At 43.5% G+C, this 144,179-nt stretch overlaps 6 protein-coding genes, 3 long non-coding RNA genes, 1 other non-coding gene and 1 pseudogene across 31 annotated transcripts; 7 read left to right on the top strand and 4 right to left on the bottom strand.

Annotated features, from left to right (window-relative positions):
• Positions 1–14,531: 14,531 nt before the first annotated feature.
• Positions 14,532–34,914, bottom strand: LOC136541724 (transcription initiation factor TFIID subunit 4b-like). 5 transcript variants are annotated; one of them, XM_066533804.1, is made up of 14 exons: positions 34,743–34,914; positions 34,486–34,633; positions 32,377–32,867; positions 31,933–32,028; positions 30,888–31,727; positions 22,383–22,498; positions 22,223–22,310; positions 21,973–22,108; positions 21,837–21,892; positions 21,706–21,762; positions 21,470–21,616; positions 20,703–20,774; positions 20,373–20,631; positions 14,532–14,807 (listed from the first exon to the last, which is right to left on the bottom strand). In XM_066533804.1, exons 1-14 carry the CDS (start codon positions 34,776–34,778, stop codon positions 14,716–14,718), a joined length of 2,634 nt encoding a protein of 877 aa, XP_066389901.1. In that variant the 5' UTR covers positions 34,779–34,914; the 3' UTR covers positions 14,532–14,715. The 5 variants fall into 5 exon arrangements, with proteins under 5 accessions (XP_066389901.1, XP_066389885.1, XP_066389877.1 ...); XM_066533788.1 differs by lacking the exon at positions 14,532–14,807 and adding an exon at positions 18,060–18,894 and having other exon boundaries at positions 30,888–31,715; positions 34,743–34,913; XM_066533780.1 differs by lacking the exon at positions 14,532–14,807 and adding an exon at positions 18,060–18,894 and having other exon boundaries at positions 34,743–34,913.
• Positions 15,793–18,240, top strand: LOC136541750 (leucine-rich repeat protein 1-like). The gene is made up of 6 exons (XM_066533825.1): positions 15,793–16,109; positions 16,661–16,732; positions 16,813–16,956; positions 17,178–17,249; positions 17,331–17,402; positions 17,938–18,240. Exons 1-6 carry the CDS (start codon positions 15,889–15,891, stop codon positions 18,005–18,007), a joined length of 651 nt encoding a protein of 216 aa, XP_066389922.1. The 5' UTR covers positions 15,793–15,888; the 3' UTR covers positions 18,008–18,240.
• Positions 34,915–54,246: 19,332 nt separating the features above from the next.
• On the top strand, positions 54,247–58,325 carry LOC136494067 (uncharacterized). Of its 13 annotated transcripts, XR_010768481.1 has the most exons (12): positions 54,247–54,542; positions 54,650–54,841; positions 54,990–55,081; positions 55,211–55,316; positions 55,519–55,574; positions 56,266–56,439; positions 56,630–56,718; positions 56,916–57,006; positions 57,121–57,246; positions 57,549–57,718; positions 57,894–57,954; positions 58,037–58,325. It is a non-coding gene; the product is annotated as an uncharacterized lncRNA (long non-coding RNA). The 13 variants fall into 13 exon arrangements; XR_010768485.1 differs by having other exon boundaries at positions 54,954–55,081; positions 56,630–57,006; XR_010768508.1 differs by having other exon boundaries at positions 56,630–57,006; positions 57,549–57,741.
• A 2,359-nt stretch (positions 58,326–60,684) lies between these two features.
• LOC136463506 (adenylate isopentenyltransferase-like) lies at positions 60,685–61,527 on the top strand. The gene has a single exon (XM_066462501.1). The coding sequence runs from the start codon at positions 60,685–60,687 to the stop codon at positions 61,525–61,527; it is 843 nt and encodes a 280-aa protein (XP_066318598.1).
• Positions 61,528–78,769: 17,242 nt separating this feature from the next.
• Positions 78,770–81,172, bottom strand: LOC136463517 (uncharacterized; annotated as a pseudogene).
• Positions 81,173–81,201: 29 nt separating this feature from the next.
• Positions 81,202–82,442, bottom strand: LOC136463527 (uncharacterized). The gene is made up of 3 exons (XM_066462516.1): positions 82,045–82,442; positions 81,313–81,405; positions 81,202–81,217 (listed from the first exon to the last, which is right to left on the bottom strand). Exons 1-3 carry the CDS (start codon positions 82,440–82,442, stop codon positions 81,202–81,204), a joined length of 507 nt encoding a protein of 168 aa, XP_066318613.1.
• Positions 82,443–90,562: 8,120 nt separating this feature from the next.
• LOC136494102 (uncharacterized) lies at positions 90,563–93,906 on the top strand. Of its 4 annotated transcripts, XR_010768510.1 has the most exons (10): positions 90,563–90,661; positions 90,791–90,896; positions 91,099–91,154; positions 91,846–92,019; positions 92,211–92,299; positions 92,497–92,587; positions 92,702–92,827; positions 93,130–93,299; positions 93,475–93,535; positions 93,618–93,906. It is a non-coding gene; the product is annotated as an uncharacterized lncRNA (long non-coding RNA). The 4 variants fall into 4 exon arrangements; XR_010768509.1 differs by having other exon boundaries at positions 92,497–92,827; XR_010768511.1 differs by lacking the exons at positions 92,211–92,299; positions 92,497–92,587.
• An 11,933-nt stretch (positions 93,907–105,839) lies between these two features.
• Positions 105,840–108,169, top strand: LOC136494115 (uncharacterized). 3 transcript variants are annotated; one of them, XR_010768518.1, is made up of 6 exons: positions 105,840–105,970; positions 106,080–106,205; positions 106,405–106,460; positions 107,152–107,325; positions 107,514–107,890; positions 108,005–108,169. It is a non-coding gene; the product is annotated as an uncharacterized lncRNA (long non-coding RNA). The 3 variants fall into 3 exon arrangements; XR_010768517.1 differs by having other exon boundaries at positions 105,872–105,970; positions 106,100–106,205; positions 108,005–108,168; XR_010768519.1 differs by having other exon boundaries at positions 105,872–105,970; positions 106,100–106,205; positions 107,669–107,890; positions 108,005–108,168.
• A 208-nt stretch (positions 108,170–108,377) lies between these two features.
• LOC136463538 (adenylate isopentenyltransferase-like) lies at positions 108,378–109,220 on the top strand. Its single transcript, XM_066462525.1, has 2 exons — positions 108,378–108,524; positions 108,633–109,220. The coding sequence occupies exons 1-2, from the start codon at positions 108,378–108,380 to the stop codon at positions 109,218–109,220; spliced, it is 735 nt and encodes a 244-aa protein (XP_066318622.1).
• A 5,078-nt stretch (positions 109,221–114,298) lies between these two features.
• Positions 114,299–115,141, top strand: LOC136463547 (adenylate isopentenyltransferase-like). Its single transcript, XM_066462537.1, has one exon. The coding sequence runs from the start codon at positions 114,299–114,301 to the stop codon at positions 115,139–115,141; it is 843 nt and encodes a 280-aa protein (XP_066318634.1).
• Positions 115,142–143,486: 28,345 nt separating this feature from the next.
• LOC136511172 (small nucleolar RNA R71) lies at positions 143,487–143,593 on the bottom strand. The gene has a single exon (XR_010772656.1). It is a non-coding gene; the product is annotated as a small nucleolar RNA R71 (small nucleolar RNA).
• Between the last annotated feature and the right edge of the window lie 586 nt (positions 143,594–144,179).

A 144,179-nucleotide genomic window follows, 5' to 3' on the forward strand; every position in this document is an offset into this window, starting at 1 on the left:
ACCCAATCGGCTAACACCTTCTTTCTTCTCTTCTCCTTAGAAGAACATCACTAAACCGACCACCAGCTACTCCTTCTCAATTGAGGACTACATCATTGAGCAAGGTGAAGAGATCAATTCTCATCAAACCTTATCGCTGGAAAATCAGGCTCGGCTAAAAGAGGTGATCTTTCTGCTGAATAAGGATACCATTAGTCTGGTTCAGGATGCAGACCAGATAAAAGACCTCCTTGAACTCATTGATCAAGATATTCCCTCTGCTCTCAAGACTCCCCTAGAATCTGCAGCCCATCTCGATGACCACTTTGCTATGGTGAGAAGAGCAACCAAGAACATATCTTCGAGGGCTGCTCTGCAGAAGGATAGATCTTTGAAAAAGCTGAAGATTAAAGATCTCCACTCTCATATCCAGACTACAAGAAATTCCTTGACAACCTTGGAGCCTGAACTGAAAGCCATGGAGGATGAAAACAGCAGACTAGAAGCTCAACTAGCCGAACTGAATGCCAAAATTCAGTCTCACAGGGCCCATATAGCTAATTTGCCGAAGAACATAGAAGCAGCTTCACTAAAGATAGCTTCGACCATCAAAGAAGATTAGCAGATCAAAAACAAGTTATCCAGCATCCAGAGTTCTGAAGATGAAGATCAAAAAGTGCTAGATAATATTAGCCGAATCAGGACCGAAGCCATAGAGGCAATCAATCAGCTTCTAAACAAGTAGACATTAGGCTTGTAATAAACTCAAATGTGATACCCTCTGTCCTTCAATTACGTTTTCACATATTTTTATTTGTTTGAAAAAAAGCAATCGGCATTTCCCCCTTAAATTACTCAATTAGAATGTAGCCGATTGTCTCCATTCTTCTGATAGCCGAACGAATCCAATTTAAATATTGTGAGGGTACAGCCGAACAATGTTGGCTCTAACAAATCAGGGAGATAGTCAAACGATTTAACCCATGTCTGGCCCAGCCCAGTAGCGGCCCAGCTGAAAGGGAAAAACCCTACTCCACCGTTCGGCATTCTCGCCCCACAACTCCATGGAATTCGCCACGATCCTTCGCTTCGGCTTATAAATAGACCCTTCCGTTAGCTTTCATTGCTATCTTTGCTTCAGCGTTCTCACATCCGTCTCCTCCACTTCCTTCGTTCGATTCATCCCATAAGAAAACCCTAACCTCCATCAAAGAAAATGACGAACAGTGGCAACCGTGGCAAGCGTCCTGCCGACGGAGAGGCTGAAGGAAGCAGAGCATCGCGCTGCCGGCGTCGTGGGTACGATTCAGCTTTTTGCCCCCTTTGCAATTTCCTTGTTAATCTCTTAGTTTCGATCTTTCCTTCCTCATTCATCAGGATAAGGGTCATCAGCTCCAGCCAATATCATCTCCTTCCTCCGGCGACGGCAGCTCAACCGGGAACTCCATCATCCGGCCCCTCCGGATCTTCCAGCTCTTCAAGCTCTTACCATTCCAATCCTTGGGGCCCGGCAGAACCAGCAGATGCTCACCATCCGTACTCTCACGAGGAGGCGCTCAAGTTTCGCCAGGAGAGGGACGAAGCCCGGGAGGAGCTAGGCAACGTCTCCAAGAAATTCGGCATCGATCAAGCCGAATGGGAGGACCAGCGGAAGCAATTCTGTGATGCCATCACTGGTTTGATATCCTCATTTGGTTTTACCATTCTGGCTTCCCTTGCTTGCTGATCCATTTTTTTTCTGCCCAGCTCTTTCTGCGGAGAATGACCGCCTGAAGGCGGCGGCGAACAAGATCGCCGACAAGGTGAATGCCCAAGGGGAGACATTCGAGGCACGCCTTGATGCTGCGGACGGCCGCATTGATCAGGCCGTCATCCAAGGTGTGCACCTTGGCGCTTCTCTCGGGCTGGCGGCAATGACCTCCCGAACCAATGAGGACTACTCCTTCCGGCCAGTCGGCTTCGCTGGAGGACGCCCAGACGAGATTGACGACATAGACGAGCGTCTGGAGGCCTACGATGATCATGCCGCCGCCCTTGCCGAATCCACAAACCCCCAGTCCGTCCTCAATAAGTTATTTGAGGAGTAGTTTGTATTAGGATGGACTTCTATGAATAATCTCGTCTTTTGTAAGAATACTTATTTCTTTGATTCTCTTCGGTAAAATTCTGCATGCGACTGTCAGAAAATGCTGAAAACAATCTGGTCTTGCATAAACATCCTTGTGCTAGAGGCGATGCAAGCTGCATTGGCTATTTTGTGCTAGAGGCGATATGAACAATATCGGCTATTCTTAGTCTTATATCTGATTTTTAGGCTAAAGGCGATTTTCTCTTTATCGGCTTTTCTGATCTACATTCATGAACCAACCTCAACACTGGGGTAATACTTCTTAAGAAATCTTCCATTGATAGCTCTGGTAAACTCCTCCCCAAATAAAGTCTTCAATATGTATGCATTGCCAGGTACACATTCTACTATTCGGAAAGGACCTTCCCAATTTGGAGACCATTTGCCGAACGTTCTATCCTTTGTTCCAACTGGCAATATAGTTTTCCAAACCAAATCCCCTTCTGCGAATTGCTTCAGCCTAACCCTTTTGTTATAATACTTGGCAACGCGTATTTTATTCTTCTCAATATTTTCCAATGCCTTGAGACGAATCAAATGTAGATCTTCCAATTCATCCATCATTAGATTCTTATAATCCTCTTCCACCAATTCTTTCTGTAACACAACTCGCCTTGATCCTGACCGTAATTCCCATGGTAATATAGCATGATGCCCGTAAACCAGTTCATAGGGAGATGTTTGAGTGGACCCATGACAAGCCATTCGGTAAGCCCACAATGCTTCATTAAGAACCAAGTGTCATCTCCTTGGTTTTTCATCAATCTTCTTCTGGATGATTTTAATCATAATCTTATTTGATGCTTCTGCCTGACCATTAGCTTGTGCATAATAAGGAGAAGAATTATACAACTTAATCCCCATATCTTTGGCAAAATCACAGAATTCTGAAGAAGTAAACTGAGTTCCTTGATCAGTTGTTATAGTTTGAGGAATCCCGAATCTGTGAATTATATGTTCCTTAACAAAACTGATCATATTCTTTGACGTTACCTTCTTCAAAGGAATAGCTTCAACCCACTTGGTGAAATAATCCGTGGCCAAGAGTACAAATTTGTGTCCCTTACTAGAAGGAGGATTGACCTGACCAATTAAATCTATACCCCACCCTCTGAACGGCCAAGGCTTGATTATGGGATTCATAGCAGATGCTGGAACTTTTTGAATATTGCCGAATTTTTGACAATTGTGACACCCTTTGTAATATTCAAAACAATCTTCCAACATAGTTGGCCAAAAATAACCAGTTCTCCTAATTATCCACTTCATCCGATAAGCTGACTGATGTGCACCACACAATCCTTCGTGAACCTCATACATCACTTTCTTGGCTTCTTCTTGACTTAAACATTTGAGCAATACTCCATCGATGGACTTGTAATATAACTGATCATCAAGAAACACAAATTTGAGAGCTTTGTACCTGAGTTTTCGGGAAACCTTTTGAGATGGATTTTTCAGATAATTGATAACTTCGTATCTCCAATCACCATCTACTGGATCAGTATTTAAAACATCTTCCTCCATAGCAAAAACTTCCTGACTCTCTCGATATCCAGAAGTAGCTTGAGCTAACTTATTTGCTTCTTCATTGTACTCCCTAGGGATATGATGCAAGGTTACTACCAGGAAATTCTTCAAAAGTTCTCTACACTCCTCATAATATTCTCTTAACACATTGTTCTTGCAATCATACTGACCATTCAGTTGGTTAATCACCAACTCAAAATCCCCAAAGATTTCAACAGCAACGGCCTTTACTTCTATAAGAAGCTGAAGCCCTCTAAGCAATGCTTCATACTCTGCTTGATTATTAGTAACATGAAACTCAATAGGAACCGCATACTCAAAAGTTTTCCCTTGTGGGGAAATCAAGAGAATACCAGCACCACCACCTTTGTTACAAGATGATCCATCGAAGAACAAGGCCCAAGGCACAATGCTTATCGCCTCAACAGAAAGATCCCGATGTTGGGTAATAAAATCGGCAATAATTTGACCCTTTACCGCCTTTGCCGATTCATACCTTAAATTAAATTCTGACAATGCTAAAATCCATTTGCCAATTCTTCCATTCAAAATTGGCATTGATAGCATATGTTTGATTACATCAAAACTAGAAACTACCACGCATTCGGCATTCAACAAATAGTGCCGAAATTTGGTACATGAGTAATACACACACAAGCAAAGCTTTTCTGTAGCCGAATACCTTGTTTCCGGGTCTAGTAGTTTTCGGCTAAGATAAGCTACGACTCTTTCTTTTCCTTCAAATTCTTGCATAAGGGCCGATCCTATCGTTAGGCTATCAGCCGCCACATACAACTTAAAAGGCTTGTCAAGTTGTGGAGGTACCAGCACAGGTGGTGCCTTCATATATTGTTTGATCTCATCAAAAGCTTTTTGTTGTATGTCACCCCATACAAATTTTTTATCCTTCTTGAGCTTCAATAAAGGAGAAAAGGGCAAAACTCTCTCTGATAGATTGGATATGAATCTTCTTACAAAATTGATTTTGCCTAACAATGACTGTAATTCTGTGAGATTGGTTGGCGGCACAATTTTGTCTATTGCTTCCATGCTCTTTTTCCCAACTTCAATTCCTCCTTTATGAACTAAAAATCCCAAAAACTCTCCAGCCGAAACTCCAAAGGCACATTTGTTTGGATTCATCTTCAAGCCATGCTTTCTTGTGCACTCCAGAGTCTTTCTTAAATCGGCTAAATGTCCTTCATGATTCCTAGACTTGACTACTACATCATCGATGTAGATCTCTACAATCTTGCCAATCAGTTCGTGAAAAATATAATTCATAGCTCTTTGATAAGTTGCACCGGCATTCTTTAACCCAAACGTCATGACTATCCATTCAAACAAACCAATATGACCAGGACATCTGAAGGCTGTTTTTGAAATATCTTCCATTGCCATAAAAATTTGATTATAGCCAGCATTACCATCCATAAAACTAATGACTTCCTAACCTGCTGCTGCATCTACCAGTAAATCGGCAACTGGCATTGGGTAACCATCCATGGGAGTGGCCTTATTAAGATTTCTGAAATCTATGCAAACCCTCATTTTTCCATTTTTCTTGTATACCGGTACTATATTTGAAATCCACTCTGCATACTTACAGGGCCGAATGAAGTTTGCTTCTATTAATCTTTCAACCTCTTTCTTCACATCGGCCAATACCTCCTCTTTGTATATCTTCCGTGGAGGTTGTTTGTAAGGACGAAATCCAGGTTTAATGGGTAATCGATGCTCAACAATGGAACGATCCAATCCAGGCATTTCTGTATAATCCCAAGCAAAACAATCTTTAAACTCTTTCAATAAGTCTATCAACTTTGATTTATATTCTGGGTCTAACTTTGCACTAATATACATCGGCCTTGGTTTAGAACCATCACTAACATCAATTTCTTCCAACTTATCAGCCGACATAAAACCACGTCCCAACTTTCCTTTGTTGCCATCGACAGGATTTCCCATTAAAAATTACTATGAGAGCCGACTGCTTGGATCGGCTGTTGGCCCTCGCTGAAAACATTTCCAGGACCTTCTTTCCACAGTTTTCCAGAGAAACAATCGACGCCTTCATATTCCCAGTAGGTAGATTCTGTGGCAGCAACACTTACCGAATCGTCAGCATGCACAACTTCAACATCATCTCCAATCCATTGAATGAGAATTTGATGCATGGTCGAAGGAATGCAGCAATTAGCATGGATCCAATCTCTGCCCAAGAGTAGACTATATGCCCCCTTGCCATCAATGACAAAAAAGGTAGTAATCAGAGTTTTAGACCCAATAGTCAGCTCGACATGGATAGCACCTCGGGTATCAGAAGGGTTGCCAGCAAAGTCCCTAAGCACCATGTCAGTTTTCAACAATTCTTCATTAGTCATCCCAAGCTTTCTGAAGGTAGTATAAGGCATGATATTGATAGCAGCCCCTCCATCAACAAACATCTTAGTTAAAGGCTTGCCATTGACATATCCCTTTAAATAGAGTGGTCACAAGTGACGATTCTTGATTGGTTTGTCAAAAACAGCCTGCTGTGTTAATACAAGCTGAGCCATCAAATCCTGACATTCACTTTCATCAAAATCAGAGTATACCTCTTCTTGGACATCTTGGCTTTCGGGAGCTATAAACTCTAATGGGAGGAAGAAAGCCATGCAAGCATTAGCCGAAGGATCACATCCATCAGGCTTCTTTTTAGGACGCCATATTTGCTTTGTTTCGGTAACTTCCTGTTCCAACTCCCTATTCCTCAACCGTTGAACTCTTCTTTTCTGACTTTTCCTCAGGCCTGGAGGACACCACTGTCCTTTTTGCCATACGTATCTATAGAAATCAGCTTCTTCATCATGCACTCTATCATGAATCCAACCTTGACCTGCAAATCTTTTCCTTTGCCGATTCTCAAAATCATCTATTTTTAAGCGCCGATCATCTTCAAGAACCTTCTTTCCAAGTCTTTCGTAGACGGGACGGCGGTTGACTCGAGATTGCCTATACTCGGAGTACTGAGCACTACACTCCGGACAATTATTTCTCGCAGGCAACCTCAAGCCTTCATTCCAACAATGCCTAAAGAATGAACAACCCCAATGAGACTGCTCCTGTTCTGTCATGTATTCTTCTTTCTCCCTTCGGTATATCTCTTCCTCATACCTCCGGCATTCTTCCATAAAGCATTGCTTCTTATGGTACTCTTTCTCTTGCTCTCTCTGCCACTTGTTTAGCAAAATACGTGATGTAACTCTGGGTTTAGAAGTTTGACCTTTCTTGGTTCGGCTATTCTAAAACCGAACTCGTTGCTGCAGCTCTCTACTGGTGACTTGCCGATCCGGGTCAACAGCACCACTCTCCTTTGCTCTATCAGAAGTCAACACCTTCACCTTGCCTTTACCTTTGAGATCATTGGCAGAGACCATATTCACAGAGAAAGAAATCATATTTTGTGGAAAAGGCTGATCATCAATTTTCATCTTGCCATCAAACCTCAAATGTCCCTCTTGGATAGCTTTCTGGATTCGTATTCTGAACACTCGGCAATCATTGATAGAGTGAGAATTAGTGTTATGGAAGCCACAATACTTTTTGTCTTTCACTCCTTCAGGACATAGCATAGGGTGTCCTTCTGGCAGCTTGATGCGTCCTTCCTTTATTAACAATGCAAAAAGCCTGTCTGCCTTAGTAACATCAAAATCATAGGTTCCCTTTTGTTGTTTCAACCAGCGTTGACTAACTTGAGTGGGTTCCTTTGCCCAATTCAACTCAGCCGCAGCTATCTCATCTTTATCAATATACTCAGTCGCTTCCTCCAGAAAACCTTGATACACCTCATTAGTGGCATTGTTCTTCTGAAAGCGATTATCTCTCCTGAATCCTTGGGCCTGATTACTCATAGCTGCCAAACGCTGTGCAAGTTGGCCAAGATCATCAAACTCCATGCCGAACAACTTTTCCCTGATATTCGGCAACATTCCCGCTATAGCCATTCCAGGTAGTTGATCATCTGGTAAATTCAGAGAATAACACATATTCTTGGTCTCCCTAAATCTGTGAAGATATTCCAATGGTGTCTCATTTGTTCTCATCCTCAGACTCATGAGATCAACCAACTTTTTCTCATTAGTACCGGTGTAGAAATATGAATGAAACTTCTGCTCTAGCTCTGTCCACGTACCAATGGAATGAGCTGGTAAAGACGTGAACCACGTGAAAGCTGGTCCTGTAAGAGACAAAGGAAAATATCGAATCCTCCAGGCTTCATCTGAAGCAGCCTCTCCAAGTTGCATCAAGTATCGACTGACGTGCTCTATGGTACTAGTATCATCTTGACCAGAAAATTTGGTCAAATCTGTTGGAGGCTTCACCCTTGGAGGTAACGCCACTCTGTTGTACCATTCTGGATAAGGAGACTTGTATGAATAAGATTGATTCTTTGGCTTCAAACCGAATTGATTTTGCATCATGTCAGCCATCCTGTGCATCAAAACATCAATGCCTGAATCCTGATTTCCTTGTACTTGCACTCCAGAAGGCAATCCTGAAATACTCCTATACCCTGAATTTGGCACAGCATTGATAGCACTGTAATCAATAAATTCTTGATACCCATCTCCATACATATTCTTCTGCAATCTGTTTGATGCTGGAGAAACTCTATAAGCTGAAGGTGGCACTTCTCCTGTGGTACCAAATGTCACCTGGCCATAGGTGGGATGTGATTGCTTTTCAGTGTGAGTCAATCCACCTATATTTGAAGGCGACGCCACTTCTTTTCCAACAGGCTTCTCCTGATGCTTTGGAACATTGAAAAGCGTTGGTCCACTGAGTGGTCCAACATTTTCTTCAAAGTATTTATCAACCATTGGACCAAAAGTACTGATCATGATTGCTCGAAAGGTATTCAGAAAAGCTGTGTGATGGTTTGTCATGGTTTCTCCCATAGCTTTATAAACCAGGGCTGCCATCTTCTGAGCATCCTCCTCTTCAGTGTAATCAGTTTGATGCGGAAGAAGAACCCTTGGCATTGACTGCTTTTGAAACACTTTATTGCTCTTGTTTTTGGAAAAAGACATCAAGCACTTTTGTTGGTATTGCTCACATGCTTGTAGCACTAAATTCCTGTAATTATCTGGCAATTCTGTCATGCTCACATCCAGAACATGATCATTGTTGATCTTAGACGCCATCTTAAACTAACAGATTGGTCCCACCGGGCATGCCAAAAAGTGTGTTGACACAAAATGTGACGCACTGTGCCTCACACACAGCAAGCCGGAAAGCGTGGCTTCAATCGGGTTCCCAGGTGCTTCGTGATCCAGAAGCGTGCCAGTCAGTTTGACCTGAAAACTAACAAGGGATAGAACAATTAAATGTCAAATCGGAACATGTCGGGTAATACCAGACAGTTCCTCATATACGGCCCTGAAGCCACTTACAACGACATACAGCTATAAAGAGCTGTCTGCCAACAAGTTCATAAATCATTCAGCTAATCGTAAGATGAATGCACGTAAAGACCTAATTGCCGAATACATGTACATAGGAAGACATGTTTGAACAAGTGAAATTAATTATGAGTTAATGCATAACCAAGCTCGGCAATCCAGCCGAATTGGGGTCCATGAGGAAGGAACGTGTAAATAAAAAAAAACGATTAAACTAATCTAAAACCTGCATCTGCCGCACGACACCTAGTTTCGTCAAAGCTTAAACGTAATTAAAATGCATGAACCCACGACATGTGACAATCTAGATCAAAATAATTCAGCCATTATGAGCGTATTATCTATTTGCGAAGGTAATACGAAAATAATGATCATTGAAGCACGAATAAAACCATAAGAGAGGGCCGAACAATATCGATCTAGATTGGGCAAAAGTGTGTTACAAATATATAAAATATTTAAAACATGCAACACTAGATAACTTAATGAATCTATTTAGATTTGCCATATCTAATAGAGCCGATAACTGTCTTGCTTTCACTAAGCATATTGAACAAACGCCTGCCGCACGGTATTTACTCATAAGCAAAGCATAAGCAAAGACTTCTTGATTGTCAAGCAAAGATTCGCCGCACGATCATTGAAAACAAACAAGACTACTTGCATCACGTCTAAATCCACCGCATGATACTAAACATGATAACAAGGTTGTCGGAACTTACGGAGGTCGACGGATCGATGACTCCTCTCGAAGAACTCGACGACACGACAAAAGGACTCGAAAGTTGGCGCGGGGCCGGTTGTATTGATTTGGTTGTGTACCTTTATTACAATGGTCGAGGGCCAATATTTATACCCTGGACAAAACACGAGTCCTAGAGGACTACGATTCACAAAGGAACTTTTAAACAAACTTGGAAACTTACGATTCCTTACCCTAAACTTTTAGATTCCTTTATTATTACAACTTCCATCTTTCCGATCGGCCTTGCCTGCCATCTTCTATTTTCCTGAATGGAGTCACCGCCTTCTGGAATAACCGACCGCACACGCAGTTAGCCGACCGCCTATTTCGTTTGCCGAACACCTTTCTTCCCGCATGTGGGTCCACCCGTCATCCTCCAGAATCGACCAAAATCCAGTGTTAACACCTGCCCAAGGCAAGCCCCGGTGCATAACCCCTATTTTTAAATGATCACGGAATATATTTATATGATATGCATTTACGTTACAGACATTTTATGGAAACTACATGCATAAATATATCCACCCTGAGTCCTACTAGTACAGATCAAGTAGTTGCTATGCTCAGGATGTCGGTAGCGTGAGTAACCTGCCGTTACTCGCAGATAGGTGGTTAAACTATGATATCATGGTGAAATAATGGAAAGGAAAATGGTGACCGGGCAGGGATGTGGATTTGGTACTGGTGGGTGTGAGGGGTTGTGTCTTGCGGCCAACAGGGCATAGCTCGGTTGCACTTTTTCCCTGTCTGTGTCGATTAAGGACCGGTCGTTGCATATGACTCTAGGCAAGTCACAGATTATTGTCCCGAGCACATACTTGGGTATGGGCGCAGGGAAGGCGTGCTGCTCTCTTGTCGTGGATCCAGCTCTTTCCGGACCGACTGATGGGAAGAGGAGGTGGTGGAGGTCCTTGCACCGCACTGAGTCTGGGACTCAGAGGCGGGGGCTTGGAGTCCAAGTTTGGACGAGGACCTGGACACCCGGGATAGGAGAGTGGTGGGTTAGTCCTGCTTGTGCCTAGGGTATAAGCGGGGTGTGTGTCTTTGGGGCACCCAGCTGGGCACATTGATTCGCGAATCGCCGGGTTATCCAGTACGGCTTGTCTGCGGTTTAGCACCATAGTAAGAACTAGAAGTGGAAAAGGAGAAGGAACAGTATCGATTGCTCAACTCTTGCTTGAAAGTAGCACAGGTGCTTATATAGATTGACTAGATGAAAACCAACACGGCTGATGATAATAATGTATCAATAAGGACTCACTATTAGTATTGCTTTTGCTAAAAGAGAACCAGCAACCATAAAGCCTTGCATGGTCCTTGGAGTCGGGAAAGTATTCCCAATGATCGGATAAGTCTTGCGAGTACATTGTGTACTCAGGGTTTATTTACCCCTGTTGCAGGTGATGCTTGAGGAGTTCCTTGTGTGGAGGATCCATCTGGTGAGCTCAGACGGAATCCTCATTATCTTATCGCTAGATGTTATCTTTTAATATTCCGTTGTTTATCATTCCGCACTCTGTATTTGGTATTGTAATAATGTACTTTTTAAGAAACTCTAATGTATGAGATGGACTTGTGTTGTAACTCGTTCTTATTATTGGATCCTTGGGAAAAATGTGGATCTTTCGGGTTCTCTCTCGGGGTGTGCCCGACGGACACCGCTCGCTGTAGTTGCTTTCAAGGTGCTTAGTGTCTGGTGGAAGACGAGCGCCTCCGTAAGTATGCTATTTCGGGCGGTTCTACCACAGGAAGTGCCTCTTGACTTTCCTAGAGGTGATGGGAAGAAGACCCTAGGACAAGCAGAGCATTCATTTGTTTTATGGCGCAAGCGCTACATCATTATTCCCGGTGCAGCGGCTAGGGTACCGTCGCCTCCTCCTCAACTACCTCATGATAGGTGCTGATGAAAGTGAATGAAATAGTTTTTCAATAATCATTCTCAATTATTGGCTTCTCGCGTAATAATCATTTTTGTACTCATAGGTCTCCCAACCTGAATCTAGTTCTTCCATCCCATGATGATCATCAGAGTGCTATGGACGATGATGATGCTCTGGACGATGATGATGCGTTCCATGGCATGGCTGCATCTCCATCTCTATCTCCATCTCCTCCAAGGCGGTCTCCCCCTTCTCCGCCTCCTGCGCTACAGAGCCAAAAGAGGCCGACGCCCCCGGTGAAGAAGAAAGCCAGCCGTCGTAAAACAAAGCCCCTCCGAAGAAGCTGCCTTACGAGAAGTTTGAAGAGGAATCAAAAGCGGTGGCACAAAAAGATTTGGTTAACTGGAAGCAAGGTTTAGCAGAATCAAGAGCAAGGAGGTTGTAACTTGAGAAAACCCCGCCAAAGCCGCACTACATAGCTCAATGAGAACTAAGGAAAAAATCAATGAGCGCGAGAAAAAGCAGCGTGATGCACGTAAGCCCTCGCCATTATCGGACTATGAATGCTCTCTCGACAAGTCATATAAAGCATCGCTGAAAGCGAAGAGAGGGAGGCACTCCAAGACTTCATGACCACAACAGGTCTCACAGCTCAACAACTCATTGGGGGGAGGATCCATACCAACAGCCAACTTTGATATTTACCGGACCTATGAGTATGGCAGGAGTCTTGTCAACCCTAAGTCCTTGTCATCACTGGGTACACAAATGTACTTGTTAAACAAGTGGTACTTAAGAGCGTGTGACAACGAAGAGGCATGGCTTGTTGTCAGAATTAGACTAGAGCATTACTCTAGTGGCTATGACGTTTAACATATTGAGTTCAACGAATTACACTACCTATTAAACCGGGATGCTCTCGACAAATCTCTCCTCAGCTGCTGGTGTCTGTAAGTGATTTTTTCTACAATTGAAGTAACTTGCATGTTAGTTCGTTATCTATATATAGTTATACTCACACTATATATATTCTTTTGTACTATATAAATGCAGATATGAGATGTTGAAACTAAAGAGAAAAAGGTTAACTGATGTTGGTTTCATGGATCCGAATTGCACATTCAAGGACACTGTTACTCCATATGATAGATGGTGACCACAAGTGGAGAATAATCTGTTTAGGTTCTTAGATAACCAACATAACAAGACACTGATACTCTTTCCTTACAACTTCAAGTGAGTGTTAATGTCTTGTGCCTATTTTATTTTGCTTACTCCATGTTGACTTTAGTTAATGAGTTATGCCTGCGTATAAACATGTAGCTATCACTAGATACTGTTGGTCATCCATATGCCCTAGGAGTACTGTAAAGATCTTTGACTCAGCGACAAAACCCTGAAAAGATTACTAAGAAATGATAGTTATTCTCTAGTGGTAATTTCGGTCTCGCACACTGTATACTCTTTTATGCCATTTTATTGATATAACTCCATTTATTTATTTTGTTGGGCAGTACTTGGAAAAGGTTCGCCGAGAAACGTCATTATGGTCAATGGAAAGTGCCTCTAAATGTAGTCCAATACCTAGTAAGTACTAGCTAGGTCACCGCATCTTTATTTAGTTCAATTCATTATTACCATGCTTCATTGGTTGATGATGAATCTTTTTCTCGTAAAGTGGTGTCTACAGCAGGGATCGGGGAACAGCTTATGTGGCTACTACGTCTGCGAGTTCATCATGGAGTACTCAAGGAGAACAAGTGAAGAGATCCTCGAAGTACGTAAAAAATATACACAATTTATTTATTACCTTTATATATATATATATATATATATATATATATATATATATATATTCATACTTTTCCTTTCATTTGAATTGAAGATTGAACGGAGGAAGCGAAAGGTTATGCGATGTGACCAGATCAAAGCAATTCAAGAGGCATTGGTAGGATTTCTTATAGATGAGGTCATAGATCCCAAAGCCGTGTACCACTATGACCCTAAAGAATTAATACCTAGTAGCCATACGACTGAAGATAATTAGGGTTAAATGAAATCCCAAGGACATGATCAGTACAAGGTTTTTGTGACTTTATTATGTACATATTCCATGCATGTACAACCTCTTGAAATATTTGTATATATGTAGTTTCATATATTTTAGTGTGTTATTTATGTATAATGCTCGAACAGAACCTTATACGTGGACGTATTTTAGTAGTGTAGAATTCGTATATGAAGAGCTAATCGAAACAAAAAAGAATTGAATTGAAAAGAAACCATAAAATGAAAAGGAATGAAATGGAAAAAAAAGAAACTTTAGTACCGGTTGGGAACACCAATCAGGACTACAGGTTCCAGCCCCGATGCAATGCCTGGGAGGCCAATACCAACTGGGACTAAAGGTCCACTTTCAGTCCCGGTTGCCAGAACCAGGACTAAATGGGGGGCCTTTAGTCCCGGATTCACAATTCCGGTTGGGAAACCGGGACTAAAGGGGGCTTCCCACCAGTGAATATAACACATTCCAGAAATTTTAAGACAACTTAAGTGAATACTTAAATGATGTATGTACCCATGGATTAAATCCAATAACAAGTTTATCATCAAATTATGGTTTTCTTTTTAATAAACTTTTCCAAATATGAGTATGTCACCATATAAAATGTATTATATTTCAATATAAATTTTAGAAATCATAGTGCACTATAATTTAGAATGGAGAGAGTAGTTGGCAAAGCTCCAGTTTCTTTTTTTAAAATAAAAGGCAAAAACCCCGAAACAAAAAGGTATGGTTACTGTAATCTACTTATATATACTTAATGGCTCAGAACCAGAAGTGGATCTAGGGCCTGGGCTACCTGTGCTGCAACCCTGGTCCTAGAGAAGCAAAAATCACTAGAGTTGCTTAACAAAAAGTGTAGATCTTAAAAAAAAATTCAAAAGATTATGACTAATTTAGCCGAGTCAGCCCTGGTCCAAGACAATTTTTGGATCCGCCACTACTCAGAACCAAAACCAATATCCTCTTCGTGAGAGAATGGTGTAGGTAGCTTTAGCACACAGTCTGTCTTGCTCATGCTCTTCGGCGAAACAACCTGAAAATACCATACGAAAAAAAATATATATACATAACAAAGAACATAGCATGGAGGATTAATTTTACTATATATAGAAACAAATTACTCCCTTCATCTATATAAAATACAAGGGACCATGAGTTTAAAAACCGTATCAAATACAAGGTATTCCTCAGCCCCCTCTATCCTCTGTCTTTATGGTAGGAAATACTAAATAGGTCGATAATTAAGCAAAATAACAATTAAACTACTCCCTCCATCGCTTGAACTTATTAGCCTGACTTATCAGTTATGGAACAATATTTTTCTCTCACAATAAATCAGCTTCAGCCGGTTTATCAGCCAGAGAAACTATGGTCCGGCTTATCAAGAGTATAACATATACCCAGCGCCGAACATATGGTCTGAACTCTGAGGCAAGGCAGACATGAGGAGTTCCAAGACCAACCTGATTTTCAGTTTACGTAACTGGGGCCTGGGGGGACTCCGGAGAAATCAAGCACAAATTCCGTGCCTCTTCCCGTTCATACTAGGGAGTAATTTGCATGAATATAAGGGTTACTACTCCAGGCCTGGTTTAGATTGTAAGTTTTTTCACTCTCTCTCCATCACATCAAATCTGTAGACACATACATGGAGTATTAAATATAGATAAAAAAATAACTAATTACATAATTTATTATAAATTACGAGACGAATCTTTTAAGTCTAGTTAAACTATAATTAAATAATAATTATCCAATACAAACAACAGTGCTACAGTACCTGATACTGATTCCTAACCTCAGTCTAAACCAGGCCCAGTGCAGAGTATGAGCGGAACCCCCACCGGGTACGCATCGCATTTTGGTCCCTCTCCCTCCTCGTCCTTGATGTACTGTAGTTGTGCTGACTTGACCGCCCACAGCTGAACCCAGTGCACGCAGCTTCCTGCCATTTTCTTCCTTTACCACCAGCTGACCAGCTCAAAGGCAGCTGAACCGGCGGCTCCCATACTCGCATCCCATCCTTCCTCCGCCGCTTCCGAGCTGCCCTCCTCTCTTGCTCCCATTTCCTTCCTTCCACACCGGAGAGCAGAGCGCAAAACCAACAAGCAACGATGGCGGCTCTCGTCCTCGCCACCGCCCTCGCCCTCGCCCTCGCCCTCGCCGCCGGCCCCGCGCCCGCGCGGGCGTCCAACGACGAGGGCGACGCGCTCTACGCGCTGCGGCAGCGGCTGTCCGACCCCAACGGCGTACTGCAGAGCTGGGATCCCACGCTCGTCAACCCCTGCACCTGGTTCCACGTCACCTGCGACCAGGCCAGCCGCGTCGTCCGCCTGTGAGTTCTCCCTCTTCTCTCTTCTCTTACACGCCGCCGCCGCCGATCTCCCCCTTGCTTCCCCTATCCATCCGGGGCTCCGTGTGTTCCTGCCCTGGATTGAACGTCTCTGTTCCGCACCTTTGGTTCTTCTCGGTTGCAACAATCCGATGTTTAATTGTATCTTGAACCAAAAAGAAAAAGTCCACCGGCTCTTCCTTTGAGTTGATCACACGGCGACCCGCCTGGAGACAAATCTTTGTTTCCGAGATCCAGGATGCCCAGCTATGTGCCTCACGGATTACATGTGGAGCCATAGCAATGGATGATTGCATGATCTTTATCTAAAAAAACAATGGATGATTGGATGGTCTTGTCCTCGAATGACTTGCTAGAATTTCATGGTCCGTTGGCCACTTGGCCCCCAAAATTGTCCATTCGACTGGGGTATTTCCAAACATCTCTAGGAGCGTAACTAAGAATATCAAGCTTTCCTACTCCATCAACTTGTATCTTGTTAAGAATTCGGTGATTATGTTATCTGATGACTCCCTTTGTGACAAATGTTTCAGGGATTTAGGCAATTCCAACGTCTCCGGCTCCATCGGCCCTGAGCTGGGCCGCCTTGTCAACCTCAAATACCTGTACGTGTTACCTGAGTTCTAGATTTCTGATGGAGAGTGGAGCTTGATTAAGTTAATGGAAATTGGATTTTCATCTGCAGGGAGCTATACAGGAACAATCTTGACGGCGAGATCCCCAAGGAACTGGGCAACCTGAAGAATCTGATCAGCTTGGACTTGTATGCCAACAAGCTCACTGGAGGAATCCCCAAGTCACTTTCCAAGCTCGACTCGCTCAGATTCATGTATGTATCTTCTCAACAGTTGCTTTGCTAACCACGAAAACCATGCCTTTCTTTTTAGAAGAGCACAAGTACTCTCAGTTCACTCTTGAGTTAGAAATGGACAAGTGGTTATGTGATAATTCAGGTCCAAAGGAATTTGCTTTGGATCTCGTAATTCTAATGAGCACGACAAAAAGCTTTTCTCAGCTGATAACTGAAACTTGTTGTGTTTGTCTTGATAGGCGCTTGAACAACAACAAGCTTACAGGATCAATTCCAAGGGAGTTTGCCAAGCTCTCCAACCTGAAAGTCATGTGAGTGTAGACCTTTATCATGTTCAGTTGTTTCTTTAATTTCCATGGTCACTGATTGTTGGTATATCCTCTGACATGCAGCGATTTGTCTAACAATGATCTCTGTGGAACTATTCCTGTCGATGGACCTTTCTCAACCTTTCCTCTTCGAAGGTATGCCTCAAAGCTTACTTACTACAAGTACCATATAGTATTCAATATATATGACTACATATGGTGTGGAAAACGCCGACAGATTGAAACGACAGCTGGATTTTGCTAGATTTCGATTCTCTAATGTTATCCCTAAAGGAATACTACCCCCGGACTTTGCATATCTCTGACCGCTGTTATCTTTGAGAATGTGCTCTTAAGATCCTCCAAATTTATGAGATTTTGCAAGTGTGTTCGGATACAAATCTACACATATATCATACATGTTTCCAACTAAATAAATTAAAAGTTATTGATGTTTGCAGTTTTGACCAAATCTTATCCTAGATGACATGTTTTTATGACTTGGTTGATAGATCCTCAAAACATTGCACAAGATTGATTAGAACCTATGTCAGCTAAGAGCCTAAGACTATACATTGATATCACATTGTTTCAATGCTAGATCGTTGAACTTGTATTTTCCTCAACTACTAGAACTTCGATGTGAATCCATATGATTTTGATAAAGCGCTAACACATCTCTACTTTTCAGCTTTGAGAACAACAGCAGGCTCAACGGTCCAGAGCTACAAGGATTGGTTCCCTATGACTTTGGATGTTAGATGCGATGCTGATGCACAACAATCAACAATGTATCCCGTCCCAGTTGAAAGGAGGAAAAACAAGATAGTAGTACCAATAGAAACCTAGCTTGAAGAATGCCGTGACTATATAAATGTATAATATTCAGACAAGATTTGAGGGTGTCATAGCAGGTCCTGATATTCTGTGTGCATTCAGACAACAGCATAAAAAAATGTATTCAGACAAGTTCTGCTTGGCTGATTTATCTCGATGGATAGCTGCTTTTATGCAGCTGTGTTGATATTTTGCAAACCCAAACAATCCATTCAGAAATGAGGGTACATATTGTTCATGAATAAATTCACGCCTCCAATACATACATTTCGTGTTTTCTGTACAACGGTGAAAAATGTTGGTTATAATTCTATCGCATGATAAAAGAATAGGACACTTGGCAAGTCATAAGCATCTCAAGGAACATCCTACTCCATCTGCTATACAAAACGATCACGTTGTTCATGCCAGCTGAAGTTGGCTGGGCACTGTGACCAACAGATAATTATATAGAGAAAAAAAATACTGAAAAAAGAAACATTTGCAGACTATTCCCTTGAAAAACAAAAATGGCTCCAGGGAAACGCTGGCTCGCAAGTAATCGTCAAATGCCCGCAAAATTGATCGTCAACCAATCAGCCCCATCGCTTGGTGATTGGGCCTCATATTGACCAAAAGATGCCCCTCTGTAATATGTTCTGCAATGATTTTACTGCAAATTACTTTGCAGATGGTTCTGTCAATAGCCTTAGATATAGCCGGAAAAGTAACGAGGATTTTGACATCTGAGGCTCTCGCTCAAGTGCTGCGACCACATCATTTATGGAAACACTCCGCGCCACTTTTGTTAGAGGTGACCTTCTAACACCACCTAGAAAAATTGCAAAAGATTTATGACTAAGAAAACAAACTAGTACATGCATGGTAGATATTACTCAGTTTGACCTAACCTAGAAAATTCAGTATTTAAAATAAATTTATTCATATCTTACATTCTAGAATATGTGTTGTTTATACATTATACAAGTTTAATCAACTTAGATTATTTGGTGGTACCCTGATGACAAAGGAATGGTATTGTCGTCTTAGGTTCTATCGAATTTGAAATGAGGTCATTTTAAAGAATATTTCTAGTTTTTACTGAATTAGCGTTGGTAGAATGGCACATCACTAAAAAAAAGGGCGTACCCAGTGCAGAGAGCTTCCGCTCGGTGCGGGGTCTGGGGAAGGGATTAGTGTACACAACTTCAAAACAGAAATCCAGGGATGACATAGATGGCAGGGCATACAGATGTTTTGCACATTAGGCTCATAAATTCTACATCTGCAACTCGCCAATTAATATTTCATGGGTCCAAAGACGCAAATATACTTTTCTTTGCATAAGATGTTTAAGTTATTTTAAGTACAAGGACGATGAGCTGGGAGTGCTATTTCAAGCACTCCATTCATATTTTCTCGTCACAAACTTTGTAGGGAACATGATCTATTAAGTCCTTCACCATTTTCATGTCATTCAGAGTTTGTTTAGAATGAATCCCAAATGGTACTACTGCTGAATTTTTGCTTCATTTAAGAAAATCATAAATGAATGGGCTTAAAAGCGTCAAGTTCCTTTTAATCAGCACATATATCTTAGACAGATTCCTTCAAGAAAACTAAAATAATTGCAATTGCACAGAAACAAAATTTAGGTTCTGTAGTGTTCTGACAACCCTATGCTACCATTTGAATAACAAGTTGATGATTTATAACAATAAAAACAAAATCTTAACCATATGAAGTAACATGTGAGGCTTGAGCGTGTTGCAGAGCTCTATTGCATTCAAAAAAAAAAAGAGTTGCGGAGCTCTTCGCAAAAGAACATTGAGCTGACCCACACCATCGCACACTTATAACAGCAATGAATGAAAATAAAAGGATACAAAGTATGTTGTGCACTGCATTTCCCTGTTACCAGGAAAGTCTATAAGTTTGAAGTTTCAGTCTGTATAAACAAATAGCAGAATAAGCATCTTATTGTTGAGAAATGTCTCAACTACTAATATCATGGTACCACCTGAATACAAAAGGTAAACTTAGCCAACTTGACATACACAAGCAGACAAGCCACCCAGACAGCATACACACACTCGGAACCCTACTACTAACCTTGAACAACATAGACCGACTAAATTGGGCTCATGGACGCAAATTTAGTGTTTATATCAAGTTGCAAATCATTATTCTAATAATTATTATAAGACTACATGGTTATGTGTTCAAAATTCAAAACAAGAGAATACGGACTGATGTGCAGTGCACTCTTGTTTAACAGCAAGAATACAAGAGAAAGGAGATCAGGCTTACCAGATCCAAGCATTGTGGAGTAGCCTCTCTTTTCAACTTCCTGTTCTTCCCTCAAGTCTTTCCCAGATTTCAGTGATGGCCTGTGTTGCAACATGTTACCTGGTACAGAGCCAGAAGAACCATCACCTCCCTCACTTCTCTGCTTATTTCGTTCAGCTAGCAACTGCCACTTTGACAGCATGTCATCTCCCCCAGCTGCAACACGTGCAGCAACATTTGCAGCTGTAGTTCGCATCTTATCATCGTCCTCCTTGTAAGTCTGTATACAATAAACAGAATCATCAACAGATCTAGTGTACAAGTATCCCATTACTATGGACAGAGACTAACCTTTGCATGCTTTGACAAACCACGGGTCTCGTTTTTGTCTTTTTCTATATCAACATTTGCATTGCCATCTCCCTGCACATACAAATACACTCATTAAAACTACCCAGTCCTGAAAGCTACACCAAGAACACTAATTCAGAGTTTCAGACATCTGATAATTGTCGTAGTATCTTCCAAAAGATGATGCACTGAAGAAGCATGAGGCCATTGTTCTTAAGGCAGTATGAGTAAAGGAATCTCACTAAAGAAAGAGGTCAAAACAGTTTTTGTTTAACAGGGAAAAAGGTGGCCAAATGAAATTTGCCTCATGCTATATGTGGTTACTGATCAGCCACATGTAGTTTGGTGTGGGATACCAAATGTATCATTCAACAATGGATGTGATTTGGAATCAGAAACTACAGTTATTAACCATATATTTACTAGCAAACTTGCTTGACATTAACATTAGCACATACTAGAGAAGTGTTAAACTACATATAACCAAGGTTCTTAAGGTAGTAATCATCCTGTGGGGACTTGGTTACGCCTTGTCACCTAGGCGACACATAGGAGGCAAGAGGCACTTGTGGCTACCTAGATATGCCTTGTCGGCTAGGTGACTCCTTAAGAACCTTGCACATGACATATATTGGCAAACGAATATTATAAGTGGTAAAACTGTTCCAGTAAAAGAGGCAAGCGTTCCTTATTCAACTTAGATCATTAAATCATGATTTATGTGAACAGAGATTAAAAATCAAACTTAAACATTGTGCAGAACTAACATCAGTTTGTTTCCTAATTCTCTCAGCATCTTCAGCCTGCTTTTTCTCCCACTGTTCTCTAGCTTCTCGGTTCACCCTCATAATATGACTGTGAACATCTGAGGATAACGGATAAAAACGATGCCTTGACTTTTCAACATCAACCCTCTACAGACAATAAGAACATGTTTAGTGAATTCAAAATCTCAGATAGTTTATTTGGGAAGGAAAACTGAATCAATTTAAAGATACCATACCTGTTTTGAGAACCTTATTATACTGCTTATAAACCCCCGTAACCTCTCCTCAACACACTGGTAAAATTTTAAGTTAGATATACATAAGCCAAAACAGGAAAGGTTTTTAGCGTTTTACAGGATAATCTCACCATGGATAGACAGCGTTCCACATCAGTGCCAATGACCTTCAAATTACATTTACTCACTGCCAAAACATCATAGTGAGAGAATAGATGCCAAAAGAATTTTTTATCAAGTAAAACATAAAATGATGGAGGTCTTAACTGATTACTGCTAATTTTAGGGTCAGGGGTCCCTTCCGTAGAATGAGCTTTTCTTCTTCTAGTTGAACAACTTTCCGAGCAGCTTCTGAAACTCGACTCTCTTCCTTTGGACCAGAGAAAAGTTGTTCCTCTTCTTCCTGGCAGAAAGGACAAACTATTATACCTTCAAAATTCATCAAATAATAGGTGCTACATGGCAAATGTCATGCACAAAGCAAATAAACATAACAGGTGAATAAGAAGTCATGTACCCTCAGATTAACACCACTAACTGCAGTGACATCATTAAGCTGGTCAATGCTTTGTTCATGGAAACCTCCAGATACCTTCTGCTTTTTGCTGACAAAACATAAAACACATCAGAGGCAAAACAGAATGTAATTATAGACTAAGAAAAGGCATTGAACTTACCTAGATGGTGGAGGGGATGAGCCTAATGCTTCCAAAGGCTTCTTCTGTCCAGAAGTTGCCTTCCTCTGAGGTGTTTTAGAAGCTGCTGCAGGAGGTGCTTGCACAGAAGATTGAATCTAACAATAAAAGCAAACTGATTAGAATACAATGGAAAAACAATCACCCACAATGCTGAATTGTGACAATGTGAGAATCAGTAAAAGGCAAAAAAAAAAGAAGAAGAAGAAGAGTGAACACATGAGATTCTATAAGAAATGAACAGAACTCAACCAAGCATGCAACCATGGATGCAAACATTTTTTTTCTCGAACACCATGGATGCAAAACCCATGTTTGCATGTTTAACAAGGTATAAACATACCATTAATGCCCCCACAATATTTTTACTGTTATCCACTCCATCCTTTTGTCCGATAGGATATTTATTGCATTGCTAGTTTTTAATAATTGCACGTTTTCACTACATAACATATAAATTAGATTCCTTGTGTGGTTATGTGGTTGCACACATACACAAGCCACTCTGAAAGATCTGATATGGGTCATCAATCATATACAATCACAAATATAGTACGGAGTGGACTTGGATGAAAAGGTTAATGAGTTCTGGCACAAATTCTACATGGATCGTGGAAGTACTAAGGAGCATGGATTTGTAGGGAAGTCATTAATATTGAGCTTTTCATCTGCAGGGGGTACATGTCTAGGACTTATTGCACTTAGGTTTGGGAATTGTTAGGAAGCTACAACCCAACACCGTTAGGACCTTTTAGTCTCTTTTCTTAAAGAAAAAGTCCAGATGCAGAATATTGTTGGAACAAATTACAAAGGTTTGTTATAATTGTAACGCCGGGGGTCTAATATTCCCTTATGGCCTAACCCAATGTGGGGCAAGCCCTCATGTTCAAAGCACACTGCTTCCAGTTTCATCCTTGCATTATGTCAAAAAGTTAACCTGGAGGTGCTATGTTTGGAAATCCAAGGCTCACAAGTCGGGCCCAACCAACTCAGACTGCAAACCCAACCAGGAAAAAACTTTCCCATCAGGCTCTGGCTTGGTCCTTGGGAGGGCCCAGGTTTGATATTCATCTCAGAGCAAACTTTGGGTTGAGGTCAGAATTTGTGATTTCAACTTCAGGTAGCCCGAACAGGCCGACATACCCAAAAATAGAAATGAAAAAAAAAACTCATAGGATTAAGGTGGTACAACCCAGACCATTTATGAGCCATAACCCCTTGTTTATTTCCTGAGTTCTGCTCCAACCCTACCGTGACACTGCAAGCTGACTTGTGCCATCCTGCACTGCCACCACAGCTGCAGCCATGAGCTCATGAGCACGAGGACGAGCCACCACCCCAGCCACAAGCACGAGCTACCGTTGTCCGCCAACCATAAAGATCACGAGCTGCCGCCACCTTAGCCATGTCCTACGATACTCGGCCACCCGAATACCCAACGCAAGCTCCTGAAGTAACCTTGGACTTTAAGAATTTTGGTCATGGTATTACAATAATCTTCCCTGTTGCATATGGCATGTTCTGCAATTATCGGACAGCATGAGTTGATCACATCTCAGTAAAGACTACAACCCCTGTGGAGTTAAAGCCATTCAAATTTGTGTTCGTGATATGATCAAGTGATACATATTCAGAAATTGAGAGCTTTCCAAAAAGAATATTCTATGGTGTTTGCAAAAACTTTTCGGATAGCAGTATAGCACTTGTAGTGGAAATATAAGCTGTTGCAAGTGATTAGCAGTTACTTGTTTATGATCAACTGTAAGTCAAATTTAATTCTTGACGTTCCACTTCACAAATTATTTCATTGCACTTTGGTGCAAAATGATCTAAAGGAGACACATTTAAATGACATGCTGGTTACAAAACTTACTTGTCCTTGCTCAAAACACTGCTTAGTTAATAGAGATCAAACTCTGCATGCAACAACTTAATCTTCATGGAGTGACAGAAGACTCATTTACTAGATCATGCATCAATCAGATTGCCTGTTGCTATATCGTAAGGGGTACCTTTAAGAGCTGCCACAAGTTTCACAGCAAGATTATTTGGATCTACTATTCTACTCACCCTATGATTTATTATTATAACCTTGACAGCATACATCAAAGGTAGCTTGAGATCCAAATTATGGTCTAAATATTCAACTAAGTCAAGAAAAATCAAAGCAGGTCTACCCTTCAAGTATGTGTTCCAACTACTGACTCTACAAGCTTCAGGTTGCTCCCTTACTGCTAAGTTAGTCAGTACTTCACACGTTCTGGTAAAGGAGGCATAGTTAGATTGTTTTGAGTGCAGATTTGGTGCCCAGGGGGGCTGGTGCCCACGTTAGCTAAAATACCATGTTGCAATGTTTCAAAATCATTACAAAAATAATGCATGTAGCACACATGAAGTTGAGCATAGCCGCAACAATTCAGTTTGAAATTCATCCTAAATGCCAAGAAGCAAAATAGACAAGCAGCCAACCTGGCACTGTTCATCATGTGCTGACATTGACACTTCTGTTTTTTTAATCTCAGCATCAAAGGTGAATTTCAAACTGAATTGTTGTGGCTATAATTAACTTTAGGTGTATACATGATTTTTTAGATGATTTTTGAAACATTGTAACATGGTATTTTAGCTAACAAGGGCGTCATATGATTTTCCGATCGTTTTTCCAATGCATGGTAAGTCCAATGGGCTATTATTTTCTTCTTAAAGAAAGACAATTAGCCAATTACCTAAGTAGAAATAGCACAATCCACTCCATAAGGGCAATGTGCATTAAATTGCGTTGGCTGCCAAGGCTTTTTCCGCTTTTTCACTAAATAGTCCTCCCTTGCTATTATTTCCACTCTATATAGAAGTTTCTCTGTAGTATCCCTACATAGGCTTCTATCTATGATAGCTGTCCTTGCTTTAGTTGGCAAACAGGCGGGAAAACTAACTGGCGAACTTGCTGAACATGCTCAACTGATCAATATCAAGTTTCAAGTGTAGTTATGAATAAATACAGCTTGGTATGGTCATATGAGTTTCACATAGAAGTTTGGCATTGGCAAGATCAGTCAAGAACATTTCAAGGTTTTATATTGTCAGTAGTTAGCCTAGTGTTCTTGTTTTCTAGCATTTACATTTCAGTCCTAATGTGGTTGGTAGGGCTTGCCTTGATGGTGAAGTTGATAAACACCTTGGCAGCCAAGTTTCCTAAAGCATCTACCATTAGGTAGTTAGAATATTCCCTGGGATAAACCACTGGCCTATAAGAGCACATGGGGGGGAACCACTTGTACAATTCAACTGCTTTGTTTTGCAATTCAATAGAAGGCCACTGGCCAAGTTATCCTCCTAATTATCTATGATCTGGTGATCCATCGCCAACAATTGGCATCAGAGCTCGGGGTTGAGAGAAAGGGAGAGGCATGGCCACCTCCGCAAAGCGAGCAGCAGCAGCCGCAGCCGCAGCCGCCGCCGCCGCCGCCGAGCAGCGTGCGCAGCGTCTGGCCGCGCAAGCGCAGCAGGCCGCGGAGGCCGCAGCAGCAGCAGCTCGAAACGCGGCCGCCACGGCCGCGGCTCTACGTCGAGAGTTGGTGGAGGAGGATCCGCCGCGCGATCGCCGCCCGCGTCCACGGAGGAGCCCGGAGCGCGAGCGCAGGCAGACGCGGTCGCCCAATCGGGATCAGGATCGCCACCGCGGACGGGCCAGGGGCCGCTCGCCGGTGATCCAGACCGTATACAAGGATTCTGGCTCAAGCTCCACCTGGCCGATGCTCACCAAATCAAACTACCATGAGTGGGCCTTGATCATGAAGCTGAAGCTCCAAGCGCGGCAACTCTGGGACGCGATCGAGTACCAGGACCTGCCGTACCATGAGGGCAGGCGCACGGTGGAGGCGATCATCGCCGCCGTGCCGCAGGAGATGCAGATGCCGCTGTCCGAGAAGGGATCAGCCAAGGAGGCCTGAGACTCCATCGCCGCCGCACGGATCGGCGTCGATAGGGTGCGCCGTGCCACGCTCCAGCGACTCCGCAGCGACTAGGAGAAGCTCGCCTTCCGTCCGGGTGAGCAGATCAAGGACTTCACTCTTCGCTTGATGGCCCTAAAGCAGCAACTTCTTCTCCACGGCGACAACGACATCGATGAAGAGCGCACGGTGGAGAGGCTCCTGCGCGCCGTGCCGCCGAAGTACGCCCAGCTCCGGATCGCCATCGAGACGCTTCTCGACTTCCAGGACCTCACCATCGAGGAGGTGTCTGGGCGTTTGAAGACGATGGACGACATGGAGGCGCTGGCCGCGGAACCGGCCGCCATCGGCGGTCTGCTGCTGACAAGGGAGCAGTGGCGTGCCAAGGAGGAGGAGGCTGTCGCTTCCGCGTCAGGCAAGGAACCGCGACGTCGTCCACGCGGCGGCAAGAAGCAGCGCTGGAAGGGCAATCGCGGCGGAGGAGACAGAGGCGGTGGCGACGGTCGCGGGGCGGACGACGACACCTGCCTCAACTGTGGTGATCGCAGCCACTAGGCGCGCGACGATCGCGGGGCGGACGACGACACCTGCCTCAACTGTGGTGATCGCAGCCACTAGGCGTGCCTCAACTGTGGTGATCGCAGCCACTAGGCGCGCGACTGCCGCCAGCCGCGCCGTGGTGGCGGTGCCGCGGCGGCGGCGGTGGCAACCAAGGCAGAGGAGGCAACCGCGTTGGAGGTGATCGCGGTGGTGGTGACCGCGGAGGAGGCAACCGCGTTGGCGGTGATCGAGGTGGACAGCGCGGTGGTGGGCGTGGCGGTGCTGCGCACGTCGCAGAGGTGGAGGACGATGATGGTGCTCTGTTTCTCGCCCACGGCTTTCTCGAGCTCGACGAGAAGGCCGAAGCCGTCTGCTCCAAGGCCACGGCTTCCCTTGACATCAACGAGCCGCGCGCGCGTGTCTTCCTCAACACCAGCGCCAACGAGGAGGCGCTCGACGGCTGGTACCTCGACAGCGGGGCCACGCATCACATGACCGGCCGCCAGGAGCTCTTCGCCGAGCTCGACACCACGGCGCGCGGCACGGTGCGTTTCGGCGACTCGTCCAGAGTGGAGATCAAGGGGACCGACTCCATCGTCTTCCAGGCCAAGAATGGGGAGCAGCGCGTCCTCCATGGCGTCTTCTACATCCCAGCGCTTCGGAACTCGATTATGAGTTTGGGGCAGCTCGACGAAGGAGGCTCCAGGGTGGAGATTGATCAAGGAGTGCTCCGTATCTGGGACCGGCGTGGTCGTCTTCTCGCCAAGGTACATCGCGGGCCCAGTCGGCTGTACATTCTGCACTTGGAGGCCGCGCAGCCGGTGTGTCTTGCTGCCAGGAAGGAGGACGAGTCGTGGAGGTGGCATGAGCGCTACGGGCATCTCAGCTTCGAGGCACTGCACCGGCTCGGCAAGCAGGAGATGGTGAGGGGGATGCCGGTGATCAAGCATGCGGAGCAAGTCTGCGACACCTGCGTCACCACCAAGCTCCGCCGCAAGCCGTTTCCGCAGCAGGCGCAGTACCGCGCGCAGGCGCCCCTGGACCTCGTCCACGGCGACTTGTGCGGGCCGGTGACGCCGGCGACGCTACTTCTTGCTGATGGTGGACGACGCCACCTGCTTCATGTGGGCAGTGCTTCTGCCGACCAAGGATGCTGCTGTGGATGCCGTGAAGCGGGTGAAGGCCGAAGCAGAGGAGACCGGCCGTGAGCTCAAGGTGCTGCGGACCGACAATGGAGGAGAGTTCACCGTCGGCGAGCTTGTGCAATACTTCGCCACCGAAGGAGTCAAGCGGCAGTACTCTGCACCACACTCACCGCAGCAGAACGATGTGGTGGAGCGGCGCAATCAGACGGTCGTGGCGACCGCACGCGCGCTCATGAAGCAGAGGTCCATGCCGGCCAAATTCTGGGGGGAGGCGATGATGACGGCGGTGCATCTGCTCAACCGCGCGCCGACAAGAAGCTTGCAAGGCAAGACCCCCTGAGGCCTGGCACGAACGAGCGCCGGCGGTGAGCTATCTGCGTACATTCGACTGCGTCGCCTACACAAGGGAGCTCGGGCAGCTGCGCAAGCTCGACGACCGCGGCAAGGCTGGGGTCTTCATCGGCTACGCCAAAGGCGCCAAGGCCTACCGGGTCCTCGATCCGGCGACAGGACGCGTCAAGGTGAGCCGCAACGTGGTGTTTAATGAAGGGCGCGGCTGGGATTGGTCCAATTCGGCCGCCGGGACGTCTGCTTCCGCCTCCAGCGACTTGGACATCGAGTTCTGGGGAGTCGACGCAGACGGAGCTCCGTCGCGCACGCCGTCACCAGCTCCAGGGGAGCACGATCCACTGGCCTCCTCTGCTTCACCAGCAGCGGAGACCGAGCAGGCGGACCCAGTTGAGTTCGCGTCACCGCTCGTGGACGGCGACGATCGCCTTGACGCTTTCTACGGTGGCGAGCAGCTGCGGTACCGTTCCATGCCCAACATCATCGGGGACGCGCCCACACCGTCGCCGGCTTCACGTCTCTTCGCCGAGCTTCACCTCACGCACGCCGGCGAGCCGGCCAACTTCGCGGAGGCTGAAGGCGATCCTGCCTGGCAGGCCGCCATGGAGCAGGAGATCAAGGCGGTTGAGCAGAACCGCACATGGGAGCTTGTGGAGCTTCCTCCCGGTCACCGGCCCATCACCCTGAAGTGGGTCTACAAGCTCAAGAAGGACGAGCGGGGCGTGGTAACCAAGTACAAGGCGCGCTTGGTGGCGCGGGGTTTCGTCCAGCAAGAAGGGATCGACTTCGACGACGCGTTTGCTCCCGTGGCGCGCATGGAATCCTCCGAGTCCTCGCGCTGGCGGCCCAAGAAGGATGGCGTGTCCACCACATGGACGTCAAATCTGCCTTCCTCAACGGCGACCTCAAGGAGGTGTACGTGAAGCAGCCGCCTGGCTTCACCGTCGTCTACGCAAGGCTTTGTATGGCCTACGGCAGGCTCTACGAGCTTGGAACGCCAAGCTGGACGCCACCCTCAAGGAGATGGGTTTCCAGCAAAGCGATCATGAAGCCGCGATGTACAGGCGAGGAACAGGGGAGGAGCTGCTGCTGATCGGCGTCTATGTTGACGACTTGATCATCACCGGTGCCAGCGCTCAAGCCATAGAAGGTTTCAAAGCTCAGATGAAGAAGGTTTTCGACATGAGCGACCTCGGTCTCCTGTCCTTCTACCTGGGGGTCGAAGTACACCAAGATCCAGCTGGGATCACGCCGAGGCAAACCCATTATGCCAAGAGGATCCTTGAGCTAGGAGGTATGGATGCCTGCAACCCCGCCCATACACCAATGGAGGAGCGGCTGAGGTTGAGCAGGCAAAGCACGGCTGCAGAAGTTGATCCTACCCAATACAGAAGATTGGTGGGCAGCTTGCGCTACTTCCACACAAGACCTGACTTAGCCTTCTCAGTAGGCTTTGTCAGTCGATTCATGGAGAGGCCAACTGCAGAGCACCAAGCTGCCATCAAGCGCATCCTGAGATGTGGCTGGTACTCTGGAGTTTGGCCTGCACTATACTAAGGCTCCAGGGAGAGCAAGGTTTGTTGGGTACTGCGATAGTGACTTGGCTGGGGACATTGATACCAGCAAGAGCACTAGTGGCACCCTGTTCTTTCTGGGAAGCAATCTTGTGTGCTGGCAGTCAATGAAGCAGAAGGTGGTGGCTCTATCTAGTTGTGAAGCTGAGTACATTGCCACTACCACAGCTGCAACACAAGCTATTTGGCTATCCAGGCTGCTGGCAGACCTCCTTGGAAGGAATGTGGAAGTGGTTGAACTGAAAGTTGATAGCAAGTCTGCACTTGCTCTAGCCAAGAATCTAGTCTTTCATGAGCGCAGTAAGTACATCATAATCAAGTATCATTTCATCAGAAACTGCTTGGAAGATGGAAGTATCAGGGCTGATCACATAAACACCACTGATCAGCTGGCTGACACTCTAACCAAGTCTCTTGGAAGATCAAAATTTGAAGAGATGAGGGGAAGAATTGGGCTCAAGCAGATCACTTCCAAGGACCACAAGGCTAAAGGGGAGAATTGTTAGTAGTTAGCCTAGTGTTCTTGTTTTCTAGCATTTACATTTCAGTCCTAATGTGGTTGGTAGGGCTTGCCTTGATGGTGAAGTTGATAAACACCTTGGCAGCCAAGTTTCCTAAAGCATCTACCATTAGGTAGTTAGAATATTCCCTGGGATAAACCCCTGGCCTATAAGAGCACATGGGGGGGGGGAACCACTTGTACAATTCAACTGCTTTGTTTTGCAATTCAATAGAAGGCCACTGGCCAAGTTATCCTCCTAATTATCTATGATCTGGTGATCCATCGCCAACATATATAACTTAATAAGAAAGATAATGCAAATTGTCAAACAAATTAAACCTTCGGGAAGTAATGTTTCCGAAATGATTTTTTATGTGCAACTAAAAGTACAAGAAAACATATCAACACAATAGCAAATTAATACATACCTGAATTTTAGGCTCTTCTTGAATGCCATGAGATTGAGTCTGACTTAAGCTTGTTGTGGTTAAAGGCTTAGGCGCACTCAATTGTGGTGGCTGGCTTTCCGTGCCAGCACCGACTTTTGAAGATCCCAGGGCTTGATTGACTTGTTTTGCATGCATCGCAGCAAAAGAATTTTGTGAAGATTCAGAGTTTTGGCTAACAGTTTCCTTATTCATATGTGCTGTTGGAGCAAAAGAATTAGTTTTTTGCTCCTTGTTTGCTGATTGTTGCCTTGTAGATTGATTACTTGGCGCATTTCCAGACACTATGGATCGTGTTGGCACACTCCCAGCTACTGTGGTCACAGCTCCCTGGACCAATTGTGCTCTTGGATTGGAATCTGCCATTTGTGGTCTAAATGGTGCAGCTGGACCTCCAACTGGCCGCAGAAATGGACGTGCATGAATACTATTTGCCCCAAACACTGGTGAGGATGCCCGTGGACGCTGCACATGATGCTGCATTGTTTGTACTGGTATGGAGTTATTGGGTGGACGAGTTTGTAACATATGCACCCCTTTCCCATCCGACATGTTTCCCATTTCATTAGCCTTATGCAAATTGGTTTGTGAAGGTGGATAACTCGTATTACTCTGCATTTGGCCAGACGAGGAAGGCCGAAATTGAGGTGGTCGAGTGCTGTCAATAGCTTGTTTCATAGGGATGGTGTGAGCCCCTGGATATCTCTTCTGTTCATCTCCTGTCATAGAACCACTGGGAACAGTCTGCTGACCAGAAACTTGACCTGATAAAGAATAGTTGCTTGGGTTTGTCTGAGGGCTTCGCTGTGCCTGAGCAGTGTGCTGACAAACATGAGTAAGTAACCCCCCAAAACAAAAGGTGCTGGTAAGAATGACTACAATAAGACTACATGCAATGCAATGCTGATAGATATACAGACAGACCTAACTTATAAACACTAAAAGTACAAAGCTAAGCAATACTTATAAATGGCGGCAAGCCAGGCTATGTTTATATATAACACAATGAAGTCGAAAGATTATTTACCTGCATTTGATATTGTGAAGCAGCTTGCTTAAGCAATTTATCACCAACAATATTCCTTACAACTTTTAAGAAGTGTTCCTTGCTGACTTCATTTTTCTATTAAAAATAAAAGATCAAATTTAGAAAAAGGATAAGCAGATTAATGGCTTTCATGCAAGTTCTATAAAAAACAATAAAAAAATCCCATGTGATTACTTGAGACTTACTGACTTGAATCAATATGTATGTTATAAGAGAAAATTAGTATTACTCTAGTGCAGTAGTAATAAAAATATCCGAACCGATGTTTGTAGGAAATAAAAGTTAATACTGTAATCCATATTTCTATTGTTCTGTTATTCCGATATGTTTATTAGAGCTTTCTCATCCTTCGACAGATTGACCGAAAGTTTCCAGTAAAAAGCAATGACCAAATATAAAATTAAGAAAAAACAATATACAAACCCGCAACTTGGCGAAAATGGACTGCACTTGCATATCCCTGTCTTTGTCAAGGTAGCGTCTCAAAATTGGAATTAACATGTGAAATGTAACAACTGGGGCTTTTGCTGTTGTAGTTGCACTATTTGTTTGGTTTGTGCCTGGTGTTTGTTGACTCTTCATTTGCTGCATAGATTGCTGCTGAGTGACAATTGGTGTTTGTTCACTCTTCATTTGCTGCATAGGCTGCTGCTGAGCAACAATACCTTGTTGAGATGTGGTCCCAGGCTCTTGCTTTGCCTTAAGTAAATCACATTCTTTTGGTGTATTAGTAGGAAGGGGGTTGTTATTAGAACCTTGAGAAACCATTTCAGGTCTTGACGGCTGATCATTTCTAAGTGCATGTGTCTGTTCCTGTTGCTGGCTCTCCTGGTTTACAATTTCATTCTTTACTGGATCTTGCCACTGACCATGACCATGGTTTAATAGTGACTTGTGTTCCTGAGGTAAAAGTCCTGCAATTGGAGGTCAAATTATGCAGGAACCATGTAAGTACAGAGTATTAGACTAAATTGATAAAAACAATCACAGCATAGGTCAGCAACCAAAGGGGGGCATTTAAGATAATAGTATATGGGAAAAGAGTAAAATGCACCATGGGTGCTGAAAATTGTGCATGTCTGTGATCTACTCATGGAACTAGAAATTCTGTGCAAGCCAGACACTAATCTAGATTTTTGGGACATCCCTGGATTTCTGGTGTCAAGTCATTATTATTAGTACACCAGAGAGAGTAGTTATCAAATCAGAAGGGCCCCATATTGACAATACAATTGAAGTCATTGGAAGATCCAACTATGTCACAACTCACAAGCAAGAGCTTTATAATGCCCTTTAAATTGGAAATATACCTAAAAGTTATGTTGAAACTTGGAAGAGGCCAGCTTTTGAAAATATACATATATACCAATATGCTTCCTTCACATGATAGTTATACTTTTGCTTCCATATGAAGTAATGCTTATCAAGCGAGTATAGGTTAGAAAAACTGAGGACAGTGAAATAAAAAAAAACATAGCATCATATGCCAAGCTAAGACATGGATACAAAAAAAAAATTGTACTTTTGCTTACTTGCTGAAAAAATTCCTAATGTAGTCTTTGTTTGAAAACTTCATTGCACTCATAACACCAATGCCAAGAAAACTCTGGTTCGGATCCTCCAAACAAAAGGGAAACATAAATACCATACTCCTAAAGAGAATACCATCAGAAAACTCCCTAATCATGTTGTTTTCAAGTTCTATTTTGCAAAGTCGATCACAACAAGAATAGAAGTGTAAATTCCATTCTCTGTTCCAATCTCGATAGTCCAAGGGCCACACAAACACTCATATAGAAACCACTCTACAATAATTTTTGAATCGGAAACCCTAACATGTCTTCAAGTTCAAATGAGTTTTTTTTTTGGCAGACTTCATAAATCCATGACCAACATACAAACATCATCCACTCTGATTCAAACTGACAGATAATCTTAAAATAAGACCTACATATTGGTGATAATTACTGAATTAAGTCAGACATCCATAGCCATTTCTAATAAATCCTAGGCTAACTTCAGAAACCTACATGATTTTCAAATCCAGAGACTATTATTTGACCACAAACGTCTTGAGCACTTTTTTTTATTTCAATGCAATCAAGAAGCATTAAGCACAACTTATTTCCTTACGACAGAATGTCCAAGTTTCAGTACTTCACCATTGGTTTCCATACTATTTTTATCTGTACTACAAGGAGACATAAATGTCAAACCCTATTCAAATCAAACTCAATCAGAGTGTTGAGCCAACCTATTTTTGAAGGAGTCGCATTTGTTCAGATTGTCTATGCAGTGCACACACTAAACAGAAAAATGGAGTCCAGCATTTCCAACTCTGGAGCTACATTCTGTTACCATAGACAGAACAAACGTTGGTCGAAGTCATTTTTTCCCCCAACCCAAGAGCCGCATTATCCAAAACCACCCGTGCCGTTTCTTGATCCTACAACCCCGAATTCTCGCCAAAAGTAGAGCACGCCGCGAATTCGAACAGAGAACACAAAGGGGCAACGGGGTCTGGGGGCTCACCAGCGCCGTGATCCGTGGGCTGGGACGAGGAGCAGGAGGAGCCGGCGGGGACGCTGGTGCTGGTGCTGGCGCTGGCGCTGGCCTCCACCTCGCGGTTCAGCGCCGCCGTGAAGGCCTCGACGTCGGCACCCGAGTGCAGACTCTCATCCTGCGCAATTCGGAACAAGAAGAAGGGCACCGTTCCAATCAAATCCACCCGCCTTCAACCCCCACAAGAATCCGAAAATGGCAAGAGAGGCCCAGGTCAGGCGGGGCACCTCGTCGTCCTCGAGTAGCTTCATGATGGGATCCATGGCGCGCGGAGCTCGGGCGGCTGCTGGCGCTAGGTCCCGTCTCCGTGCCGCTCGCCTCGCCTCGCCTCGCTGCCGGCTCCTTCAACGAACGGGAGGAAACGAAATCCCTTCCCTTGTGTGGGCAGGAGAGGAAGGCAGCAGGAGAGGAAGAAGGCCGGCTACTTTTCCCGATAGAAGCCCAGTAAACGAAATCCGCTCGCCTCGTTCGCTCCGTGTCTTAGATGGATGACCTCCACGCTTACTGGGCTGTTCGTGGGCCTTCTTGGATCTGTCTACATGGCCGGCCCGTCTAATATCCCGATAGGGTTACAGATTTCAGTTTTCTTATTATAATCGGATTTGCTGGCATTGGACATCCGATCCGTGACACCGGCGTCAGGACGGTACCGCACACCGAGCGAACGAGCGCCCGCGTGTCGGCTCGCGAGCGAGCATCGCAACAGTGGGCTCACGCCGCCCTCGGACGTCGCCCACGAATGTCGCTCGCGCCGGCGGCCCCTTTCCACGCGCATCTTCGCGTGTAACGTCCGATCTATTTTTAAAACATATAGATAAAACAGTTACAACATATAAAAAATATATATGAAACACTTACAACAAATAAAATACTTGCAAACATACGTATGAAACATCTTTGAAAACATATGATTGTAACATTCATATATACGTAATATTCAGATCTACTTTTACAACATCCAGATAAAATACTTGCGTTGGTTCGTCGTAATTAATAATGGTTTAAATATATTCTCTTCTGCCACAAAGGCACTTGACTCATCACCTAGACACTCGACCACTATGTTTTTCAGTCACTCGGTCTCAGACGTGGATAATATAGTAGCCTCAGTCATTGAATCACTTAGCCACTAGCACACGATCACTCAGCCACTATAGCACTCGATCACTCAGCCACTTAGTCACTTGGGCATTTAGACACTGACACTCAAACTTGATCTAGAGTAGTGTATCTTAGGTCCTGTTTGGTCGGGCTCCGGCTCCTGCATCTGCACTGTAGCCAGGTATCCATCGCCCAGCAGTCGACAGGTGCCTACAGGAGTCGGAGCCGCGGAGCCAAAAAAAAACAAGCTTCTCTGGCTCCGATTGTGTCAGTGAGAGAGGAAGGGAGGAGAGAGAAAAACGGCTCTGGTGAACAGTAATCGGATGTCCCCGCCCAGCAGCCGACAGGCGGGAGCCGGAGCCCGGCCACACAGGGCCTTAATTTCATATTGGTAGGTTACAGTAATTTAGATGCAAATTTAGGTGTTACATGATGTATTTTTTTATAGGCCCCGTTCGGTTTACCCCATATTCGGCTTGTTCTGCTTGTTTTTTTAGCCGAAACAGTATTTTTTTCTCACAACAATTCAGCCAGAACAGTGTTTTTCAGTCAGTTTCAGCCAAGATTCAGCAAGCCGAACGGGGCCATAGTGATAAAGATATCATTTTAGAGAACAAAATAGTTTCAATGGCTACTAGTAGAGATTCTACCAAAGTAAAAGTAAGATTTTTCTTATTTTTCCGCTGCTAGCTGACAAAGCAACCTATTCTTTGCTTAAGCTAGCCAGATTGCTTGGCGAAGCGAGTATCCATCTAGCGAACAAACATCGATCATTGCTCGGCAAGGTGAGTCAGATCAAGAAGTTGAGCTGCACAAATGTTAGATCCAACGGCAAAGAAAAAAAAAGGCTTATATATATGCATGTGTAATATTTTTAAGTCACCTTGTTAATTACAACTCTTTTATTCGCAGAACATAGGAGCAAGTTATCAAATTACATGGTTTTAGCTATAGCTCCGTAAATAAATCAGTAGAAGGCTCTAATGATCATCATTGTCAGCAACGCCAACCATTTGCTCGACCATAGCTTTGGCGAGGTTGGCCCGACTAGCGACTTCGACGACCTCCTTCCACACCGCCTTCTTTGCCTCATATATCGTCTTGGTACAACATATGAACCCAGCAGTCATCTGCAGCGTGCACCAGCCTGCCTGCGCACTCCAGGTACTCAGAGGGAATCAGGTTGCCGCTGCCGTGACCCTGCCCGTGGCGGCCACCGGCACACCGCGGATTGTGCTCCTGGACCAACGCGCGGAACTCTGGGACGGTGCGCGCCACGTCGTTGTGGTCCTGCCGGCAGTAGTGGAGGCGGAGCATCGTGTACTTGCTCCACTTCACCGTGGCGGCGCGCCGTCAACCTTGGTGCCCGCGTCCGCGGCGCCACTCTGGACGAGGTCCATGGCCACGAGCGCCAGGTCGCGTGGCTCCCTGACCGTAGCGCCGACTCGCAGAGCTGCCTAGTGAGCCCAGGCGCTCTGTAGTGGCGGCCGAATTTTTTTTATTTTTTAGCCTTTTTTATTTTTTTCATAAATATGCTCAGGAGGTATGATTTTAAAATCTGAATCCTTAGCTCGACGTCATCTATGCTGCGCGCCGAGGTCTTGGACTCGACGCAGACTTGACAGGCAGCTCGGCGCCGTAGATCCCTGACGCAGAGCTTGACGCCGTAGATCCTGGCGCCGTAGATCTTGGCGTCGAGCTTGACGCCAATATCTATGGCGCCGAGGTGGTGTTTTAACCCGGCCCCAACCTTCTTTTTCTTCTTTCTCCTCCCTCTCAGGTTTTTTCTCTCCCCACTTCACCCTACCACACGAATCGACATATTAGACCTTGAAAACTTTGATTTGATCCGTAGATCTTCGAGAGCAAGGTATCATCGCTCTCCTCCTAGTTTTTTTCGCATCGATTCGATATATATTAGTCGGATTTTTCAACCTAAGAATCGTCATTACTTAGGGTTTCGTGTAATTTTTAATATTTGTATTATACAACCGTAGAATGCCAAGGCATGAAAAAGCTAGCAAATCAAGGTAACCTCAGCACATGTTGTTATGTTATGGCTTCATTATTGTGCATCAAATGGGAAACCCTAGGTTTAGGGTTTAATGTTAATTACTTTTGGTTCTTAGAACGAAATTGGTTGAATTGTAGTTATGGCCGGATGACCGGAAATGTCTTCGACCCATTGCCTCTGTTTAGTGGTGTTCTAGTGCCCATGTGCTTTTGCGGCGATCCTTGCAAGGTAGCCAAGCCCGATGAAGATGACACGTATAGGCAGAGATATTGAATGTGTTACAATTTTGCGTTTGACCCTACACTTCGTCAGCGCCGCATTAACAAGATGGTGAGGAATTGATGTTTGTGTCATATGACATCTTACATGATTTTTTTTGTTTTGTAACAATTGTATTTTTTTTACAAACCCCTCCACCGCTCTGTGATTTTGAGTAGTGGATCGACACTGAGATCAAGCCTGAAGACAAGGAATGGATGCAGAAACTATTGCGGTGGGAGGCAGAGGACAAAGAGATGATGGAGAAGAGACGCGGAGAGGAGGCTGCAAAAAAGGAGCACAAGGAAGAGGAGGAAAGGAAGCGTGTTGCTACGTATAGGGAGGAGAGAAAGAAGAAGCTTGAGCGTGCATGCTGAGCGAAAGAAGTGATGGAGGAGAATCCTGATGCCCTGAGAAAGGGAAAGTGGTCTCGTTGCACTCAGTAGTCTCCATGACTTACTAGTTCTATGGTTTATTCATGGACAATGTTGTCTACTGTCGACACGTACTTCTAGTAGTGTGGCCACATAGCAAATTATGTTGCATCTTCTCCACAGTAGCCTCCCATTGTTGGTGGTGATGGTGGCGGGGGTGATGACGGAGGCCCCTTGTTCTTGTGGTTAGGGCAGGTGCAATATGGATCATTGCAGAGTGCCTTTTGTGAATCGGCACCATTGTTGTTGTCGTCCTTTCGTCGTCATTGTAACCGCTGCTAACTTCCCTTTCTAGATTGAAGATACGGTCCTGCAGGCAGTAGATGTACTCCGCATGTGGATAAATAGGTCGAGTATCAACCCACCTAGTGAACCCATAGTTTTCTTCTGCCAAGGAAGACTGCAATAAGTATGTCATATAAGTTATATAGAAGAGGAACATATTGAAGAAACAAATAGTAATAGCAATTACCCATGCTCGCGGGCATTTGAAGAAACGACGACCTCTATCTATTCCCGCGATGATCATCTGCACTAGGCAGTCCTCACCATGCATGCATTTTGGCCACTCTTCTTTCCGTTCATCGTATCCTCTCAGTGGTGCCTCTTTGGTGAAATCAATTTTGCTCTCAACTGAAAACCTCTCATAAAGAGCTTCCTCAAACAAATCGGGACCAAGAGAACCCTCTCACATAATGGTAGTTTCCTTTCCCTTTCCTCTCCTTCTAGACGACCCTCTAGACATTGGTACTACAACGAAAGAAAATACTAAGGAATGCTCTTCTTCCTTGTTGTGTGTGTGAATGAGAGGGAGTGAGGGGTTATTTATAGGTTGAGAGGAGGAATGGAGGTCTCTCAATGTGCCATGTCAGCGATCCATGCGTCTCTTCACCTCAGCCCTTAGATCAAACAGTCATAAGATGGATGGTGGAGATGGAGCGGAGTTGTGCTTCCTTGCATGCCTTCCTATCTTGAGCAAACAGCCATTCGCTCTTCCTCCCATTCCTTGTAACTGAAAAGTCTATTTTCATTATCTCAAAAGCCTAGATTCGTTCACTGTTACTGAAAAGCCTAGATTTATCTACAAAGCATTTGTACTATACGATTAGACTATACACGTTCTAATGAATTTATATTAAATTTGTGTACTACATTTGTTCCTTTTTAGCAATGTAGTATAATTAATGATTCACGGAAAAAAATCACAAGAGTTTTCCTTGTTTTAGGAGCATCCACAGTTATAAACAGAGACATCATTATATAATCCAAATATTTAATCTTCCAAAGAGCACAATACAACCACATCGAACATCACAATCAACATAATATGTTCTGCCTAGTTCAAATAGTTCACAATGTTCATACAATCCCAAATAGTAATAGGAAAGTGACTATAAAATCTATAATAGTACATACTAACATCTACCACAAACCCTCACTGCCTCCTAGTCTTACCCTTACCCTTGTGACCAAGAGCGCTGGTACCTGGATTGTAAGGGTCAGGTGGATGGCGTCGCCTAGTGCCTGGAGGTTGTGTAGGCTGAGTCGAGGGAGCGTCCTAGAGCTGAGAGCAGTCAAGCTCCTCGTGTCTCTGGTCCACGTCGTCATCGTCCTCGTCCTCGTCCTCGTCCTCATCCCCTGTAGGTGCATGGCTAGAGAAACATAAGCCTCTTCTGCCTGCGGAAGGAACGTACACGTCTTACGTCGTGTCTATCCTGCAACCACAACGAGCAGCCGCACGATGTAGCCGACGTGATAGCCTCTATTGTACAAAATTATGTTAACTGAAAGAATCTAACGTATTAATAATATGTTTGAAAGAATATTTTAAATCTTACGTCTAGGAAGCTACGCGTGTCATCGTCCCTGACTCTCGGACAAAAGCACTCAATGTCTTCAACATAGCATTTGAGGGTATTGCCCTACAACAAAGTTCTCAGTAATAATACTTCTGAACAGATAGCAACAGGTTTTGTTTTGTTTTGTACAAGAATCTAACGTATTATAAAGATGCTACAGCTCAAAGGTGGCACTAACTAAAATAGGTATCTCTAACGCATAATGTATTGGTATGTAACTTAACGTAGAAAAATAAGGCAATTGACTTACCACTCTGTCCAAGATTGATCCTGCCTCCACCTGCCTTACTTCACGAGTAGATTGGTCATACGTCGTGTCTTCATCGTTAGAGGACTCGATGTCGGCATAGTCATCTTCTGTCTACTGTAGCCTCAGCCTACAACGTGTCGCACGTTGGTACCACCTGAACTCATAGTTCGTGTGCGGCTCGTTGTTCTCGTCCACGTTGTCGTGCATCTGCTCCCATTGCTCAATGTAGTACTGGTGGTGCTTCTCCCAGTCAAAAATCTTTTTGTTCTTCTAACGATCCAACCTGCACGTATGTCGTCATTACTTGAATCCATGTATATGTCACCATATTAATAGAAAATGGACCATCACGAGACATTTAAAATAGTAAAATACTTACTTGTGTAAGTCAACGTCAGTCTAGAACGGAGCCATTGGCCAAAGCTGTCTCACTCCAAATTGGCGTGCAACTCTATCTGGCAGGTGGAACTCGACAGCATAGAAACAGATTAGAGGGCACCTCATCCTATAGAAGTCGTTGTCGCACCCACACATGTTGCTCAAATGAAAAGGAAGTGCCCCCTCTCCATCGTACGGCTCCCACGACACCTGCAACATGTCCAAACAAGATGTTAGATGGTATACTAAACCATTTCAAACCAGCATGAAAAATAAAATTTACTTACATTAGATGCCGTGAGCATGTCTAGCTCATTCATGAACTCAATGTACGTCCGCTGTAACCTCACGTGTGGAACCCTAACCTAGTCCCAAAGGTACGCCCACGTCGGCTATCGACATGGAGGCTGACCTAGGAACCACTCACGAGGAGCCAGAACCTCAGGATGGACAACTGGTAGACGAGCCCACATCCACAACTGGAGTAGGTACACGCATCCACCAAGTGATGCTGTGGACGAAGTCCGACGACACCCCTCGCAAAGCTAGCGGTAAAGAAAACCCAAGACTACAGAGCCTCAGCTGTACTGACCCGCCTGGTCCCAGTCACTGAGGTAGTGGACCCACATCCATAATGCAGTGTCACCCATGGTGTCGGGAAAGAGAACATAGGCAAATAGGTGTAGGATCCACGCCCTATAGTAGTACCCAACTGTCTCCTCATCGGCCTCCTCGGGGCACTGTGCGAACTATTGCCGGAGCCAGGAAATTAGAACTCCAGAAGTACGAGCCCCTTGCTCGCCAACCTCATGCCCGGGAAGGCCTCTACTTGTGCTCTCCAGCCTTCTGACCTGCACTACCCAGTGACTGCGTTGCCGTGAATCCTCAGGACTAGCATCTTCTGACAGTCCTGGAGCATGACTTTCATCTCTTCGAAAGGTAAGTGGAAGCTATGAGTCTCCGGCCGCCACCTATATTTTAGACAAAGCAAGATTACATGTTAAAAAGGCAAGCGCATAAACAAATGACCATGGATGGAGACAATGATTGAAGATAATACCTGTCAACCAACGTAGTTATGGCTGCTGAGTTGAACTTGGGCAACCCACGACGAACCTGAAAAGAGATGACATCCAGGCCAGCTCTTTGTAGAAAAGCAGTGTATCTATTGTCGTACTGCATGTCCAAGAACCCATTGTGGGTTCTAGGACGAAGGAGCGAAAGGTCCTGCATGGAATAAAACATAGTCTCCCGTTACTTCACGAACACATGTACGCTCTCATAAAAATTTGAACAAAACGTATAGATTATTACCTGCCCCTCCGCTATGAGACGTCATCGGTGGGTCGCCTTGTACGTCGGGTTGAGTGGGTGGAATTGCGTCATCCTACAAAAAAAGTCAATTCAATAGAAATTCAATATACAATAAAATATGAACTTAGAAATGTACAGTAATTGACATAATTACATGCATAAATTCAGACATGCATAATTAATTAAATGAATACGACAAATATGAAATAATGAAAACAACCAATAGTCGCACCTCACTAATCTACCACACTTGCCGCACTCATACTGCTCGGGGTCAGTAAGAAATGGGGTTCCTCTCCCATGCCTCGTTCTTCCGGGTATCTGATCCATAACCATCCTGTGCCTCGTCCTCTTCCTTGATCCACGCTTGTTCCAATAGTAAGTTGGATCCGCAATGTACTTTGGCCTATCATATGGAGGTCACTCTCCAGGGTCCTAGAAAGGCACGAAGCGGGGGCTCCATGTGTGCACAAGCGTGTTGACACTGAACTCGTGAGGTGTCCTACTCTCGATATTATAGTTGCGATGCCTAACTGCTGCCACCAAATGGGAACATAGAAAGTGGTACTGCCTTAGTTTACCACAAGTGCATGTGAAATTTTGGAGGATAACCACATGCATCCTCGACTCTCGTACCTCGCCGTCGGACGTTGTACCGCCCCTATGCTCGACCTGATAAGTTCTTGTGGCGTGGTCAAAGCATGTAACCTCATGTGTGCTAGCCTTTTCATTTGTCTTCTCTAGGTGTGCCTTTGGTTTCGGAGCTCATATCTCTCCATCACTCTGCAACTTCAATGCATGGGCGTATCTATCGTTGAACCAGGCAACAAGCTTGTAGAAGGTGAATTGAACGATTGCATTCACGGGCATACTACGTATCCCCAATAGCAACTTATTGAATGACTCTGCCATGTTGCTGCACTGAAACTCGTACCTCCGTCCACCGGTGTCGTGAGCTCTTGTCCATTTCTCCAAATCCCTCATCAAACCTGCAAGCCATTGTCTACCTTCTGCATTTGATGAGGTTCTGACCTGCTCCAACTTTTTCTAAAAGTACTTGTCCTTAAGCTATCGAGCAGCCTCCTGGAACAGATCAAAGTTATCCTTCACACCATCCTTCCCGAGTAGATTCTCGGCAAGGCGCACGTTTTCGCCACCAGGTCGTTGCCCTTCCTGGCCTCAAGATGGTGGCGGCCACCGGCGCCGCCGGTTGCCACCAAGGACGCGGAACAGAGGTGCACCACGGCGAGCGTGGGGGAAATTGTCGTCGTCGTTGCTGCCGCCATAACGCCAATGTTCGTCTCTAGCTACTGTTTCGCTGATACTAGCTTGATAGGCCAATGGAAGGAATGGTACGGAGACTATGCCACTATGGTAGATTGGTGGTGCAGTACGTGCATACTTATAATTTATTTATAGAGCTTTTGAGAGCTCAAGTACGTGTTAATGCAGAGCTCTAACTAAAGCAACAGATATCAGATATCCAAATGGATATACTGATAATAAACGCTTTATTTGGATATCCTTGTATACAATCACAAAAAAGATGTCCTTATATCAGTGTTTTCCTAAACGCTAAACGGTAAACAGTCGGTTACCTACCGTTTAGCCATTATTCGGGCAAAACGTCCCATTAAACGGGCTAAACGGCCAATTAAACGGGGTAAACGGGTGATTAAACGGAAACGGCGCACCACCGTGTAGCGTTTACACGGTGTTTAAATATGCTAAACGGCCGTTTAGATGAACAATGCCTTATATTAATCCCTCCGTCCCTTTTTATATGTCCTTCTCATTTCTCGAGAGTCAAACGCGCCTTAACTTTGACCAAATATATATATATATATATATATATATATATATATATATATATATATATATATATATATATATATAATATTAGTATTTATGATACATTATTAGTATCGTTAGATAGATTGTTGAATCTATATTTACAATAAATTTATTTAAAAATATAAATATTGCTAATATTTTTTATAAATATAGTCAAAATTAAGAAAGTTTGACCGGCACGCTTCTCATGGCGACTAATATTAAAGGACAAAGGAGTACATGATAGCACGATGGTCTAGGTGTACAATGGCGATATTCAAATGAGGATTCGTGCACATTTATTTTAGGGCTGCATTCAGAGTCAGATACAATCACCCTGTTTGCTTGATCGTTTCTGTGGCTTATAAGCTAGGTGATGTTGTTTTGTTGTGAGAGGAAAATACTGTATCATAGCTGATAAACATGGCTGATACGATCAAGCGAACAGGGTGAATGATGAACATTTTCGATATCTTGTGTTAACAAGAAAGCATAAGGGCCTAGGTGTATGTGTGCACCGATACACGGAGAAGGAAGTCTCTGTGGGACCTGAAATACATCTATGCCATCTATCTTCGTCTATCTATCTACACAATTCACATCTAATATTTTTTTCTCCCTCTGTCCCATAAAAGATGCAGTTAGCATAGTATTATTATGTCCAAACATCTTAAGTTTGACTAAATTTAAAGATGTTAATATTTATTATAGTAAATATATATTATGAGATTCGTCATGAAATATATTTTAGAGTATATCTATTTGGAGTCATAAATATTTATAGGGCCAATTGCGATAAAAAAAGCTTGTTGACACCTGTGGTGGCATGCAAAAAAATCCGCAAGTACATGGATATTGAAGTAGTTTTTCGAATAAGTATTATGAGTATCATATCCACAAGAAAACGTGTGAGATTAAGAACAAACTAACTTAACCAGAAATAGCAACAAGGTTAAAGATAAAGAAGTGTAGAGAGGACTTCTAAGGATCTTAACTTCTAACTTAAGATATATTTGTATTCTAGTGTTCACCTAGGAACATTACTAAGGAAGAGCACAACAGAGTATGACTGCAACCGGGTCCTACTAGGCTTACAGACGGGAGATGGAGTGCAAATGATCAACGAGACTGTCGCTCACGCGATCTACCACATATTTTGGAATATAGGGTGTATCCACGAGTAACCAAAAGTCTAAGCACCACGCCTATACTAACGATTACGACTTTAACCCAGGAGCTTAACAAGGATTAAAGTACTCAAACAAGTCGTGATCCTGATGGACACAAAAACACAATACTTACTTTGAATTAGAAATCTATTACTAGAGATGTCTTCAAAATGCAGGCTTGAATAGAACCTGAATCCGTCAAGGTACAAGTCGAAGAGAGAGCACCAACAAGCCTGATACTTCCTCTAGACTCTTCCCTTACTCTTTGTCTCTCTATTTTCTATGAACAAATAATAGGGCCTACTCTAAAGGATTATTCTTCTGTTCAATCACGATCCCTTCTGGAGGGGGTCTGTGGTCCTTTTATAGGGGTCACCCGGCATCCTATGGGCCTATAAATCCATGGCACGGCTGCATCTTGACCCTCCAATCCAAACCGACTTCAAAGCACTGTGAAGATTGACCCTCAATGTCGGTGGAGGATCCATGTCTAACGAGAGGCTGATAGGAGGGACCCTGGGGTCGTCCGACTTAGGGGGGTCGGTCGACCCCCTCTGGCCTCCTCTACCATTGATCTTTGGCGGTAAGTCATGGATGGTGGATTGGAGGCCAGCAGAGTCGGTTTTGTTGCGGAATATCTTGATTTGCTGACATAATATGGCCACTTGGTCAGTTTTCTAGATAAATCAGCCTGCATACAAATACTCACCAAGACTTGTGGAATTTGTTAGTTTTAAACATCTACTCCTATATTGATGATTGATTTTAAGGATAAATATAGGTTAAATTGATGGTTTATTTTTGCTGTAACAACCGTCAGGGACGGAGACAAGGGGGCAGGCAGGGGCACATGCCCCCCTATGAACGTGAATTTTCCACTATTTTTTTTAAAATTCAAATAAAATTTGAAAATTCAACGCCCCCTAACATTCAAAAAATCAACTTCCTAGCTCCGCCTCTGGCGACCGTCAACACTACTGTAGGCAAAGAGAATCAGAGTTATTATGAAGTACGTAGAATAATTGAGGAGCATCGAAATCCGAGTTCCTGGTGTACCACCCTTGCTCTCCGAGGCATGAACTCACCGATAAGCATATCGACGTGACAGTCGAACTTGCACGGCCTGTTGTTGAAGCACGATGTGTGGCGAGCTTGCACTAGGATGTTCGCGCTTGCACTTCTTGAAGCAAACGCAATAGCACTGCATGAAATCGCCCTGCACCATGAGGAAGGCAGAGAGTAGCACAACCGAGACCAAGGACGCCTTCATCATGGTCGTCGCCGCCATTACTTGCTCTAAGAGTGGTTTCTTCACTGAGTGTGTCTGCTGATTGCTGCACTGGTTGCGCTAGCTGCACTTGGTTTATATAGACCAGCGCGCCGAACGTTTGACAACTGCGTGTAAAAGTCCTGACTTCCTGATCATCAAGACCACACAACACCACACGTACACGCCTTCACCCTGTTTATTATTCGGTATAGGTGTATTAATCGAACCGGTGACGGACTTCATGATCATCAAGACCACACAACACCACACGTACACGCCTTCACAAGACCACACAACACCACACGTACACGCCTTCACCTTACCAATTCTGTTTATTATTAGGCATAGGTGTATTGATTGAACCGACGACGTTAGGCTTATCAATGTGAATCCAACGACACAGTTGGTAGGGGCATATGCCCTCAAGGGCAGATTTACCTTGCTGCATAAGACATCTCCCAACAACCAAACAGAGCAGGTAGAGAAGCTGAGACAGGAGGTGGAGCGTGGTCTAGAGAGGCGAACCCCAGAGCTATTGGACCTAAATGGGTCAACTGAGGCAAGGCCCAAATATGGAGGCGGACCAATTTGCCCTTTCGTGTAAAGGTTGCGAGGAAGAGAGCAACTTGGTCATTGATCAGAACCGTGCCTGAGGGCGACGACGGCGGCGAACACGGCACCTTGCTGGATTTCGAGACCTTTGGTATCCCATACTACTGCCAAATTACCAATAGAGTGATAGAGTTCGGTAACAATGCAGCGCCCACCTGTGCGTGCCGAAAGACATGCAGAAGAATTGAAGAGAAGGCAAACAAGCTGCCACCTGCCACTGCAGTCTCGTCATCAGGGCGACTGCATGCATGTCCTGCCACGGTGCCCATCACTCTCTATCCGTGGCGGTGGGCGTGGGCTGCGGCATGAGTGCTGACTTGACATGACCAGAACAGGAACAGCGACTTGATCGGGAGCCGCATCGCCGTCGCCGTCGCCGTCGCAGTCGCAGCTTGCTGGTGGTTGGGTTGGGCTTGAACCTGCCTGCTAAGGAAAGCTGCAGATGCAGCGACGACCTGTGCGTGCCGAAAGACGTGAGGAATGGAAGAGAAGGCAAACAAGCTGCCACTGCAGTGCACACACTGCAAAGGGGAAGGCGGGAAGCTACTGTCCAGTGTGTGCCCGTGCTCCCCGCTTTCGGCGGGCTCGCGAGAATCGGAGCCGGACCGGCCGGCAACGCGTGCACCGATGTCGGAAGCCTGCGGCCTGCACTGAGCACTGAGCACTGAGCACTGGCACTGCAGCGCGCTGCCGATGCCGTGTGTCTGCCTCTGCTTGATGCTCCCGTCCCGGCGTCCCCTCGCTCTCTTATCTGAGGAATCTGATCTGAAAAGGCTCCACCACCAACTCCACTCGACCACTCCGCTGCCGCAGCAATGATGCCTGCCGAAAGCAGAGGACTTGAGGAGGGAGGAAGAGGCGTTTCAGACTCGAGCGTGGAATGGCAGGATCAATGTCTCCCTGTTCTCGGTAAAGCTGCCTTTCTCTTGTTTGCGGATGTTGACGACGGTCTTCTTGCATTCTTGCTGGACGGCAAGAAAAGATTGCTGCTGCAGTGCTCAACAGACAGCAGTGCTCGCTGACGCTGGGTTCTCACTTCTCAGAACAGAAGCTACTACTAGTACCAAGGTTTTTATGATATAATCCTGCCATCTTACTGCAGATACGGCAATACCGCATTTTACAGCCCGTTCGGTAGGCTGGCTGGGCTAGCTGGTGCTGAGCCGCATTTTACAGCCCGTTCGGTAGGCTGGTTGGGCTAGCTGGCCGCACCAGCCGAACGGCTGGTCTTATAACCGTTGCTCGGTCCAGCTCCAGCGTGCGGCGTCTCTCACTCTCCCCTTTCTCCCGTCGGTGGCTAGGGTTCCACGCACACGCGCCGCTCGTCGCCGTCTCTCCACGCGTTTACCGGCGGTGGTCTGCGCCGCGTCACCGAGCGCCGTCCGTGGCCACCGGATCCGGGCGCGGCCGCCTCTCTACGCCGTCCTCCTCGCCGGGGCTACGGTGACAGTGACGTCCTCCTCCTTCCCCCACCCCGCCTCCATCGACGGCGCCTTCGGCCAGCAATGTAACCCGAATCCCACACCGCCATCCTCTCACCTGGCCGCAGCTGTTCGTCTTGTAGTTTCACCCCCGCGCGGCTAGGGTTTCCCGCTCTCTCCCCGGGCCTCTGTCCTAGGACCCCGCCTCCATCAACGCCGACTCCTTCCTCCACGGTAAGCCCCCCGGAACCCGACGCCGCTGCAGTTTGACCCAGCCGGATCTGAGATCCAACATGTTTTCATGTCTGCTCCTGTATGTGTCGGATAGAAATCCCCACATCTTCTTTCTATATTACAGAACTGCTCTATCTACAGATTTTATGAAGTTTCTGATTACTTTCTGAACAGATCTGGTAGATGATGCTTAATGGCTTAGTTAACCTTCGAATCACCTTTTGGTAACAACTAATAAGTTGTATTACTTTGCATAAGCTTTGTAAAATGTTAAGTTTTTTTAAACTAGAACTCTAGTTATAGCTGTTTCTAATTTCAATGCCTTTGAAACTAACTGTTATCCTGTTCTGAATCTATGTGTACATAGAGTTGATTGTGTTAGCTCATTCTTGCCTAAGCGGTGACTAGTATAGCTTCAGGCTTCATTAGTGTTAACTTAGTACACAATGAATTCTGTGTTGATATTATTTTTCACATTATGTTAGACAGTACACATGTAATGTTCTTCACCCCTGTAAATGTTCAATTTTCAGATTATATTTATCATCTTACAAGTGTGCTCTATGATTGCACTGCGGATATAGAAGGGACGTTCCATCCGGTTGTGAGCTACGCTGCCCAAACTGGCAGCGTCGTCGGCTTCGTCTTGCTCTCCAACTGCTAGCAGCCACTACAACCTCCGCTCAAAACGCTGCAAACGGACACAAAAGGCAAGTTAGGGATATGATTTGGCAATTTGCTGTTTTGATTTGGATTGTAATTCTCCTTTGGTAATGTTACAGTGATAGTGAGTGCATTTGGGTTTTAATTCTCCTTTGTGATTTTTTAACAACAAATTGGACTTTGTGCTTGCATGTTGCCATCTAGTTTGTTTTCTTGACATGTCTTCTATTCCATGGGCAATTATGGCATGGCCTCTATTGTATGGTAGTCAACCATCTAGTTTGTTTTCCTAATGGGTTCACAATAGACCCGCTGTCTCCCCATTTTGGCAGTTCGCCTTTGTGTCTCCACCACTTATTATCTGAGTTTCCAACTTGCTATGCTAAGTCACGTATGCTTCTGGCATTTTTGCTAGTGGTGCATTACTAATAGCTTTGTCGATCCTTGAATCAGATGAACCAGGACCGTGCTTGCTGGGAAGACAGAACAACCTCTCTGCTTCTTGACCTAATCATTAAGCAGAAAGACCTCTGTCACTGGAACTCCACTGGTCCAACCTCACTAGGGTGGAGCAATGTCGTTCGTGAATTCAACGAAGCCACGACCCTCGGGTACAGCAAGAAAAGGTGCCAGAACAAGTACAACGAGTTGAAACGTTGTTACTTCAATTGGCGCGACGGACAGACCCATACTGGGCTAGGCCATGACCCGCTGACTGGAGAGGTTACAGCTGACCCCGAGTGGTACGGCGCCAGCCCTAGGGTACTAACTACACGCTTTTCCTTGACATTTTTTTTAGCAATTAGGTTCCTACTAACTCAGTACTAACTTCGCCATCACTTGCACACGTGCATGAAAGTAGCCAATTCGCTAGAAACAAGTTCAAACGGCCCCAATGCTGCGAACAACTGATCATGATTTGGGGACGCACCCCACGTGACAGGGGCCAGTTGCTATCTGCGGGGGGGGGCATCGACCTGACAAGTCACCCAGTAATAGAAGCCCTCACACTCCTCAATCCTTGTCGGACGAGCCGATCGTGCCACCTAGTAGTCATCAGCCCTCGAAGAGAGTCCATAGGGAATATTTAGTTAACAATCCTCGCAGCAAGAAGGGTAGCCAAACTCCATCCATAGAAGAGTGCCTTGAAGACCTGGGCCAATTTCTCAGAGAGGCTAGGTACCAGAAGGCCCGTCGTAACATCGATGCTCAGGAGTTGGCCCAAGTCCAGGACATTCTGATGCAAGATGGTATCAGCGAGGCTGATGTAGTATTCGTGCAAGCCCTAAACCTTTGCAGAGATAGGCTCCGTCGTCAGGGTTTTCTTAAAATGAAATCTAAAGAGGGTCGGCTGATCTGGATCAATGTGACGTGGGCCTTTGTGTTCTCCAACAAGTCCCAGTGATCAGCACATTTCTTGTTTTTCTACTATTTGCGGATATCCACCATGTGCATGTTGAGTTCATTCTGTTTGTTGTTTCGTTATGTTCGGTTTTTTTGTATTACCAAATACCATTGCAGAGAACTAAGTGCATGTCGTTGTCTCGTGTTTTGAATAAAATTTTTGTGTAGTGATGTGAGTGTTGTAAGACATTATACATGTATCACTTTTCTCTTGTACATTCCAACCTGTTTTCAAGGTGCTACCTAGTTGAGGTATCTTGATATGTTCACTTATTAGCAAATGTTTTGTTCCTAATATCTGCATTACAATCTGACTGATTTCTGCCCATTTGCAGGTATCATCATGAGCAGCATGAGCAGCACTAACGAGTCGTCGTACATCGATACTTCTAGTGATGGACCGAGCACTGTGATCTTGGCGAAGGCAGCAGTCGTCCTTCTGAAAGGTATTCTGTCACAGCAAATGCCTAAGGTAAATCCTCCTTGTCCCATTCCTAAGCTATCTGGAGCCCAATGAATACAGCTTACCCTTGCCGACCAAACCAGATGTTTAGACAATTTGCGCATGTCGCTTGATGCCTTCATGCATTTGCATGAAACCCTGCTGCCGTTTGGCCTGCCATCAATAGATAAGTGCACCTCGGTAGAAGCTCTAGGCATGTACATCTGGACCTGTGCCCACCAATCGGCTAGTAGAGACTGCAAAGATAGATTTGAAAGGTCTTTAGATACAGTTAGCAGAAAGATTACAGTAGTTACAGAGGTTTTGTATAGGTGGGCAAATAGTGTCCTAGTGCCAGTAGATAGGAACTACGCACGCGTAAGCCACAAACTTGCTGCATATGCACCATGGTTTGATGGATGCATAGGTGCTATAGATGGCACGCACATAAAGGTTGAGGTTAACCGTGAAGCAAAGGCTGATTTCTACAATAGGAAAGGCGCAACATCAATTAATGTTTGTACCATAGTGGATATGGATGGCCGTTTCACATACGTGGGGGCCGGGAAGGCAGGGGCATGCCATGACATGGCGGTGTTGAAAGACTGTCAGGAAGACGCTTCATTCCCACATCCCCCAGCAGGTTCGTGATGCCTTGATGTTCACATCCCTCAGCAGCATACTCCTGTTCAATTTGCTATGACAGGTGATGGATTTCTCACTGTTTTCATCGCTTGTAGGCCGGTATTACCTGGCGGACGTGGGTTATAGGGAGATGCCAGGTTACATGACCCCCTACAGAAACACAAGGTATCACATCAACGATTTTAGGGGCATAGATTTGCAGTAGTTGCAGAGGGAGGAGAAATTCAACTACATTCATGCGAAGTTGCGAAATGTCATTGAAAGGAGGTTTGGGGTGTTGAAAGAACGTTGGCAGATTCTGGACGGGGTGCCGTACTGTAGTAGGATGAACTAGGCTATGATAATCATTTCATGCTTTGCTTTAGATAATTATTTGTGGATGCATAAGTACGACGCAGATCCACCTTCGTATGAGCTGCCAGAGTGGGTTGAGCTAAATAGGGGAACCCCAATCTCTGGAGTTAGGGAGTTAATATCTATGGTTTTGTGTAATGGTGTCTGATTTAGGAAAGTTGAGGTAATGCTGCTGTTCATCTACTGCTGTGAAGTTGTATTACCTGCTTTTGTTTTAATAATATGGCATCTTTCTCTAAGGTGTTCAATTCTATGTCAGGGCTTGTGTATTGCATGGATTACTTGGAGAAGAATATTGAGTGGCTTGAAGAAAAACTGAAGCCTCTTATTGAAGGTGAGTAAAAGAATACATCTTTGAAGTTTCCAAAGGGTTTAGTTTGGTTAACTTTTGATTGTACATAGAAACAGATATGACTAGCCGTTGAAACTAACTGTTATGCAAGATGTATTTTGATTGTACATACTCTTTCTGATCCAGGCTGCTGTACATTTTATGTCTTGTAGGTGCCGACAAAGCTGGTGGATGACGCATCAAAGTTTTTGAATGACAAGGTCACAAAGGCAGTGATCACAGTCCCTGCTTGCTTCAACGATGTTTCAGGTGCTGTGCATGTCATAACTCAAAGCTTCTGCAAAACGCATGTCTTTATAATGCCATATATGCTTTCAGAGAATTGTCGATTGGCTCGCTGGAAACTTCAAGAATTATGAGGGCATTGACTTGCTAAAAGATAAGCAAGCTATGCAGCAATTGACAGAAGCAGCTGAGAAGGCAAAGATGGAGCTGTCATCTTTGACCCAAACAAACATAAGGTTGTTTATTCTCAGCACTAACATCCTTAAAGCATGTTTTTTTTTGCTTTCTTTATTCTAATTTTTTATTTGTTCCTTCAGCTTGCCTTTTATTACAGCTATTGTAGATGGCCCCAAGCATATTGAGACTACTCTTACCAGGGCTAAATTTGAAGAGCTATGCTCAGATCTCCTTGACAGGTACATAATTATGGCCCATGATAGCATAGTCACATCAAAGATTATAGATGTACATAATTATGCATGTTTCTGACAGCTACTAGCATTTGGTTAAATATGGTCCGATTGGATGGAAGATAGAACTTGTTGCTGATATGTATTTTTTGGCAAATTGTCATTCAGGCTGAGGACACCTGTGGACAATGGCCTTAGAGATGCAAAGTTGCAATTCAAAGATATTGATGAAGTTATTCTTGTTGGTGGCTCAACTAGAATACCAGCCGTTCAGGAGCTTTATCGGCAATGGGATTGGCTTCCCTTCCCTGAGAAATCTGTAAGTGAAAATATGACATGCTACCAAATGCTTCCCTCTCTTGTGAATGGTGAGTGCTGTCTTTGCTGATTGTTGAGTTTTGTCTCTCAGGTACCTTAACAACAATAACTTGACTGGTGTGCTGCCAGATCAGATTGCAAATTTGATGAACCTTGAGATTTTGTAAGTCTTCTCTGAAGCTGAAGATTTTAGTGCATTAAGACCTGTCATCATATTTGGTTAGTAAATGTTGTACAAGTTATTGTGAATCGATGGAACAAATGTTGTATGTGTGTTGTGTGGATGTTACATACGGACTATAAATTCATGGTTGAACTTGTTGTTGTTAGCTGTAATTTCGAAATCAGCATGATCGTGACATGGCTGGTAGTTTGAATTTGATATTTTGAACTCAGCATGAGCTACTATTGGCTCAAAAGCAGATGTTGTTGCCGCCATTCTTTGAACTTTTGAAAACATGCTGTTGGCTGGAGGCTGGCCAGAGGCTGGAGCTGTTGGCCGGAGGCTGGCTGAAGGCTGGAATTGGCTGGCTGGGCTGGCTGGTCCAGCATCAGCCTCAGCCAGCCAATTCAGCCAAGCCGAACAAGCTGTTAGTTCAGCCGTCTGATCCCCTCAATTAACGGCATAGATTAGCCGCGTCAGGATTTCTTAAAATCGGAATCCGCTCCTGTTGACCGGATTTCCGAGATTCCTCGTTGATTCCTGCGGTCCCCGTGACGTCCACACGGCTTCCCGTCCAAATCGGACAAATCTTGGTAGAATCCTCCCGGTCCACTCTACGCCCTTCTACACTCTTCTTGTCCCCTCCGTCCTCAGCTCCGTTTTCCGCACCTCCTATCCGCCCGCGGCTTTCGTCGCCGTTCGCCGGGATTGTGCCGCCGCCTCTGTCATACCCCTCTGTTTCCGTTGTCCGCCGGAGCCGCTGTGTTGGAGTTTTGCCTGCCGCCGTTGCCGGAGTGGTGGTGCGTCAAGGGATAGCTGCAACAGTGCGAAAGCTAACCCTAGCACCATCGCCGCCGCCGCCGCCGTTGCGTCGTACCTCGCCGCCAGTTCCAAGAACTCTCAGGTTATGCCTCGCATTTTTCTTTTCCGTCCGATTGGTCCACGCTGCTCCTTGCTTGCCTCCTCTTAGATCTAAATGATGCCTTGCTCCAATCGTCGATTGGTTGACAGATCCGAGCGCTTCGCCGTTCCTGTCATCGTGGTTCAGTGCAGTTTTCTGGGCCAGGTTTAACCGTGTGGGGAGTGCGGGGGAGGGGTGCTCAGCGTTGGCTCCCCCCTCCCCCGCCCTGCCGTCGGCGCAGTCACTTTGGTGGTTCAGGCGGCTGCTCTCCGTCGCTTTATTCCGGCTTCGTTGGTTTCCAGGTTAAATCCTTTTCTGTTTATCTCCGTGGCAACTGCCATCGCTTCCTTTTCAGTTTTTATTTTGAGTAGAAGTCTGGGTGATGCCTTTACCTGTTCTTGGCTTCCTTACCAGACCCTGTTGCCTAAACTGTTGCTGCCTCCTTACCAGGCCCTGTTGCTTTAGCTGTTGCTGCCATTTCGTTGCGGGCAGCCTGCTCTACACATTCACCGATACTGACGGCGGCGTCTTAGTATGCCCACGTGTGTGCTCATACTACTACTTAGTTTCGTTCATAGTGTTACATGCTGTATTATCCACATTGGCGGTGTCGCCAATGCTGTGAGATTCTTTTTGCTGCCCATGTTATAGTGACGCCTTCATCTGTTCAGAGCTCCGTTGACACAGCCTATTGCCTAGGCTCGTCCTTCCATTTCATTGCTGGGAGTCTGCTCTACAAGTTCGCCACCTCTGACACCGTCGTGTTAGTCTGCTCAGGTGTGTGCTCATGTTACTAATTAGTTTCGTTCATAGTGTTACATGCTATATTATCCACAATGGCAGTCTCGCTAATGCAGTACTTCTCTTTTTCCTGTCCATGTTGTGCATTCTGCTCACAGCTGCCTAAAACCAAAAAAAATATAGCTGAATTTAATTTAGCTAAATCTAATTTAGCTGGATTTTGCTTTAATTGTTGCAGCCTGGTATGTAAACACTAATGTTAGCATGATTCCTTGCAGCACTGCTCCATAAAAGGTATGATGCTCCCTCAGAATAGTGGTGCTCCACTTTTATTAGTGCAGTTCTTTTATATATAATGGTATTACAGTGAGGCTTGCTCCCTTTATAAAACAACGGAGTCGGGGTTATACATGCATTTGGATTTGTTCAAATAGAATAGCAGGGGTCAGTGAGGGTTAAAGGTTTAAATATGGGCACTGATACTTAGTGCTTAGCAAAGTGCAGTACAACTTCCTCTATTAAGTGTCTCTAAGAATTAAGTTCGCTTAATTTAGTTACATTAAGCCTCAGACCAAAGCATCGCAAAAAAAAGGCAAATAAGCTCACACAAGTTTCCATCGATACTGATTACTAGATCATTTTTTCTTGAAAAAGTTCCACATATAGTCCCATTTTCAATTAAGGCTCCTGTATTTCACATAAATGGATCATCCCTTAAATACATTGTTCATGAATGTTAGTGTTGCTTTGAGAGACTTACTCTTCCATTAATTATCTTTTATTGCTATTGTGTTATAAGGTAGTAACGTCATTAATTTTCAGTTAGTGCTACTACATCTGCCTTATATGGTTTATCCTTTTCTTGATAACCTGGTAGTACTTGCTGTATCAAATGCGTTTTTGCCGTCCTCTCTTGACAGATTTGCTGCATCATTACGTTACCATTTTCTCCATGCGTTACTAATTATTTCCTCATGGCCTGTAGTCTATCCTCGTGATAGGACAGAGAAGATTGCTTTAACATCACCAACAGGAAAAGAATGCTACAACTATTGTTTGCTCACATATTCCAAAGATAGTTACATCCCAACAAATCATGTTGCCCGGCGCAAAGGAACCTGACTTCAAACTTCCTCAGTTCTAGGCAGAAGTGATCAAGGTTTGTCCTCAATCTCTATATATTTCCATCTAACCAAACAAAAAAAACACATTCATAGCAACTTTAGCAGATTCTAATATCACAATTGGTTCAGTTATGAAGGCAGTGCAAACAAACCTGACTTGATACTAACTCAATTCTAGACCCAAAAAAAAAATCAAGGGTGGTTTTGGATCTCATGCCTTTTCAGGGCTGATATGTCTTCTGTTGTGGGAATAAGATCACTTTGGGGTGCTCTTGGACATGATGTATTCCATTTGTATAGCATTACTGTATCAAGTAAGAAAAAAATAGACTCTTCCTCTTTATATTTTGTTAACTGATACAAATGCTCATTGTTCTTAGGGATTGCAACCTCAACTGGATACATCCTCTCTATTTTATCTTTGGATTGAGATTGTTTTTATCTCTGGATTGGCTACGCAATTTCAGATTTTTATTCTTTTTTTAGCTTAGTGCAACCTGACATTATGCAGTGTGCAGCGGGCTTGATTGGGATTTGTGCAGCTAACAAGTTTAGGGATTTCGGACAGTGAAATACGAGCAATATACTTTGCTATTCTTCTGGTTTGTTTAGCCACCCTGCCAATGCCTTTTCATGTCTGTCTTGCATCAGTCAGTTAAATACTAGCTTATGGACATGTTCATTTCTTCTTTTCTTTGCGGCTATTTTCAACTCAGATTTCAGAACTGTTGCTATTCAGAAAGAGATACTTATGCATATTCATGGTGACGAGCCTATTGGGAAAGAGGTACTTATGCATCTTGGAGATCGGGTTGTGTGATAACTAACTAAAGGATCCATTGGTAAGCAACATTCCTCTGTTATTAGTTGCCTGCAGTTTACCAGTACCCAGACTCTTGCAATGTCCATGGTGACAAGCCTGCTGGGTAGTTCTCAGTTTACTATGAGAACTGGCATGCTTCTCACCGTTTGGAATTTCTTATGTGCTGTTTGAGCTATATACTGTCAACCTATCTCATATGCTTGCTTTGTTCCCTAATTTCATATCAGCAACACAAATCTTTGGTCACTGAATTCAGTGTTTCTTCGATCCCAGTAAATAGCCATAATTTGTTAAAGGAATTTACAACTCCAACGATGCAAGGTCGACTTTGGCGCTGGGAGCAACAGCGACGGGCAGAGGTGTTGGCACACGGCAGCGCCGGTGCTGCTGGAGGAAATGGACCACAAACCTCAAGTGGGCTATGGTGAGAGGCTGGAGCATGATGGATTGCAGTCCCCTTGGAGGAGAGACACCATGGACCGATTCACAAGGTGAAATAGAAAAATAGTTATTGGTAAATCTCTAGAATTTATTGGTTCTTGCATTTCATTCCTATTTCCTAATGGACAAAATTGATTTATTCTAGGAAGGTAGTTGCATTGTCTTAAAATACAAACAAAACAAGCCACAGTCGTCACCATATACTCTCTCTCTCGTGCTTCCCAGGCTACATATCCGGCCGGATGCAGCCACCACACGGAGTGCATGCGTCGTTACCAGGACTCAGGTACATTTCTTAGCCATTCACATTACATTTATGTTACAATTCACAGAGAAAACAAAACTAACACAATCAAATCCACAAACAGATTCATCCAGGAGCAACACCGGAGCCTCCATGGACAGAGACCTTTCAGACCAAGATCCAAAATACAGAGATGATCATCACTGTCCATCCAATCAACATGTATAATTACTCTACCGAACGATTTGTACATAAAGCAAGGTACCATTGCTGCCTATGATGCGGCGTAGTGTAGAAAACCATCAGGTATCAGCCGTTGCTGTACCGCCTACTAGCTATCACGCTATGTACAATTAGGATGTTGCTGCAGCTACAAAACTCATCTATGTAATGTTAGAACCACATGTGCCATATGTTAGAACCATACTCTATCATGCTAAAAATTTGTTCATCTTATAGTGGTCCATGAATGTTCCAATGTGAACCAGACTTTGTAAGTGCTTCATACTATATCTCACACCAATTCAGTCACCAAATTTATCTGCACCCTTCACTAGTACTACAAGAGAGTAGACGCCTTCAGATTTTATGGTGTTACTTGGAACAGTAGCTGACAAGATCAAGATTCTCAAGGCCATGGTAGTATAACTCTGCTTGCTTACTGCTCTTCTGATCTCGATTCTCGATCAGATCAAGAATGTAGTGATCTTCGATTCGGAGCTGGAGGCAACACATCAACCTACACACCGCCACCACCGCCACAACAACAAAAAGGAGGAAGAGGAGCATGTGGCACATGGTGCCTGAAGCCCTGAACTTATACTAAGATAATCGCTGTGCAGGTTAGGCTAGTTTGCGTATGTAGCTTCCTACAGAAAAGCTAGTAGATGATTAGCAGCAGCAGCAACTGCCCAATCATCCAAAAGCCAATTTTTGGGTAAGCACCGCGCCCTTTCCGAGGCAGATTCCAGTGGTACAGCAAGGCCATACGCAACCTTGTCCCCAAAAGGAAGATCTCCTCCCTCTATCACTGTACCATTATTTGATGCCTTTGGCTTCAAGATGCGTATCCTAGGGACTAAAAAAAAAAATTCTCACGGCCGGGCGGGCAGAGCCCTGGATCCATGCGTATGCATGTGTGGTGTGTCCTGCTGCTGGGTTCATTTTAATTGCACGTTGTCGAACTTAGGTAGTTGGATCCGATCCACCAGAAAGAATGTACCAAACATGCATGAGCCTGTCCCTCCCTGCTGATCTACTAGTCAGGGACTCAGGGATTATTGTGTAGGAGGAGTAGCACTCGGTCCATGTTTGTACTAGTCAGGGACCTTGCCCTTAAACCCGACTTGATCTGCTTCTTTTTTCATCGGAAACAGTGTTTTTCTCTCACAAATTCATCTAGATTCCTCCAAATTCCTCCAAAATTCCTCCAAGCGAACGGAGCCGTCGGCCGTTGGGCCGTGTACCCAAGCCTGGGGAATCATTGAAAAGGAGGGTAAGTCATTTTTTGTAATATATAGGAGAGGGTAAGATTTCATAAAGATGGTCATGGTTTTCTCACCTTGATAAGGACACCGGCGAAGAGGAAGGCCGCTGTAGCCGCTCGATTCCTATAGGAGAGCAGAGAAATGGGGAGAGAGGGATGATACTCGATGGGAAGGAAGTTGAGCTAGGATGTGTTACCTCTTGAGATATGGAAGACCTCTGAGGTACCAAATTTTATAGCTAGAAGGATGGAGTTGTATCCAACAGCGCAAGAACCGCATTTAATGCGAGCGACTGTGGCGTCGACACGGGTGATGTCGTGTAGTGCCAAGGGCGGTGGTGAGGTGACATTGTGGCAGTAGTTGTTGGGCACTTCAAGGGCATTCTCCATTATTTCCGGGCACGTGGGTGCCTTTGCGTAGTTCCTGTGGATGCACGCCTAAACAATGGTAGGCACACACAACATGAACGATGGTGAGGTAACACTGTGGTAGCAGTTGTTGCTTGGTTAAGGGTCATTCTCCATTATTCACGGGCATGCGCGTGCCTTTGTGCAGGTTGTGTGGGAGCGTGCCAAAATAGTGGTAGGCATAACACGAGCACACAAAGACAACAAAACTAGGCACAATGTTATCTACAATGGAGCATGTCCCTTAAATGTCCAAAGAATGAAATCATCAGAACGGGACAAAGTAACCTACAATTAGAGATGATAACAAGAGATCTAGCAAGCAAGAGTATGAAAGAAATGGAAAGGAGATGGTCATGACGTCCTCGAACTGATTATAGGCAGAACATGACTTTTGCACAAATACATGAGAGGATGGGAAAGTAAAGAAATATGTGCAGGCACCTGACACTTCAGCTTCTCCTTTGCCGGGTTGCCTCTTCTTTGATTGTCTAGAGGAAGTTCCTTCCATTCGCCACACCTGTGGACCTATGGATTTGTCCACATACATATGATACATATTATATTGTACTCATACATCTTTGCATTACGTTACTACATACATGTGCATAATTAAGTTTTTCTGCAGAGTGTATCCATGGTAGTACATAAGTAGTTATAGGAATGCCTGCTAGTGTACATTGTTTAGTTTGCCAGACCTAGGTTATCAACGCTCACAGCACTTACCCCCATCCCCTCTTCTTGCCCGACTACACCATCGACTCTTCATATACATGGGCTGGTCGACCTAGGGTTTAAAGGGCAAGAAGCACTTTCCCCTCTACCACTCCACCCCATCCCCCCTCACCTCTGCAGGATCAAACTACATCTCGTAGATGATGTCGATTAAACCGGTGGTAATCATGGGTGCCACTGGCACAGGCAAGACGAAGTTATCAATTGACATATCCAAGGTGATTGGTGGTGAAGTGATAAATGCGGACAAGATGCAAATATATGCTGGTCTTGACATCACAACTAACAAGATCCGGCCGAATGATCAAGGTGGTATTCCTCATCACTTAATTGGGGTTATTTCATCAATTGCGGATGATGTGTCTGTACCTTCCTTTCGATCTATTGCAACAACTACTGCGGAGTCTATTGCAAGGCGTGGTCGAGTTCCAGTTCTGGTAGGTGGGTCAAACTCACTTATGCATGGATTTCTTGCTGACCACCTTGATCCCTCCCTTGCCAATCCTTTTTTGATACCAAAGTATAAGCCAAATTTAAGGTTCAAAAGTTGTCTACTTTGGGTCCATATGCATGAGCTGGTTCTTAATGAGTATCTGTGTCGCCGTATTGATGATATGGTTGCTTCTGGCTTAGTTGAGGAACTAAAAGAGTATTTTGATACTACGCTGGCTCATAAGATTGGCAACCACACTGGGCTGGCTAAGGCAATTGGTGTGCGAGAACTAAGCAAATATTTTGGTGGAGGCATGAGTCTTTCTGATTCCATAGATGAGATGAAAGCAAATACAAAAGCCCTTGCAAAATCACAGACTACAAAGATTCGCCATATCGCTGGTGTTTGGGGCTGGCCTGTGTGTGTGGTGGACTCTACAGAAGCCATACGCTGCCATCTAAGTGGAGGAGACCATAGTACGGAGGACATATCATGGGAACGCGATGTGAGTTCTCCTGCAATTGCTATTGTGGATAAGTTTTTACATAGCTAACGCCAACGCTGGCTATCCATGTGAGTTCTTGTAAGTAATTAAATAAATCCAATTGAACTATCTTTTAATATATGCGTCCACTTTCCCCCAAATCATGCCATGAGTTGTCCGGGCAAACCCACATCCCTCCGAGGCACAGAGCATATGCACAGTTCAATTTTGTTCAGGCCGCTGATCGATCCCGCCCGCCCCCCATTGTAGTTAATGTTAGAGTAAGTATAATAACAAGCTATACATAAGGAGGCCATAAATGTTGTGGTGGAGGAGAGATGAGAGGAGAAACATGTTGTAAGTTTATAGCTGGCTTAGCCACAAGAACTAAATTTTTTTTACGAGAGAGACAAGTGAATCATATATTAATAATAAATAGCTAACTATTATATGAATAGACTGAGAGGTAGACCGTAAAGATTCTTTCAGCCAGCAGTTAGCTTTGCTTTTAATCCATTACATGCATTATGCACGACGCACAGTTTTTTTTTCTCTCCAAATCTCCATCCCCATCATTCATTCTCAATCCCGTCTCGTCTCCCAATGCAAAGGTCCTTTCCTCAATCCATGGCGGTGACACTAGGTGGTGCTTCCCTCGTTTTTCTTTTTATTAGGGCTGGTTGTCTCACGTGGTGGCGATCAGTGATCGGGTTTCTTGGGGAGTTGTGGGAGCAGTGTCGGTGTCGGGTCACAAATAATTCGGGTTGATCAGAAAGGATGGATGCACAAAAAGGATGGATGCACAAAACTAAAAGCGAACAATGCAAGGAAAGGTGATGCAGCAAGCCTTTAGGAAGCTAGCAGCGGTATCCTAATATAATAGCCATGTGAACCGAGCGCCTCTTATTTTTAGAATCCAATTGGGTATACTATTAGTAATTAACTAAAACATCATAAACTAATCTAAAAACACTTTAGGTTGACATGATAACACATTTGTGTCTTTTATTTTATACTATATAATAATGGAAGGCTGACACTCCTAGCAGAACACCCTTAAATTCCGAGACACCATAGAAAATATATAAATTTACAACATTCTTAAAAAAGCAAGAAACTTTCGGCCATCGCTTCAGTAGACTTCAATTATAATTAACAATAATAGCCATCTAATCCAATCTAATTTACCTCTAAACTATCCAACTCTGCAATTAAAAAGGCAGTCTAAATTGTCCCTTAAATTTTATCTAAATTGTTCACATCTACTGTTATGAAAGATAGTCTAAAGTAACTCTTTAAATTTGCATCCAAATTACTGTCTTTGACATTATGGTACATAATCTGAAATAGCCTCTTGAAATTTCATCTATCTAGCAATTTATGAAAAATATGACATAAAGCAAACCCTAAGTCTATCGATGTAACCCCAAAATTTTCATTAGCTATCATCCCATTATGACACAAGTATAATAAATGAATCTCCTAGATTTGCATCTAAATCACCAACATTTTTTATTGTTAAAATAAAACTACTACAGAGTACTCATCACCGTCGATTCTACTAGAACCTCCTTCACTGTCAGTTTTCACCACCGTTTGTGAAATTATTACTGCCGGTTCGGCAGATGATCCAGTGAGGATGTTCCCTGTGGTGATGAAGTAATGATTACCGCCGCTCCAACATATGATACGACGGTGATGAAGAGATCATCACTGACGGTGTGTCATTTGGTCCTGAGGTGATGAAATGATGATTATCATCGGTCCAGCATAGTGTCCGGGGTGATGAAGAGCTAATGGAAACGAAGAAGCATGGAAATGCAAAGGACGTGTACCTAGGTGACAGGTAAAGGAAAGGGACTCAAAACTGGTCTGCAGTAAAAACATGCATGACTGAGCAGAAGGATGCTGTTGACTGCTACTTTTATCAAGATGCTCGACATGAAGAAGCAAGAAGAGCATCGATTCTGGCAACACATGTGGTGGCCTACCTTCTGCATGCTTGCTGCTACCTGCTAGATAGCCTGATACTCGTATGCATGCATGTTGGTAGCCAATCTGACGCATGCATACATCCTAGAAGCACGCCACTACTGCCTGCTCCGCACGCTGGAAAAGCTAGATACTCCTACAATCCTGTGGATGTCCCTGGTGTTGACCAAACGCATAGGTACGAACTATAAGAAAAAGCTAGTATTGTATGGTTATCTCTTATCCCGTAGATGATTTGTCATCTAAGGCAACACGACGCAAAGAGAGTGAATTTTTTTTACTTTCACACATGCACGTGTCTTACAAAAATAAGTACCTTTTTTATCAAGGAAACAAGCTTTAACCTTCGGTTTGAAAGCTCGAGTAGTAACTATAGCAGTTCTAGCATTAAGTTTCTACCTTTGCCATCAAATCCAGACACGGCCCGTGATTGCCTAATGATTCGCTACATATAGGTAGAAGTGGAGGCACGTGGCCCTCCAGATAATACTGGATGCATGGAAGGGATCATCAAATACCGTGATCTGGATGATTTCTACCCTGCCGCTCGAGTAGCAAAGAAGCAGAAGGTACATGTCAAAGCCAGGTGTTCCCTCAATATGGAGAACGCTGCCCTTTCTCGGTGGTCACTCAGCGCACATGATGCCACGCCGCCTATGTGCTCACTCAATAAGGAGGCCACGTTGCCTAAGAGTCCACGCAAGGGAAGACCGGTACGTGCACCGTTCTACTAAGAAGAAGGGGCACGTAGAATAATCGAGAGGCCCAAACAATCGGACTCCATCTAGTTCCATGTGACGTTTGCCACATCTGTAATATATGTACGTCCGGGACAATCTAGTCCTCGTTCTTAGTGGACACTAGGACATGTATATTGTGCCTGCCTGACTCACGTGTGCGATATTCAAGGATTGGGAGTGTGTGCGTGTACGTATGTGCCACTGTGGCTGTGTGCCAAACATCATACATACGCACTGCACTCTGAAGCAAAGCTGGGTGGGTTGTCACAGCACAGCTATACCTCCTGTGGGATCCCAGGTCATGATTCCATACCGCCACAGCCCTATAAAAATCATTCAGTCGATGCTATGACATTGCAGCAGGCTAGTAATAATAAGTAACCCTAGAATGGTTCCAGCTTTCAAGCAAGATGGTTATTATCCTATATATGATGCACGAAACGTAAGTTCACCATCCCTGCCCGGATCAACGCACGCACTGTGAGGATCTGTCAGGAGACAGGACAAGACATGACAGGACATGACACGCTCGCCGCAGTCCGCAGCCCGCCTCGCGGCCGTGTCTGCCGCACCCATCCCGTCGCACGGGTGCGTGAACTATCAGAAAAAGCTAGTATTGTATGGTTATCTGTTATCCGTAGATGATTTGTCATCTAAGGCAACACGAGGCAAAGAGAGTGAAATTTTTTTACTTTCACACATGCACGTGTCTTAAAAAAATAAGTATCTTTTTATCAAGGAAACAAGCTGTAACCTTCAGTTTGAAAGCTCGAATAGTAACTATAGCAGTTCTAGCATTAAGTTTCTATCCTCGTATAAATGCACCAGCTATTCCTTGTCACATGGGATTAGAATGAAAAAGATGAATAGGTCCGGGTCTGATTATTTATATCATTAAATGATACTTTGTGGCTCCCTGCCACCCAGCATGATTCAACTGCAATTAGCCAAGGATGTTTGTAGTTCCAAAATTAGTTCCGGCGCATCCTATAGGACAATTTGTAGTGCACAAAGTACCAGTGGCGGAACCAGCAGCATTGTTTAAGAAGGGCTGGAGAAATACGATGACACCTCTAAGTATGATAAATACATACATGAGTGTATGTTTCACCAATTGTTTTCAATGTTTTATATATGTAATTAGTATCGATAACAAAAAATCATGATATTATGATACAAAATGGGTAAAATGATGTCTTAATATGCTATAAATTACAGTAATTATAGGGATATTAAAAACATTTCTACTGGATTGGGGGACCACACCAAATACAGAGTTCTCTCAAACATAAAAGGGGACAAGAACATGTAAAGACGACATAGGCCCTCATATTGCCATTTCTTGCATACAAACAGTCCAAAGCAAGATCCCAAACGCAAACACGTAAAGAGGAGAGGAATGTCCTCTACATGCATGCTTATTACATAGAATAAGAGCCACATAACCTGACATAATATGAATATATTAGAGGGTATAACACTGCATATGCCGCCTGCTAGTGCCTACTTATAACATACAAGATTTTCCCTGTGGGAATTTAGTGAGTAGACTAGAATGCATGCTGGCTAGTGTCTGCGCAATAGAAACAGGAAATTCGACTTGCATGATGAAGCTAACAACAAGGAGTAGGATATAATCTCGAGGCTCCTAGAAGTCTCCTTGGATTTAATTATTCCCAGCACTGGATCCCCTACAAGGGAGCAAGAAATATGTAGTTGTCAGTGAGATTTATTCGGATGAAATAATAATTAAATGATAAATGATTGTACACATACCTTTCAATTTATTATGGGATTGCCAATTGGGCTGTACTCCTGCAACACATTGAACAACTCCCTACCTAGTTTTTCATGCCGAGTTTCTGGTGGATTAGGTCCAATATACATGACTCGTCCAACACTTGAGGCTGGTGGATGCATAGTTGGAGCAAAGGGTCTAAGTGGAAGGATATCACCATAACTTGCGCAGATCACTCCAAGTCGCTTCAAAAGATTTATGTGTGCATTAAAAAGCCCATTTTTTCCATACGTAGAAGTTGAAATCTAGTGTGCAGAATGTGACACCAGCTTATGTAATGACGTAGTTGGCTATATGTTTCATGGAAAGCCGCATAGTTCACGTCGTTGACATGGATATTCTTCTGTGATATAAAATGGGCAATTGCTACTTCGGAGACATTTTCTTCAGCATCATAATCGCACATACAAGGGCTACCATGGAAACACTCAGTAGTCACACCTTCAGTGCTATTCTGAGCAGGGATCTCAATTGTGAGCCAGGCTATCCTGCGAGACTGATCTAGCTTCACTATCCCTTCTGTGCGAATAACCGCCCCTAGATTGCCAATGATTTGCCTCAGAATGCTTTTGCGTGATACGGTAATTACTTTAGTGGGACCTTGCAAAGTATATATTAAAATGTCTATAACTTGTGTTCATATGCTAATGTGTTAGGAAACAAAATATATTCTTCAAATACGAAGACAAAGGAAAGCATAGAGCAGGTAACTATATAAATTTTGGAGGAAGCAAATGAATACATTGTTGGGTCCCGTGACATGGACGTCATCATTTTGTGCATGTTGTGAGGACGATTCTCCGATCACACCCTTTCCCTTATCCATTTTATAAGCCTTCAAATGAGCCTCGTTATATCCTGGGGCAAATAGGAAAAGCAAAAGCAAGATCCAATCATTTTTACCTAACACAAGCTACACGACAAACAGGAGGGCGGCATATAGGCATATTAAAAAAATATATTATCTAGTATATGGATATTGCAAAACAGCGTATAAAAATATTTCATGAGCAAAAGCAACCCATTAAACTAAGGAAGAGTAAAAAGGGAGACAATATTCATGTGGCGATATCCTTGCATCCTTTTGATGCCACAAATTTAAGCATGTGGATCATGCATTGCTATTTTGTTTTTCTAGCCTACAAGCAAACAACTAATCGATCTTTTAAAAGGATCAATTACCTAGGGCACGTGTGCTGGAATGGATGCAGCGAGCTGTGAGAAGTGCGTGGTGAGGAATCCATTCTATAAATAGGCAGAGCAGGCTACCCGCATGCCTGCATATGGCCCTCAGTACCATTTTGAGTCGTTCTCGTTTCCCGAAGGGACAAACGCTTTTAACTGCAACCAAATATACATGAAAATATTAATATTTATAGTACATAATTAATATCATCAGATAGATGATTGAATATATTTACATAATAAACTCATTTAAAAATACAAATATTGTTATTATTTTCTATAAATCCCAGTACGAATAGCATAACGACACTTATTTTGGGAGGGAGGGAGTATTGTGAATGCAAAGAGAAAGGCACATCTGTGTATGAATTGAGACATGGTCCAGTAGACAATACAGCACCAGCGTTTGTTGGTGACAACACTAACGCATCAGGTGATATGACAAAACACAGTTCGAGTGTTCATATGTATGTAGCAACTTTACTGAAAGAGACAATACTGATTGATGTCTTAGTACCAATGTATAGTATGGCGTACTATTCCTGTCCTTTATTCGTGCATAGAGGCATGGGGTCACTGCAGCATATAAACAAATACTTAGAAACTTGTAACAAAGTCTAGATGATGTAGAAGCAGCGAGAGAGGAACAAGTACTATAGTAGCAACAAAGTACAAATGATGCACTAGTACGATGACGACATTTCATGCATGCATGCTATCTGATGCCCTTTTGTCTTCTTTGTGTGGAAGTGCATGATGGTGACATTTCATGCCTGCTCTATATTCATTGCAGTGATTCATCGATATTGTGAGAAGGCGGAAAATTGCAGCATGAAGGGTCAATATCACGAACATGCATAATTACATAGAAGAGACCTGAGTGCATACCCTTACCAGGGTACCAGTGTATGCATGTTAGTGGAAGCCACTGTTTCTTTTTTTGTTGATGTATTCGTGTGATTAGCAAAGCTTGTAGGGATGGATCCAAATCATTTCCACATGGAATGGAATTTGGTTACAACTATTTCGCACATTTTACTTCAAATTTGAATTCAAATATGGACCCTGATGGGTACGAATAAATATTAGCACATTGATATTTAACTAAGTTTGAAAATATTGACGTATGGGCCCTGCTAGGTACCAGTTACATATTATTTGAATGGTTTCACCGTTCGTCATGAGTACTTCCTCCGTTCGCTGATAAATGTTATTCTCGCTTCCTGAGAAATTACCTTGACTAATTTTATATAAAAAATATTAATATTTATTGTATATAATTAATACCATGCGATAGATACTGAATCTACTTTCATAATATATTTATTTGGAGCCCTGTCAAAAATGCTCTCCTGCCTATGGGCTCTCACCAACTGTTCCACCGCAATAATTGTCGGGCGGGGCGTTACGCAGCGGCAACAGCACAACTCTCGACCCGTACTGCTGATCTCTTTCTCTCTCAACCTTTTATATATATACTACTATTACAATAGTGTGCATGTGTACCATAAAGCAGCACACTGGTATATGGTATTATATCAGAGCATTCCTCTTTGCAGTCCTGAACAAGTAGCAGGCAGTCAACTCCTACCAAAGACCACCAGAAAAATACCCAAAATACCAGTTACTATTATTATAAATCTAATCAAACTTATAGCATGAAAAAAATAATAGTTATTTCGGAACGGATGGAGTAGTATGGATGGCCATTGCCCATTGGACTCCATCCAACCCTATACCCTAGCACATCAGCTATTCAACTACAGTGACGTGAGGTTGGAATCCATCCGACCCTATATCCTAATACACAGTACATACGGTCAGATTGGACATGCCAAGAACGCTTCCAGCTGATGGCTCACTTTCACTTTAGACATTAACTGTTCAACAATAGTGGCATGAAACCTGCTAGATTGGACCCAAGCATGCTCTTGCATGTAATGATTGCCTACAACCTTGATCATGTGTGCCATACTGGGGGTTGCCCTTGGCTACATATAAGGAATCAGGAGACCGAAGAAAAACTGACAAGGATATAGGATAAAATCCCCGACATGGATGAAAAATGTACTAATGAACAAAGATCTATGTAAGAAGCCACCAGGTAAGGAATGAAGGCATACAAGCACCCTATTTCTTTGTAATTTATCAGACACCGTTGGAAGATAATAAAGCATTTAGTGTGGGCATGGTATAGGTGCAAACATGTTAAGGTTCAACCACAGGTAATATAATGACTTGGAGCGGATGCCTAATCAAAATGATATGCGTCGTACAAACCTGTAGCAAAGCATTAAATATGGAGATGTGATTGATATGTCAAATCCGGGGTGTACTATGTAACAGGCTATAGGGCACTGGATAGAGTCCAAATGTCCAATGTTCATGTCACTGGTATCGAATAGGTCTTGTGTAAGTTGACCATGGAACCATGCGACATCTTTGAATCTTTATAGAGACAATCTGGACAACCATATCTTCCATGAGTTTCTAATGTTAGCAGACAAAGCCTTCTCTTTAGCATAGAAAGGGTGGCCTGTCTTGTCCTGCATGGTTGTCCTACTAACAATTGGGTTACAGGGGTGTCTCATCTCCACCTCCCATCTCTTGCTTCTCGACGCCGCCACGGATAGGGAGCGAGGGTTGCCACCTTGCACAGTGCATTTGCTGCTAGGATGTAGTGCTGCCGCCTAACTAGGAGCGCATGCTGTCAGAAGCTAGCACCACCACCTTGCTGGGAGCCATGTCGCCACTGGGTGTGCTCGTGCCCCCGTGAGCGAGTACCACCAATTTGGATCTGAAGCTCTGGGACTTGGGAGACTATCTTGCACAGCTGCTGAAGGTTCAGAGATAGGTGCGCTCTAGCTATGGTGACCAGTCAGTTCCCACTACTCTACTTGATTAGGGGAGTGGAACCCAACGATGATTAGCCAGCGGATCAACGGCACACGCATTTCGCCGCGCTCTGGCAGTAGGCGCAGCCAAAAATGTTAGATTTAGAAATAAAAAATAAACAGTGTTAGATTTAAAATTAATTTACAAAAAGTGTTAAAATCAAAAAAAAATCTAGTATTGTGCTGCAGCCTAGATTCTCCACGCATGTTGCCGGTGGTCTCGAACATATGCATGCAGCCAGATAACATACATGCATCATAGGAGCTAGCAACTATTAACAACTATCGGCCCCTTTTGTTAAATCATTTAATATACGATCGTCCAAGCGAGCACATGGACTGTGAATCGCAGTGTAAATTTAAGAGTAATACCTCGGGACGCGTGGCTGGGTTTGTGAGGTAAGTTGTCCTCGCACTGTAAGTATGTGACTGGCTCGGTTCACGGTACAGAGCAACAGGTTCACGGTACAGAGCACAGTGTTTAATGTAAAGCTCGAATTAATGTGACGCTGTGATGAGCGGCATACGTGGTCTACTGATGAAGTGTATTAGTAGCATTTATTAAAGTATGAGACGTGGTTCATCTGTCACAACCATTGGAACTATTTGGCCCATGCCACCGGTCCTGTCTTGTCCTGTCTCCTGGCAGATCCTCACAGTGCGTGCGTTGATCCGGGCAGGGGTGGTGAACTGGTGATTTGGCAGGGAGGCAATCTGATGTACACTACTCTACTTGATTAGGGGAGTGGAACCCAACGATGATTAGCCAGCGGATCAATGGCATAGTGTACATCTTTTTTTGATTTTAACCCTTTTTTAAACTAATTTTAAATCTAACACTGTTTGTTTTTTATTTCTAAATATAACACTCCCCTAATCAAGTAGAGTAGTGTACACTGTCGTCTAGGGCAAAAAATTCCACTCAGATGAGATGGTGGATGATCTAGCATGAATATAGCTCAGTTTTCTTGGTCTTATAAAGGTGGACTAAATCATTACTCCCTCCGTCCATAAATAAATCAATTCCTAGGATCCGTGCCAATCAAGCTTTTTTAAATTTGACTAACTTTATAGAAAAAATAACAACATCTATGAAATAAAATGAACACCTCATGAAAATATATTTTATGCTAAATCTAACGATACTAATTTGGTACTATAAATCTTACCTTTTTTTTAGAAATTCGGTTAAAGTTTAAAAGTTTGACTTAAGACAAATCTATGAATCTATCTATTCAGGGATAGAGGGAGTACGTATGTAAGCGTAGCCACGTAGTAAAGGTAAGGTCGAGGTCAATGTTCGTATGACTATTGCTGAATAGTTGATGTGTGCATGGCAATCAAAGTCTACCAATTAAAACAAGGAAGTCCAGTCTAGCCTGGTCCCCATAAATAGCCCACCCTTGGAGCCTCCAAGACACCCCTCCCACGTTCTCTAGCACCATGCAAGTAGAGCCTAGACACATAGGTGGGGTATCCAAATCTTACAAAGCTTCCACTCCCATGCGCCCTCCCATAAATATGTTACTTTGATATCACGTAACCTTGTCTCCTATCATAAGTACTGAATCACAGCAGTGCAAACTGCCATGTAGGAGCGGGGACGCGCTTTGCATTGTATTAGATGGAGGGTGGAAACTATAACACCACACTAAGAACTATTTGATAGTTGAAATCTCCTTCTCCCCCCAACATAGCAAGGCACACACCCAATGGTTGTCAGCCACATAAGCGTCGAGCGCATTGCAGCGTTGGTCGGCAACAAGTTTGGTCACCCTTGTCCAGTGCACAGCAGCGAACAAAAAGACATTCCATACAGCTACTTTTGCTTAGACTGTCGAGAACTACAGCAAGAGGCCTTGTGCCACGTCTGCCAAGGAAGTCATCCATCTCACCGCATGTTACAGGTTTTTAAACTTTTGCTTACCAAATAGCACATTGCTTTTTTTAATCTTTATCCACTGCAACATGTAGCTAATGCCTCATAAATCATCATACAGGTGCGTAAAGCAGCATTGAATGAAGTGGTACGGGTCCAAGATATCGTAGGGGCGATCGATATAACGGGGATACAACAGTACGAACGTAATGGATTTAAGGTCCTACATCTCACCAAGCGGGGCACCCGTAGAGGCTCCATGGTCAGATTAAAGCGCCGGGGCGGCCGGCCCCATAGGTCTGATTGTATTTCATGCAAACGTGCCCTAATGGATGTGGCCCAGTTTTGCTCGGTCGGATGCAAGGTAAACGATTTATTATCTTACCTTGAGTACTGACTAAGACATCTCCCTTTGCCATCAAAACCAGACACAGCCCGTGATTGCCTAATGATTCGCTACATGTAGGTAGAAGTGGAGGCACGTGGCCCTCCAGATAATACTGGATGCATGGAAGGGATCATCAAATACCGTGATCTGGATGATTTCTACCCTGCCGCTCGAGTAGCAAAGAAGCAAAAGGTACATGTCAAAGCCAGGTGTTCCCTCAATACGGAGAACGCTGCCCTTTCTAGGTGGTCACTCAGCGCACATGATTCCACGCCGCCTATGTGCTCACTCAATAAGGAGGCCGCGTTGCCTAAGAGTCCACGCAAGGGAAGACCGGTACGTGCACCATTCTACTAAGAAGAAGGGGCACGTAGAATAATCGAGAGGCCCAAACAATCGGACTCCATCTAGGTTCCATGTGACGTTTGCCACATCTATAATATATGTACGTACGGGACAATCCTGGTCCTCGTTCTTAGTGGACACTAGGACATGTATATTGTGTTTGGATCATTAATTAAGCAAGGAACCATGCTAAGCGATCGATGGCTAAGACTGTTCTTTTCGAGGGGCACATGTAGCCAATCACGAGATGGAGAACTAATTTGAACCCTCCACCACACATGAGGAGCATCTGCACAAGTCCCATGCAGGTCCACCTATTTATCGCATTTTATTTGCTGCCTTTGAACTGTCTTCATGTGTGGGCTATAAAACCATTAGCTGATGCTAGAACGGCCAATACAACGGTCAGCTAACTTGTATAGTCGACTAATTATCAATAAACAAAGTGGATGGGTACATCGAGTAGCCTTTAAGGCACCAAAAATGTGAACGTTGGTCAGACCGGGCTTCTGGAGCTCAGTATTATAGATTAGTGGAATATATAAATCCAACAGCTAGCACATAAAGTGTTTACATATGTGGTATATTTATGGATGTAGAAAATTCTATGGATGAAACTTATACATGTGTCATCAAAATATATCATATACGATGCATTGATAGATATCCCTCTAATTTGTAAATAACCCTCATTTAGAATGAACTAATGGACACGAAGAAGCATGAAAATGCAAAGGACGTGTACCTAGGTGACAGGTAAAGGAAAGGGACTCAAAACTGGTATGCAATAATAACATGCATGACTGAGCAGAAGGATGTTGTTGACTGCTACTTTTATCAAGATGCTCGACACGAAGAAGCAAGAAGAGCATCGATTCTGGCAACACATGTGGTGGCCTACCTTCTGCATGCTTGCTGCTACCTGCTAGATAGCCTTGATACTCGTATGCATGCATGTTGGTAGCCAATCTGACGCATGCATACATCCTAGAAGCACGCCACTACTGCCTGCTCCGCACGCTGGAAAAGCTAGATACTCCTACAATCCTGTGGATGTCTCTGGTGTTGACCAAATGCATAGGTACGAACTATCAGAAAAAGCTAGTATTGTATGGTTATCTGTTATCCGTAGATGATTTGTCATCTAAGGCAACACGAGGCAAAGAGAGCGAAATTTTTTTACTTTCACACATGCACGTGTCTTACAAAAATAAGTACCCTTTTTTATCAAGGAAACAAGCTTTAACCTTCAGTTTGAAAGCTCGAGTAGTAACTATAGCAGTTCTTGCATTAAGTTTCTATCCTCGTATAAATGCACAGCTATTCCTTGTCACATGGGATTAGAATGAAAAAGATGAATAGGTCCGGGGCTGATTATTTATATCATTAAATGATACTTTGTGGCTCCCTGCCACCCAGCATGATTCAACTGCAATTAGCCAAGGATGTTTGTAGTTCCAAAATTAGTTCCGACGCATCCTACATGACAATTTATAGTGCACAAAGTACCAGTGGCAGAACCAGCAGCATTGTTTAAGAAGGGCTGGAGAAATACGATGACACCTCTAAGTATGATAAATACATACATGAGGGTATGTTTCACCAAAATTTTTTTTCAATGTTTTATATATGTAATTAGCATCGATAACGAAAAATCATGATATTATGATACAAAATGGGTAAAATGATGTCTTAATATGCTATAAACTACAGTAGTTATAGGGATATTAAAAACATTTCTACTGGATTGGGGGGACCACGGCCCTGCTGCCCCCCTAGTTCCGTCCACTGCAAAGTACTGAAAAGCTAAAGAACAAATAAAACAGGACTATAGCCAAACGTTGTGTGTGTGTGGTGGGGAGGGGTTGGCGTATTGAACAACTACAAACAGTCGAATAATAATCTTCCTTGCTTAGACTGGTCTTCTTATTAACGATTATGTGCTACAAATATTTTATAGTAATAAATGTCGTTGTCAGGTGTTGTTTCGGGTATCGGCTAGGGATGGATGCGGATGTCAAGATTTCTAGATATCCAAAAGATCCGATATCCATATTCATTTAGTATAAATATGGATATCCGTATTCGTACTCGATCTAAATATGAATGGTAAATGGATGCATCCGTATTTGCTTTTGAAGAGTCTTCTCTATCTGATTCCCCGTTCGTATTCGACAAACTATGACAAAGCCGGTACTATCTTAGTAACGATATAAAAATCTTAAGTTTAATTAATTTTAATATGGCTAATCATATTAATTACTATCTTATTTTGTTTATATACTTGTAGAATTTATTTTTATTCATTTGAATCCAGAAATTGATATATAATATTTATAATTGTCTTATATTTCATATATTTAATTATTAGAATATTTATTAAATTATTTTATTTTCTGTAGTTGTCTTTGTGCATGGTGTTATATAGCTATGTTTTAAATCCCTCTATCCATTATGGTTTTAGTATAGTATTAAACTATTGATAAGTAATAGATACCTGTCATCCTCAAAATCAAGTAGATATCCGAATTCGAGATATTCGTTTTGCATTTGTATCTAAAAATATACATACTCGTATCTGAATTTAAATTAAAGTATGGTAATCAGTGGTGTACGCACCCGTATCCGTACGGCTCTGATCCGAATCCATCCCTATCGCCTCTCTTCTATTAATATATGCATTTCGTACAACAGTGTAGGAAAGGCAGGATGCAAGCCAGCGGTCATATAACTATTGTTGAATAGTTGATGTGTGCCTGCAAGCAAAGGCCACTCTTTAGAATAGGGAAGGCTAGTGTACCTTGCCTTGGAATGGCATGGTTGTTCGGGCTAACACTGCGACCATGCAACTACAAGGTAACTGCTTATGAACAGGGACCCAAACAGTTGATGGAAAACTGATGGCAGCTAGATAATCACATATATGTCCTAGCGAATCCATAAGTGTGCTGAATGTATGGAAAAAACAAGGGGTACATTGCTGGCCCATAAGATGGCCAAATAGTATACGGCTGTCGTGACTGCAGAGGTCAAACAATGCCTATTCTTATCTTGCTATCCTATGTTTCCTCCTTATTAGTGGTATAAAGTAGAATTCCTTACTCATAAGAACTTCTCGATGTTGTTCAAATCAACTAATTCTTCATAAGAGGTCAGCCCTTCTGCCAAACTTTTATATAGGGATTCTTTTTAACGATGTCCCCCCTCATGACACTACTTTACCAAACAATGGAAACCACAGACCTTACAAAATTTTGGCCTAAATTTACATACTCCACTTATTTGTCTAGTGTGTTCCCTTTGGTCTAGTTCTGATTAGTTCAGTTGGGCGATGGTGAGGTGGCATTGTAGGGGTAGTTGGACGTCCTAAGGTTCCGGCGTTGACCTATGAGGCTCCGCACTTCGGTGGCCCATGCACAAGGTTAGAGGTGCACTTGACCATATGCCAGCAGATCTTCCTTTGGTTAATGTCCTTGCAACTTTGTAAAATAGGCTAGTGTAGCAACTGGTCATGTACAGACAATTGCATATAAGGCACCTTTATCAGTACCCTTCTAACTGTTCGGCAATAGTTTGCTCTGGGAAATTGAACCGCTCGAGCATACAAATCATGGCTCAGACATGTAGAAGGGTCGTTCCCCACATATATTTAAGTCACTGAAGGCCGGTAAAACGGCCATAGCGCCAACAAAATTACAAGGATGGAGGGTGGAAGGAAGGAAGAAGAACAATCTAAGTGCGCTAGATTGGTGAGCGCTCCAGCAAAATTTCAACGTGGAGGTAAACGACACTCTATTTATTTTCCTCAGTTCATCTGGCTAGGGCCTAGCAAAGATCGTGAGGCTAGAGTAAACACACTAAAGAGATGTGCAATTGCATCAACCTTGGGTCCTTCGGAATCCACTCCAGAGGTTGTTCAAGGCATACTACGGGAGGTCTATAATTTTGAGTACCCTTGGAAAGCAGTTCCAGTAGGTCCTAGAACTTATCTCATCGAGTTTCCATCCATAAGCATCTTAGAGAAGGCTGCAATTGGGCAGGTATTATTTGGTTCCAATAATGCTTTGGTAGTGAGGAGATGGGAGGAGAACATAGGAGCACATGGAACGCTGCAAAGGTTTTGGGTGAGGATAAGTGGATTGCCTAGAGAATGTTGGGGTTGGGATGATGTAAAGGGCATTCTTGATTATTTCTGTAAGTTTGAAAAGATGGAATGTGTTGAAGCTACCAGGGACAACCGTGACTATGTAAGGGCACTCATTATTACGGTTGGACCTGAACTTTTTCCCATTTTTGTTAGAGTTGGCATCAACTCTCAGCTTCATGACGTGTATATTCATGCTGAAATTGGACAAAGTATGCATCTCTCAGAGCCACAACAAAAGCATAGCGCCTCACAGTTGGCATCTAGATTACCAGTACCATCAGATAACAAATGGAGGAGTGTCCGTGTGAAGAGAGGATACATTGTGCCTAATGAACCTGCAGAATCTATTGGAGCAATCCAATCCATGTCTTTCACTGGTCCTTATGTCCCAAACAGCCTAGAGGCATACTCCAAGGGAATTGGTCCTTCACGACTCTCACGTGAAGGGCACAGCAAGGATGAGGCAAGATGCACAGCCAATCAAGGTATGAAGCTATATTTAAGATGTAGTCTAAGTGGGTTGTTGTTGCCTTTTCTACCGAGGTATGGGGTACACATGCACAAGGATATTTATTAATGGTGCACATGATTCTACAGGGTCTGAAGGAGCTACGCATGGAAGCTCAACCGCAGGATGCAAAAGGTATATCATTATACAAGTGGAGCTCCCAAAAAATTCCCCAAGAGTAATTGGCTCAAATTTTTATTTATGATATATTCTCAGTGGGCAATATCATTAATGTATTAGTTTACCAGATAAAGTTCTAATTGTTTGAAACTATTTCTAATACATGATATCAAAACTCATGCAGCACTAACAGTGGTATATGTTTTAATTATATGTGTTACTGGGACACATTTTGAGCCCATAATGATATAGGAGCTAAATCGTTTGAATATACATGTAGTACATAACGGCTTCAGTTTCTTACATAAGCCACTGCACTTGTACTGCAGGAAACCACTAGAGCTTTTTCCAGATGATTTTTGGACAGAGCCTGTCTTAGGAGGAACTGTCTTACTAGGAACTGGTGCCATGAAGGACAGCATGGACAACACAAATCTAGCAGGAAGCGGCACAAACAAGGAGGATGTCATAGGCGACATTAATCTAGGGAAAGCTACCACCAGTGGGTATGAAAATTTTTAAAGCCCTGATGAAGGACGACAATGGTACCGGACCAGGGTTAGTCGATGGCTACAATCTATCACTAAGTTTGCGTATATTTTGTTCAACCTAGTTATGTTTCCTAATAGCAAGGTCAATAGTGGCTGCCTATCATAGCAGCACACTTTGGATGGGCTATGTATTTTATTCGATGCTGGACATGATGTCTTTGGAGTTAGTGTTGTACTATGAGGACCTAATGCATGGAATGTGATCTTTTTTTATTGAATCCCAATAATGACGTGCCATCGAATACCATTGCTGGAGGTCTATTGCTATTTGAGTGTTAGAAGATAGTAGGCTAGGGGCATCACCAACATAACTCGAAAATAGGTACCTTGTAAAGCTGGAAACAGTCTCACATATAAACTATGGAATGGTGCCAAATATAGTTTTCTCATAAAACAAAAAAATTAGGTTAGGAACGTAGCACTAGAAATGTCACAAACGGCTAGCCAGAAACTCGTAGGAGAAGATAACATTATATATTCAAAGCTACTTCACACGTAGGTGGTACAAAACAGTACTGGACAAGTACATCAAATAGAAAATGTCCCTGTTAACTTTTTATTTAGGATTGGCTTCATACATAGGTGACACCAGGGCACCAGTCAGCCAAGGGACGAAATAGGACACTGCAAACAGTCTACTGATTCTAGATGGATTATTGTACTCTTAGGTACAAATACATCATTGCCATAGCACAAGCGACAAGGCAGACTCTTTATTTAGCGATAGCAGTAGACAGGGTGGTGGAGACCATAAAGATGGAGCTTCACGCCTCACTGCAACTTGAAAGGATTGTTGGTCATTATATGGTCCATGCATGTTGTTTATACTTAGAAACAATACCAAGTAAATTAGATAACCTTTGTTTCTCTTTTTTGGAAGGAAATAACTCCTTGCGAGCAGATCGTGGTCGTTTATTTCCCATCACGTTCCTGCACGAGGAAGATAAAATTAGAATGCTCCAACAAATAACATTTTATCTACCTATTTATACCAAAGAGGATATACTTGCTAAGGTCCTGCAACAGGTAGTTCATGCATATACAAGACAAAGCTAACATTAGGGACAAAAGGCATACCCATGGTCCTCATGAACAGCACCAGTTGCCTCCTTTCCCTTGGCGGATGAATTTCTTAGGGGAGTGGAGGTACGAGCATTTAGAGGTGGAGTGCTTTCACCAGGAATGGCAGACTCTGTAATTGCATCGGACGGCCCATCACTTGCTTCTTTATTACCGGGAGTGACATTACCAGGAACACTTTCATGCACACTTGGAGGATTGAATAACCTTCTGGCCTAAAAACAAAGCTGCCCTGTCCTAAAAGTCTGTTCACTGATAATTACTTGGAACACATAGCTGCGGCCTATAATAGCACGCAGGGCGGCAGGCAATAAAATCTGGTTTGGCGAACTTTCTTCCACAAGATCAGCAGCAGTCCGCCTTACGACCTGCTCAGCTACACCTCCAAACATAAATATTTTCCCACGGCCAGTGGCATCTTCGATGACAACATTTAGCTTGTAGCTATGCATGCATCGAGAAAACATATTAGGAAACCAATGTTCACCACATAAAGGTTAGACATGGTCTTAGCAGATAAAGAACCTTACCTGGGAACGATCACAGGCTCCGTCTCAGCACAGTTTACACATTCAAACCCTTGGAGTGTTGCCTTCAAACCCTTCTTACATACGCTGCAACCTTTGTACCACCAACCATTTGTGACGTCTATTTCCCTTATACTTGCATGGCATGTAAAGCATACATCCTAATGCAATGTGGAAGGCAACAAGTTAACCAGTACACTATAATACATATGGATATAAATATAAATGGCACCATGCATTACATTATCTTCATGGGGGTTTAAGGACAAGAGTTCGGACACAGTCTTCCTATTAGCATTTTCCTCATCACAGCCACCACCTGCAGCATCAGCACCCCCTGGTAGAAGTTGAACCTCAGAGCCTCTTCCTTGTAAGCTATGGAGAAAAGAGGGGAGCAAATAAGAAAAGATTCAAGCAGACATGCATCTATAGAACTTAACAAGACGAAAGAGAGTAACGCATACCTAGCACAGAAAGCATTAACCTCAGGGATGCCAATATTTATGTACCATTTCGTTGCTGCATGGCTTCGGCAGCTGGCCGAACCTATTTGCAAAACAAAAATGGATGCTTGGATCAGAACTCTAAATTTGATTCAGCACTAAATATCAATGGTTAGCACGAGTTAGCACCACCTAAAAATAGCCTTGCTTGGACCCCAGCAAAAATGATCACAACCGCCTCATCGTTTCCTATAGTCTCAATAAGGAACTGGTCCTCAAAAGACGTTGCATGCTCACCCCATAAAGTCATCGATAAAACGCGGTCACTGTGATATTAAGAACGCAACCTATTTTAGTAACCTCTTTATAAAGGGTTTTCCAAATGACCGTGAAAAAATAGCAATCATACTCTAGATCGCGCAGCTCCACTTCCCGCCTTACAGATGGGCCATTCAAACTGCTAGAATGCACCATCGGATGCACGACAGTGAGTTGCCCAATGACATCTGTTGAATGAACACATCATTAGATATAGTACAATAGGTATACCGCATTACAGTTTGTCTACCTAAGCATATAAGCACAATTTAGTTTTGTAGAATTCGTTAGGGTGCATACCTATTAAGCCATCCCCATGCCTTGCTTTATCATCTAAATCTCCAAAATCCACAAAGTTAAATACATAGAGCGGCAGGCTGGCGGACAACTCAGGAGGGATTTCTTCAATAATGGTCCACGGCGTGAAAAATATGGTATACATGCTGGGTATAGCTCTGAACTTCCGTGCTTGCTTGCTGACTTGGAAATTTCTTATATAATAGGAATGGCCTTCAGACATGGATCTAGAAAACTTGTCAAGGTTTTTCTGCCCAATGCAGGCTGTGACCCCTAGGCCCTGTAGAATAATATAGAGAGTAAAGGTAACAAGAACAGATATATCTCAAAAACAAATTAGATGTGTTAACTGGTGCACCTCTTCATCAACGAGAATGAGTTCCATTGAGCTAAATTCCTTCCCCTTGGAAGTGCCAGAAAACTGCCATATCCTTGCGGCTCTAACCTTGACACGCCAATTGTACTTCGTTGGGTTAATCTCCGACAACATGTTATAGGCCATCTGTCGTTTAATCATAAGCAAAGGAATCATTAGACCGAGTACGACCTTCAGTAAGACGCAAGTTGTAAGCATACACCATTTAAATAGGCATTAACATGCGGAATAGAGGCTAACGATTGGTGCCATGGGTCGATAGTTACCACAGGGCCTGAAGCACCTCCTTGTATACAATGTTCTGGGTGACGGTGCAATCTGAATCTGTATCATCATCAATTAGGACCTTAAGACCTTTCCTAGATGTTACGCGTGATATAGCAACATACAGTTGCCCATGGCTAAAAACTGGGCGTGGCAAGTAGAGGCCAACATTCTGCAAGGTTTGTCCTTGACTCTTGTTTATGGTCATTGCATAACATAGACGAATTGGAAATTGCCGCCTACTAAGTACAAAGGGCCATTTGGTACTTGATACGTGCAAGGCAATACGAGGAAGGATAACTTTTTCAGCAGCGTGTGATCCTGTAATTATCTGAGCCTCCACAACTCGATCACCTAATTGCGTTATTATAAGATGTGTACCATTACAGAGGCCTGCACTTTGATTCAGATTGCGTAGAAGCATCACAGGCGAACCAATCTTAAGTGCAAGCTTATGAGGAGGAATGCCTTTGAACTGCAGCAAATTAAGAAACTCAACTGGATAAAGCAAGTCTAAATTACCATGTTCCTTTGAAGACTCAACCAATGCATCTGAGCTAAGGTATACCTTTTCATGGCCTGGGATTAAAGAGAGGACACGTCCATTAATTTCATTGATAGTGTCATTTTTTGGAGAGATAATAGCTCTTTCCCTTAAGTAGGCTGGATCCGAGTATAATGTGGCTAAGTTTGGGTATGTAGATCTTATTATATCATCAATGGCTGACTCTAACCTTGGGATTAAAACATCATGTGGTATTTCTACTAACTCAGAGTCTCCATCATCACTATGCACAGTTCCTTGTGCAGTACCATCTCCAATACTTAACACCCAGTCATTGAATTCTTTCACTTGCTCTATAGGTAACCCACTGTCTGCCATGGCAAGCAGGCGCATGTTCACTATAAGTCTTAGTATCTTAATGTGCTTCCAGATGTAGGAGTTAGTTATGGATGCATCTATGGTTCCTGATCTACTCCCACCCTCGACAACAGGTAATACTTGGCGAAAATCTCCACCAAGTAGCACCGTTTTCCCACCAAAGAGCTTATGAAAATTGGAAGAGTCCAGTTTACCAAGAATGTCACGCATGCTGTGATCTAGTGACTCAAAACAGTGTCTATGGGTCATTGGGGCCTCATCCCATATTATCAAAGAGCATTGGACTATTAAATCTGCTAGGAATGAGCCCCTTCTAATCTCACAAACAGATGACTCATCAATGACTATAGGAATTTTAAACCGGGAATGTGCAGTACGTCCTCCAGGGAGCAAGAGTGCAGCAACCCCTGAAGAGGCTACTGCAAGAACAATAAGTTTTTCAGACCGTAACCGCGAAATGATTGCATTCCAAAGAAATGTTTTTCCAGTGCCACCATAGCCATAAACAAAAAAACATTGGCCAGACTTTTCATAAACTGATTGTATAACAACATCGTATATATGTTTTTGCTCAAAATTTAATCGATTCACTAGGCTGTCATGGATATGCATAAGACTGATAGGATCATAAGCCAATTCCTCTGATAGCAGCCTATTTTTCACCTTGTTACAAAGGCTAAGATCAGGTTTCGGAAAACCATAGTCGGTCATCGATGCACCATTCTTACTAAATAATTTATCAAGCTCTACTAAAACATGGTTTTTAATATGCTGTTCTGGAACCGTATAGAATGGTAGTTGCAGCATCCTCTTGATTTTATGATGTATATCATCAGTGAAATAAGTATAGAACTCAGAGAACAAGGAGGGCACGTCGCAAACTGAACAAAAAAGTACTATAGTAACAAGAAGCTGGCGCATTTGAGCGGCTGATCCCCAGACAGATGCTTCTCTAAGAGCCTCACGCCACTCATTGTCATCTCCAAGAAGGCCAAGCGCCTGACAGGCATCTTTAAATGTTGGGTACATAACACCAGCGATAGTTCAAAGATCCTCATAGGATGTAGCACCTTTGGCAACATTCAAGAGCATACGTAGGTAGTACAGCTCACCACAGCTAGGGTTTATATATATAGCCCTCCCAATTTTCTTAGATCCTTTGCGGGGATACCAAGCTCTATCCTTTTTATCCCAAACCCACCTAGTAGGGAATTCCATATACGTTAGTTCTCGGGCAGATGGGTACACCCTATTAGCGCAAAACCACTCAGTCAATGTTGTTTTCAGGGGACGAGGGTCCTCTACAATATCAGCTAAGGGGCGGTTAGCCTGGTACACAAGGTTGTTCATGAAAGGCAGGTGCACAGATAACCTCTCTACTGAGGGTGTCCTATAATGTATATCAAACTCGAACATACGCCAGACAGCCTCATGAGAGGATAAATAACGACAATCAATATACTCCCTAACTTCATCAATTTCGTCATCCTTTTTCTGAGTATCTACCTGTGGCTGAGTGGTGCCATCGTTACCTACAGGGTGCTGTTGAGAGGGGCCAGCATGAGTGTCATTATCAAAGCTCTCAATTACAGCTCTAGCACGATCTGGACCCTTCGTGACGTACTTAAACAAATATTTGATTAGATGTGTCTTGTTGCACCATTCAACATTTATGTGGGCTCTAAATCTCTTTAACAAAGACAAGTTGTAAGGAACAACCCATCCACTGTCAAGTCTAACCCCGTACCGCTCGACATAACTACCAGATTCAGGACGCCTATACTGCACGAACCCATCCTCACCAACAATTGTGCTTTGCTGGTAAGCTTTAGGGGAAAATTTTGAGCACTTATTGTTCTTCATGCATGGACATTTTTTGTTAAGCTCCCCACAAGGACCATGCACCATGAATTCGTCGACAAGGCTATAACCCAAAGGGTCTGAAACTCTTTCTGGTATATCAGCAGTAATTATTGAATCAATAAACGAAGGCCGTGGGTCTCTCGAGTTACCTTCAAGCCAAAGCAAAATATGGACGTGTGGTCGACCACGCTTCTGGAACTCGATAGTGTAGAGCACTGAAACAGAAAGCAACGGTAAGAATATATGGCATCAAAAGATAGGATCCCTATGAGCGCAATGAATACTATAGTCGAATAAATCATATAGCATGCATTATTTGGTTACGACATGCTTTTATGGTAAACTAACACAGGCGAGGAGACAGGAATACTGAAAGATCGTGTATCCAGGCAATGGGTAGGGGCCGTTTGGTACAGCTCCTTAGGCAGCCCCTGGAGCCATTTTTGCTCTCCAACCAAACGGTGGCAAGGCAAATGGCTTCACGCTCGGAGTCGCGGAATATCCGCTGAGAGAAGAGGAGAGAGAGGGTGGGAGCTGAAAAACGTAGCTTCCATCGGCTCCGCCTGCTCCCGTGGGCCCAGCGCACGGCAACGGGCAGATTTGCCCTCGCTGGGGCGTCCGGGCGCCGCCGAGCGCGGGGCCGCCGGGTCGCCGAGGGGCGAGCTGTTGGGGGCGAGAGCTACGGTGCCGGGCGCGGGGATGCCGGGGTCGCTGCCGTGCTCGCGCTCGGAAGCCGCTAGTTGCAGGGCCGCCGCGCGGGGCTGATGGGGTCGCTGCCGTGCTCGCGCTCGGAAGCCGCTAGAGTGGGCCTCTGCCCTATGCCGGGCCTGGAGTGTTACATTACGTTAAAAAAAATTGGTTTGCTTCTGTGTTTTTCACGTTGATTTTGGTTTGCGTCCTGTTTTTCCCTGCATTACTTATGTCCGTAATTCCCTTTCACGCTCCCCCTCTTTTTTTCTAATTTTGTTTTTCCTATATAAAAATAAAATAAATAAAAATATAATATTTTGAGCTCTGGACCTACAAATATATATTTTCACTATCAAATTATTAATATAGTTTTAATTGAGAAAAAACTTATATTATTATTATAATCCGGTTCAACAAATGGTCCAAGTAATCAAATCGCAAATTGAAGTCTGGAGAAGTTTGTTATCCAATCTAGTCTAATAAATATATCTCCAAAAGCAATCCTCGACTAGATCTACCATGTAGAAACCGAGAGATGCTTCACGTCATAATCACCAGATACACCAGTACGTCTTTGACACATTGGTAACTATATATACATCTTACTTATTTTAATCAGAGATTAAAATTACAATTTTTATGAGTCCACAAAGGAAGTCATATAACTCAAAATTTAACTATACCAATGGATAGTATGAAACTAAAATTATGATACATTTACAATAAATAGTTTTGTGCATTTTGCAACAGAAGAGAAAAAAAACTATAAAGATTGTATTTTAAATTTGATACAGGCTTAATAGGGTATTGTCATATTATTGTGGATGACATAGTCATCATAAAAAAATAGCTTTAACATTTTATGAAAATAGCATAACATAGATAGATATGTATCATTTTGGTCCTCGTTTTTCGTAAATGTTTTATAGATATTTACAACGTATGGACACATTTGCTAGTATAATAAATTTAGGAAAACCAAAATATTTTATAATTTAGAATGGAGTACATTTTTTGCTATATCCTATAATAAAGCAGCAAGATACGAGTTGTCACGAGTAGTATATAACCTGAATCCAGGCGGAGAAGTTTCGCCATGTTTACTCTCTCCAACCATAATTATCCGTACTTTGATATCACGCGGCCACGAAAGAGAAGTAAAGGCACAACTTTGACCATATAGTTGGATAAATAGCTTTCTCAAAAAATGCAGCGTACTCCCTTTGTCGGGGTCACGACCTGTGTGTCTCCAGACACCGATTAGTTAGCGGGCTGCATGGTCCGTAACATAGTAGTTAGCAAAGGCCCAACCAACTAAGGCCCGGTAAAAGCAGAGCAAAGCAGGACAGGCGCTAAGGCCGGGGACGATCACGATCTCTTCCTCCAACATTAGGCCGCGTGATGCTCAAATACGCGACCTCTTTTTCACGTCACGAACCCTGTGAAAGACAGAAAGAGGTCGAGCCCTGCGCGACGTGCCCGTTCTGACAAAGGCAAGCACGTCGCGCTAACCCCGCAAATACCGATGTGACAGCAGTCACCTCGATCCGGTTAGACCCATCCTTGTGCCACGCCGCACCAACGAGGCAACACTGCACAAGCAGTGGTAGCGGGTATGAAACCCACCGTATTCACCTAGCAGATAAGGTTGGGAAAAGAAAAGAAAAAGAGAAGAGAAAAAGAATAAAAAAAGTATTATAGACATTTCATCGTTCTGGTGAATTGTGAAACGATAAAAAAAATCTGCTTCAGTTCTTGTGGAGTGCTTTCACCAGGAATGGCAGACTCTGTAATTGCATCGGACGGCCCATTACCGGGAGTGACATTAGCAAGAACGCTTTTATGTACACTTGGATTGAATAACCTTCTGGCATGAAAACACAGCCGCCCTGTCCTAAAAGGTTGGTCCTGATAACTACTTGGAACACATAGCTGTGGCCTACAATAGCACGCAGGGCCACAGGCCACAGTACTCGTTGTCGTTGCAGGATGCATTGTCGGGTAGGTCTGGCAACCATGAGTGCTGCCTGCTACTTTTATCGAGGATGGCGGTGTCTCCTAGTCTCAGCATGGATGCCCGTGCCCTCCACACAAAAAAGCTAGTAGGAGAGCTGTGAGCCTCAACTCTTGTGCAGGGCATATGATGGCCTACTTTCTGCATGCATGCTGCTAGCTAGTCTGATGCACCCATGCATCCTTGGAGCATGCAACTATTGCCTACTTTTTCACCATGCATACTCTAGATTTGACCAAAAGCTAGTTACAAATTTGCTAGATTTGACCAAGAGCTGATTTGACCATGCATACTCTAGATTTCACCAACGCTACTGAGCCTGTTCGCTGGTTGGTTTCAGCCAGCCCAAACCAGCCAGCCAACAGTGTTTTTGTCTCACAATAAACCAGCATCAACCAGCCTAAACCAGCCTAGACACCGATCAGCGAACAGGCCGACTGATCATCCACTCATTTTTGCACTGCAGCACCGGTCGTCTGTCCTTGCCCGCTCACACAGTAGCATTGCAGCTTCTTGTCACCTCACACAGTAGCGCTTCTGTATTCATGTCACCTCACACAGTAGCGTTGCAGCTTCTATGATGCATGCATGCTATCTACTGCATGCATATGGTTGAGCCCTTGTTTAGTTGGACCCCAAAATTCAAAAAGTTGCTACAGTACCTGTCACATCGAATGTTTGCGGCCCATGTATGGAGCATTAAATGTAGACGAAAAGAAAAACTAATTACACAGTTTGGTGGGAAATTGCGAGACGAACGTTTTAAGCCTAATTAATCAATGTTTGGATACTATTTGCCAAATAAAAACGAAGGTGCTACAGTAGCCCCAAAATCCAAATTTCACGAACTAAACAAGGGCTGAGACCACCGGCAGCATGCATGGAGAATCTAGCTTGTAGCACAATACCAGATTTTTTTTATCCTTATGCTTTCTTCATATGTAGAGCAAGCATATACTAAAAGGTTGAGCCAACAACATGCATGTTACAAAAACTCATAGTGAAAAATAGGAACGAGGCAATCTGAGCCATAAAAACAATATCGGACGGGGCTAACAGAGCAAGCTATCGTGGCCATGCTCAGAGGCCGCGGAGTGCGTGGAGAATCTAGGCTATAGCATAATACCAGATTTTCTATCCTTGTGCTTTCTCCATGCGTAGAGCAGGTTGAGCCAACAACATGCATGTTACGAAACCTGTTCTCCTTCAGTCCAATCATGAGAAGACAAAAACTCATAGTGAAAAATAGGAACAAGGCGATCTGAACCATAAAAACAATATCGGACGGGGCTAACAGAAGGGTCGATTGATGCGCGAGCAGAACAGAAGGGTTGACCTTGCCCTTTGGAGGCCTACGTTTGGTGAGGCCGATGGTTAGCAAGCACATCAAACACCCTAAATTTAACCTAACGCCCTAGTTTTACCGTGAGATGGATATATAAAATTTTGGCTAAGTCTTTCAATTTACCAAACGTATGGTTAGCAAGCAGAACAGAAGGGTCGATTGATGCGCGAGCAGAACAGAAGGGTTAACCTTGCCCTTTGGAGGCCTACGTTTGGTGAGGCCGATGGTTAGCAAGCACATCAAACACCCTAAATTTAACCTAACGCCCTAGTTTTACCGTGAGATGGATATATAAAATTTTGGCTATGTCTTTCAATTTACCAAACGTATGGTTAGCAAGCAGAACAGAAGGGTCAATTAGGCTTAATAAATTCGTCTCGTAAATTAGTCTCCATCTGTATAATTAGTTTTATAATTAACTCATGTTTAATCTTCCTAATTAACATCTGAACATTCGATATGACATGGACTAAAATTTAATCCGTGGAAGCAAACACCCCTTACCCCAATAGAGTGATAGAGTTCGGTAACAATGCAGCGCCCACCTGTGCGTGCCGAAAGGCGTGCAGAAGAATTGAAGAGAAGGCAAACAAGCCGCCACTGCAGTCTCGTCATCAGGGCGACTGCATGCATGTCCTGCCACGGTGCCCATCAGGCCATCACGCTCTATCCGTGGCGGTGGGCGTGGGCCGCGCCATGAGTGCCGACTTGACATGACCAGAACAGGAACAGCGACTTGATCGGGAGCCGCATCGCCGTCGCCGTCGCAGTCCGCAGTCGCAGCTTGCTGGTGGTTGGGTTGGGCTTGATCGGGAGCCGCATCGCCGTCAACGCGTGCACCGATGTCGGAAGCCTGCGGCCTGCACTGAGCACTGAGCACTGAGCACTGGCACTGCAGCGCGCTGCCGATGCCGTGTGTCTGCCTCTGCCTGATGCTCCCGTCCCGGCGTGAAAAGGCTCCACCACCAACTCCACTCCACCACTCCGCTGCCGCAGCAATGATGCCTGCCGAAAGCAGAGGACTAGAGGAGGGAGGAAGAGGCGTTTCAGACTCGAGCGTGGAATGGCAGGATCAATGTCTCCCTGTTCTCGGTAAAGCTGCCTTTCTCCTGTTTGCGGATGGTTATCCACTCCATCACCCTGTTCGTTTTGTTGATTTCAATCAGGCTTATTCAACCAGTCAACGGTGTTTTTTTCTAAAAAAAACCAGCACCAGCCAGTCCAAACCCGCACCAGCATCGACCAGCGAACACGCTGCATGTTGACGACGGTCTTCTTGCACTCTCGCTGGACGGCAAGAAAAGATTGCTGCTGCAGTGCTCAACAGACAGCAGTGCTCGCTGACGCTGGGTTCTCACTTCTCAGAACAGAAGCTGCTACTAGTACCAAGGTTTTTATGATATAAATCCTGCCATCTTACAGCAGATATGGCAATGGCCTTGTTTAGTTCCACCCCAAATTTCTAAAAAGTGCTATAGTACCTGTCACATCGAATGTTTGCGGCCCGTGCATGGAGTATTAAATGTAGACGAAAAAAAAACTAATTGCACAGTTTTGTGGGAAATTGCGAGACGAACGTTTTGAGTCTAATTAGTCCATGATTGAACACTAATTGCCAAATAATACAGTAACCCCAAATTGGAACTTCCTCCGACTAAACAAAGGCCAATACCGCATTTTAGTTCAGCCGTCTGATCCCCTCAATTAACGGCATAGATTAGCCGCGTCAGGATTTCTTAAAATCGGAATCTGCTCCTGTTGACCGGATTTCCGAGATTCCTGCGGTCCCCGTGACGTCCACACCGCTTCCCGTCCAAATCGGCCAGCCGACCAATATATACCGCGAATCTTGGTAGAATCCTCCCGGTCCACTCCACTCCCTTCCACACTCTTCTCGTCCCCTCCTCCGTCCTCAGCTCCGTTTTCCGCACCTCCTATCCGCCCGCGGCTTTCGTCGCCGTTCGCCGGGATTGTGCCGCCGTCCCCTCTGTTTCCGTTGTCCGCCAGAGCCGCTGTGTTGGAGTTTTGCCTGCCGCCGTTGCCGGAGTGGTGGTGCGTCAAGGGATAGCTGCAACAGTGCGAAAGCTAACCCTAGCAGCATCACCGCCGCCGCGGCCGCCGTTGCGTCGTACCTCGCCGCCAGTTCCAAGAACTCTCAGGTTATGCCTCGCATTTTTCTTTTCCGTCCGATTGGTCCTCGCTGCTCCTTGCTTGCCTCCTTTTAGATCTAAATGATGCCTTGCTCCAATCGTCGATTGGTTGACAGATCCAAGCGCTTCGCCGTTCCTGTCGTCGTGGTTCAGTGCAGTTTTCTGGGCCAGGTTTAACTGTGTGGGGAGTGCGGGGGACTGCCATTGCTTCATTTTCAGTTTTTATTTTGAGTAGAAGTCTGGGTGATGCCTTTACCTGTTCTTGGCTTCCTTACCAGACCCTGTTGCCTAAACTGTTGCTGCCTCCTTACCAGGCCCTGTTGCTTTAGCTGTTGCTGCCATTTCGTTGCGGGCAGCCTGCTCTACACATTCACCGATACTGACGGCGGCGTCTTAGTATGCCCACGTGTGTGCTCATACTACTACTTAGTTTCGTTCATAGTGTTACATGCTGTATTATCCACATTGGCGGTGTCGCCAATGCTGTGAGATTCTTTTTGCTGCCCATGTTATAGTGACGCCTTCATCTGTTCAGAGCTCCGTTGACACAGCCTATTGCCTAGGCTCGTCCTTCCATTTCATTGCTGGGAGTCTGCTCTACAAGTTCGCCACCTCTGACACCGTCGTGTTAGTCTGCTCAGGTGTGTGCTCATGTTACTAATTAGTTTCGTTCATAGTGTTACATGCTATATTATCCACAATGGCAGTCTCGCTAATGCAGTACTTCTCTTTTTCCTGTCCATGTTGTGCATTCTGCTCACAGCTGCCTAAAACCAAAAAAAATATAGCTGAATTTAATTTAGCTAAATCTAATTTAGCTGGATTTTGCTTTAATTGTTGCAGCCTGGTATGTAAACACTAATGTTAGCATGATTCCTTGCAGCACTGCTCCATAAAAGGTATGATGCTCCCTCAGAATAGTGGTGCTCCACTTTTATTAGTGCAGTTCTTTTATATATAATGGTATTACAGTGAGGCTTGCTCCCTTTATAAAACAACGGAGTCGGGGTTATACATGCATTTGGATTTGTTCAAATAGAATAGCAGGGGTCAGTGAGGGTTAAAGGTTTAAATATGGGCACTGATACTTAGTGCTTAGCAAAGTGCAGTACAACTTCCTCTATTAAGTGTCTCTAAGAATTAAGTTCGCTTAATTTAGTTACATTAAGCCTCAGACCAAAGCATTGCAAAAAAAAGGCAAATAAGCTCACACAAGTTTCCATCGATACTGATTACTAGATCATTTTTTCTTGAAAAAGTTCCACATATAGTCCCATTTTCAATTAAGGCTCCGGTATTTCACATAAATGGATCATCCCTTAAATACATTGTTCATGAATGTTAGTGTTGCTTTGAGAGACTTACTCTTCCATTAATTATCTTTTATTGCTATTGTGTTATAAGGTAGTAACGTCATTAATTTTCAGTTAGTGCTACTACATCTGCCTTATATGGTTTATCCTTTTCTTGATAACCTGGTAGTACTTGCTGTATCAAATGCGTTTTTGCCGTCCTCTCTTGACAGATTTGCTGCATCATTACGTTACCATTTTCTCCATGCGTTACTAATTATTTCCTCATGGCCTGTAGTCTATCCTCGTGATAGGACAGAGAAGATTGCTTTAACATCACCAACAGGAAAAGAATGCTACAACTATTGTTTCCTCACATATTCCAAAGATAGTTACATCCCAACAAATCATGTTGCCCGGCGCAAAGGAACCTGACTTCAAACTTCCTCAGTTCTAGGCAGAAGTGATCAAGGTTTGTCCTCAATCTCTATATATTTCCATCTAACCAAACAAAAAAAACACATTCATAGCAACTTTAGCAGATTCTAATATCACAATTGGTTCAGTTATGAAGGCAGTGCTAACAAACCTGACTTGATACTAACTCAATTCTAGACCCAAAAAAAAAAATCAAGGGTGGTTTTGGATCTCATGCCTTTTCAGGGCTGATATGTCTTCTGTTGTGGGAATAAGATCACTTTGGGGTGCTCTTGGACATGATGTATTCCATTTGTATAGCATTACTGTATCAAGTAAGAAAAAAATAGACTCTTCCTCTTTATATTTTGTTAACTGATACAAATGCTCATTGTTCTTAGGGATTGCAACCTCAACTGGATACGTCCTCTCTATTTTATCTTTGGATTGAGATTGTTTTTATCTCTGGATTGGCTACACAATTTCAGATTTTTATTCTTTTTTTAGCTTAGTGCAACCTGACATTATGCAGTGTGCAGCGGGCTTGATTGGGATTTGTGCAGCCAACAAGTTTAGGGATTTCGGACAGTGAAATACGAGCAATATACTTTGCTATTCTCCTGGTTTGTTTAGCCACCCTGCCAATGCCTTTTCATGTCTGTCTTGCATCAGTCAGTTAAATACTAGCTTATGGACATGTTCATTTCTTCTTTTCTTTGCGGCTATTTTCAACTCAGATTTCAGAACTGTTGCTATTCAGAAAGAGATACTTATGCATATTCATGGTGACGAGCCTATTGGGAAAGAGGTACTTATGCATCTTGGAGATCGGGTTGTGTGATAACTAACTAAAGGATCCATTGGTAAGCAACATTCCTCTGTTATTAGTTGCCTGCAGTTTACCAGTACCCAGACTCTTGCAATGTCCATGGTGACAAGCCTGCTGGGTAGTTCTCAGTTTACTATGAGAACTGGCATGCTTCTCACCGTTTGGAATTTCTTATGTGCTGTTTGAGCTATATACTGTCAACCTATCTCATATGCTTGCTTTGTTCCCTAATTTCATATCAGCAACACAAATCTTTGGTCACTGAATTCAGTGTTTCTTCGATCCCAGTAAATAGCCATAATTTGTTAAAGGAATTTACAACTCCAACGATGCAAGGTCGACTTTGGCGCTGGGAGCAACAGCGACGGGCAGAGGTGTTGGCACACGGCAGCGCCGGTGCTGCTGGAGGAAATGGACCACAAACCTCAAGTGGGCTATGGTGAGAGGCTGGAGCATGATGGATTGCAGTCCCCTTGGAGGAGAGACACCATGGACCGATTCACAAGGTGAAATAGAAAAATAGTTATTGGTAAATCTCTAGAATTTATTGGTTCTTGCATTTCATTCCTATTTCCTAATGGACAAAATTGATTTATTCTAGGAAGGTAGTTGCATTGTCTTAAAATACAAACAAAACAAGCCACAGTCGTCACCATATACTCTCTCTCTCGTGCTTCCCAGGCTACATATCCGGCCGGATGCAGCCACCACACGGAGTGCATGCGTCGTTACCAGGACTCAGGTACATTTCTTAGCCATTCACATTACATTTATGTTACAATTCACAGAGAAAACAAAACTAACACAATCAAATCTACAAACAGATTCATCCAGGAGCAACACCGGAGCCTCCATGGACAGAGACCTTTCAGACCAAGATCCAAAATACAGAGATGATCATCACTGTCCATCCAATCAACATGTATAATTACTCTACCGAACGATTTGTACATAAAGCAAGGTACCATTGCTGCCTATGATGCGGCGTAGTGTAGAAAACCATCAGGTATCAGCCGTTGCTGTACCGCCTACTAGCTATCACGCTATGTACAATTAGGATGTTGCTGCAGCTACAAAACTCATCTATGTAATGTTAGAACCACATGTGCCATATGTTAGAACCATACTCTATCATGCTAAAAATTTGTTCATCTTATAGTGGTCCATGAATGTTCCAATGTGAACCAGACTTTGTAAGTGCTTCATACTATATCTCACACCAATTCAGTCACCAAATTTATCTGCACGTGCGCGCGTTGGCGCGCACCCTTCACTAGTACTACAAGAGAGTAGACGCCTTCAGATTTTATGGTGTTACTTGGAACAGTAGCTGACAAGATCAAGATTCTCAAGGCCATGGTAGTATAACTCTGCTTGCTTACTGCTCTTCTGATCTCGATTCTCGATCAGATCAAGAATGTAGTGATCTTCGATTCGGAGCTGGAGGCAACACATCAACCCACACACCGCCACCACCGCCACAACAACAAAAAGGAGGAAGAGGAGCATGTGGCACATGGTGCCTGAAGCCCTGAACTTATACTAAGATAATCGCTGTGCAGGTTAGGCTAGTTTGCGTATGTAGCTTCCTACAGAAAAGCTAGTAGATGATTAGCAGCAGCAGCAACTGCCCAATCATCCAAAAGCCAATTTTTGGGTAAGCACCGCGCCCTTTCCGAGGCAGATTCCAGTGGTACAGCAAGGCCATACGCAACCTTGTCCCCAAAAGGAAGATCTCCTCCCTCTATAACTGTGCTATTATTTGATGCCTTTGGCTTCAAGATGCGTATCCTAGGGACTAAAAAAAAAAATTCTCACGGCCGGGCGGGCAGAGCCCTGGATCCATGCGTATGCATGTGTGGTGTGTCCTGCTGCTGGGTTCATTTTAATTGCACGTTGTCGAACTTAGGTAGTTGGATCCGATCCACCAGAAAGAATGTACCAAACATGCATGAGCCTGTCCCTCCCTGCTGATCTACTAGTCAGGGACTCAGGGATTATTGTGTAGGAGGAGTAGCACTCAGTCCATGTTTGTACTAGTCAGGGACCTTGCCCTTAAACCCGGCTTGATCTGCTTCTTTTTTCATCGGAAACAGTGTTTTTCTCTCACAAATTCCTCTAGATTCCTCCAAATTCCTCCAAAATTCCTCAAAGCGAACGGAGCCGTCGGCCGTTGGGCCGTGTACCCAAGCCTGGGGAATCATTGAAAAGGAGGGTAAGTCATTTTTTGTAATATATAGGAGAGGGTAAGATTTCATAAAGATGGTCATGGTTTTCTCACCTTGATAAGGACACCGGCGAAGAGGAAGGCCGCTGTAGCCGCTCGATTCCTATAGGAGAGCAGAGAAATGGGGAGAGAGGGATGATACTCGATGGGAAGGAAGTTGAGCTAGGATGTGTTACCTCTTGAGATATGGAAGACCTCTGAGGTACCAAATTTTATAGCTAGAAGGATGGAGTTGTATCCAACAGCGCAAGAACCGCATTTAATGCGAGCGACTGTGGCGTCGACACGGGTGATGTCGTGTAGTGCCAAGGGCGGTGGTGAGGTGACATTGTCGCAGTAGTTGTTGGGCACTTCAAGGGCATTCTCCATTATTTCCGGGCACGTGGGTGCCTTTGCGTAGTTCCTGTGGATGCACGCCTAAACAATGGTAGGCACACACAACATGAACGATGGTGAGGTAACACTGTGGTAGCAGTTGTTGCTTGGTTAAGGGTCATTCTCCATTATTCACGGGCATGCGCGTGCCTTTGTGCAGGTTGTGTGGGAGCGTGCCAAAATAGTGGTAGGCATAACACGAGCACACAAAGACAACAAAACTAGGCACAATGTTACCTACAATGGAGCATGTCCCTTAAATGTCCAAAGAATGAAATCATCAGAACGGGACAAAGTAACCTACAATTAGAGATGATAACAAGAGATCTAGCAAGCAAGAGTATGAAAGAAATGGAAAGGAGATGGTACGTGCACCATTCTACTAAGAACTATTTGATAGTTGAAATCTCCTTCTCCCCCCAACATAGCAAGGCACACACCCAATGGCTGTCAGCCACATAAGCGTCGAGCGCATTGCAGCGTTGGTCGGCAACAAGTTTGGTCACCCTTGTCCAGTGCACAGCAGCGAACAAAAAGACATTCCATGCAGCTACTTTTGCTTAGACTGTCGAGAACTACAGCAAGAGGCCTTGTGCCACGTCTGCCAAGGAAGTCATCCATCTCACCGCATGTTACGGGTTTTTAAACTTTTGCTTACCAAATAGCACATTGCTTTTTTTAATCTTTATCCACTGCAACATGCATGTAGCTAATGCCTCAAAAATCATCATACAGGTGCGTAAAGCAGCATTGAATGAAGTGGTACGGGTCCAAGATATCGTAGGGGCGATCGATATAACGGGGATACAACAGTACGAACATAATGGATTTAAGGTCCTACATCTCACCAAGCGGGGCACCCGTAGAGGCTCCATGGTCAGATTAAAGCGCCGGGGCGGCCGGCCCCATAGGTCTGATTGTATTTCATGCAAACATGCCCTAATGGATGTGGCCCAGTTTTGCTCGGTCGGATGCAAGGTAAACGATTTATTATCTTACCTTGAGTACTGACTAAGACATCTCCCTTTGCCATCAAAACCAGACACAGCCCGTGATTGCCTAATGATTCGCTACATGTAGGTAGAAGTGGAGGCACGTGGCCCTCCAGATAATACTGGATGCATGGAAGGGATCATCAAATACCGTGATCTGGATGATTTCTACCCTGCTGCTCGAGTAGCAAAGAAGCAGAAGGTACATGTCAAAGCCAGGTGTTCCCTCAATACGGAGAACGCTGCCCTTTCTAGGTGGTCACTCAGCGCACATGATGCCATGCCGCCTATGTGCTCACTCAATAAGGAGGCCGCGTTGCCTAAGAGTCCACGCAAGGGAAGACCGGTACGTGCACCATTCTACTAAGAAGAAGGGGCACGTAGAATAATCGAGAGGCCCAAACAATCGGACTCCATCTAGGTTCCATGTGACGTTTGCCACATCTATAATATATGTACGTACGGGACAATCTGGTCCTCGTTCTTAGTGGACACTAGGACATGTATATTGTGTTTGGATCATTAATTAAGCAAGGAACCATGCTAAACGATCGATGGCTAAGACTGTTCTTTTCGAGGGGCACATGTAGCCAATCACGAGATGGAGAACTAATTTGAACCCTCCACCACACATGAGGAGCATCTGCACAAGTCCCATGCAGGTCCACCTATTTATCGCATTTTATTTGCTGCCTTTGAACTGTCTTCATGTGTGGGCTATAAAACCATTAGCTGATGCTAGAACGGCCAATACAACGGTCAGCTAACTTGTATAGTCGACTAATTATCAATAAACAAAGTGGATGGGTACATCGAGTAGCCTTTAAGGCACCAAAAATGTGAACGTTGGTCAGACCGGGCTTCTGGAGCTCAGTATTATAGATTAGTGGAATATATAAATCCAACAGCTAGCACATAAAGTGTTTATATATGTGGTATATTTATGGATGTAGAAAATTCTATGGATGAAACTTATACATGTGTCATCAAAATATATCATATACGATGCATTGATAGATTCCCCTCTAATTTGTAAATAACCCTCATTTAGAATGAACTAATGGACACGAAGAAGCATGAAAATGCAAAGGACGTGTACCTAGGTGACAGGTAAAGGAAAGGGACTCAAAACTGGTATGCAATAATAACATGCATGACTGAGCAGAAGGATGTTGTTGACTGCTACTTTTATCAAGATGCTCGACACGAAGAAGCAAGAAGAGCATCGATTCTGGCAACACATGTGGTGGCCTACCTTCTGCATGCTTGCTGCTACCTGCTAGATAGCTTGATACTCGTATGCATGCATGTTGGTAGCCAATCTGACGCATGCATACATCCTAGAAGCACGCCACTACTGCCTGCTCCGCACGCTGGAAAAGCTAGATACTCCTACAATCCTGTGGATGTCTCTGGTGTTGACCAAATGCATAGGTACGAACTATCAGAAAAAGCTAGTATTGTATGGTTATCTGTTATCCGTAGATGATTTGTCATCTAAGGCAACACGAGGCAAAGAGAGCGAAATTTTTTTACTTTCACACATGCACGTGTCTTACAAAAATAAGTACCCTTTTTTATCAAAGAAACAAGCTTTAACCTTCAGTTTGAAAGCTCGAGTAGTAACTATAGCAGTTCTTGCATTAAGTTTCTATCCTCGTATAAATGCACAGCTATTCCTTGGTACAGCTCCTTAGGCAGCTCCTGGAGCCATTTTTGCTCTCCAACCAAACGGTGGCAAGGCAAATGGCTTCACGCTCGGAGTCGCGGAATATCCGCTGAGAGAAGAGAAGAGAGAGGGTGGGAGCTGAAAAACGTAGCTTCCATCGGCTCCGCCTGCTCCCGTGGGCCCAGCGCACGGCAACGGGCAGATTTGCCCTCGCTGGGGCGTCCGGGCGCCGCCAAGCGCGGGGGCCGCCGGGTCGCCGAGGGGCGAGCTGTTGGGGGCGAGAGCTACGGTGCCGGGCGCGGGGATGCCGCGCGGGGCTGCCGGGGTCGCTGCCGTGCTCGCGCTCGGAAGCCGCTAGTTGCAGGGCCGCCGCGCGGGGCTGATGGGGTCGCTGCCGTGCTCGCGCTCGGAAGCCGCTAGAGTGGGCCTCTGCCCTATGCCGGGCCTGGAGTGTTACATTACGTTAAAAAAATTGGTTTGCTTCTGTGTTTTTCACGTTGATTTTGGTTTGCGTCCTGTTTTTCCCTGCATTACTTATGTCCGTAATTCCCTTTCACGCTCCCCCTCTTTTTTTCTAATTTTGTTTTTCCTATATAAAAATAAAATAAATAAAAATATAATATTTTGAGCTCTGGACCTACAAATATATATTTTCACTATCAAATTATTAATATAGTTTTAATTGAGAAAAAACTTATATTATTATTATAATCCGGTTCAACAAATGGTCCAAGTAATCAAATCGCAAATTGAAGTCTGGAGAAGTTTGTTATCCAATCTAGTCTAATAAATATATCTCCAAAAGCAATCCTCGACTAGATCTACCATGTAGAAACCGAGAGATGCTTCACGTCATAATCACCAGATACACCAGTACGTCTTTGACACATTGGTAACTATATATACATCTTACTTATTTTAATCAGAGATTAAAATTACAATTTTTATGAGTCCACAAAGGAAGTCATATAACTCAAAATTTAACTATACCAATGGATAGTATGAAACTAAAATTATGATACATTTACAATAAATAGTTTTGTGCATTTTGCAACAGAAGAGAAAAAAAACTATAAAGATTGTATTTTAAATTTGATACAGGCTTAATAGGGTATTGTCATATTATTGTGGATGACATAGTCATCATAAAAAAATAGCTTTAACATTTTATGAAAATAGCATAACATAGATAGATATGTATCATTTTGGTCCTCGTTTTTCGTAAATGTTTTATAGATTTTTATTTACAACGTATGGACACATTTGCTAGTATAATAAATTTAGGAAAACCAAAATATTTTATAATTTAGAATGGAGTACATTTTTTGCTATATCCTATAATAAAGCAGCAAGATACGAGTTGTCACGAGTAGTATATAACCTGAATCCAGGCGGAGAAGTTTCGCCATGTTTACTCTCTCCAACCATAATTATCCGTACTTTGATATCACGCGGCCACGAAAGAGAAGTAAAGGCACAACTTTGACCATATAGTTGGATAAATAGCTTTCTCAAAAAATGCAGCGTACTCCCTTTGTCGGGGTCACGACCTGTGTGTCTCCAGACACCGATTAGTTAGCGGGCTGCATGGTCCGTAACATAGTAGTTAGCAAAGGCCCAACCAACTAAGGCCCGGTAAAAGCAGAGCAAAGCAGGACAGGCGCTAAGGCCGGGGACGATCACGATCTCTTCCTCCAACATTAGGCCGCGTGATGCTCAAATACGCGACCTCTTTTTCACGTCACGAACCCTGTGAAAGACAGAAAGAGGTCGAGCCCTGCGCAACGTGCCCGTTCTGACAAAGGTAAGCATGCCGCGCTAACCCCGCAAATACCGATGTGACAGCAGTCACCTCGGTCCGGTTAGACCCATCCCCGTGCCACGCCGCACCAACGAGGCAACACTGCACAAGCAGTGGTAGTGGGTATGAAACCCACCGTATTCACCTAGCAGATAAGGTTGGGAAAAGAAAAGAAAAAGAGAAGATAAAAAGAATAAAAAAGGTATTATAGACATTTCGTCGTTCTGGTGAATTGTGAAACGATAAAAAAATCTGCTTCAGTTCCTGTGGAGTGCTTTCACCAGGAATGGCAGACTCTGTAATTGCATCGGACGGCCCATTACCGGGAGTGACATTAGCAAGAACGCTTTTACGTACACTTGGAGGATTGAATAACCTTCTGGCCTGAAAACACAGCTGCCCTGTCCTAAAAGGTTGTTCCTGATAACTACTTGGAACACATAGCTGTGGCCTACAATAGCACGCAGGGCCACAGGCCACAGTACTCGTTGTCGTTGCAGGATGCATTGTTGGGCAGGTCTGGCAACCATGAGTGCTGCCTGCTACTTTTATCGAGGATGGCGGTGTCTCCTAGTCTCAGCATGGATGCCCGTGCCCTCCACACAAAAAAGCTAGTAGGAGAGCTGTGAGCCTCAACTCTTGTGCAGGGCATACGATGGCCTACTTTCTGCATGCATGCTGCTAGCTAGTCTGATGCACCCATGCATCCTTGGAGCATGCAACTATTGCCTACTTTTTCACCATGCATACTCTAGATTTGACCAAGAGCTAGTTACAAATTAGCGTGAGAAATGCTAGTAGATACCGAGTATGTTAAAAATAGCAGTCGTACCTGCTCGTGATTTTCCAAAGTAAGCACCCTTCTTCAGCACCGAAACCAGCTCCTGAACCTTCAATTTAAAAACCCGACTAACCATATCAGGTCTAGCGTTAGCTTTCTGGCCTGGTATAAATGCAAGGGAGTCATCTATTTCTTGCCACTTGGGATTACAAGTAAAAGGTGATAAACAAGCCTGGAGGCCCATAGAACCTACAAATAGCCATTGTGTCCTGGTAGTTTTGTACCATGTATCTTTTGCTCCCAGTAAAGCTAGCAGGCAATATAACTTTCTTACCAACATTGTTTCCGTCAAAATCACCCTTGTGTAGTGCGTCATGAATACCCTTGTAAATCTCCGACCTTAGGTTCTTATTGTTTTTAATAATAAATCGAAGCCTATTCTCCTCTACTGAAGCAAATGCATCGACTATATACTGCTGGAATAATCGGTCGCCGCATAACAATGTAGTGGCCTCACAGCTACGTTGTTGTAAACGGAAAGCATAATACTCGAGCATGGTAACCTCACCCCTAGATTTAACCCGCAAGGTCCCCGTGTGGCTATACTTGATCCCTAGTTTGAAGCCCTCCTCACCATATGGGAAAAGAACTGGGTACTGCAAAGCCATGTAATTAGAATGAAGGTTACTAATCCTTCTAAGCCCATCGCCTCTATCCTGAATTATTATATCAGGACTCTTCTTCTCCTCCGAAAAGTCACCAACTATCAAAGCAGCTATCTCGGATCCTGTTGGTGCATTGTACTGAGGTGCAGCTTTCGATCTATCGTGCAATAACCTGAGACGCAATTGGCGGCAACTATTGTTTTGGACCAATAGGTCCCTAGCTGCCTAAAGGATTTCACCAGCTCATTTGCTGCATCAAACATCCTCACTAAGCCCTGGACAATTCTTCTATCAATTTCATTCTCACCCTCACAGTCCCTATCCCTATCAAAAATTGATATTCGATTTTCAACCTCATTATCAGTGTCATAAATATAAAGTTGTGCATATACAGGAGACTTACCCTCATCTGGTAGTAAAGATCCAATTCGATGGTGGACCTGTCCATTAATTTTAAAGACATACGGGCCAGGACCCTTGTTTATATCCATGTCAATTTTAGCACCGAGTGAAGTGAAAGCAAACATGGAGTTGTATGAACGTATAGATTTGATGAAGTATTTAGAGAAAGTATCACCATTTGGGTTCAACAAACCAGCTAGAAATGGAGGGGGATCTTTTAGAAGAGGCAAGCTCACCTTACCTCCCCTACAACAGAGATGAAAACGTACACGGTCTCCTTCACCTCGATACGTTCTTTTCACACGCTCTTGGTACCAAAACTGCGCACCACAGTACTGACACTTGTGCGCAAGAGGCCCGTAGTATGATATCTCGTCGTCTGCAACCACCACCAAGGAAAATATGATTTTTCTGCTTGCAATATATAGACACACACATGCAAACAAGTACCTTCTTTCCTTGACCTTGCTTTTAGCCTCTGACACTACTGCCCTCCCTCTGCTGCCCTCTTACTAGAACCTATAACCCTACCTACAACAACGTAAGATAATTAGTTGGTCATCCTAGAGAATCTACCCTAGCTAGTACCCCAATATAATATAGGGGTCCATGGCTTGCGAAGAGCGCACCAATATCTTTGGATTATAAACACACTCCTCTCCGTCCCTAAATATCTGTCGTTTTCGCTTTCCGAAAAATAATTTTGACTAAATATATATTAAAAATATTAATATGTATCGTACATAATTAGTATTATTGGAAAGATCTTTGAATCTAGTTTTTTAACAAATTTATTTGGAGATACTAATGTTGCACGCATTTTCTCCAACTCAAGTCAAACTTACGGCACGTACACCAACGGCGACAATTATTTAGGGACGGAGGAAGTACTTCAATAACTACCTTCTTTCTTCGCTCTTATTATAGATCTTCGGCGCTCCTGCCTCTCCCGTATAGTTCTCCCAGTAGATGGTGTAGCAACTCCTGCAACATTGATAGCAAATTTGCTACTTATACACAATAAGCAAATATATAATGCAACCACAAGAGAGCGCACCTGGCTGGGAGGAGGAGCCTTCTCTCCGAACCTTCTTCCTTGTGTTGCTAGCAGGCGCCCCCTCCATGAAACATTATTGGTGGATCACCTATAGGGAGCATAAAATCATCTCCATAGATAAAGGTACCAAACTCAAAAGTGACAAGAAGCATGCACAGACGACATATTTTCTTGTTGATCCGATTCCCAAGGAAAAGGTCTAACACGATTTAAAGGCCGGCAGATTTTGTGCCTGTAAATTTGCAATGTTTCTTGACATGAGGTGGCCACAAAATTAAATGTATGGAAGGTGTCTGGTACTACTTTTTTTAATATGCTTCATAGGACCATCAGTTTCAGTATATCTAACTTGATATTCTAGCACCAAATGTCTCCTAGTTCAACTTTCACTGCCCTACACGAGTGTCTCGAGTAGGCAGTACTTGAAGAACATAACAAAGGCAAAGACAGATGAAGGGGTGCCGTGGAGCAGCAGGAAGGGCATGATTATATAGGCAAGAGGAGAATCTTGGAACGCACTATCGGTAAGAACACGACGAATAAGAAATAGACATGCCCTAGGTTAACATGGGCACATAATGCATGGTTAATTTAATCTACTGCGAACAATGAAAAATTTAAATCCATGTACTAAACTGGTAAGAACGATGTAGTAATCAAATTCAACCCATGCACTGGTCTGGGAATAACAAAGAAATCAACTTTTCAAAATATCTAAGGTACTAATCTGCGCTAATGACCCATGGACCAAGTAATATAGTAGCAACAAGGTACAAATGATGCACTAGTACGATGGTGACATTTCATGCATGCATGCCGTCTGATGCCCTTTTGTCTTCTTTGTGTGGAAGTGCATGATGGTGACATTTCATGCATGCTCTATATTCATTGCAGTGATTCATCGATATCGTGAGAAGGCGGCAAATTGCAGCACGAAGGTAGCTTCCTCTTCTTCCCTCCTCTCTCACCAGTCAGGCAGTCACCACAGGCCACAGTGTGCCTGCCTGACTCACGTGTGCGATATTCAAGGATTGGGAGTGTGTGCGTGTACGTATGTGCCACTGTGGCTGTGTGCCAAACATCATACATACGCACTACACTCTGAACCAAAGCTGGGTGGGTTGTCACAGCACAGCTATACCTCCTGCGGGATCCCAGGTCATGATTCCATACCGCCACAACCCTATAAAACCAAAAATCATTCAGTCGATGCTATGACATTGCAGCAGGCTAGTAATAATAAGTAACCCTAGAATGGTTCTAGCTTTCAAACAAGATGGTTATTATCCTATATATGATGCACGAAACGTATCCATCTGTCACTTTATTCTTGTTGAAAAAAAGGATCCTGAGAACTGAAGCAGTTTCTCTCTACTGCTAGTGCTACTATCATTGGAGGCCTGTTCCCGGGTCCTATCATGAGAAATGCTTCAGTAGGCAACATGCATAATTACATAGAAAGGACAAAAGATTGGCACGCTGTGTGCTGTTGTGCTAGCATAGATATTCGGCATGAAGGATCAATATCATGTACGAGATTAAATGGACGTCTGGAGTTCAAAATTTTTCCCAATTTAATCGATCGGATAGCGTGAAGTCCAATGTCTGTAGTTGTAGAAGACAAAAGTTTATGGAACGACGTGGGACCAACAGAGGGAACTGATCATCCACTCATTTTTGCACTGCAGCACCAGCTTCTTGTCACCTCACACAGTAGCGTTGCAGCTTCTTGTCATCTCACACAGTAGCGTTGCAGCTTCTGTATTCATGTCACCTCACACAGTAGCGTTGCAGCTTCTATGATGCATGCATGCTATCTGCTGCATGCATATGGTTGAGACCACCGGCAGCATGCGTGGAGAATCTAGCCTGTAGGACAATACCAGATTTTTTTATCCTTGTGCTTTCTCCATATGTAGAGCAAGCATATACTAAAAGGTTGAGCCAACAACATGCATGTTACAAAAACTCATAGTGAAAAATAGGAACGAGACGATCTGAGCCATAAAAACAATATCGGACGGGGCTAAAAGAGCAAGCTATCGTGGCCATGCTCAGAGGCTGCGGAGTGCGTGGAGAATCTAGGCTATAGCATAATACCAGATTTTCTATCCTTGTGCTTTCTCCATGCGTAGAGCAGGTTGAGCCAACAACATGCATGTTACGAAACATGTTCTCCTTCAGTCCAATCATGAGAAGACAAAAACTCATAGTGAAAAATAGGAACAAGGCGATCTGAACCATAAAAACAATGTCGGACGGGGCTAACAGAAGGGTCGATTGGGTCGATTGATGCGCGAGCAGAACAGAAGGGTTGACCTTGCCCTTTGGAGGCCTACGTTTGGTGAGGCCGATGGTTAGCAAGCACATCAAACACCCTAAATTTAACCTAACGCCCTAGTTTTACCGTGAGATGGATATATAAAATTTTGGCTAAGTCTTTCAATTTACCAAACGTATGGTTAGCAAGCAGAACAGAAGGGTCGATTGATGCGCGAGCAGAACAGAAGGGTGGACCTTGCCCTTTGGAGGCCTACGTTTGGTGAGGCCGATGGTTAGCAAGCACATCAAACACCCTAAATTTAACCTAACGCCCTAGTTTACCGTGAGATGGATATATAAAATTTTGGCTAAGTCTTTCAATTTACCAAATGTATGGTTAGCAAGCAGAACAGAAGGGTCGATTGGGTCGATTGATGCGCGAGCAGGGTGGTCCTCGCTGCTCCTTGCTTGCCTCCTTTTAGATGCCTTGCTCCAATCGTCGATTGGTTGACAGATCCGAGCGCTTCGTCGTTCCTGTCGTCGTGGTTCAGTGCAGTTTTCTGGGCCAGGTTTAACCGTGTGGGGAGTGCGGGGGAGGGGTGCTCAGCGTTGGCTCCCCCCTCCCCCGCCCTGCCGTCGGCGCAGTCACATTGGTGGTTCAGGCGGCTGCTCTCCGTCGCTTTATTCCGGCTTCGTTGGTTTTCAGGTTAAATCCTTTTCTGTTTATCTCCGTGGCAACTGCCATTGCTTCCTTTTCAGTTTTTATTTTGAGTAGAAGTCTGGGTGATGCCTTTACCTGTTCTTGGCTTCCTTACCAGACCCTGTTGCCCAAATTGTTGTTGCCTCCTTACCAGGCCCTGTTGCTTTAGCTGTTGCTGCCATTTCGTTGCGGGCAGCCTGCTCTACACATTCGCCGATACTGACGGCGTCGTCTTAGTATGCCCACGTGTGTGCTCATACTACTACTTAGTTTCGTTCATAGTGTTACATGCTGTATTATCCACATTGGCGGTGTCGCTAATGCTGTGAGCTTCTTTTTGCTGCCCATGCTATAGTGACGCCTTCATCTGTTCAGAGCTCCGTTGACACAGCCTATTGCCTAGGCTCGTCCTTCCATTTCATTGCTGGGAGTCTGCTCTACAAGTTCGCCACCTCTGACACCGTCGTGTTAGTCTGCTCAGGTGTGTGCTCATGTTACTAATTAGTTTCGTTCATAGTGTTACATGCTATATTATCCACAATGGCAGTCTCGCTAATGCAGTACTTCTCTTTTTCCTGTCCATGTTGTGCATTCTGCTCACAGCTGCCTAAAACCAAAAAAAAAGCTGAATTTAATTTAGCTAAATCTAATTTAGCTGGATTTTGCTTTAATTGTTGCAGCCTGGTATGTAAACACTAATGTTAGCATGATTCCTTGCAGCACTGCTCCATAAAAGGTATGATGCTCCCTCAGAATAGTGGTGCTCCACTTTTATTAGTGCAGTTCTTTTATATATAATGGTATTACAGTGAGGCTTGCTCCCTTTATAAAACAACGGAGTCGGGGTTATACATGCATTTGGATTTGTTCAAATAGAATAGCAGGGGTCAGTGAGGGTTAAAGGTTTAAATATGGGCACTGATACTTAGTGCTTAGCGAAGTGCAGTACAACTTCCTCTATTAAGTGTCTCTAAGAATTAAGTTCGCTTAATTTAGTTACATTAAGCCTCAGACCAAAGCATTGCAAAAAAAAGGCAAATAAGCTCACACAAGTTTCCATCGATACTGATTACTAGATCATTTTTTCTTGAAAAAGTTCCACATATAGTCCCATTTTCAATTAAGGCTCCTCTATTTCACATAAATGGATCATCCCTTAAATACATTGTTCATGAATGTTAGTGTTGCTTTGAGAGACTTACTCTTCCATTAATTATCTTTTATTGCTATTGTGTTATAAGGTAGTAACGTCATTAATTTTCAGTTAGTGCTACTACATCTGCCTTATATGGTTTATCCTTTTCTTGATAACCTGGTAGTACTTGCTGTATCAAATGCGTTTTTGCCGTCCTCTCTTGACAGATTTGCTGCATCATTACGTTACCATTTTCTCCATGCGTTACTAATTATTTCCTCATGGCCTGTAGTCTATCCTCGTGATAGGACAGAGAAGATTGCTTTAACATCACCAACAGGAAAAGAATGCTACAACTATTGTTTCCTCACATATTCCAAAGATAGTTACATCCCAACAAATCATGTTGCCCGGCGCAAAGGAACCTGACTTCAAACTTCCTCAGTTCTAGGCAGAAGTGATCAAGGTTTGTCCTCAATCTCTATATATTTCCATCTAACCAAACAAAAAAACACATTCATAGCAACTTTAGCACATTCTAATATCACAATTGGTTCAGTTATGAAGGCAGTGCAAACAAACCTGACTTGATACTAACTCAATTCTAGACCCAAAAAAAAATCAAGGGTGGTTTTGGATCTCATGCCTTTTCAGGGCTGATATGTCTTCTGTTGTGGGAATAAGATCACTTTGGGGTGCTCTTGGACATGATGTATTCCATTTGTATAGCATTACTGTATCAAGTAAGAAAAAAATAGACTCTTCCTCTTTATATTTTGTTAACTGATACAAATGCTCATTGTTCTTAGGGATTGCAACCTCAACTGGATACATCCTCTCTATTTTATCTTTGGATTGAGATTGTTTTTATCTCTGGATTGGCTACACAATTTCAGATTTTTATTCTTTTTTTAGCTTAGTGCAACCTGACATTATGCAGTGTGCAGCGGGCTTGATTGGGATTTGTGCAGCTAACAAGTTTAGGGATTTCGGACAGTGAAATACGAGCAATATACTTTGCTATTCTCCTGGTTTGTTTAGCCACCCTGCCAATGCCTTTTCATGTCTGTCTTGCATCAGTCAGTTAAATACTAGCTTGTGGACATGTTCATTTCTTCTTTTCTTTGCGGCTATTTTCAACTCAGATTTCAGAACTGTTGCTATTCAGAAAGAGATACTTATGCATATTCATGGTGACGAGCCTATTGGGAAAGAGGTACTTATGCATCTTGGAGATCGGGTTGTGTGATAACTAACTAAAGGATCCATTGGTAAGCAACATTCCTCTGTTATTAGTTGCCTGCAGTTTACCAGTACCCAGACTCTTGCAATGTCCATGGTGACAAGCCTGCTGGGTAGTTCTCAGTTTACTATGAGAACTGGCATGCTTCTCACCGTGTGACTCTTCATATACATGGGCTGGTCGACCTAGGGTTTAAAGGGCAAGAAGCACTTTCCCCTCTACCACTCCACCCCATCCCCCTCACCTCTGCAGGATCAAACTACATCTCATAGATGATGTCGATTAAACCGGTGGTAATCATGGGTGCCACTGGCACAGGCAAGACGAAGTTATCAATTGACATATCCAAGGTGATTGGTGGTGAAGTGATAAATGCGGACAAGATGCAAATATATGCTGGTCTTGACATCACAACTAACAAGATCCGGCCGAATGATCAAGGTGGTATTCCTCATCACTTAATTGGGGTTATTTCATCAATTGCGGATGATGTGTCTGTACCTTCCTTTCGATCTATTGCAACAACTACTGCGGAGTCTATTGCAAGGCGTGGTCGAGTTCCAGTTCTGGTAGGTGGGTCAAACTCACTTATGCATGGATTTCTTGCTGACCACCTTGATCCCTCCCTTGCCAATCCTTTTTTGATACCAAAGTATAAGCCAAATTTAAGGTTCAAAAGTTGTCTACTTTGGGTCCATACGCATGAGCTGGTTCTTAATGAGTATCTGTGTCGCCGTATTGATGATATGGTTGCTTCTGGCTTAGTTGAGGAACTAAAAGAGTATTTTGATACTACGCTGGCTCATAAGATTGGCAACCACACTGGGCTGGCTAAGGCAATTGGTGTGCGAGAACTAAGCAAATATTTTGGTGGAGGCATGAGTCTTTCTGATTCCATAGATGAGATGAAAGCAAATACAAAAGCCCTTGCAAAATCACAGACTACAGAGATTCGCCATATCGCTGGTGTTTGGGGCTGGCCTGTGTGTGTGGTGGACTCTACAGAAGCCATACGCTGCCATCTAAGTGGAGGAGACCATAGTACGGAGGACATATCATGGGAACGCGATGTGAGTTCTCCTGCAATTGCTATTGTGGATAAGTTTTTACATAGCTAACGCCAACGCTGGCTATCCATGTGAGTTCTTGTAAGTAATTAAATAAATCCAATTGAACTATCTTTTAATATATGCGTCCACTTTCCCCCAAATCATGCCATGAGTTGTCCGGGCAAACCCACATCCCTCCGAGGCACAGAGCATATGCACAGTTCCATTTTGTTCAGGCCGCTGATCGATCCCGCCCGCCCCCCATTGTAGTTAATGTTAGAGTAAGTATAATAACAAGCTATACATAAGGAGGCCATAAATGTTGTGGTGGAGGAGAGATGAGATGAGAAACGTGTTGTAAGTTTATAGCTGGCTTAGCCACAAGAACTAAATTTTTTTTACGAGAGAGACAAGTGAATCATATATTAATAATAAATAGCTAACTATTATATGAATAGACTGAGAGGTAGACCGTAAAGATTCTTTCAGCCAGTTAGCTTTGCTTTTAATCCATTACATGCATTATGCACGACGCACGGTTTTTTTTTCTCTCCAAATCTCCATCCCCATCATTCATTCTCAATCCCGTCTCGTCTCCCAATGCAAAGGTCCTTTCCTCAATCCATGGCGGTGACACTAGGTGGTGCTTCCCTCGTTTTTCTTTTTATTAGGGCTGGTTGTCTCACGTGGTGGCGATCAGTGATAGGGTTTCTCGGGGAGTTGTGGGAGCAGTGTCGGTGTCGGGTCACAAATAATTCGGGTTGATCAGAAAGGATGGATGCACAAAACTAAAAGCGAACAATGCAAGGAAAGGTGATGCAGCAAGCCTTTAGGAAGCTAGCGGCGGTATCCTAATATAATAGCCATGTGAACCGAGCGCCTCTTATTTTTAGAATCCAATTGGGTATACTATTAGTAATTAACTAAAACATCATAAACTAATCTAAAAACACTTTAGGTTGACATGATAACACATTTGTGTCTTTTATTTTATACTATATAATAATGGAAGGCTGACACTCCTAGCAGAACACCCTTAAATTCCGAGACACCATAGAAAATATATAAATTTACAACATTCTTAAAAAAGCAAGAAACTTTCGGCCATCGCTTCAGTAGACTTCAATTATAATTAACAATAATAGCCATCTAATCCAATCTAATTTACCTCTAAACTATCCAACTCTGCAATTAAAAAGGCAGTCTAAATTGTCCCTTAAATTTTATCTAAATTGTTCACATCTACTGTTATGAAAGATAGTCTAAAGTAACTCTTTAAATTTGCATCCAAATTACTGTCTTTGACATTATGGTACATAATCTGAAATAGCCTCTTGAAATTTCATCTATCTAGCAATTTATGAAAAATATGACATAAAGCAAACCCTAAGTCTATCGATGTAACCCCAAAATTTTCATTAGCTATCATCCCATTATGACACAAGTATAATAAATGAATCTCCTAGATTTGCATCTAAATCACCAACATTTTTTATTGTTAAAATAAAACTACTACAGAGTACTCATCACCGTCGATTCTACTAGAACCTCCTTCACTGTCAGTTTTCACCACCGTTTGTGAAATTATTACTGCCGGTTCGGCAGATGATCCAGTGAGGATGTTCCCTGTGGTGATGAAGTAATGATTACCGCCGCTCCAACATATGATACGACGGTGATGAAGAGATCATCACTGACGGTGTGTCATTTGGTCCTGAGGTGATGAAATGATGATTATCATCGGTCCAGCATAGTGTCCGGGGTGATGAAGAGCTCATAACCATCGGTACGCCATTTGATCCGACAGTGATGTCTTGATCATCGCCCCTAAGTGGCGTTTGATCCGGTGGTGACATCTTGAACATCACTGCCGGTGCATCACTTGATCTGGCAGAGATGTCTTGATCATCACCGTCGGTGCAGCATTTTATCTGGCATGATGTCTTGGTTATCATTGCAGTTTTACCGTATCACCAACGATTTGTCTAGGTCAACAGTGATAATGCACTTTTAGAATACTAATTTAAATGTAGCATAATATTAATAGCATCAGTAATGTTGTCCTCGAATCATAATGGGTGGAGCGTAGTGGCTGAACAACCCATCGGTTCGGCATATGATCCGTTAGTGAGAACTGTGGTGCTTTTCACCGCCGGACCGTCCATCGAGTCAGCAGTGATAGCGATTTTCACTGCTGGCTGAAATGACCACTGCGCTATCTACCTTCCAACCGACGGTAAAACTTCTCATCATCGTTAGTGGCGTGGCGTAGTGGGCAAAAACTGGTAGTGATAAGTGCTGTCAACGCTAGTTCGGCGGATGGTCTAGCGACGAAACCCATGATAGTTTTCACCGCCAGATCATTCGCCATTTTTTTTTTGCCCCACCGAGCCAAGTCTGCCTTTGAACAGGCGGTGAAAATGTTTTGTGCAGTAGTGAAACTAAAATACAATTTCAAATCTACATCTAAATTATCAATATATATATGCTATTATTACCTATTATTAAAAAACACCATAACGATGTGCCTATATATGCTCCTGAACCATCAAGTTCTACCACTACCATAATGTAATATATATAATAAAAACTAACTAAAAGTAAACCTGCATGCATGTTGTTGGCCACCATAAAAACCAAGTGTACATGGACAAACCAGTCCACAAGCACCTCAAGGACTTGGTGACCATGCTCTGCTGTGCTCAACGGACGTTCCATCGGTGTCAATGGTCGACGGAGAACTTGTTTATGAAAACAGCCAGCTGCGTGACCAAACGAAAATGATACGCCTACAACAACACTGACCTACTGTATGTACAGTAGATTGCGCGTGCGCGACGCCTCCTCCATCCAAATCCAAACAAGCAGCGCTCAGCAACGTTCCCAGAGACAGGAAGAAGGCGGAGGAAGCCGAGGCCCAAAGTTAAGTTTTTTCACTCTCTCTCCATCATATCAATTTTTGAACGCATGCATGGAGCATTAAATGTAGGTAAAAAAAGTAACTAATTACACAGTTTGGTTGTAAATCACGAGACGAATCTTTTGAGCCTAGTTAGCCCATGATCGGACAAAATTTATTAAATACAAACGAAACGTGCTACACTGTCTAGGTTGTAAAAATTTGGAATCTAAACCAGGCCCGAGCCACGCACGCTGCGTCGGCACCCTCTTCACGTGCCGGCACATGGCCCGAGGCGTCCGACGCGTGCACGCTCAGTTCAGGTTCAGGCACCGCAGCGGCGATTCCTGCCCCGCCCACGTGAAAACGTGACGGGTGGACAGGGAGAGGCAGAGGCCTCGTTCGCAGTCGCAGGTGCATGCACCCAGCGCGGACAGGGACAGCCGGACACGGGGCAGCCGGGCAGGGGGGCCTCCAGCGTCCAGGGGCCGAATCGGACGAGACCACGTCGCTGCCCAGCCGTACGGTGAGACAGCGGCCGCGTCCCCGGTCCCCGCCTCGGGCCGCGGACTGGACGAGGTCGAGGTCGAGGTCGTGGTCGCGCGACCCATCGCGAGCGCACTGGTCAGCAACTTCGGCGCCGAAACGCGACGCCAGCCGCCGGTCGGCCGGCGGCCTCGGCACTCGGCAGGCACACGTGAATCGCCATGTCGCAGCACGGGGCCTGCATTGTCTGTGAATCGCCAGGTCGCTCGCACGGCAGCACGGGGGAGGGGAGTGCTGTTAAGAAAACTAGCCACTGTGCCCGCGTTTCGCTGCGGGTGATCTGCTTGATATATCAAATCTTAGGGATCATGTATACATGTTACTCGAAAGCATCCCCACAGAAGCTATAGCTAATTAATTTTTTCCACTACCATATCGTGGAAGATGATCTTCTTGGTATATATCAAATCTTAGGGATCATATGTATGTTGTACTAAAAAATATCTCAATAGAAGCTAATATGTATTTTACAGTATGATGTTATGTAAGGGCGATAGAGTTTGGCATCCATTACATAATATCTATTCTAGGTCACTAAATAAAATCACTGGTATATTGGTGTAGAGAAATGGTATATTGACATAGAGAAATGTTTGCTCAAGTGGAATTCAAACAACCAACATCACTAAACTCAAAGCACAACACCATGTGGGATTACATTATAGATGGAAATAATAAACACTATAACGAGGGTTCTTGAGGGGCCCATGTCTCCACTTAGATTATTCTTCGTAGCTTGAGAAATAATTTTTATAGTAATTTGGTATATATATTTTACGGAGTACCATTGTTTGTTTCCCTCCTTTCCAGAAACTAAATACTATCGTTTATTCTAAGGTGGAGTGTATATATTAACTAGATTCAGTAAGGTAAATGATGGTGGTCCGATTAATCAATCGTTCAGTTCCCCGGGGACTTTTGCCCACGCCATGCATACGTCTTGCTACAGAATAGCTAGCTGTTATTTGCGTCACGCCACAAGATTTCTACTCGTTGGTTTGGGTAGGCATAAAAGCACACAAAGACAACAAAACTAGACACAATGTTACCTACAATGGAGCATGTCCCTTAAATGTCCAAAGAATGAAATCATCAGAACGGAACAAAGTAACCTACAATTAGAGATGATAACAAGAGATCTAGCAAGCAAGAGTATGAAAGAAATGGAAAGGAGATGGTTATGATGTCCTCGAACTGATTATAGGCAGAACATGACTTTTGCACAAATACATGAGAGGATGGGAAAGTAAAGAAATATGTGCAGGCACCTGACACTTCAGCTTCTCCTTTGCCGGGTTGCCTCTTCTTTGATTGTCTAGAGGAAGTTCCTTCCATTCGCCACACCTGTGGACCTATGGATTTGTCCACATACATATGATACATATTATATTGTACTCATACATCTTTGCATTACGTTACTGCATACATGTGCATAATTAAGTTTTTCTGCAGAGTGTATCCATGGTAGTACATAAGTAGTTATAGGAATGCCTGCTAGTGTACATTGTTTAGTTTGCCAGACCTAGGTTATCAACGCTCACAGCACTTACCCCCATCCCCTCTTCTTGCCCGACTACACCATCGACTCTTCATATACATGGGCTGGTCGACCTAGGGTTTAAAGGGCAAGAAGCACTTTCCCCTCTACCACTCCACCCCATCCCCCCTCACCTCTGCAGGATCAAACTACATCTCGTAGATGATGTCGATTAAACCGGTGGTAATCATGGGTGCCACTGGCACAGGCAAGACGAAGTTATCAATTGACATATCCAAGGTGATTGGTGGTGAAGTGATAAATGCGGACAAGATGCAAATATATGCTGGTCTTGATATCACAACTAACAAGATCCGGCCGAATGATCAAGGTGGTATTCCTCATCACTTAATTGGGGTTATTTCATCAATTGCGGATGATGTGTCTGTACCTTCCTTTCGATCTATTGCAACAACTACTGCAGAGTCTATTGCAAGGCGTGGTCGAGTTCCAGTTCTGGTAGGTGGGTCAAACTCACTTATGCATGGATTTCTTGCTGACCACCTTGATCCCTCCCTTGCCAATCCTTTTTTGATACCAAAGTATAAGCCAAATTTAAGGTTCGAAAGTTGTCTACTTTGGGTCCATACGCATGAGCTGGTTCTTAATGAGTATCTGTGTCGCCGTATTGATGATATGGTTGCTTCTGGCTTAGTTGAGGAACTAAAAGAGTATTTTGATACTACGCTGGCTCATAAGATTGGCAACCACACTGGGCTCGCTAAGGCAATTGGTGTGCGAGAACTAAGCAAATATTTTGGTGGAGGCATGAGTCTTTCTGATTCCATAGATGAGATGAAAGCAAATACAAAAGCCCTTGCAAAATCACAGACTACAAAGATTCGCCATATCGCTGGTGTTTGGGGCTGGCCTGTGTGTGTGGTGGACTCTACAGAAGCCATACGCTGCCATCTAAGTGGAGGAGACCATAGTACGGAGGACATATCATGGGAACGCGATGTGAGTTCTCCTGCAATTGCTATTGTGGATAAGTTTTTACATAGCTAACGCCAACGCTGGCTATCCATGTGAGTTCTTGTAAGTAATTAAATAAATCCAATTGAACTATCTTTTAATATATGCGTCCACTTTCCCCCAAATCATACCATGAGTTGTCCGGGCAAACCCACATCCCTCCGAGGCACAGAGCATATGCACAGTTCCATTTTGTTCAGGCCGCTGATCGATCCCGCCCGCCCCCCATTGTAGTTAATGTTAGAGTAAGTATAATAACAAGCTATACATAAGGAGGCCATAAATGTTGTGGTGGAGGAGAGATGAGAGGAGAAACGTGTTGTAAGTTTATAGCTGGCTTAGCCATAAGAACTAATTTTTTTTATGAGAGAGACAAGTGAATCATATATTAATAATAAATAGCTAACTATTATATGAATAGACTGAGAGGTAGACCGTAAAGATTCTTTCAGCCAGCAGTTAGCTTTGCTTTTAATCCATTACATGCATTATGCACGACGCACGGTGTTTTTCTCTCTCCAAATCTCCATCCCCATCATTCATTCTCAATCTCGTCTCGTCTCCCAATGCAAAGGTCCTTTCCTCAATCCATGGCGGTGACACTAGGTGGTGCTTCCCTCGTTTTTCTTTTTATTAGGGCTGGTTGTCTCACGTGGTGGCGATCAGTGATCGGGTTTCTTGGAGAGTTGTGGGAGCGGTGTCGGTGTCGGGTCACAAATAATTCGGGTTGATCAGAAAGGATGGATGCACAAAACTAAAAGCGAACAATGCAAGGAAAGGTGATGCAGCAAGCCTTTAGGAAGCTAGCGGCGGTATCCTAATATAATAGCCATGTGAACCGAGCGCCTCTTATTTTTAGAATCCAATTGGGTATACTATTAGTAATTAACTAAAACATCATAAACTAATCTAAAAACACTTTAGGTTGACATGATAACACATTTGTGTCTTTTATTTTATACTATATAATAATGGAAGGCTGACACTCCTAGCAGAACACCCTTAAATTCCGAGACACCATAGAAAATATATAGATTTACAACATTCTTAAAAAAGCAAGAAACTTTCGGCCATCGCTTCAGTAGACTTCAATTATAATTAACAATAATAGCCATCTAATCCAATCTAATTTACCTCTAAACTATCCACCTCTGCAATTAAAAAGGCAGTCTAAATTGTCCCTTAAATTTTATCTAAATTGTTCACATCTACTGTTATGAAAGATAGTCTAAAGTAACTCTTTAAATTTGCATCCAAATTACTGTCTTTGACATTATGGTACATAATCTGAAATAGCCTCTTGAAATTTCATCTATCTAGCAATTTATGAAAAATATGACATAAAGCAAACCCTAAGTCTATCGATGTAACCCCAAAATTTTCATCCAATAAGTCTATCGATGTAACCCCAAAATTTTCATTAGCTATCATCCCATTATGACACAAGTATAATAAATGAATCTCCTAGATTTGCATCTAAATCACCAACATTTTTTATTGTTAAAATAAAACTACTACAGAGTACTCATCACCGTCGATTCTACTAGAACCTCCTTCACTGTCAGTTTTCACCACCGTTTGTGAAATTATTACTGCCGGTTCGGCAGATGATCCAGTGAGGATGTTCCCTGTGGTGATGAAGTAATGATTACCGCCGCTCCAACATATGATACGACGGTGATGAAGAGATCATCACTGACGGTGTGTCATTTGGTCCTGAGGTGATGAAATGATGATTATCATCGGTCCAGCATAGTGTCCGGGGTGATGAAGAGCTCATAACCATCGGTACGCCATTTGATCCGACAGTGATGTCTTGATCATCACCCCTAAGTGGCGTTTGATCCGGTGGTGACGTCTTGAACGTCACTGCCGGTGCATCACTTGATCTGGCAGAGATGTCTTGATCATCACCGTCGGTGCAGCATTTTATCTGGCATGATGTCTTGGTTATCATTGTAGTTTTACCGTATCACCAACGATTTGTCTAGGTCAGCAGTGATAATGCACTTTTAGAATACTAATTTAAATGTAGCATAATATTAATAGCATCAGTAATGTTGTCCTCGAATCATAATGGGTGGAGCGTAGTGGCTGAACAACCCATCGGTTCGGCATATGATCCGTTAGTGAGAACTGTGGTGCTTTTCACCGCCGGACCGTCCATCGAGTCAGCAGTGATAGCGATTTTCACTGCTGGCTAAAATGACCACTGCGCTATCTACCTTCCAACCGACGGTAAAACTTCTCATCACTGTTAGTGGCGTGGCGTAGTGGGCAAAAACCGGTAGTGATAAGTGCTGTCACCGCTAGTTCGGCGGATGGTCCAGCGACGAAACCCATGATAGTTTTCACCGCCAGATCATCCGCCATTTTTTTTTTGCCCCACCGAGCCAAGTCTGCCTTTGAACAGGCGGTGAAAATGTTTTGTGCAGTAGTGAAACTAAAATACAATTTCAAATCTACATCTAAATTATCAATATATATATATATGCTATTATTACCTATTATTAAAAAACACCATAACGATGTGCCTATATATGCTCCTGAACCATCAAGTTCTACCACTACCATAATATAATATATATAATAAAAACTAACTAAAAGTAAACCTGCATGCATGTTGTTGGCCACCATAAAAACCAAGTGTACATGGACAAACCAGGCCTTGTTTAGTTCGCGAAATTTGGATTTTGGGACTACTGTAGCACCTTCGTTTTTATTTGGCAAATAGTGTCCAAACATTGACTAATTAGGCTTAAAACGTTCGTCTCGCAATTTCCCACCAAACTGTGCAATTAGTTTTTCTTTTCGTCTACATTTAATGCTCCATGCACGGGCCGCAAACATTCGATGTGACAGGTACTGTAGCAACTTTTTGGATTTTGGGGTGGAACTAAACCAGGCCCCAGTCCACAAGCACCTCAAGGACTTGGTGACCATGCTCTGCTGTGCTCAACGGACGTTCCATCGGTGTCAATGGTCGACGGAGAACTTGTTTATGAAAACAGCCAGCTGCGTGACCAAACGAAAATGATACGCCTACAACAACACTGACCTACTGTATGTACAGTAGATTGCGCGTGCGCGACGCCTCCTCCATCCAAATCCAAACAAGCAGCGCTCAGCAACGTTCCCAGAGACAGGAAGAAGGCGGAGGAAGCCGAGGCAGTGTCTAGATTACCTCAAAAGTCCAAGTTTTTTTACTCTCTTTTCATCACATCAATTTTGGACGCATGCATGGAGCATTAAATGTAGGTAAAAAAGTAACTAATTACACAGTTTGGTCGTAAATCACGAGACGAATCTTTTGAGCCTAGTTAGCCCATGATCAAACAAAGTTCGTTAAATACAAATGAAATGTGCTACAGTGTCCAGATTGCAAAAAAATTGGAGCCCGAGCCACGCACGCTGCGTCGGCACCCTCTTCACGTGCGGGCACATGGCCCGAGACAAATCTTTTGAGCCTAGTCAGTTCAGGTTCAGGCACCGCAGCGGCGATTCCTGCCCCGCCCACGTGAAAACGTGACGGGTGGACAGGGAGAGGCAGAGGCCTCGTTCGCAGTCGCAGGTGCATGCACCCAGCGCGGACAGGGGCAGCCGGGCAGGGGGGCCTCCAGCGTCCAGGGGCCGAATCGGACGAGACCACGTCGCTGCCCAGCCGTACGGTGAGACAGCGGCCGCGGCCGCGTCCCCGGTCCCCGCCTCGGGCCGCGGACTGGACGAGGTCGAGGTCGAGGTCGTGGTCGCGACCCATCGCGAGCGCGAGTGGCCACTGGTCAGCAACTTCGGCGCCGAAACGCGACGCCAGCCGCCGGTCGGCCGGCGGCCTCGGCACTCGGCACTCGGCAGGCACACGTGAATCGCCAGGTCGCAGCACGGGGCCTGCATTGTCTGTGAATCGCCAGGTCGCTCGCACGGCAGCACGGGGGAGGGGAGTGCTGTTAAGAAAATTAGGCAATTCTATTACCAGTTTAATCTAAAAAAATATTATCAAAATTTTGGTGACATCAGACATGTGCATGTGTGATCTAAGTGTCACGAGTACGTAGATAATACTAATTATCATGATTTTAATCGCTGAAAATAGGGAGATGAACCACAACATACCCCGCGGCACTAGAGCCGGTTGCGCTAGTCGACATAGCACCTGTTGAAGTAGTCGTCCCGCTCGATGCAGTGCAGAGAGGATGCAGTGCCGATCTCCCGCTGCCGCCACGAACGCCGGGAAGAAGATGAGGTTGCTGTAGGATCGAGCAGTTGCGTAGTTGCTTCCTAAAAACCTAATTGTCGGTCTTCACCCAAGTAGATGAACTCACGAATGGCATCGGTTTCGGAGGCCTATTCTCCCTATTCCCGTGCGCGCAGGAACCGGAACGGGGATGACAGAGAGCAACTCAACAGCGAATTGGTGAGACGTGGTTGTGTGTCATGTGCTCGCGAACAAGAGAAGAGCGCCGCCTTATGTAGCCTTCTAGGGACACGAAGAGACAGGTGTAGTGGTTGATAATGGTTATGAACACCATGTATGTTACCAGTAACTGACATATCAATTGTCCGTTACCAGTAACTCACTAATCAACCACTAGCCCACCTTAAAACATCCCACCAATGGCTATAACACATCATGAGTTTCACCCAGTATTAATCCTAGTCTTGAAATTTCCTTTGATTTAATTGCTAAATATAATTGGTTAATTCCAATTAAATCCAACAATCGCTACCAAATTTCAAAGCATAGAAGAAATGCTCTTAGTCTCACTGTTATTCAATATACCAGTGTTTTCATGGAGACTGTTAAGTTGAACATCCACCTAGAGCAGAGGTTACACTTCTTCACAACTGAACAATTAATGGACTATGCCTTGAATTGACAGTTTTGTGCAAAATAAGTTTCACCTAAGTCCTTTATTGATACAAGGCTACCTGAAGCATCCCCTCTGGTTGGAGCATAAAGTCAAACTCCTGGGCCTTTCATGAGTATCTAGAGATTACCCACATGTCATAGACTATGACTAGCAGTCGAACTCATATAGGTGTGCTCCTTCTAAGATGTCCTATAGGCTGGCATCTCTGCTTAAATAAGCCACTCGGATCACATTCAGGTTAATACCATCCTGCCATACAGTATAGGAGAAATGTGCATCTTAAACAATATGGACCTTAATTCAAAGGATTTCTCTATCAATCAACCACTAGCTTGTTTCATCATCCTACTTCACGGGATCTCCGATCATATAGGATAGGTTACCACTATGGAATGACTTCACGTGGGTCTCAAGCCCATCTCTCTCGATGCACCATCTATCACATTACGTGATAGACCCTTTGTGAATTGATCTGCCAGATTCTTAGATGTATGGACATAGTCAAATGCTATTACTTCGGAGTTTCTCAGTTTTCTGACAGATTTTAACCGTCTCTTCACATGCCTTGTAGACTTCATGTTATCCTTAGAACCGTTCACTTTGATTATCATAGTCTGATTATCACAGTTCATGGAAATAGTTGGTATTGGTTTTTCAACCACCGGTAAATCCATAAGGAGTTCACGAAGCCACTCGGCCTCAACAGTGGTAGTATATAATGTTGTGAGTTCTGCTTCCATTGTTGACTTCGTTAAGACGGTCTTCTTGCAAGACTTCCATGAAACAACGCCACATTCAAGTGAGAACACATATCTACTTGTGGCGTAAATCTCATTAGCATCAGATATCCAGTTTGAATCACAATACCCCTCTAGTACCCTTGGGTACCTGGTATAGTGAATACCATAACTCACAGTCCCTTTTAGATAGCGCAATACCCTCTCGAGAGCACGCCAATAATCATCTCCCGGATTTGAAACAAACCACCTGAGTTTTCTCATAGCAAATGATATGTCAGGCCTTGTTGCACTAGCTAAATACATAAGCGAGTCAATAATTTGAGAATATCTCAATTTGGTCTCGTGCTATTCTGCTATTTTTCCTTAATAACACATTTGGGTCATAAGGAGTTGAAATGGGTGTGCAGTCACTATACCCAAAGCGACTCAGCACCTTTTCCACATTGTGGGATTGCACAAGAGTTATCCCACCATTTCCTTCTCCTAGTAGCTTTATGTTAAGAATAACATCAGCATCTCACAAATCTTTCATTTCAAAGATACTCGACAAAAAAGTCCTTTCAGTTCCTCAATCACATTAATATTGTTTCAAAAAATTAGTATATCATCCACATATAAGCACAAGATCACACCTTCTCCCCCACCATACCGATAATAAACACATTTGTCAGCTTCATTCACAATAAAGTCAGTTGATGTCAAAGTTCTGCCAAACTTCTCATGCCACTGCTTAGGTGCCGGCTTTAGGCCATACAAAGATTTCAATAATTTACACACCTTTCCCTCTTGACCATTTGCTACAAATCCATCAGGCTGGTCCATATAGATCTCTTCCTCAAGCTCTCCATTCAAGAAAGTTGTCTTAACGTTCATCTGATGAACGAGAAGACCATGTGAGATAGCCAAGGAAAGTAACACTCGTATAGTCATCAGACGGGCAACTAGTGAATAAGTATCGAAATATTCTTCACCTTCTTTCTGGGTATAACCCTTAGCCATAAGCCTCGCCTTGTACTTCTTAATAATACCATCAGGCCTAAGCTTTTTATTGAATGTCCATTTACATCCCATAGGTTTGCACCCATAAGGACGATCAACAACCTCCCAAGTTTCATTAGACATAATAGAGTCTATCTCACTCTGAATAGCTTCCTTTCATAAGTCAGCATCAAGAGATGAATATGCCTCTTCTATGGTTTTAGGAGTGTCATCCACGAGGTATATAATATAGTCTTCATCGAAAGACTTTGTAGTCCTCTGTCTCTTACTCTTTCAAGTGACTATATTATTATTCTTCGCATGATTTTTCACATGGGTTTCAACATCAGCGTGTTCTATCGATTCATGCAACTGTGGAAGTGTTATAGAATCATGACTAGAAGTGCTAGGTGTATTTTTCATAGGAAATTCATTCTAAAACATGTAGCATCTCTAGATTCCATAATAGTACCAACATTCACATCAGGCACTCTAGAATTTATTATTAAAAATCTATAACCCACGTGGTGAATAGCATAACCGAGAAAGACATAATCAATGGTTTTTGGTCTAAGCTTTCGCTTCTTGTTTATTGGCACATTCGCCTCCCCATGTTCACAGGTAAGAGAGATTTAAGCTCTTCTTCTCCCATTCCTCAAATGGTGTAATTTCTTTGTTCTTTGTGGGCAGTTTATTCAGGACATGACACGCTATCAAAATTGCCTCACCCCACCATTCCTTGGATAGTCATGCAGTCTCTATCATGGCGTTAACTAACTCAGTTAGAGTGCGGTTCGTTCTCTTAGCAATCCCATTGGATTGTGGTGAGTATGATAGTGTCCTCTAAAAAATAATACCATGCTCCACACAAAACTCAGAAAACTCATTTGAGAAATATTCTCCCCCACGATCAGACCGCAACTGTTTAATTTTCTTCTCAAGTTGGTTTTCTACCTCAGCTTTATAGATCTTAAAATAATTAATGCAATGCTTCATATTTTGATTTTAATAGACACACATAGCAAAATTTAGTTGTTGGTATTTCTTAATGTTTCTAGAAAGAATCTACAAGCGTATAGAATTACCATTGTAGCTTTCACCCGGAAGTATTCGGGGTATCGTATTTTCCACAGGGAATGGAGGTATTTCTTTTAGCTAATTCGTCTAAGGACAACACATGGAAAGAGTTGGTAGAGGTTGAGATGGATTCCTATGGTTCTAGAGTCTATGGATAGATAAATACTACTTCTACTTGCTTACTTCGGGCACCGGGTAGCACCTCGTCTGCCAAGTGAGCCCAACCTATAGCTCTATACCGTACCCGGACATGAGGGATTATAAGAGACGAACAAGGCTGTCACCACCTACTGTCTACCCCTCAACCGTGGAGTACGAGGCAAACGAAGGTAGCCTCTAGCCTAGACACCACGTCTATGCTATCGATTACTACTCTAGCGTCGATCAGGGTTATCTGTCTTTATCCAGAGCCCTCTTCTAGAGTATCTACCATGGGGACAGACAATGAACCCGCAAACAAGTAAGAGTAAAACTTAACTAATCAAATGTCTTTATAACCAAAAGAACCACAAACACTCACTTAGCAGAAGAGTCTGTTGAGGTATAGGTGTTCGTCGAGGTACAAGTAGGGGAAGACCAACAAGTCCGGTACTTCCCCAAACTCTCCCTCACATCTCTCCCTACTACTTTTCTCTAGATAGCTATGGCCTAAGCCTTGGAGTGTTGCTCTTGCTTCTTGCTCTCTTCCTTGGTGTGTTGTTGTCAAATGAGGAGGAGGGAGCCTCTTTTTATAGGTGGAGAGGAGGGGGTTCCTTGAAAAAATGCTTCATCCCCTCATGGAAAGCACCAAACCACCATCTAGGTGCACTGAACCTGGACGTCACCCTGGGAACCAACGTGGGTAAGGCGACATATGACAACACGCGAAAGATGGGCCCAAGAGGCCCCAGTGGTGGTGCGGCACCCCAACTGGGCTCAAATGGCCCATCTTTAGTGGGATGCTTCCTTTGGGCCTCTAGGTGGGTCCTACAAAGTTTTGCGCCATTTGGAGTTGATTTGATATGGGTTTTTGCCTTTTTCTCCACCTGACTGGCCCTGATTTGTCTGGTAAGTGGGCCTGCTCCCCTTGGGCTCATGTCGAGTGATGTTATGCCTTGTTCTTTGTGTACTTTTGACACATTTCTTGTGTTATCCCGATATGTCCTCCTGCAATTGATAAATCACCAAAACTCATGGAACTTTGTTAGTTATGAGCCCTATTTCTAAGTTTGGTGTTCATTTGGATGGATTTTATATAAATGTTGGCGGTTAAAATTGTGAGTTAAGGACCGCCAACAAACTCCCCTATACTTAGCCCTTTGCTCGTCCTCGAGTAAAGTTAAGGACTAAGATGGGTCATCTCCTTGATATGATATCTGTATACAAGTTATTCCAAGCTTCACCTGCACTTGTGAATTTTGGAGTGTCTACCACATTATCTTAGGTGATTGAATAATGGAACAACATGAATTCAAATTGTGGAAGAACCGCCTGAAATAACTCACTTACGGAGGCGCTTGTCTTTCACTAGACACTAAGCACCCCGAAGATGAGCTACATCAAGCAGTTCTGTTGAGCACACCCCAAGGGAGAATCCAAAAATCCACATTTTCCCATCAGGATCACAAATGAGAGAATAAAGCTTACAACATTCTTAAGTCATTTCTTACATCACCTTCCATGCAACATCAGAGTATAATATTTATTGTTTATAACAGCGGAATATAACCATGTTATCAAAGTTTTAGCGGAAATAAAATCATTGAATGACAAGTTAAACATTAATATTATGATCCTTTATATACATCGTAATAGGTTATAAGCTTTCCATTGTAAAACATTTTGGGCTGAAGTTTCAAATAAACTCTATGTCCGCAATGTTAAGGAAATCCTCGCTGAGCCCACCAGAAGGTTTCCACACACAAGTGTCAACTCCACATGTTCCTGTCACCTGCAATAGGGTAGAACAAACCCTGAGTACTCAATTGTACTATGCAAGACTTACCCGTCAGGAGAAAAGAAAAGACTTCAAGGATATGCAAGGCTATCTGGCTTGTGGTTTTATTGCATCTGCAAGAAGCATTACTAACACGTGCGTCCTTATATCAAATTTTATTAGCAGTCATCATTAGTTTATTAACTAACCATTCTATGTAAGCACCTATGCTACTTTCAAGCAGGTGGTAAACAATTAGAACCATTTTACCATCTTTCATATTCTAGTTCTTACTACGGTGCTAGATCGTAGACAAGTCGTACTGGATTACCCGGCGTTTCATGAATCAATGTGCCCAGCTGGTACCCCGAAACACACGCCCCACTTGTACCACAGGCACAAGCAGGACCAACCCACCACTCTCCTATCAAGGGGTCCTGGTCCCCGTCCAAACTTGGACTCCAAGCCCCCACACCTGAGTCCCAGACTCAGTGTGGTGCTTAGACCTCCACCATCCACGCCTCCAATCAGTCGGTCCGAAAAGAGCCAGAACCCATGCAAGAGAGAAACGAGCCTTCCCTGCTCCCATAAACAAGTATGTGCTCAGGATAATAAGTCTATGACCTGACTAGAATCCAATGCAACGGTCGGTCCTTAACCGACACGAACATGGAAAACAGTGTAACCAAGCTGTGCCCCGTTGGCCGCGGGACACAACCTCTTACACCCACCAATACCCGTACCATATCCCTGCCCGGTCTCCATTTCCTTTTATATATATATTCTAGGTGATAATAATATAATAACAATAATAATATCTTTTCTACCTCTCGTGAGTGACAGTAAATCACCTGACTTCTACCGAAGTCCTAAAGCATAGCAATCTACACGATCCTGTCATACTAGTAAAACTCATAGGATAAGGATATATATATATATATGCAAGTGGGTTTCATTCAACTCCTTAAACTTAATGCACAAGCATAAATTAAAGTGTTGAATAATATGCGTTATGCACCAGGGCTTGCCTGGGTAAGATATAACCAAAAGATTAGCATTTCATCGTGGTGACACGGCCATCCATGTATCCGCTGCTCCTGTTTTCCCCAGATGACTTTATGGTCCGTCGTTGTGCCTATTTTGATATTCGTGGACACGACACGGAAATATAAATAATCACGATAATTGCAACTCTAAAATGTAATTACACTACTAGCTAATGAGCCGGTCTTAATGACTAACGTACTAGGCCACGTATCCACGTTGTCAAACAAGGCGCTAATTTCCCACAATGTTTTAGCTATAAAATCCCTAGGTGTTTCTTTATTTTCTTTTATTTACTATATGTATAAACTAAGGCTTATTAGTTACCTCAGCAAACTAATTATTTAGAAGCTACAAAATTTTCCAGTGAGCACTTAATAATATTAGGAATCTACTATAAAAATTTCAAAGCCATTGCTACTACCACTTCATCACAATAATTCCTAGAAGTTTATGTTTTAACATTACTAAGTGCTTCAAATCAACTAAATTACTCTTAAAAATTCTATGAAGCTATGTGAACAAAATACACTAACAGATATATCATGATTTTAGAAGCTTAACAAAATTAGTTTCACAATTTTTAGACATCTACACAAATTTATCTTGAATTTACAATTTCACCTTAGAAACTAATTTGGAAAAAACCCTTTAGAAAAAGAAAGGACGGTGATAGCAATTTGGCCCAGTGGCCCATTCGGAGCGCGACGTGCGCAGCAGCTAGCCCAGTAGTGGCCCAAGATGGGGAAGCCCGCGCATGTGCCCATGTTTTAGCAAAATAGCGCCTAGCCTGACCGGATATTATGCGGCGCCACGGCATACTATTGCACTAGAGAAACTCTATGCAATGAGCACCCCCAAGAAACCTATCTTCACATTGAGTCGGTCCCTGATGCCTCCGCGCACGGCGGCGTGGCTCTAGCCGACACCGCTCGGCCATGTCGGCCCACCGCAAGCCACATCGACACACCCACTGGGCCGACGCTCATCGCGGAGCCAGCGCGGGACCCTGAGCGGCGACCAGAAGCTAAATGATGACTTCTACGCGCCGTCCACGCTGACAGAGTAACCTACACGGTGGTGCCCCTGTTCCGATGAAACTAAGAGCTAGCAAAATGATGGAGGCTGTGGGGAAGCAGAAGGGGATTACCATGAAACCAGCCGCGCAATCTGCTGAGGAGGAGGGTGATCAAGGAACCCTGGCCACATGCACCCACACCGCGCGGTGATGCTCCAAGGCTGACACCGGCGTGTTAGCACATTGATGACGCACGCCCTGGCCAAACGGAAGCGAGCACCAGATCGAGGGGATCAACACCAGCCCAGAAACACCATCAATTAGGTTCATTCCCCATGGAGTGGGACTTACCCCAAACCCCTTGGCTACGGCGGCGCGCATGGCCGGCGACGACCAAAATGCCAAATTGGCCACCGCCCAAGTTCACCGCGCCTAGGTGTGATTGGGTCAGCTAGCTGGATGCCCTATCAAGCTACTAGAGTGATGAATCGGGGGAGAAACCACGACCACGCGTGAAGTTGCAAAGCCGCGTGGCTCTGGTGGTGGCAAGATAGACAGAACAATGGCTACAAGTCCCGGACAACCTCGACCAAGGCTGCTTTAAATGAACGGGAGCATCCGCTCGGTGAGGTTTAGAGGGACCTTGCTATGGGACACCAAGATGGGATGGCTCGACTCATGGTGGGACACAGACGGTGAGTAGTAACGCAGTGGTCGTGCGGGGCTGATGCAACGACGCCGTAGGAGTGCAGCGAATCCACGACAAGAAGCAACGCGATGAGACAGCGGGACATGAGTGCTTAGGCGGGTAGGTGAATTGCGTGGTGCACCGGGTGCCACATTGGCCATGCAGCGGTGTCAGTGGCCTTGGCCTGGCTTGGCACCTCCTGATCAGCAACGCGTGCACGATGGCCACGCCACCGTGGTCCCGTGGCCTAGCTCGGCCTTGTGAAACATGGCTATAGCCTGCCTAGCCCCGTGCGTGCGATCGACAGCAGCCGAGACTGGCCCACAGCATAGCCATAGCCATGGCCACGGCGCAACGCGCGCATGCACCCGAGGCCAAGGCATGGCTTGACACAGGATTGTTGCGACCGACTCGGCCCAATGCACAGCACAGCGATGACAAGACCGCCACCGGCAGGGTCACACATGGTGCGCGTAGGCGACAACACGAGCACCCCCACGCAATGCCACTCACCCGAGCACGGTGACCGCGCACACGGGACAGGCCAGACCAAGGGGATGTCATGCACAAATTTTAAAGCATCCCTAAAAACTAAACCATCGAGTTCGGAACCAAACTACCTACACCATGCTAAGGAAGGCGCCTCGAGCTACCAACAAGAGTTAAAACATGGCACCACTGTCTAGCTAAATTGCACGGAATTAATTGGCTAACATAGCATCATCGCACTGTTTTCAAACTTGAAAATCTCTCAAGTCTTGACTAAACTTGATTTCCATGTTGCATTTATATGCTAGTAGAAATGTTAGCTAGCAATGTCATTTTCCCACCGTGAGTATTTCATTGCTATCTACAAGGTTCCTACTCTGAACTTTATTTCAGTGCCACGTATAAGTTTCATAGTATTTTCGTCCAATAAAAATTAGCTTTAAACCCTACTTGATATTCATGAGTGGTGTAATAGCTTCCCATTCAACACACATTTATTTTTTTTCGATCATATGCGTTTTAACTTGTTAGCCCGAAAACTTGCTTTGCTAACCCCCCCTCCCCCGAGGCCTTAACCTCAGAGCTAAGCAAGCTCGTAACACCAGAGGTGTTACACAAATCCCCTTGCATCAATCAGATCAGAAACTTAGGTTTTTATTTGATTTTAAAAATGTAAACATAGCTTAGCTCCTCAAATGATTCTCTCGGATCGTTCAATGTTGTGTTTGGTTCCTCACCAAGGCATATCATAGTGTTGCCTTCTTTCTTCCTACTTCCAAAATGCTTATGTGGAGTTTTGGTAGGGAGAGATTTTGAAGGCATACTTACGCTACATATTTTGTTAAGTCAAAGCTCGGATCCGAGGAGAAAGATGTTATACCCTTAGATCAAGAAGTGCATGTGTGTGGATAAGACAATGTAAAAATTATACAATACTATACTCTTGATATGAGTGGTCTCTCTCATGAACTTTTATTTTGAGACATGGCTATCATTATTATTATTTTTATATATGAGCCTTCATGTGCTCATCATATATATATATTGTCAATACTTTGGGACCTTCATGTGTCCCAATTTTTTTTACAATACCTTGGGACCTTCATGTGTCCCAATTTTTTAAGTTTTTTGATAGCCCATGTCTCTTCTTCTAAACCATATATCAGAGAGAGATCACTATCTTTTAGACCATGAAGTAGTTTCCTAACAAACATGTTTTTTTGTCTACTCCCAGTGTAGGAGCAGAATTTTTGGTGGATCTAAATGGAAGCATGTCTTTGCGTACTCCTAGTATAGGAGCAGCATGTGTATGTGGGTGTATGTGATCGTGATCTTGGAGGCGTGATAACTTTCTCAACAAGGGTCAACAAGACTTACAAAACTCAATGCAGGAATAAGTAGCATATATTTGGAGGTTTTAAGCTCTAACCACTAGATATGGCTTTGGTAGGAATTTTGAATATAATTGAGGAGCATGCTATTTGAATTTTGATTTTTGTAAAATAAATCCCAAAGTTCTTCACATGTGAGAGCAAGGTTCATTGTCATCCCACTATATCTCATATTCCAATTACTTAGATAACATGGGGTCCCTATGATAATTGTTCACAAGTTATAGGAATATCAACAAGGAATAAAAAGTATATAAAATTTTTCAAAGGATAGCATGGAGATTTGAGCGTCAAATGTTTATTTTTTTATTTGTTCAATTTTAAACTTCAAAATTTAGGAGAGATGGGGGTAGTGTTGCACAAACCATCGTTGAAGATGAAGAAATTAACGATAATCAGAGATGGTTTGGCCAAACCAGAGGTTCAACCAATCCTCTCTGGAGCCATCTATTCTACCTATTTTATTGGACAGCAAAACAAAAATGGAAACAACAAGGGCTCGACCAGCTAAAATACTGAGGAGCCTTAATCTTATTTTTTTATTATTTATTTCATTTATTTTATTATTATTATTATTTTATTTTTAAGTGTTCATCCAACTTTTTATCTTTTAATATAACTCAAACAAGGCTAAAGGTAAGGTTTGCAATATAAACATAGCCTTGATTCATCTCCATAATAGATTATTTACTTTGTTTATGAAAATAATAACTCAAGTTCATTAATCAAAATTAAACACCATGTCTAAATTTGATTAAAGAAGGTCTTTTTAACCTAAGCACCACGCTTAATTCAAAAAGACCTATGGATGCACTGTTAACGAGTCCATCCAAACCAGAGCATATATCATAAGCAAGAGAAGTATGTATGAGCAGGATCATATTTTCATGGAGACAAACTTGAGTTGTGTTGGTGAACATTGTATTACCTTTGCATACCTGAGTATACCTACCATCAGCACACGTAGATGAAGCTTTGAGCCTACTGCATGGTGGCTTAATAGTCCTACTCAGGCTATCAACAGGGCTAGGCTACACACATGAATAGTGTGTATAGACCATGGGCCTTGGTGATAATCAGCAAAGGTATGAGAGGGGAGCACCCATCTTGCGTCTCCTTCTCTTTTCTCTCTCTTTTTTATATATTATATTTTTTTAGCTTTCTCTTTTCTCTTCTTTTTTATCACATATATATATATATATTTTTTTTCTTTTTAACTTTCCTTTTTTAGTAAGGTAGAGCTGGCATCATTTTTTTTGGATGGCCTTTGGCATGGATTAAAGATGGCAACGGGGCCCCGATACCCGATACTCGACGGGTATTTGATCCATTAGGGGACGGGGATGGGATCATATCTTTACCCGCGGGCATCTAAATGGTCAAGAATCCATCCACGACGGGTATAGCGGGTACGGGAACGTTCCCTGTTTACCCGTCCCTGTTACCCATTGGGGAACCCGACTATTTGAGCTGTCATGCGAGTATTAGGCCCAAAGAAGCTCAACATAGGTATTTTGGCCCAAATCTGAACAATCATATATATAGTTTGTGTGTTCTAGGAAACCTAGTTTAATTTTTCCTCACCATCTCCGCCAGCAGCACAAGCACGCTTGCCTCACGAGCGCTCGTGCCCCTCGCTTTCTCAGTTCGGTCTCTCTACCACCTTTGCTCGTCCTCCTCGCAACCTCGCTCCTTCTCCTTGGCATCTCTGAGACTTCGACACTTATACCTAGGTGAAGAAGAAACGTCTCCGATTGCAAAGCTGCGACCCCAAGTGTCCTTGTTTATCGGGTATGCAGTGCCCGTCGGGTATTTGTTACCCGACCGATGCCCGATGGGTACGGGGATGGGCAAGAATCTATACCCGAGACAGTTAATGGGGACAGGGATGGGATGAATTCTCCATAGCGGGGAAGAGAACATTCCGGCGATACCCGACGGGTACATCCCCGTTGCCATCCTTAGCATGGATGGAACTTGTAGTGAGACTCTCACCATACTCCCCCCACACTAGGACTTTTGTGTAAATGTCAAGTGTACAGAGTCATAGTCTCCTCTTGAGTGTGTTCCATCACCAAAAGAGCATCGAAGTGTATAGTTGATGCCGCTCCCATATTCTCTAGCATTGTGTGTACCCTTGTTCTTCTTAATTTCAACCTGATATGGTTAGTGACCAAGAATACCCGAAGGTGCATACTAACTTGATAACATGTTCTTGCTTTTATTGATAAGAAAAAATGTGTTTTTTATGATAATCTGGGGTATCTCTCGGCAGTGCTTTGTTTTATGGTCGCAAGCTCGATCGTGGGAACTTCATCTTGCAGCTGTCTATGGTGGTGTAGTTTCCAACTTTACCACCAAGCATTTAACTTTATCGTTCAGGCTGCAAGGTTAGCGCCACAGTGCAACTACGAGATTTGCAATATTTATGGTAAACAAAAGCATCGACAACCATCCTCTTAAAAAGTTTGGAGACGAGGATCAAGAGATGGTTGCAATCCTCATAGAAGCACTTGGCGCTAAGTGTAACAGACTCTGGAGACTTCGACAGTGAGCATGAAACGCGAGGGGTCTCAAAAGTGAAACTTTCATGCTCATTTATGGAATCCCTCCTTTTGGACTCTAGAGTCAGTGTTTCAAGAATGTCCATGGCATAGAAGTTTTCATTATGTAAGATCATGGTTAACTCTCGACCATTGTCGAGAACAATGTTTTGATGGCTAGAGGGACAAGGTTTACGTTCGAGTGAGGGTGATAGTGAATGTTCTACTGCACAAGAAAGTTTAGGTGGAACAAAAGGAGAAATTGTTGACGGTAGTTAACAACCAATATAAAATGTCAATTAAACTAATAAATTCCACAAGTTTTCATGCATGAGTAATCGTCAAAGCAAAATAAATTCTAGAAGTTTTGGTGAATATATGTTTCCAGCAGGGTTTAATCAGTAAACCGCTAAGGAGAACCTAATCGTCAAAGCAAAATACAAAGTTCCACCGTGGTACCTACATGGGAAGACTCTAGAAGGGTCCAAAAGCCACGTCACCAAAGCGAAGGGCCACCCCCTAACAGGTGGGGCCGCTTGGCCCCTGTGGGCCCCACCTATCAGCCTCGTTGCTATGTCGGTTTCCCACCGCCTTTGAGGATGCATCTAGGCCGTTGCTTAACTCGATTTGATCCAAGGGCTCACGTTGGACCCTCAGGGCTATATAATCCAGCCCCTGCCTCTCCACCTAGGCATAACCTAAGTCATCAAGTCATTTGAGAAGACATAAACCCTAATCTCCTAAGAGCTCCTCCTCCATAGCATAGCTACTTAGGATAGATCTAGAGGGAGGAAAGCAGGACTTCGCTTGGATTCTTGATCTTGTCAAGAGCGTGATTCAGAATAAACTTTGTACCCCTTTCTCTCTTGTTTCTCCATTATTTTTAGATGCTAGTTACAATTGTTATGACAATCTCAGTGTTCATCTTATTCATGTTTTTCGTTATGATGCTCAACGTCTACATTGATTATATACTTAGTATAGCTAGTTTATCATTATGTTTATGTACAAGTTTGTATAATGCTCACTCTAAAGTACACTGGGTGGGTGGTCGACATTGTATAAGCGTGGTGCTTATACATTGTTTACCTACTGATACACCCTATATTTTGGATCATGTGGTAGCTCGTGGATGTGACACTCCTATTGACTCCTTTGTAGTCCACTCCCCGAATATAGGTGCACGTAGGGTCCGATTATGAAGGTAGAACGAGCTCTACCCTCAATCTTCCTTAGTAATATCCCTTATGTGTAGATATGATGATGATTATAGCCATGATTACTAGTTGTAATTGCACTAATCAAATGTATGCTTTAACTTGTAATTAAGAATGATTTAGGAATTATTCCTCTAATATTCTACCTAACCATGTGAAAGGTCCTAATGGCTAGAGGGGGGGGGGTGAATAGCCTAATAAAAATTTCTACAACAACACTTAACAAAATGATTAGACAATTATGAGGCAAAGCAAGTGTTGCGCTAGCCTACTCAAAATGCAAGCCACCTACCACAATTCAAGTTTAGATAGTATCTATTCACACAATAGCTATGACACTACTCTATGTTAGTGTGCTCTCAAAGGCTAACTAAAGAGCCACACCAACCAAGCATGCAAGCTCTCACAACTAGCTACACTAAAGAGCTTGACAACTAGTTTGCAGAGTGATCAAGAAGATTATACCGCTGCGTAGATGAAGGAACCAATCAATCACAAGGATGAATAACAACGAAGACCAATCACCTCGGAATCAATGATGAACACAATGATTTTTTACCGAGGTTCACTTGCTTGCCGGCAAGCTACTCCTCGTTGTGGTGATTCACTCACTTGGAGGTTCACGCGCTAATTGGCTTCATACGCCAAACCCTCAATTGGGTGCCACACAACCAACACAAGATGAGGATCACACAAGCCACGAGCAATCCACTAGAGTACCTTTTGGCTCTCCACCGGGGAAAGGTCAAGAACCCCTCACAATCACCATGATCGGAGCCGAAGACAATCACCACCCTCCGCTCAACGATCCTCGTTGCTCCAAGCCGTCTAGGTGGCGGCAACCACCAAGAGTAACAAGCGAAACCCGCAGTGAAACACGAACACCAAATGCCTCTAGATGCAAACACTCAAGCAATGCACTTGGATTCTCTCCCAATCTCACAAAGATGATGAATCAATGATGGAGATGAGTGAGAGGGCTTTGGCTAAACTCACAAGGTTGCTATGTCAATGCAAATGGCCAAGAGAGTGAGCTTGAGCTAGCCATGGGGCTTAAATAGAAGCCCCCACGAAATAAAGCCGTTGTACCCCTTCACTGGGCTGAACGCGGGGTGACCGGACGCTCCGGTCCAATCGACCGGACTCAGGACCCAGCGTCCGGTCACTCGATGTTAGCCACATGTCACACTACGTTCAACAGGAGTCGTCTGATCTCAACGGTCATCTGTTGACCGGGCGCTCTGCTACAACTGACCATACTCTGAGCCTCCAGTGTTCGGTCGTTTCTAGTAAGGTTCCAGAAACGTATTTTGCCGACTGGACGCGTTCGGTCATGTCTGATCGGACCCTGCCAGCGGCCGATCAGATGACATCTCCTCTGTGCACCTCATGTCAGCGTACGTCAGCACTGACCGGACGCACCCTGCCAGCATCTGATCATAGAGCGACCCAACGTCCAGTCATTTGACCAACGCCAGCATCTTCGCTGATACATCTGACCGGACGGGCCGGTCCAACCGTGGCCAGCGTCCGATCACTCCCAGTGACCTCCGTCTTTTCTGTCTAGGGCGCCGATGGCACCGTTGGACTGTCCGCACTCTATGGGCGGACACTCTACCGGTGGAGTTTCTTACCCTTGCACCTAAACTTCACCACCCTTGATCAAATGTGCCAACCACCAAGTGTATCACCTTGTGCACATGTGTTAGCATATTTTCACAAACATTTTCAAGGGTGTTAGTACTCCACTAGATCCTAAATGCATATGCAATGAGTTAGAGCATCTAGTGGCACTTTGATAACCGTATTCTGATACGAGTTTCACCCCTCTTAATAGTACGGCTATCAATCCTAAATGTGATCACACTATCTAAGTGTCTTGATTACCAAAACAAAATAGCTCCTATGGTTTATACCTTTGTCTTGAGCATTTTATTTTTCTCTTTCTTCTTTCCAAGTCCAAGCACTTGATCATCATCATGGTATCATCATCATCATGCTATGATATTCATTTGCTTCATCACTTAGAGTGTGCTACCTATCTCATGATCACTTGATAAACTAGGTTAGCACTTAGGGTTTCATCAATTCACCAAAACCAAACTAGAGCTTTCAATCTCCCCCTTTTTGGTAATTGATGACAACCCTTATTCAAAGATATGAATTAAAATTCAATTGAATCCATGTTGCTTGTCCAAGCATATTTACCATGTGTAAAAGGATATGAACAAGTTTCATGAACTCCATATGATAGCAATTGCTCCCCCTACATATGTGCTAAGAGTTTGGATTATAGCTTGCACATATGCTTATATAGGAAATATAGGAGACAATGTCTACCAAATAATGCTAAGGTATAAAAGATGGACCTTTGAAGCGTGATACCAATCGGAGTGCACCATTATACCATCCTTAGCACCATGGTTAGCTTTATATCACTTGGAAACATACTTTGAAAAGATACCATTTGTAAAAACTTACTTGGAAAAGATGGTTATGTAGTGATTTCATTTCATCATTCAATCTTACAACTAGCATACACCACACAAGCATGGATATTTTAAAATTTATAACTTATGCCATGCAAGCAAACATATGAAATGCACATTCAAATGCACCATACAAGTTCATGAGCTTGCTCCTCCTACTTGTGTGCTCAAAATTTTAATTGATCCCTTTCCTTTGTCATATCTCTCCCCCTATGTCAAACTCTCCCCCTATTACTTATATCTTTGTTTCTCTCCCCCGTTGTTATTAATGACCACAAAGGTTCAAAATATAGATAGGTAGAGATTATCAATGTCAATCAATGGGGTGAGGATCATTTTCCCAAATTTGGTCCAATCTAGATCATTTGCCAAAGATATTTAACTTGGTTTGATCCAAGGACAAGCTTATTCACACCTCCAAATAAGGGTTATCTTGTACCATATTGAGTTAAACACTTAGAGCTCATATTCTAGATTAAACACTAGGTTTACAAGCCCATAAACATGTCATATGCTACCACTAGATCAAGTCAAGCATAGAAGCAATAGTGATACCATATAGACATCAAAATCATTTGATTTTCATGAATGAGCCTAATAAAATAGAACCACTTGAAAGGTCCTAATAAAATTGAAAATGTGACTAGATGCACTAATCATGTCCTTAGCAAAGATGTATGTCATGCCAATCAACTTTTACCTTGGATTGCTCGAAGGAGAGGCATGTCATATGAGTGGGGGGTGCATCAACACATATTTGAGAAATCCAATATGTTCAACTCATTCCTTAGCTTGCAAAACCTTTTCTCATCCAATGGCTTGGTGAATATATTGGCAAGTTGATCTTCGGTGCCTACACTCTCAATGCAAATGTCCCCTTTTTGTTGGTGATCTCTTATGAAATAATGGCGGACATCAATGTGCTTTGTTCTTGCATGTTGAACCGGATTGTTTGTCAACTTGATTGCACTCTCATTGTCACATAGCAATGGCACTTTCTTGAACTTGATTCCAAAATCACTCAAAGTGGCCTTCATCCAAAGTATTTGTGCACAACAACTACCGGCGGATATGTATTTGGCTTCGGCGGTTGATAATGCAACACTATTTTGCTTCTTTGATGACCATGAAATAAGTGATCTTCCCAACAATTGACATGTGCCCGAGGTGCTCTTTCTTTCAAACTTGCATCCCACATAATCCGAGTCGGAGTAACCAACTAGCTCAAACTTTGTTCCTTTGGGATACCACAAACCAACATTTTGTGTATGCTTCAAGTACCTCAATATTCTCTTTGTAGCCTTCAAATGACTTTCTCTTGGTGAGGCTTGAAATCTTGCACATATGCATACACTAAACATGACATCTGGTCTTGATGCGGTCACATAGAGTAGACTTCCAATCATAGACCGATACAATTTTTGATCCACCATATTTCCATTTGCATCACTATCTAAATTGCCATTTGTTCCCATTGGTGTACTAATGGCTTTGCTATCACTCATGCCAAACTTCTTGATCATGTCCTTGATATACTTGCCTTGACTCACAAATGTACCATTCTTCAATTACTTGATTTGAAAACCAAGGAAGTAACTCAACTCTCCAATCATGGACATCTCAAACTCATTAGCCATCATCTTTCCAAACTCATCACAAAAGTCTTGATTGGTTGATCTAAATATAATGTCATCAACATAGATTTGCAACACAAATAAATCTTTTACTATCTTCTTGATGAAAAGAGTGGTGTCAACCTTGCCCACCATAAACCCTTTAGAGAGTAGGAAGTCCCTTAATCTCTCATACCATGCTCTAGGTGCTTGCTTTAAGCCATACAATGCCTTCTTCAACTTGTACACATGGTCGGGCTTCTTATCATCTTCAAAACCGGGAGGTTGCTCAACATATACTTCTTCATTGATGTAACCATTGAGAAATGCACTCTTGACATCCATTTGATATAGCTTGATATTGTGGGCACAAGCATAGGCTAGCAAGATTCTAATTGCTTCCAATCTAGCAACCAGGGCATATGTTTCTCCAAAGTCAAGACCTTCAACTTGTGTATATCCTTGTGCTACCAATCTTGCTTTGTTCCTTACTACTATCCCATCTTGATCTTGCTTGTTTCTAAAGACCCATTTGGTTCCAATCACATTGTGTCCCTTTGGTCTCTCTACTAATTCCCATACTTGATTTCTTGTGAAGTTATTCAATTCTTCATGCATAGCATTCACCCAATCAATATCCTTCAATGCTTCATCTATTTTCTTTGTTTCAATGGATGACACAAATGAGAAATGCTCACAAAATGAAACCAATCTTGATCTAGTTTGCACACCTCTTGAAATATCACCAATGATAGTGTCCAATGGATGATCCCTTGCAACATTGGTTGGTTGGAGGATCGGAACTTGATTGCTTGCACTTGCTTGATCATTGGGTTGAGATGATGTACTAGCCACTTGATCTTGTTCATTATCATGAGATCCACTTGCACTAACTTGATTTGTATCATCTTGCACATTTAAGTTAGAGAGCACTTGCACTTGATCATCTTCATCATCATTCACTTGCCTAGGCCTCAATTCACCAATATCCATGTTCTTCATGGCATTTGAAAGTTGAATGCCTCTAAGATCTTCCAAGTTCTCATTCTCTACTTGTGAACCCTTGGTTTCATCAAATTCAACATCATGAACTTCCTCAAGAGTACCACTATCCAAATTCCAAACTCTATATGTTTTGCTTGTAGTGGAATAACCAAGTAGGAATTCTTCAACACATTTCTTGTCAAACTTGCCCAATCTAGTGTCTTTCTTCAAGATATAACATTTGCAACCAAAACCCAAAAATATGCAATGTTTGGCTTTCTACCATTCAAGAGCTCATATGGTGTCTTTTCTTTCAATGGGTGACAATAGAGGCGGTTGCTACAATAGCAAGCCGTGTTGATTGCTTTGGCCTAAAAAGATTGACTCACATTTTACTCACTAAGCATAAACCTTGCCATATCAATAAGTGTTCTATTCTTCCTCTCAATAAGGCCATTTGATTGTGGAGTGTACTTGGCCGGGAATTGATGTCTAATTCCAAATTCATCACACAACTCATCAATTCTAGTGTTCTTGAACTCACTACCATTGTCACTTCTAACTCTCTTGATGGTTGTTTCAAACTCATTGTGGATGCCCTTGACAAATGATTTGAATGTTGTAAACACGTCACTTTTGTCCACTAGAAAGAATGCCCATGTGTATCTAGTGTAATCATCCACTATCACAAAGCCATATTTATTACCACCAATGCTATTATATTGTGTTGGCCCAAACAAATCCATGTGCAATAACTCAAATGCTTTACTAGTGCTCATCATGCTTTTCTTAGGATGGGTGTTTCCAACTTGTTTTCCGGCTTGACAAGAGCTACAAAGCTTATCCTTTTCAAACACAACATCTTTCAAGCCTCTAACCAAGTCATGCTTAATCAATCTATTTAATTGTTTCATTCCAACATGACCAAGCCTTCTATGCCATAACCAACCCATGCTAGACTTAGTGAACAAGCATGTAGATAATCTAGCTTCACTAGCATTGAAATCAACCAAGTATAGATTCTCATATCTAAAGCCTTTGAAGATCAAGTTAGAGCCATCTACACTTATGATCTCTACATCATCTACCCCAAATATGCATTTGAATCCAAGATCACACAATTATACCACGGATAGGAAATTGAAGTTCAAGCTCTCTACTAGCAACACATTGGATATGCTCATGTCATTTGATATTGCAATCTTACCAAGCCCTTTGACCTTGCCTTTGCTATTATCACCAAATGTGATACTATTATAACCATCATTGTCATTGGTGTTGATTGAGTTGAACATTCTTGCATCACCGGTCATGTGTTGAGTGCACCCACTATCAAGAACCCAATGCCTTCCTCTGGCTTTGTAATTAACCTACAAAAAGAAGATCAATTTTTTTTAGGTACCCAAACTTGCTTGGGTCCTTGAAGGTTAGTCACTAAGCTCTTTGGTACCCAAATGACTTTCTTCTTTGAGCCCATCCATGGTTTACCAATGAACTTAGCCTTCACACCATTTGTACCCTTAATAAGCATATAGCATAAATCAAGCTTAAGGGAGGATACATTAGCATTTTTGCTCTTGTTGGTGCATTCATGCTCTTTATGACCCACTTACTTGCAACTAATGCAAAACCGACCATTGTTCTTCACAAAACTAATCTTGTGAGGAGCAAAGGCCGCTTTGCCTTTCTTGGGGGTATAGCCCAATCCCTCTTTGTAGAGAGAAGCTCTTTGGCTACCCAAGCACATAAGCAAGCGGTCCTCACCACCATAAGCCTTAGCTAAGGTGTGAGTGAGCTTATTGACCTCCTTCTTGAGGTTCTCATTCTCAACTACTAGTGAGGCATCACAAGTGAGACCATCACTACTAGATGAGATAGAAGTGGAAGTGCTACAAGAAGGGTTAGTGGGAGCAACAATGATAGGCATAGATAGTGATTCATCAATTATATCACAAGTTAAACCAATATTGCAAGTTTTAACATGCTTCTTTTTATTTTGCTCATTAAGCAAAGAAGAATGAGCTTTTTCAAGCTTCTTGTGAGCCTTGCCTAGCTTCTCATGGGCTTCCTCTAGCCTCTCATGGGTAGCTTTGAGCTCATCAAGGGCTTGCTTAAGGTCTTTTACCTCCTTATTCAAGCTCTTGCATTCTCTTCTATTAATGTCAAAATGTTCTTTAGCATCTTCTAGCATGTCAAACAATTCATCTTTGGTAGGCTCATCATTATCACTATCACTATCATTTTCATTTTCATGTTCATTTTCATCATCATGTTCTTCATCACTTTCATCATCATAAGATTGTACCTTAGTGGCCTTAGCCATGAAGCATGATGAAGGTTTGAAGAGAGAAGGCTTCTCATTGATAGCAATGCTTGCAAGAACCTTCTTCTTGGTGGTCTTGACATCATCACTATCATCATCATCATCACTTGATGAAGCATCACTATCCCAAGTGACTACATATGAACCACCATTCTTCTTCTTGAAGGCCATCTTGTCCTTCTTCTCTTTCTTTTCCTTCTTGTCCTTCTTGTTCTTCTTGTTGTCATCATCATTGTCACTATTGAATGGACACTGAGCAACAAGATGATCTTTGCTTCCACACTTGAAGCATCTTCTTGACTCTTCTTTGTTCTTGGATGAAGACTTCTTTCTCCTAGCACGATAGCCCTTCTTCACCATGAACTTGCCAAATCTCTTCACAAAGAGAGCCATCTTCTCATCATTATCATCATCCCATGAATCATCATCTTCACTTGATGTTTCTTGCTTAGCTTTGCCCTTGGACGATGTGGCCTTGAATGCCACACTCTTATTCTTGTCATCCCTCTTCTCATCCTTCTTCTCCCTCTTTTCTTCCTTCTCATCATCATCTCTATAAGCATCATCGGTCATAATATCTCCCAAGATTTGGTTTGGTGTCATTGTGTCCAAACCGGTCCTCACTAGCAAGGTGACCAACATGCCAAATCTTGCGGGTAAACATCTCAAGAACTTATTGGAGAAGTCTTTGTCCTCTATCTTCTCACCAAGTGATTTGAGATAATTGACAATCACTTTGATCCTATGGAACATGTCTGGCACACTCTCATCCTCCTTCATCTTGAAGCTTGCAAACTTCTCTTTGAGAATATATGCCTTTGCACCCTTCACGGCTTGAGTGCCCTCAAATGATTCCTCCAATTTCTTCCAAGCCTTATGAGCTCTCTCAATGTTCTTGATTTGCTCAAAGGTTCTCTCATCCAAAGCATCATGGATGACACTAAGAGCAATGTCATTGTTTTGGAGAAGTATTTCTTCAGCGGCGGTGGGAGCATCTTCATCTATAATCTCAATTTTTGTTTCTACCACCTACCAAATCTTCCTATTGATTGACTTGATATATGTTGTCATCTTAGCCTTCCAATAGGGATAATTTGAGCCATCAAATTGGGGTGGCTTCTTAGTGTTGTTGATTTGAGCCATTTTTGCACCGAAGGTTGTTAAGCCTCAAATCACGGTGACCTCGGCTCTGATATCACTTGAAAGGTCCTAATGGCTAGAGGGGGGTGAATAGCCTAATAAAAATTTCTACAACAACACTTAACAAAATGATTAGACAATTATGAGGCGAAGCAAGTGTTGTGCTAGCCTACTCAAAATGCAAGCCACCTACCACAATTCAAGTTTAGATAGTATCTATTCACACAATAGCTATGACACTACTCTATGTTAGTGTGCTCTCAAAGGCTAACTAAAGAGCCACACCAACCAAGCATGCAAGCTCTCACAACTAGCTACACTAAAGAGCTTGACAACTAGTTTGTAGAGTGATCAAGAATATTATACCGCCGCGTAGATGAAGGAACCAATCAATCACAAGGATGAATAACAATGAAGACCAATCACCTCGGAATCAATGATGAACACAATGATTTTTTACCGAGGTTCACTTGCTTGCCGGCAAGCTACTCCTCGTTGTGGCGATTCACTCACTTGGAGGTTCACGCGCTAATTGGCTTCACACGCCAAACCCTCAATCGGGTGCCGCACAACCAACATAAGATGAGGATCACACAAGCCACGAGCAATCCACTAGAGTACCTTTTGGCTCTCCACCGGGGAAAGGTCAAGAACCCCTCATAATCACCACGATCAGAGCCAGAGACAATAACCACCCTCCGCTCAACGATCCTCGCTGCTCCAAGCCGTCTAGGTGGTAGCAACCACCAAGAGTAACAAACGAAACCCGCAGCGAAACACGAACACCAAGTGGCTCTAGATGCAAACACTCAAGCAATGCACTTGGATTCTCTCCCAATCTCACAAAGATGATGAATCAATGATGGAGATGAGTGGGAGGGCTTTGGCTAAACTCACAAGGTTGCTATGTCAATGCAAATGGCCAAGAGAGTGAGCTTGTGCCGGCCATGGGGCTTAAATAGAAGCCTCCATGAAATAAAGCCGTTGTACCCCTTCACTGGGCTGAACACGGGGTGACCGGATGCTCCAGTCCAATCGACCAGACTCAGGACCTAGCGTCTGGTCACTCGATGTTAGCCACGTGTCACACTATGTTCAACAGGAGTCGTCTGATCTCAACGGTCATCTGTTGACCGGACGCTCCGCTACAACTGACCATACTCTGAGCCTCCAGCGTCCGGTCGTTTCCAGTAAGGTTCCAGAAACGTATTTTGCCGACCGGGGAAGGTATCTAGGCAAAGGAAGTATTGATAAACTTATAATTATTGATGTGATCGAGATAACCATTGACATCTGCTCAAATAGGCTTACCCTTGTGTTGTCTACTTGTGTATCTTATGCAGGGTAATGTATGACTGGTTTTGACCTTTCGACAAACTATGTTGATGATCCAGAAGCATTATTTAAGAGAACTAAGGCCAAACTCAAGAAAGTTTTAGCTTTAGAGTCGAAAGACTACCAGATAAGGCGAAGCTTAACACCAGAATTTGAAGCCATGTCTAACAAGACTCTCCATGAATTTTCTACTCCAACTACAGCCAACATCCGTACTGGACCAACAGTCAATGTTTGAGATAATGGATTTGAGCTCAAGCCAGCTCTCATCAATATGGTGCAACCAAGCTAGTTTTGTGGAAAGGCACATGAAGATGTGAGTGCCCATCTCCAATACTTCCTAGAGATCTATAGCACTTTCACCATCAAAGGAGTGACCCAAGACGCCAAACTACTTCGTCTCTTCCCATTCTCACTCTTGGGGATGGCAAAGCAATGGTTCTATGCCAACAAAGATAGAAATACTATATGGGATAACTGCTCCACTGCCTTCCTAGAAAAGTTCTTTCCCACAGGCATGACCAATAAAATGCGTGGGAGAATCTCAAGCTTTCAACAACAACATGATGAATCTATCCCTGAGGCATGGGAACGCTTTCAAGATTACATTGGGGAATGTCCTCATCATGGTATGGATAATTGGCTACTCATGTAGACTTTCTACCATGGGTTGACCAACAGTACCCATGATACTATGGATGCTGCTGCTGGAGGTGCATTCCTGTCACTCACAATTCTAGCTTCACCAACTCTCGTGGAGAAGATGGCCTCCAATCAAGGTTGGAATGAAGACTTTCTTTAGACCCGCAAGAGAGGTGGAGGCATGCATCAACTCTTGGAGGTGGACATGTTGTCTGTCAAGATGGACCTGCTGATGAAGAAGTTCGAAGATCGAGCCAATGAGAAGCAAGAAGTCATGCACATTCATGATTCCTACATGACGTGTGAAGAGTATGGAAACACTGGGCATTTAGGGAGCAACAGTCCTGAAACCCATGAGGATGTGAACTTTGTCAACAACAACTACTTTCGTCCTCTCAAGGATGGAATCAGCAACAGAGGCCAAACTATCAAGGTAATTACCAAGGTAATTCTCAAGGTAATAATTTCAATCAACCACCTTTGAGAGAGTTGATTTCTGGCCATGCTAAAATTATGGAGAGCTTATCTGGGAAATTAGCTTCCAATGATAGAATATTAGAAAACATGAGTAATAAAA

Source organism: Miscanthus floridulus, chromosome 1, assembly GCF_019320115.1.
Source record: "Miscanthus floridulus cultivar M001 chromosome 1, ASM1932011v1, whole genome shotgun sequence".
In the NCBI taxonomy this organism is placed as follows: domain Eukaryota; kingdom Viridiplantae; phylum Streptophyta; class Magnoliopsida; order Poales; family Poaceae; genus Miscanthus; species Miscanthus floridulus.

Excerpts from the sequence above, each read along its gene's own strand:
- LOC136541750 (XM_066533825.1), top strand. The coding sequence starts at position 15,889 with ATGGCGGCTCTCGTCCTCGCCACCGCCCTCGCCCTCGCCCTCGCCCTC. Across the intron at positions 16,733-16,812 it reads CTTGTCAACCTCAAATACCT|GGAGCTATACAGGAACAATC; the intron begins GTACGTGTTACC and ends TTTCATCTGCAG. Across the intron at positions 17,403-17,937 it reads TCAACCTTTCCTCTTCGAAG|CTTTGAGAACAACAGCAGGC; the intron begins GTATGCCTCAAA and ends TCTACTTTTCAG.
- LOC136541724 (XM_066533780.1), bottom strand. The coding sequence starts at position 34,778 with ATGGATCCCATCATGAAGCTACTCGAGGACGACGAG. Across the intron at positions 22,109-22,222 it reads TTAGTGGTGTTAATCTGAGG|GAAGAAGAGGAACAACTTTT; the intron begins GTACATGACTTC and ends CCTTTCTGCCAG. Across the intron at positions 20,632-20,702 it reads GTTTGTCAAAGCATGCAAAG|ACTTACAAGGAGGACGATGA; the intron begins GTTAGTCTCTGT and ends TATTGTATACAG.
- LOC136463506 (XM_066462501.1), top strand. The coding sequence starts at position 60,685 with ATGTCGATTAAACCGGTGGTAATCATGGGTGCCACTGGCACAGGCAAG.
- LOC136463527 (XM_066462516.1), bottom strand. The coding sequence starts at position 82,442 with ATGACCCATAGACACTGTTTTGAGTCACTAGATCACAGCATGCGTGAC. Across the intron at positions 81,406-82,044 it reads CATGATGTTTTAATCCCAAG|GAAAGGTCTTAAGGTCCTAA; the intron begins GTTAGAGTCAGC and ends CGTAACATCTAG.
- LOC136463538 (XM_066462525.1), top strand. The coding sequence starts at position 108,378 with ATGTCGATTAAACCGGTGGTAATCATGGGTGCCACTGGCACAGGCAAG. Across the intron at positions 108,525-108,632 it reads TTGACATCACAACTAACAAG|GCGGAGTCTATTGCAAGGCG; the intron begins ATCCGGCCGAAT and ends GCAACAACTACT.
- LOC136463547 (XM_066462537.1), top strand. The coding sequence starts at position 114,299 with ATGTCGATTAAACCGGTGGTAATCATGGGTGCCACTGGCACAGGCAAG.